General features: G+C 35.9%; 6 protein-coding genes and 2 long non-coding RNA genes across 12 annotated transcripts; 1 reads left to right on the top strand and 7 right to left on the bottom strand.

Moving 5' to 3' along the window:
* Positions 1–4,715: 4,715 nt before the first annotated feature.
* LOC107931727 (receptor-like protein Cf-9 homolog) lies at positions 4,716–72,028 on the bottom strand (the record flags this gene model as incomplete). Its single annotated transcript, XM_041092857.1, has 11 exons — positions 70,766–72,028; positions 69,157–70,348; positions 51,859–52,038; positions 51,647–51,735; positions 6,895–6,931; positions 6,202–6,263; positions 5,995–6,108; positions 5,815–5,919; positions 5,614–5,712; positions 4,908–5,064; positions 4,716–4,798 (listed from the first exon to the last, which is right to left on the bottom strand). Coding segments are annotated over exons 1-11 (3,381 nt in total), but the record flags the coding sequence as incomplete, so codon positions are not given.
* Positions 15,753–17,841, bottom strand: LOC107931729 (DNA-directed RNA polymerases I and III subunit RPAC1). The gene is made up of 6 exons (XM_041092562.1): positions 17,602–17,841; positions 17,292–17,491; positions 16,961–17,056; positions 16,748–16,841; positions 16,392–16,508; positions 15,753–16,230 (listed from the first exon to the last, which is right to left on the bottom strand). The coding sequence occupies exons 1-6, from the start codon at positions 17,738–17,740 to the stop codon at positions 16,127–16,129; spliced, it is 750 nt and encodes a 249-aa protein (XP_040948496.1). The 5' UTR covers positions 17,741–17,841; the 3' UTR covers positions 15,753–16,126.
* On the bottom strand, positions 33,674–36,231 carry LOC107941877 (receptor like protein 22). 3 transcript variants are annotated; one of them, XM_041092561.1, is made up of 3 exons: positions 35,815–36,231; positions 35,371–35,444; positions 33,674–35,268 (listed from the first exon to the last, which is right to left on the bottom strand). In XM_041092561.1, the coding sequence occupies exons 2-3, from the start codon at positions 35,377–35,379 to the stop codon at positions 33,874–33,876; spliced, it is 1,404 nt and encodes a 467-aa protein (XP_040948495.1). In that variant the 5' UTR covers positions 35,380–35,444; positions 35,815–36,231; the 3' UTR covers positions 33,674–33,873. The 3 variants fall into 3 exon arrangements, with proteins under 3 accessions (XP_040948495.1, XP_040948494.1, XP_040948493.1); XM_041092560.1 differs by having other exon boundaries at positions 35,371–35,467; XM_041092559.1 differs by lacking the exon at positions 35,815–36,231 and having other exon boundaries at positions 35,371–35,797.
* Positions 36,226–36,695, top strand: LOC121217022 (uncharacterized). Its single transcript, XR_005913229.1, has 3 exons — positions 36,226–36,237; positions 36,301–36,339; positions 36,373–36,695. It is a non-coding gene; the product is annotated as an uncharacterized lncRNA (long non-coding RNA).
* Positions 39,432–43,690, bottom strand: LOC107941872 (uncharacterized). Of its 3 annotated transcripts, none has more exons than XR_005913227.1 (5): positions 43,003–43,690; positions 42,375–42,734; positions 41,761–41,964; positions 41,552–41,674; positions 39,432–41,440 (listed from the first exon to the last, which is right to left on the bottom strand). XR_005913227.1 is itself a non-coding variant. In XM_041092563.1 (4 exons), the coding sequence occupies exons 2-4, from the start codon at positions 42,635–42,637 to the stop codon at positions 41,627–41,629; spliced, it is 411 nt and encodes a 136-aa protein (XP_040948497.1). In that variant the 5' UTR covers positions 42,638–42,734; positions 43,003–43,681; the 3' UTR covers positions 41,455–41,626. The 3 variants fall into 3 exon arrangements, 1 of the variants encoding a protein (XP_040948497.1); XR_005913226.1 differs by having other exon boundaries at positions 41,761–41,860; positions 43,003–43,672; XM_041092563.1 differs by lacking the exon at positions 39,432–41,440 and having other exon boundaries at positions 41,455–41,674; positions 41,761–41,860; positions 43,003–43,681.
* LOC107941876 (uncharacterized) lies at positions 43,840–44,701 on the bottom strand. The gene is made up of 3 exons (XR_005913230.1): positions 44,454–44,701; positions 44,242–44,344; positions 43,840–44,141 (listed from the first exon to the last, which is right to left on the bottom strand). It is a non-coding gene; the product is annotated as an uncharacterized lncRNA (long non-coding RNA).
* A 13,291-nt stretch (positions 72,029–85,319) lies between the features above and the next one.
* On the bottom strand, positions 85,320–88,562 carry LOC107941874 (receptor-like protein 33). The gene has a single exon (XM_016875497.2). The coding sequence runs from the start codon at positions 88,560–88,562 to the stop codon at positions 85,320–85,322; it is 3,243 nt and encodes a 1,080-aa protein (XP_016730986.2).
* Positions 88,563–94,154: 5,592 nt separating this feature from the next.
* Positions 94,155–97,482, bottom strand: LOC107941873 (receptor like protein 22-like). The gene has a single exon (XM_016875496.2). The coding sequence runs from the start codon at positions 97,230–97,232 to the stop codon at positions 94,323–94,325; it is 2,910 nt and encodes a 969-aa protein (XP_016730985.1). The 5' UTR covers positions 97,233–97,482; the 3' UTR covers positions 94,155–94,322.
* Positions 97,483–114,715: the final 17,233 nt, after the last annotated feature.

The following is a 114,715-nucleotide window of genomic DNA, read 5'->3' on the forward strand; positions in this document are numbered from 1 at the left end:
TTCGCTAAATGAATAGCACTCTGACTGTCACAATATAGACTAATGTGACTTTGAACAACTCCCAAGTCTTTCAATAATCCATTAAGCCAAATAGCCTCCTTAACAGCTTCTGTAACTGCCATATATTCTGCCTCTGTAGTAGACACAGCTACTGTAGACTGTAAGGTAGACTTCCAACTCACTGGGGCTTTCGCAAGAGTAAACAGATACCCCGTAGTTGAACGACGTTTATCTAAATCACCAGCAAAGTCGGAATCAACATATCCAACTACAAACTGACCAAGTGCTTCATCCTGTTCAAAAATTAAACCAACATCTACGGTTTTTCGAAGATACCGTAGAATCCATTTCACAGCTTGCCAATGTCCTTTTCCAGGATCATGCATATACCTGCTCACAACTCCAACAGCTTGTGAAATGTCAGGCCTCGTACACACCATCGCATACATCAAACTCCCAACTGCATTAGCATATGGGACTTTCGCCATATATTCTCTTTCATCTTCAGTCTTCGGAGATAATTGAGCACTAAGTTTCAAATGAGAAGCAAGTGGGGTACTTACATGTTTTGTGTTTTCATTTACACCAAAACATTGTAATACCTTTTTCAGATATTGCTTCTGATTCATACAAAGCTTGCCTCTCTGTCTATCTCTACTTATCTCCATGCCGAGAATCTTCTTGGCCTCACCTAGATCTTTCATCTCGAACTCTTGATTCAACTGAGCCTTCAGCTTATCTATCTCATTTTGGCTCTTCGAAGCGATTAACATATCATCAACATACAAGAGTAGATAAATGAAAGATCCGTCATGCAGCTTCTGCAAATACACACAATTGTCATATTTGCTTCTTGTGTACTTCTGCCTTCTCATAAAGCTATCAAATCGCTTGTACCACTGCCTCGGGGATTGCTTCAATCCATATAGCGATTTGTTAAGCTTACAAACCCAATTTCTACCACCAGCATCTGTGTATCCTTCTGGCTGAGTCATATAGATCTCCTCTTCTAACTCACCATGCAAGAAAGCCGTCTTAACATCAAGTTGAGCAAGCTCCAAATTCAACTGTGCTACCAAGGCCAACAAAATTCTAATGGAGGAATGCTTCACAACAGGGGAAAATACATCATTGTAGTCAATTCCCTCCTTCTGAGCGTAGCCTTTAGCTACCAATCTTGCCTTGTAGCGAATATCCTTCTTGCTAGGAGATCCATCTTTCTTTGCGAATACCCACTTGCATCCGATTGCCCTTTTACCTTTCGGTAATTGCGCCAATTCCCAAGTATTATTCTTCAGGAGAGACTGCATTTCTTCATCCATGGCGCTTTTCCATTTATCACTTTCTAAGCTTTGCATTGCTTCTTGATAAGTGATAGGAATATCATCAACAACGGGAAGGGCGTAGGCCACCATATCAGTAAATCGAGCAGGTTTACGAATTTCTCTCCGTGGCCTTGCAACTGCAACTGGTTCTGGTGTACTTAGTGGTTCTTGGGTCAGAACCTCTTCAACCTCTAATTCCTCCATTGTGGCTGGAGAATTAGACTTATTAACTGGGCAAATCCCCATCTGCTCAAACTCCACCTGTTTTGGAGTACACTCCACCTGCTGTGGAGTATTGCTCGTCTGAATATCTTTATCTGCTACCTTTTTCAATGTGGCAGATTCATCAAAGGTAACATCTCTGCTACAGATCATTTTCTTTGTGCTTAAGCACCAAAGACGAAATCCCTTCACTCCAGAAGTGATTCCCATAAAGAGAGCTTTCTTTGCCCTCGGATCTAACTTTGACTCCTTCACATGGTAATATGCAGTGGTTCCAAACACATGTAAGGAATCATAATCTGTAGCCGGTTTTCCAGACCATACCTCCATAGGAGTTTTTCTTTCTAATGCAGATGATGGCAAACGATTAACAAGATGGCCAGCGTATGTCACAGCCTCAGCCCAAAATTGCTTGCCCAACCCAGCATTGGACAACATACATCGAACTTTCTCCAGCAATGTTCGATTCATACGCTCTGCCACTCCATTCTGTTGTGGTGTATCCCTAACTGTGAAGTGTCGAACAATACCATACTCTTGGCACACATCGAAGAACGGATCACTTTTATATTCCCCTCCATTGTCCGTCCTAAGCCGCTTGATTTTCTTGCCAGTCTGGTTTTCGATCATAGTTTTCCATTTAAGAAAAACTCCAAGCACTTCATCTTTAGTTTTCATGGTATACACCCAAACTCTTCTGGAAAAGTCATCAACAAAAGTAACAAAGTAGTGTTTTCCTCCCAACGAAGGTGTTTTAGAAGGCCCCCACACATCTGAGTGAATGTATTCCAAAATACCTTTTGTATTATGGATAGCAGTGCCGAATTTCACTCTCTTTTGCTTTCCCAGAACACAGTGCTCACAAAATTTTAATTTGCAAGCCTTTGCACCTTTCAACAATCCTTGCTTTGCCAGAATTTGCAAGGATTTTTCGCTGGCATGTCCCAACTTCATATGCCACAACTGCATTGAGTCCAAGTCTTTGTTACCAGAAGCTGTAGCGACTGCTCCAATAACTGTACTACCTTGGTAGTAATACAAGTTATTTTTCCTGATGCCCTTCAATATTACAAGTGCGCCAGATGTCACTTTCAAAATCCCATCTCTCATAGTAACAACTGAACCATTGGATTCCAAGGCTCCCAATGAGATGAGATTTTTCTTCAAACTGGGCACGTACCGAACATCAGTCAGAACTCTGGTTGATCCATCTTTATTCTTTAATTGGATTGAACCTATCCCAACAGTTTTACAGGCATTGTCATTGCCCATATAAACAACTCCTCCATTTAGTTCTACTAAATCAGAGAACCACTCCCGGTTAGGGGACATATGATAGGTACAACCCGAATCCAATATCCACTCATCTGAATGGAACGACGATGATGATGCAACCAGTGATAGTTCAGAGTCACTAGTATCATGCTTAGCAACACAAGCATCTACAGCAGCTTTTCCCTTATTCTTCAGCTTTGGACAATTTTTCTTCCAGTGGCCTTTCTCATGACAAAAAGCACATTCATCTTTCCCGAGTCTGGACTTTGACTTTGATCTCCCCTTTTGAGTTTTCTTCCGAGTGTATGAACGACCTCGGACTACTAAAGCTTCTGTATCTCTGATTGAGTTTTTCTGTTTGTCCTTCTTTCTCTGTTCATAACTGTATAAGGCCGCACAGACTTCGCTCAGAGATATATCACTCCTGCCATGAAGTAGAGTAGTTTCTAGGAACTCAAACTCCTCAGGAAGTGACCCCAACAGCATCAAAGCCAAATCTTCATCTTTGAATGTCTCATCCATATTCAGCAAATCAGTGACTAACTGATTAAATTTGGTGATGTGATCATTCATTGTGGTACTTGGGACGTATGTGAAGCGAAACAGTCTTTTCTTCAAGTGGAGCTTATTTTGACTGTTTTTCTTCAAAAAATTTTCTTCAAGTGCCACCCACAACTTATTTGCAGAAGTCTCCTTTGAAAAAGCATACCTCTGCTCTCGAGAAAGGCATGATCGAATTGTGCCACATGCCAACCGATTGATCGCCTTCCAATCTTTCTCCTGTACATCATCTGGTTTCTCTTCATCAATGGCAATGTCTAGACCCTGCTGAAAAAGGGCATCTAGAACCTCACTTTGCCACATACCAAAATGGCCCGTGCCATCAAAGATCTCCACGGCCAATCTTGCATTTGCAATTGTCGGTCTTGTCCACATGGACGATGTTGAAGCTCCTACACCAACCGTTTTCTCCATAATCTTTCAATATACCTAAGGAAATCTTTTCTGATGTGGAAGATCAGTTCAAACTGCAACCACAGAGCATACTACGATTAACCTTCGGCTCTTGATACCACTTGTTGTTCCAATAGGGTCGGAAGCGTGTAAATTATTGTACTAAAAAATCACACAAAGTTCAATTCCCAGGGAAGAGAGGTGGATCACAATGATCTCTTAAATACCAAGTCTTTCCTTAGTCAGAATATCCCTTCTATAGTAATTTAATAGCACAATTAAATACTACTATTATACCCTCAAATATTGAAAGAAAAATAGGACAAAAAAGAACACAAGAGTTTTAACGAGGTTCGGTAAATTATACCTACGTCCTCGGGCACTAACACCAGATGATAACTTTACTATCTCCAAAATATTACAAACAAATAGAATTCCTTAAGAATTCTCAAATGGGAGAAGAGAGAAAACTAAGAGAGAAAGATTGGTTGGGATGGTTGAAATGAAAAATGAAAAGGCCTATTTATAGTTGAGGTTCAGGGACTAACTTGCAAATGGCCTAAAAAATTAGGGACCAAAATTGCAATTATCCCAACCAATCTTTCTCTCTTAGTTTTCTCTCTTCTCCCATTTGAGAATTCTTAAGGAATTCTATTTGTTTGTAATATTTTGGAGATAGTAAAGTTATCATCTGGTGTTAGTGCCCGAGGACGTAGGTATAATTTACCGAACCTCGTTAAAACTCTTGTGTTCTTTTTTGTCCTATTTTTCTTTCAATATTTGAGGGTATAATAGTAGTATTTAATTGTGCTATTAAATTACTATAGAAGGGATATTCTGACTAAGGAAAGACTTGGTATTTAAGAGATCATTGTGATCCACCTCTCTTCCCTGGGAATTGAACTTTGTGTGATTTTTTAGTACAATAATTTACACGCTTCCGACCCTATTGGAACAACAATCTTTTCTTTCATATGATTGCAATACTTGTCTGATATCAGCTGGACTATTGCGGGCTACATCTGTGAACAAATCAAAACAAATGGTACTATAATCAACAAATGAATATAGGAAACATAAACTTTGAACAAAGGGGATGTGCAGAGGAAAAAGCAACAACATAAGACTTACATTCAAGAAATGGAATAAGGTCTAAAAGTGCGGTATCATCAGTCTCGAGCTTATATGGCTTAATAGGGACACAATTTTCTGGTTGAAGGCTACAATCAAATGCATGAGCACTCACATATAAAATCTTGGTTGGATCCCTGTTTAGCTTTGAAAGATCCTGCCAACAGGAACTATTTGTTAACAATAAGGCTTCTTTTTAAGTAGCAGCTTGTAAAGGCACTGCCTCATAGATTAATACACGTAGTATTGTAGAAACTAAGGAGGCGAAAACCAAAAGCAAAATGTTTTGGAGGGAAGAGATTGACTATGACATGGTAAAAGAATCATCGAGGCACCTGTGTTAGGAGTTAGATTGTATTTTGCCCTATTTACTCAGAAACTGAATAAATTAGTCCTTGTATGTTAGATAAAAGAAAGAGTAAACTAGACTTTCTGTTAAAAATTTCATCCATTGCTACTATTAAAAACTGGTGCAGTTGATAAAATAACCAAATAGTTACACATAATGTGTCACGTGTACCTCATGCTAATGTACAGGGACCAATTTTTAACAGTAAAAATGGATGGAACTTGTAACAGAAGGGCTGGTTTGCTTTTTCATCTAATGTACAAGGATTAATTTGCCCATTTTTTTAGTAGAGGGGGTTAAATGCAATATGACTCCTAGTACAAGGGCCTCCATGGTACTTTTACCACTATAACATACTCCATAATGCTTGCCATTCGGATATTTAGTAGCACCCCTTGATAGCCTAGATCGTATACAATGGTCAGTGTCCAACATTTCACAAACAGAATCAACATACTGCATAGCCAAGAAAAAACTAATTATGAACTTGCAGGCAACATCAGTTATGATATACTTGTGTATCTAAAATGGTAGCCACAATGAAAAATATCAAATTACCATAATCATCTGGTCAGAATAGACGACAATTTCATAGAACTTTGCTAGATGTTCCAGAAAGGCATCAACACCAGGTCTTTTGAAGGTACGCCAGCCTCTCTCTCGCTTTGCCAACCAAAAACGGAACGTGTTAGATATCGTAAAGGTGAAATGGAAAATAATTTTAAGTCAAATTCTTACCTTCCAGTCTGTATAAAGTAATGTCTCGTTCAGATCTAGGACAAGAGTGAAAACATGCTGTTCTAGAGGATGCAAATCAGGAAGATGCTTATCCGAAGTCGGTTCAGTATATTCCTGAAAGTACGAGATAAAATTATGAGAACAAAACAAAAGATAGGCCGTCAATAATAGAAAACCGGAAACAAGAGAAAGAAGAACACTCCTCACCAGCAAATGTTCTTCCACTAACCTCCTGAGATCCAGATAAGATTCAAGTGCTTTAGCCGGAACTGAAATGTTACAAGCAAAGAAACCAGGAATAAATTGGGTTCGAACCAGAGCATGTAAACAAATCAATCATTGACCAACATGATAGACAGCAACCAGCACCAACGGAATTTTCTTTTCTGTCTCAACAAATCCATTTATAATAAAGCAGCCCAAATTTCTAGAAGAATGTTTTGGTAAAAGTACCATGGAGGCCTCTAAGAGATGAATTGCATTTTGACCCCTCTACTCAAAAAATTGACAAATTAGTCCCTATATGTTAGATCAAAAAGTAAATTGGCCCTTCTATTAAAAACTCTTTGGTTATTCTGTCAACCATGCTAGTTTTTAACAGTAGAAAAGATCAAAATTTTTAACAGAAAGGACCATTTTGCTCTTTGATCTAATGTACAATGATTAATTTGCCCATTTTCTTAGTAGAGGGGGCAAAATGCAATTGACACCTAATACAGGGGCCTCCATGGTATTTTTACAGGAATATCTCCGGGCACTAGACAATGCAAACTGAACGCCCTGTTATGCAAATATTGTGCTAGTAATTAGGTTGACATACAGAACAAAGACTTTAGAGATAATTGTAACCATGAACAAACAAAGAAGCAATAAGAGAGAGAAACACAATAAGGTCCTCACCTGTCATTGCAGCAGAGTAAAGCAAGCCTCCATATTTCTGAAAAAGGTATGGAAAAAAAAAAACTAATACTTTCATATCTAATTTCTTCATAGTATTAGGACAAACTAAACAATGGATATGTCACATTATTAAGACTTAGCTAAGGTGCCGCGGATATACATTCAAATGATCAATCATAAAGGGTGAACTAGGAGGCCCAATGATCAATCAAAATTACACCTAAACCAGTTATATGTCTAAAGCCAATTGCACATTATATCAATCAAACAACTAAAATAAATAGAGAAAATCCTTTAAAATATTCAATTTCTAAACAAAATCAAACTCACATCAATAACAGATCTTGACAAAGAAACCCAAAATCACAAATGATCCGATCTTTTTAAAAGGGGAAAAAGAAAACTTACTACAAGAGAGATAACCAGCATAGCCAGTAGTTCCAGTAACACCTGCAATGAGTCCGTACTTGACAAAGCTCCAAATTTTCCCTCCCGAAACCTGTGGGGAAACTTTCGGCGCCGGAGGAGGAGGTGTCGACTGATCGGAGAGAATGGATTGTGAAGAAATTATTGTTCCTTTAGAAGGAACCGAAGAAGAAGAAACCACTCCTGAACATAAACCCCTTTGAGAAATACTCTTTGAACTGAAATTATTTGAAATTGTTCGGGATCTAAGAACAATGGAAGACATTTTTATTAGAGATTTTGATTTGGCTTTTTTTTAACTGTCAATTGTCTATTGACTATACTTTTAACTCCACAAAAAAAGACTAAGACTATCAATTGTCTATTCACTACACTTTAACTCGACAAAAAAAGACTAAGACTAAGACTATCAATTGTCTATTGACTTCACACTGTTGCTTCCTCCCCTCTCTCACCCAAAATTTACAAGCAATGTGGAAATTTCGGACATTTGCGCCACAATGTACAATAATTCGACACCAGTTGCAGTATTGACTACGTTTACCTGAGGGAAAACAAGGACATGAATGCTGGAAATTTTAACTAGTTTGTACGGTCAATGAAGCTACCTCAATTCCTGTAATTGGATTAATCTCATGGTTGCTGCAATGTTTTGACAGTGTAATCGAATGTTAAATATGTTACTCTGCAATGCCATTGTAAATATGACTGTTAAATTTGTTGATAGATATATAGGTTTGGCACAAAATTAAGAATACACAGGCAGGTTGAACTATTCCATGTATGAACCTCTGCAACATAAATGCAGATGGCACAAAGGCTCAAACCATACCTTATGTTCTTGACTTCTCATCATCACATGCTTATAAATGCAACTCAAACTTACCTAATTGAATCATTTTGTAATTCAAAATGTATTTTCTTTATAGTGAGCAGTATAAGGACATTAGATCCACCAATTTATGTTTGAATTCATTACATCATTCAGATCTGCTATGTACTATTATTTCCAAAAATCTTGAAAGGAGACATCCTCCAATTTAAAGACAAGAAATGAGAAAGAACATGCACCAACAAAGAATCGATTATTGTTTCGAATTTAAAGCCTACTTATAGGAAAATAGGGACATGTGATCCACCAATTGTACCTTAGCTGCTGCGCTTATTTAACGTCAATGCAAGACTATTGTTGTCAGCTAAACTTAATTAATCAACAAACCGTGAGAAAATTTCCGACATTTACACCACATTATACAGTAATAAAAATTTAGCTCATAATGTTTACACAATTTGATCTTAATTCCAAATATTTTTATAAACTTAGTGCTTAAAATTTATATATTCTTTTAATTTGATCTAATTCTAAAAATTATAATAAAAATGAAGTTCGAGCTAAGAAAACCTCTTCTAATAAGGTTCAAGTGACAAGGCGGAGTGCCCACTATTTTGGACACTACCCATCACAGGAGGGTGAAAATAAGATTCAAGGTTACTAGAGAGATTGAATCCCTTGCAAGATCCAAGAAATATAAAGGCAGGGTTCTTGTTGCAGTAAAATCTAGCAAGAAAAGAAAGATTTTGTTGGACGATTCCTCGCTTCTGAGACAAGTTCGAATTCATCATCCAAGAACGTACCCCTTTGTGCCATGCTACAGCCTTAAACAAAGCATCCTAATGTTCTTGTTCTGCTGCAAAAAAGAAAAAAAGGATGAAACAAGTTGGGGTGCCAAAATTTTTTTCTGGTGCAACTACATCAACAAGAAAGCAGGAAGAAAGAATCCTGGATTAGAAAAAGAAACTTTTCCTGGATCCGGACTGCTCCAATTCCATATCTTGTCCTTTCATAACAATTCCAATGGAATAGGTATAGAAGGCACTACCTCTATGGCCATACACCCCCATGTACGACACTGTACTACCAATCTTCTCTAGATTTATGATAGCCTTGAAGCTGTTGATGTATCTCACTGGTAGGGATCCAGAAAAATAATTACTTGAAAGGTCAAAATTTTGGATTTTAGAGAAAAAAAGGGATAGACTTGGAGCTATGGTCATGCAAGGAACCATGCATTTGATTTAACTTTAGTACAAGAACTTGTAGCTGTGGAACTGATACATGCATGGATGAGATGAAATTTATTAAATTCCAATCACCAAAGCTGTCAATTTTTAAGCTTGGGAAATCAGCAGACTTGCGACGACTTTTTGGATGGTATCCTGGAATTTTTGGGTTGAAATGTCTCATTGCGTTGAAAGATCTATCTCTTAGCTTCGAAACGCATTTTGAATCACTAGATTTTGAGTTCGGGAGCTCAAGTTATGACTATTTTAGTGAAGACTGGACAAGCAGAATTTCTGAATGGGATTACGACGGGAACTACAAATTTCGGGCTTTTAATTCGGGTTTAAATCATATTGTGTTCGAGTTGTAAATTTAATTTTTATTATATATGAGCCCAGTATTGTATTTATCAGCTCTTAATATTTTATTATTATTATTTCCAAATTTTTTATAATTATTAAGTATTTTAAGTTATTTATGAGTTTTGTGTTAACAAAAAAGTTTAGTTTAAAACTATTTTTTGTTTAGATTAAATTAGAGTTCTAGTATACTTCAGAATTTTATTTAGATTTATTAAGCTAGACTATATATATGTCTTTACATTTACACAATTCACACAATTCATTATTATTCTATTTCTCTTTGAGTTAATAAATTCTCTCTAGATTTTTCTTCTCAATATTTTCTCTTAAGTTTCTTTTAAAAGATTTCTAACAATCTTTTTAGATTGTGGGGATATCTTCGAACTTTTTCGTACCAAGATTTCTATCTTGGAGGGAAAATTAGAGCAGTTTGAAATGGGCTGTGGTTTTTTCGCGTTTGCACTGCTTCTTAGGACTTCTACACGCCACGTTCTATCTTTCTATTTATTTTCTTTATTGGTTTCCTTATTATTCTAATCTTTGATTTATTGTTTTATTTTAGTTATTTATTTTAAATGTTTTATCTTACTTGGATTCGATTTCGTTTTAGGTTGTGTCAAAATCCAAATTTCTTTTCAAACATTTAGGGCCCTAAGTCAAGTCCATGACTTTGACAAATTTTACGATCCACTTCCGTGTTCATCCATCTCATTCTTTATCATTTGGTATCAGATGTGGGCATTTTAGGTGTTCTTTTTATTTTTATAAACTGATTTCTGGAAAACAGCCTCAAGTTAAATAATTTTTTTACCCAAACAGTTTTCGAAAAAAATATTTTTGTAGGTAAATGATTTTCAAATGATTTGAAATTTTACATACTTTTCTTGGCACTATTTTAGAGTATAAAAAAGTATTTCCTACCAAAAAAAAGTGATTGAAAAAGTGCAAAAATAAAATAAAATATGAAAAAAATAAAAAAATATTCTATGGGTTGAATTTTGTGCCAAAACGTTCCAGATCAAATCTACATTATTTTAGGAAACTCCAATTTAATTTTCGTGATTTTTGGAAATTGGGAACACCTTAAAAGGAGTTTGTCAAGTTGCTTCGTAATTTTTCGAGTTTTCGGGTTTCAACAATTTTCATTGACTCATAGTGCGATTAGGTTTGCTTTGATAGTTTGATTCTAATACATTTTGACTGATTGATATGGACACTTTTTAAAAGACTCACAAGATTAATTCTAACCTCATTGAGAATTTGGTTTTTTATTTCTGAGTGCATAACAGTGAGGTTTGCTTAATTTTTCCTTTCTTGAGTGTTGTGTTCTTTTTAGGCTTTCATAATGTTTCACAATCCTATGCTTGGGAAGTTGAGAAGGGATCAAGAGGTTTGAAATGCTAGAGATTAGTAACGTGACACTATTCTAGACACAATTAGCAAAAATTTAGAACGTCTACGTACTAAAATCGAGTGTCAGAATCATAATTGAGAAGATAAGGATGATTAGCCTCGGCTTTTTGTAAATAATGCTCAACGTGTCTCTCATGCAAATGATGAGACTTTGGTTAATAATGACCATAGGCAACATTTTTTAGCTAAACTGAAGTTCAACATTCCACCATTGTGTAAAGTATGATCCCGAAGCATATTGTGAGTGGGAATCAAAAATTGAACTTATGTTTCGCTACTATAAATGCCAGGAAGAGGAAAAAGTTCAATTGGCAACCCTTTGATTTTCAGATTATGCGTTGAGTTGGTGGACTCAACTTGGAATTTATTGTCAAAGAAACCACGAAAGGGTAATTGAAACATAGGATAAGTTGAAGCAAATGATGCAAAGGCATTACGTTCCTTCTCGTTAATATAGAGAGATCTCAACGAGACTTAAACGCCTTGTTCAAGGTAATCGATCTGTTGATGAATGTTTTAAGGAGATGGAGATGTTTATGCAATGAGCAAATATACAAGAGGATGAAGAAACTACCATAATGCGAACATTTTGGTAGCCAATGCCCTTAATCGTCAAACTTACATTGATCTTGAGGAGATGGTACACAAGGAAATTGAGATTGAGCAACAATCTCAACAACATCAATCTCGTCTATTTGGCGCATCACACTATTATCGAGGTACAAGTTCTAATTCTACTTTCAAGAAATAGAAACCTTCTTATACTACTAATAAGTTGCTGCCAAAACATGTTGAGACTAAACCTTTTGAATGGAAAAGTGAAGCTCCTACAAAACATTCTTCTACATCTTTCAAGCAACTCATTTCTATTAATTTTTCACCAAAACAACAAAAAGCTCAGAACATTGAATGTTTTACGTGTAAAGGAAGTGGACATTATAGTCGTGATTGTGCCAACACTATACTTTCGTTGATCAAAGAAGATGGTGAACTTTGTGAACCAGAAGAAAGTGATAACGAAATTTTTTTCCCTGGATCTATAGAGTTAGATGAAATAGAAACGTCATGTTCTCCTACTGATATATATTGTACTGAATTGAATATTCATAATACTTGTGAGGGGGATATGAGAAGTGAGGAAAAATCATGTGGAAAGACAGAGAGAAAAGAGACCTTTAGTGATAAAAGTCTACTTAATGGTCCAAATTTGGTAAGTGAAAATTCATATAAGGTAAAATTGGAGAGATCTCAAGTGAAAAAAGAAAATAAAAAGCAAGAAAATAATCAATAAAAAGTGAGAATGATTATGTTTTAACTAACTCTAACTTAAATTTGTTTAGTGGTGTTTATTTGTTACAGGATTTCAAGGATCCATTAATGGACTCTCAATCATCGATAGACGATTTTACTTGTGGGAAAGAGCTAAAGATTCAGGGACGAATCTTCTTGAGGAAAAGGGGAATGATGTGAGTCTCGAAAAGGCACAATTTCAGGCCCATGAATGTAATGGGTTCACAGTAGCTCAACGTCCAACAACAATGTCAAAGGTTAAGCAAATCAAATTAGAATTTGATCAAAGACAATATTCGAAGATGAATCTTTTTTAGGGAAAGGATAATGATACATGCACGGATGGGGTGAAATTTATTAAATTCCAATCACCAAAGCTGCCAATTTTCTGGCTTGGGAAATTAGTAGAATTGTGACGACTTTTTGGATAGGATCCTGAAATTTCTAGGTTGAGATGTCTCATTGCTTTTGAAGATATATCTCTTAGCTTCTAAATGCATTTTGAATCACTTGATTTTGAGTTAGGGAGCTCAAGTTATGACAATTTTAGTGAGAACTGTACGAGCAAATTTTCTGAACGGGATTACGACAGGAATTACAAATTTTGAGCTTTTAATTTGAGTTTAAACCATATTGGGTTCGGGTTTTAAACTTAATTTTTATTATATATGATCCCAATATTGTATTTATCAACTCTTATTATTTTATTATTATTTTATTTCAAAATTTTTATAATTATTAAGTATTTTATGTTAACAAGAAAATTTAGTTTAAAACTATTTTTTTGTTTAAATTAAATTAGAGTTCTAGTATACTTAAGAGTTTTATTTAGATTTTTTTTAGTTAGCCTATATATAGGCCTTTGCATTGTACACAATTCACACAATTCGTTATTATTCTACAAGTTAATAAATTCTCTCTGGGTTTTTTTTTTCAAGAATTTCTCTTGAGTTTCTTTTAGAAGAGTTTTAACAAACTTTTTAGATTGTAGGATTATCTTCAAATTTTGGAATCATTGAAATCATTGAAAGAAAGTTTGAGTTTTTGAAGGTGAGGAAGACGGAAGAGAGTGGGATTGGAAGGGAAGTTGCCATATAGCCAACTGCAGCTCAAGTCAAGGGCAATAACATGAGCATTTAGGTGGTCACAAGTGACCCCATCCCATGAGCAGCAATCTATACCCTCCTTCCATGAATTTGTCTTGGGATAAGATCTAAGGCCAGCAAAATCATCCCAATACAAAGCAGCATGGTCTGTCTGAGTGATCAAAAATGAATTCTTGAAGTGGATTAGAGAAGCAGCTTCGTGGTGAGAGCAGGAGTGAGATCCTGAAGAAGAAGCATAAAGATGGGGAAATAAGAGGAATAGGCAGAGAGAGAGAGAGAGGAGGCCATGTTATGTTTGTAGAGGAAGATGAAGGATAGGAATGGTATTTATAGGCAACAAATAAAATCCAATATTAAACAAAAGATTTGATGATTAATACCACAACACTACTGTTACAGTGTTGTTTCTTTTATGGTATAAAGATTGTTATTGGAAGAGCTTGAAATGCTGACATTGAAAACCTATATTTTTCAATACTCATCAACAACCACTTCCTTTTTACCATATATTTTTCATTCCCAAAATTGGATACATTTTTTTTACCAAAATTTTGTGTTCATTTGAACTCCCTAAACAATTGAGAAAATTAAGAATAATGAGATTACAAAGTAGATTGACTTAGTCTTCTTCCTTATAATACGTAAAGAATGCGAGTGTCTATTCACTTAGTATGAATGGCTGCAAGAAAACTATCCGGTAAACTGCATCTTCTTCTTTAATCATCCCAAAATGGACGAAAAAGTTAACATTTGTTAACTTTATTGACGAGACATATATTTATCGATATCATATAAACAATTAATTGATTTTTAAATTTTAAAAATTTTAAAAATAAAACATATATTAAAATTTTCTAAGCATTGCAGAAGAATGTCCAATAATTCCACACAAATTAACGCAACATTTTAGTTATTCTCTACTGTCCAATAATGCCATGTGTATTGGTACAAACATTCCCATTTCACTTTTTTTTCATTTTCCCAAAAACTCATTTCACTCTAAGCTTTATAAAAAACAAAATTATTTTAGCCCTTAATTTAATGCTGTACTTTTGCCTAGAATTGTTTTGCAAATTTATTTATTTTTATTTATTTCTAAACCCATATTTCTTTTCTACAACCCCAATTATTAGATTGTTTAGGGTTTTGAGTAATTTTCGATTTTGGAATTTTAGATTTTTTAAATTTAAATATGAAGTGCTCTTCTTCTCCAAACCCACAAATTTTTTTTTGTCAAATTTCAACTCAATGTTTTACTTTCAGCTATAAATAAAACATATATTATATTTATAATGATCCAAGAATAGTAGAGTCGACACAGATCTACATGAAAAAGGAGGGAAAAAAAGGCAAAGAAAGATAATATGAAGAGAGCATAAATCAATAAAGCAAATGAAAAACGAGCAGAATTAAAGTAAATGGGTATTTAATATTTTTTTTGTGAAAGTTCAAAGACGGATTATTTATGAGATTGGATGTGGAAAAATTAGTTGGAAATTTTTTTTTCTTCCACCAACTGATTTTTTATATAAAATTTTTATTTAATTTTAAGATTTTTAAATTTTGTTACAATTATTTTTATGAAAATTTGAAAATATAAAAATAATTTTTCAACTATAATTTAAGGATCAAATTAGCTATTAATCATTTGAATAAATAAAACATACACACACTACACCAAAACAGGCTTTTAGCGGCGCTCTTATAGAAGCGCCGTAAAGAATGCCGCTAATGACAACGTCGCTAACTTTAGCAGCGTTTTTGGAAAAGCGCCGCTAAAGACCACGATCTTTAGCGGCACTTTTTCCACAAACGCCTCTAAAGACCACGATCTTTAGCGGCGCTTTTTCCACAAACGCCGCTAAAGACCACAACCTTCAGCGGCACTTTCCCCACAAGCGCCGCTAAAGACCACTACCTTCAGCGACGCTTTCCCCACAGGCGCCGCTAAAGATCACTACCTTTAGCGGCGCTTTTTTCACAAACGCCGCTAAAGAACAAACCTTTAGCGGCCATTCTAGCAAAAACGCCACTAAAAACATAACCTTTAAAAAAAATTATTTTAATCAAATAATATTTATTTTTATAATAAATATTATATTATGTTTTATTTTTTAAATTTAAACTTTAAATATACTTTTTAAGGATAAATAAAAAATACTATAAATATATTCTTTCTGCCCTAAAAAAAATCCACTGTACTAATAACCAATCAATCATTCATTAGAGAACTGATGCAATTTTACTGTTTTTATGCCACTAAAAGCAAAGCTGATGAATTGGCTACTTCATAAGGTTAAACCATGGATACTTGTATTACAACTATATATTAATTCAATACCAAAAATGTAAAAAGCCCATCACCAATAATCTATCCCTCTCATTACACATTAACTCACAAAAATCCACTCTTTTTATATATATATATGTGAATCATACCATCTGCCCCTCCAAATCCCATCCATGAACCAAAAGATGAGAAATGAAAAAGATTTGCTAATAGGCAAGAAAATCTCCTTGGATTAATAGAGAATCCATTGCTTCTCTCATCCTTACTAACCATATTAAAAGCATCATGAGAGCTCCATTATCACGCGTTCACACTCGTCTTCTAAAATCTTCACTGCTTCAGTAAATAGAACTTCAGAAGGTAATGCTCCAGTAGATTCAATGGTGACTAGAAAAGGGGAGAAAAACATATTAATCTCAAGCTGTGCCTAACCTTAAGTTGGTTTGAAATCAATGAAAATATATTAATCAAGCAATGACATTAAAGAAATCTAGAACTAATTTTGACAACACATGCAGAAGACATAGAGTAGCCCCCACATTACTCACATATGAATTGATCTTTAACACGGCGCAGTGCCACACGTTTCTCCCAATCGTCACCTCTTATGCATTCTCTGCAAAGTGTGCACGCACGTGGCCTTGCTACAGTTGCCCTTCTCCTACCTGCTTGGCAGCCAAATTCTTCATTAGGAAATGTACCTAAAACAATATCTCCTAACTTCACATGCTAAAGCATATCAAGCAGAACCAGTCAGCACTATCACATAGCTACTGACCCCACTATTACAGGAATATAATCCAGATTTAGTAACGGAATACTGGAAAACCCTTTTATAGAGGAAAAAAACATAATTACCAAAATTTACACCATATAGACAACAAATCATAATGAACAGAAGTACCTTTTCCAAGATCTTCTATATCAAACACATTAACAGGGCATTTGCTTTTGAGTTCTTCAGCAAGGTCATCTTCGATGTCTTCCAATAATACAACCTAAATATATAAATATATCATAATATTGTAATAATATAGAGTCAAAATGAGATAGAATAAACGAAAGAAATGAAGAAGGTTTAGAAAAGAAGAAATCTACAGTTACAGTCTATCCTTACCTCAGGAAGCATCCGATACCAAGCAGTGGCCACTGGGGACCACTTTGCATGTGTTTTCCCAATGCCTTTAGCAGCATGTGCTTCCAGTTCAAATTCCTAGCAAAAAAGTTGGAACTTTTAGTACACTCGAAAAACTTCATAAGGATTAGATTAACTTCTAACAACTTCAAAACGGATCCTGAACTAATGAGAGCAGTACACAAAACCTTCTTAATCTACTAGCACCACATTTAGCTCGCGAAGAGATTTTTTCTAAACCTAAGGCATGATCTGCCATCTTGACATGCTTTATGAGCAATTTTTGAAACAAACAAAAGCATGTAAAATATACCTGTCCAGGGCCAAGTTTAGCAATAATAATATCTGGATACTTAGGGATAATGGGGTTCTTGACAAATTCTGGAATGGTCTCTTGACTGCAACCGAAGTAAGTGTATGTTTCAGGCTTTGATGATGAATCTGAAGCTGCATTTCTTGTTTCCTTAACCAGTTCACTCCCATTAGGCAACCACTTTAATGCATCCGATTTAACTGCATTATTATACATCATTAGAAACAAGGCAAAGCTATAAAGGGAAGACCTATTAATTTCATTTAAATAAAAAGGTTTCATGTTTCACTGATAAAGCCCAAAACCGTACCTGTAATACGTGGACTACCTCTTTTACACTGAACATGGAGTTTGAAAACAATGGTGTTCTTTTCATTTGGCTGATCATTTTCTACAATTGAAAGAGACAAAAGTAAAGAATTACCAAGTGCCCTAAGGGTAAACTCCATAAATTTAGATAAACCATCAACCTAGTAAAGCAGCGAGCATTACTTATCGCACTGTTTATATAATTACTTTAACAATTACTTCTTTTAAAGTTAAACAAGACTTTTTCAATTAAAATACGAATTCCCTCACAAATTAAACTGTAATCATCTTGAGCGGTATAAATATAAATATAATTGATTGTAAAACATCACAAACAATATACACTATATAAACGTATCACACACAAAGAAAAACTCAGCACCCTAATAATAATAATAATAATAATAATAATAATAATAATAATAAATTTCTTTATAAGTTATCGACAGTTAATGGATGATACTTGTAAGTATGGCACAAGTAGATGGCATGATTGGGTTTAGGGGACTGATGAAGTGAAATGAAGGAGCAGCATATTATATTATAACATAGTGGATGGGGTGTTGATTATTTGAGACCCAAACAAGTAGCCTGCCTCACTCTCCCTCTTTGTCTCTCTCCAACCACCGGAGGAAATCTATCTAAAATCAATTGGAAATTAGAAAGCAAGCAAGCAAAGGAAGACTGGCAGTGGCACCGCCTCATGCGGGCGGTGACTTTAGTTACAAGTGTAGAAATTCAGACTGCAATATAGAAAAGGATACCACCTAAAACAGGAAATCCTAAGCAAAAAAATAACCCAAAAAGGAGCAGCAGCAGCAATTATAGGTTTGGAGGAGTCTGAGATTCATTTTTGGGGTTCTGGTAGAAAGTTAAAATTGTCAGTGGGAGTTGGTTTAATAATCCTCCAGATGGAGTAATCTATTAATTCCAAACTGCGGCAGAATATTGAATACTCTCAGTCTACAAGCAACAAAAGCCCCCAAAACATAAGACGTTTCATTATAATACAAAAAAAGAGACCCACAAATTTCAGAACCTTAAGAACAGAACAAGACAGATGATACAAAGAAACTAACCCAAACCCCAAATAAGGAAAAAGGCTCCATTTTTTTTTAATTACCCAATTAAACAACCCCAAGAAACCACTGTTTCTTAACACTCCATATATGAATAAAAGGGTGTTCATGAAAAAATTTCAACTGAAGATGTGTGCTTTAGGTGATAAAAAAAAGGGGGGTAAGAGAGAAATACATGGATAGGGGCGCCCTTATTGCATGAAACACGACTTCATTGGAGTTCAAGATGCGGCGGAAGTTGACCCATTGGCACATCTGGCAAATCCCAGATTGAAAATTTCTTCTTTTCTTCTCCTGCCCCCTCTGCCATTGCTTTGTTGCTTAGATTTTGCTATTAGGAATTTAGGGTTTAAATGGGAACTGAAAAGAAAGGGGTTTTAGCTATCTATACGGTTGAGGAGAAACACTTATGTTTAGGGATTTTGTTCTTTTTTGACAGAGAGAAAGCACAAAAGGAATTTCAAAAACCTGCTTTAGTAGCTGACCTCCTTTAATTTGGAGATTTTAGGTGGAGAAATTTGGAAATAAAACGCGCCTTTTTTAAAATGAATAAAAACGCCATAATTGCTTATTTATTGCGGCGTTTTTTAGGAAAACGTCACAAAAAATTATGTTATTTTAAACAAAATGATACCGTTTTACTCTGTAAAAATTTTTTTATTTTGTATATTAAATAATAACTATTTTAATATTTTAAGTAAGCAAATTTGGAATTTTTTTGAGGGAAAGTAATATTCAAATTAAACTACTTTTTATATAAATTATATAAAAATGAGATAAATTGAAATATAAATATGTAAATATTTGGATAAAAATTTAAATTTAAATTTACATTTAAAAAACAAAATAATAATAATAGTAAAAGAAAAAAACAAAATCAAGGAGACCAATAATATTGTATGTTGTTAAACAAGTACACCCATCAAACTTTCTTTTTATAGTATAAGCTAAAGCTTAGATAATTAAATTATCAAATATGCACATGAAGCATTCTTTTCTCTTGTTTACATTCCCTTAATTAATTTTCTTGTTTACATTCCCTTAATTAATTTCAACATGTAAGCTTTAATTTGTTGACTTAAAAGCATCTTAAATCTTAATTAATACTTTGGATTGTCCCAAATTGAGTCGAGATCAATTTTTATGTCTAAACTCGACTCTTGAAAAGGATTACTAAAAATTTTCATATTTGAATTGAAATGGAAAATTGTTATTAAATAAAAGATAATTATAATTTCATAGTTCAAATTTAAAACTCCGGCAAATCACCAAAAAAAGCCGATTTTTTTAAAAATTTACCGAAATGGGCCGACTTTTTAATTATTTACCGGAATGGGCCATTTTTCGCGAAATCGCGTCCACGTCAGCGCGATGTCAGGGTACGTGTCAGGACATCGCGTCCACGTCAGCGTGATTTGCTTACGTGGACACAAGTCGCGCCTACGAGGACGCGATTTGCTGACGTGGCATGAACAGTTTGTGTTTTTAGCTTGGAAAACTTTGAAAGGCCATAACTTTTGGCTCGGTTGTCCGATTGAGACGAATTTTGTTTTAATTTCGAATAACTTTTCGAGATCTACGCACTGGAAAATAGCCGAAGGTGGTTTGCCGAAGTTTTCGTCAAAAAAGATCCTTTTTTGCCCCTCAATTTTGATTTTTTCGGTTTAAAATTGAATTTTGAAACATTCAAATCGTTATTTTCCTCATTTATTTGAAGTAAACACCGGATTTTTTTTTTACAGAATTGTCTTATATCATCCTGTTATAGGTATAAGTCAGCTCATTCCACTTTTGAGAAGTTCCCTAAAATTTTCCATTTTATTCAATTTAGTCCCTAAAACCTAAATAGTCATATTTTCAAATATAAGCTTCGTTTTTCAATTAAAATTCAATTTCATCCTTCCATAACATTCAAATATGCTTAAATACAATAATTTCATGCTAATTTTGAAATAATTACACTTTAGTCCCTATACTCGTAACTAACAAATTATACTTTACAAATTAGTCCCTATTCATCTCTAAGCAGTTTGCCAGCGCGTAGATCTTGAAAAGTTATTCGAAATCAAAAAAAAATCGTCTCAATCGGACAACCGAGCCAAAAGTTATGGCCTTTCAAAGTTAGCTAAAAACACACTGTTCATGCCACGTCAGCAAATCGCGTCCTAGAGGGCGCGATTTCCTTCCACGTCAGCAAATCGCGCTGACATGGACGCGATGTCCTGACACGTACCCTGACATCGCGCTGACGTGGACACGATTTCGCGGAAAATGGCCTATTTCGGTAAATAATCAAAAAGTCAGCCCATTTCGGTAAATTTTGAAAAAAAAAATTAAGGCTTTTATTGGTGATTTACCCTGAAACTCAATATATTTATTTATCAAATTTTTTAAATCTAATATTTAAATATATCAAATGGTTTAAACCATTTAATCTAAATTTAGATTAAATATTTTTAAATATAAAAACATTAATTAATTGTATAAATTTTCATCATTTAATAAATCTAAAGTAAACCTTAAATCCTAAACCATTTAATATATATAAAATTGATCTATTATCTCTTAAATAATTTAAACTATCTCCTAAACCCCTATCTCCTAAATCCTAAATCATAAAACATAAACCCTAAACCCCTAACCCCTAACCTCTATTTTTACAATTATATAAGAACTTAATTAATATATAAATTAAAAATACTAATTAATCTAAACCTTAAACCCTAACCCGACCTCGAATCTCTAAACCTTAAATTACTAACTCTTAACCCCTAACCCCAAACCCCTAACTACTAGCCCCTAAACCTTATTTAATATATAAATTAAAAAACACTAATTAATTTAAACCCTGAATCCTAACCCTAACCCGAATCCCTAACCCCTAACCCTTAACCCCTAAATCACAACCCTTTAACCAAAATCCCTAATTCCATAATCTATAAACCTTAAAACTGTAAATCCTAAACCGGCCTTAAATCCTAAATTAACCATATACCCTAAACCATATATATTAAACCCTAAACTATAATGATAATTAATTAAATATTTTAAAATTAATACTATCGTATCCTTTACAATTATATATGAAATTATTTAATATATAAATTAAAAATCAATCAGTCATGTACCCAAAAAACTTTAAAATTATTTTAAAATAATAGTATTTTAATTTTTCCATTTTTAACAAATATTTTTCTATTTTTTTTATTTCTAAGTGTCATTATTTCAAATTTATCCATTTTTAACAAATATTCAATTAAAAATAAATAGAATTTTAATTAATATAAATAAACAAATTAAATAGTAATTAGACAAATAAAATGTTTTTGCGGCGCTTTTCCAAAAACGCCGCTAAAGACTAGAGCATTAGCGGCGCTTTTCCAAAAACGCCACTAAAGACCTGAACATTAGCGGCGCTTCCCAGAAACACCGCTAAAGACTAGAGCATTCGCGGCGCTTCTCCAGAAAACACCGCTAAAGACTAGAGCATTAGCGGCGCTTCTCCAAAAACGCCGCTAAAGACCTGAGCATTAGCGGCGCTTCTCCAAAAACACCGCTAAAGACTTGAGCATTAGCGGCGCTTCTCAGAAACGCCGCTAAAGACCAGAGCATTAGCGGCGCTTCTCCAAAAACGCCGCTAAAGACCCGAGCATTAGCGGCGCTTCTCCAAAAACGCCGCTAAAGACCCGAGCATTAGCAGCGCTTTTATAAAAACGCCCCTAAAGCCCCGAAAGGTCGATCTTTAGCGGCGTTTTATGTAAAGCGCAGCTAATGCTCGATTTTTAGTGGCGTTTTTTACCCAAACGCCACTAAAAATGCCGCTAAAAGCCTGTTTTGGTGTAGTGACATGGATTAAGTAATTAGTCCACAAGCAATGTTGGACATTTTCATAATGCCAAATTTCACTTCAGATTTAGTTACCCATAATCATATTTAAACAAACAAAAATACAACAATCACACAAAATAGGCATAACTAGAAAACATGAGAAAAATGAGAAAAGCTTGAAAACAATTACAATGGTAGCAAAGGAAATGTAAAAAAAAAAAAACTTAAAAATCAGATTTTTAATGATGAAGGAAATTGATTTATATTAAAACCAAGGATTAAGCTGAAAATACAAAGAGTTAAAGGTACTAAACAAGCAAATAAATCCTAGCTACAGTGATAATTAACTTAACTAACTACTATTATTGGAACCAAAAAAAACTAAAAGAAAACATGAATTAAACCCTAGAGTTATGGAGAAGAAAACTAAAACTCTAAAAATAAAGAGAAAAATTGAAAACCATGAAATGTTAAGTGTGCCTTTTGTTCAGCCAATTTTTTGCCCTTTCTAGCAAATTATAGATCCAAAAATAGTGACCAAACTGTCCTTGATCGTCTAATTTTAGTTAGAGGACATGTTGGAAAAGGATTAACCTTACAGTTATATTTTGTCTTCTCTCATCAATGATATTGCGGTATCTAAAGTTTGGTATCACGATATTCACAACAGTCTTGGGGATCCTTGGGAGTTTTGGATATCGCTATACCTTATGACCAGTATCACGATAACAACTGTTGATGGCTCAATCTTCCTTGTTTTTAACATTGTTATGGGTATTATGACTTTCATGCTTTGATATGCGATACCCACTTTCTAGGTGACATTTTCGCTCATTCCAGGCCACCATGGGCTCTCTACATCACTCACCAACCTCATTAGATTTCCCGGGTGCCATTTGGTCATCCCAGGTCACCAAATAGAATCAAAATGCACACTAATCATTTATTAATATAAATAACTAAAACTAAATAAAAATACAACAAAGATATCTAAATTGCTCGAAAATAAGCTTTCAAGTGTGATGGAGAGCCTAATTTGACATATCAATTTACAACAGATCATAAACATAATTTGCGGAACCTTGTTAAAATTTCGGATTTCTTTATTAGTTTTCTTTCAATATTTTGTACGGTACATTTGTAGTAATATATCAATTCCACACAAATTAAGACTGCAAATTCTAACTTGTTTATACCCTCAATGAAGCTACCTAAAAGATATGAATTCCACCGCAAATTTTGTATTGCTTGGAATGAATTGACTATCATTTTCTATTACTTGCCACAAAATTAGAATTCTGATAAGTTTATTTCGGAATATGATTAATTTTGGTTAAATTGGAGTGAATATTACTATTTCTGTTTTAGCAATTAAAGCAACCTATATGTACCCTTTTACACTCTGCATTTTTCCATGTTTCGATTCATTCCTTCAACTCTGCTATATATTATTACTTTCTCCTTATAACCAAACCTTTTACTGCTAACTTGTAAAAAAATCATGAAAATACAACAGAGATCATTGAGACATTTTGTTCTCCTTGCTCCTTTACTGAGCAGTAGCAAAGATTATCGAGACTAAATTGAAAGTCATGAAAGAAGACATAAACAACACCATCATACAAAATGTTACACTCAAACAAACCATTACAGATAGTACGAAATGCAATGAAAGACAGAGGAATTGGTACAATAATAAAGACAGACACATACCAATGCAACCCTTCACCATAGGCAAAACGGTCTACAGAACAATAAATTATGAAAATACAACACTAATTCTTGAACATCATTTGCAGTAATTAGATCCTTCTTTGTATATTGCTTCGATTGCCTTTCTTTGACTTTCTTCTTCGCCTCTTCTCTTGTTGGTTTTCAACCAAATTCACCAACCATTTCGGCTTACCAGTTTGGAAAACAACATATCCCACGGACATTCCAAACACCACTCCGCATCCATAACCTATCAACACCACCTTCCAACCAAATGCAATGTTTGATTTTGAGCCATCTTTTTCAAGCACATTTGGAGGTGCTGCCTCAATGATGTTGCAACCTTTCGAGACCGGAAACCCACATAGTCCCTTATTCCCTTCATATGAATCATTTCCAAATGTGTTGAATTGTTTTCCTTGAGGAATCTGACCATGGAGTTGATTTTCAGAAACATTTAAGGACGAAAGAAATGGCAGATCTGCCAACCTATTTGGAATCGTCCCAGAAAACCTGTTTGAAGATAGGTCCAACCATTCAAGACTTGTCAAATTCCCTATTGAGGTGGGGATACCACCATTAAGGTTATTATGAGAAAGGTTGAGCCCTTTCAGTAAGTTAAGCTTCCCAATAACCTTTGGAATACCCCCTTCAAACTGATTGTTTGATAGATCAATGATCATCCACATGGTGAAAATTTTCACCAATTCCCTATCTTGTCCTTTCATAACAATTCCAATGGAATAGGTATAGAAATTACCACTACCACTCAGAGCATACACCCCCATGTACGACACTGTACTACCAATCTTCTCTAGATTTATGATAGCCTTGAAGCTGTTGATGTATCTCACTGGTAGGGGTCCAGAAAAATAATTACTTGAGAGGTCAAAAATTTGGATTTTAGAGAAAAAAGTGCTAGAATTGGAGCTATTGACAGATAAGGAACCATGCATATGATTTGACTTCAATACAAGAACTTGTAGCTGTGGAAGACTTCCCAACCAATGAGGAAATGTATCATTGATCTTGTTGTTACCAAGATCTAGCACTTCCAGACCATTACAATTAAGGATGGATGGTGTCAAAGGCCCTTCTAACAGATTTCCGTTTATGTTGAAGTAAGTCAATCGGCATCCCTTTGCAAATATTGGAGGAATCGTCCCATAAAACTTGTTCTTCTTCAGATTCAAGAATTGAAGGGTGTTGCTGAAATTTCCGAAACATTGCAGAATTGTTCCACTCAAGTTATTGTGGGACAAATCAAGAATTTGAAGAGAAGTGACATTGCAGATTAAAGAAGAGACCTCTCCATTGAAACTATTGTTTGAGATCAGAAAAACTTTGATCGTCGAAGCTGGAACCGGAAGATTTCCACGGATCAAATTGGAGGTTAAGTCAAGAATTGCAATATTCTTCCATGGAAAGTGCTCAACTTCTGTCAAAGAGTTGTGAGATACATTTAAGTAAGTCAAAGAGTCATTCCCCACCTCTTGCATCCACTGTGGAATCTTGCCTTCAATTCCGTTGTAAGAGAGGTCTAAACTTTCCAAACTTCTAAGCCCTTTTAAAAATTGGGGGAATTCACTAAGATTGCAAGATGACAAAAATAAGCTTGTAAGATTAGCAGTAGAAGTAGTACTAGATGTTAAGGATAGGCTGTTATATGAAAGGCCGAGATGTTTGAGATTTGGAAGGTTTGAGAACATGCTAAACTCTATGACACCACTAAGATTATTTGAGGATAAGCTGAGGAAGGTAAGATTGAGAAGTTGGAATATTGAAGATGGAAGAGGACCTTGGAGTTTATTATTTTTTAGATTTAAATATTCTAAGGAGGGAGAAGTATACAACCATGACGGAAGTGTTCCATTGAGTAAATTGTTAGATAAGTATAAATATTTTAGATTAGGAAAAGCGGTTACCTCATCTGGAATGGAACCTTCTAATGAATTTTCTGTTATATCCAAGAATTCAAGCTGCGTTAGATTTAGAATTGACAATGAAATTTGTCCACTCAATTGGTTCTGCGACAAGTCTAAATGAGTGAGTTGCAAGAGGTTCCCCAACGATCTTGGAATCGGTCCACTCAATTGGTTCTGCGACAAGTCTAAATGAGTGAGCTGGCAGTCTAAATGAGTGAGTTGCGAGAGTTTCCCCAATGATCTTGGAATTTGTCCTCTCAATTGGTTCTGCGACAAGTCTAAATGAGTGAGTTGCAAGAGTTTCCCCAATGATCTTGGAATTTGTCCACTCAATTGGTTCTGCGACAAGTCTAAATGAGTGAGTTGCAAGAGGTTCCCCAATGATCCTGGAATTTGTCCACTCAATTGGTTCTGCGACAAGTCTAAGCGAGTGAGTTGCAAAAGGTTTCCCAGTGATCTTGGAACCGGTCCTAATAAGTTGGAATAGTAGAGAACTAAAAACTTCAAGGACACAAGATTCCCCATCGAGTCAGGTAATCCTCCAAAAATATTTGCGCCACTAATAACCAAGTACTCCAAAGATGATAAATTTGTGATTGAGACAGACATTCCTTGAAAGAAAGAATTTCCTGATAGATCTAAGTACTTTAAGGCCCGTAGATTATTAACTGAATCAATGAATTCTGTAGAGAAGGACATGGACGACAGATCCAAATGTTCAAGATTGTTGCTCCGATTGAACTTCAAACGATCAAGATTGAGGTTTTGGTTGCCTCCCAAGTTGAGGAGATTGAGGTTTGGCAAATCAAAAATGTTTTTTGGGAATTTTCCTTGCAAATCACAATCAGCAAGACTGAGAGACCTTAGAGAAGAGGATAGATTCATGAAAAGATGAGCATTAACAGAAGACATGTTGATTCCATCCAAAAACAGATGTCTGACCTCGGTTAGGTTGTGAACAAGTCCCTCCACAGCATGTTTGTCAATTGTAAATTGCTCATAGTCATAAATCCAACAGGAGAGATCAAGTGAAACCAATTTTGACAGGTGGGAGACTTGGGATGGGACCTCTCCTACAAATCTGGTATGAGAAAGGTTGAGATATACTAGACTTTCAAACCGACCAAACTCAGATGGAATTTTGGAAAGATTAAAATCATTGTAGGCAAGGTTGAGTTTTGAAGGTGAGGAAGAAGGAAAAGAGTGGTATTGGAAGGGAAGTTGCCATATAGCCAACTGCAGCTCAAGTCAAGGGAAATAACATGAGCATTTAGGTGGTCACAAGTGACCCCATCCCATGAGCAGCAATCTGTACCCTCTTTCCATGAATTTGTCTTGGGATAAGATTTAAGGCCTGTAATATGATCGCAAGACAAAGAAGCATCCTCTGTTATGGAAAAAGAGTTCTTGAACTGGATTAGTGAAGAGCAGGAGTACTGAGATCCTGAAGAAGCATAAAGATGGGTAAAGAAAAGGAGTAGGCAGAGAAAGAGATAGGAGGCCATGTTATGTTTGTAGAGGAAGATAAAGGATAGGAGTGGTATTTATAGGCGACAAATAAAGCTATGGATATTAGATTTTCAAAATTTTTGTATTTGTCACAATCATCAACAACCACTTCCTTTTCACCATATATTTTTCATTCTTAAAATTGGATGCTTTTTTTTAGTAAAATCTTATATTTCATTTGAACTCCCTAAACAACTAAAAAATTAAGATTGACTTAGTCTTTTTTCTTATAACACATAAAGAATGTGAGTCTATTGATCACTTGCTTGTCAACCAAAGCTAATTAATATGGAAATTATTTTGCACACAAAAGAGTAAAATTGTGCTCTATTCACTACGTTTGAGGAGGAAGACTGCTGGAAATTTAATCATCGATTCCATAAAAACTGTTTACTTATATCCATATATATCTATATATATATAACCTCATAATTCAAATTTAAAATCTCATTTGTTATAAATTCTAATAAATTTATTTGGGACTAGTTATTTTTTAATCAAGTAAAAAATTAAAATCTAAAACCTCATTATTTGTTGACGTGTTTACTTTTATATATATATATATATATATTTCTCTTTTAAAAAATTAAAACTAAAAAAAATAATGATTTATTTGGCATTTTTTAACTTTACAAACAAAAAGTCATTTTAGCTTTTCTTTTTTTTTTTTTGGTCTCTTTTAGCCTTGAAACTTGTATAGTTTGTTAAATCACCTAAAAAAATGATGAAAAAGTAACATCTGTTAAATAACAAAACTAGCACCTACGTGGCTGATGTTGACCGTTAGTAGTTAATGGCAACACCTAAGTGGCTATTAACAGATACCACACCAACAATGTTTGTTGACGTGACGATGCCACATTATTAATAATCGCTGACATGGTAGTGCCACGCCATCGCCCATGGGTGACATATTAACCTTTGAGTTCAATTCAAATTTCTCTTTTCTTTGTTATAAATTAAGAATATAACTAATTTTGATGGGAATGGTAACTTTTCATTAACTCAATTTAAAAGACTATAACACGTAAAGTTTAGTCTTATTGCTGTCCGTGTCAACCAAAGATAATCCACATCAATGTGAGACATTTACATTACGCAGAATTCAACACATATATGAAAATTTTGCAGTATTGACTATTGCATATACTCTAATCCACAAAAAAAACTAAGACTATCAGTTGTCTATTGACTTCACTTGCTGTTACTTCCTATCACTCTCACCCAAACTTAATTTACAAGGAAGGTGGAAATTTCAGACATTTGCAGCACAATATACAATAATTCAACACAATTTGCAGTATTGACTACGTTTACTTGAGGGAAGCTACCTAAAAGCCATTAAACATTCATTATTGATTGCAATTATAATTATAACATCATTAAAAGAAACATATTATTTTAATTTATTGCTTAAAAATTCAAAGCGAATGTGGAAATATTTCATGGGTTGGCACTAAATGTGTGTCATTTTCGATTAATTGCAAGAAAACTATCCGGGAAACTGCATTTTTGTGGAAAAATTTTTGCTATAATGACTTATTTTGCCCTCTAACTTTATTTAAAAGATTATTTTAGTCCTCTATTTAATTTCAAATAGTTGCAGAACAATGTCCAATAACTCCATACAAAATAACAACAATTTGCAATATCGACTACGTTTACTCGAGAGGTAGATAGATGTGCAGAGGGAAAAAAAAGTTATGGTTGCTGGAAATTCTACCTTGTTTGTACAGTCGACTAAAAGCCATTAAGGATATCAATTCCTCTAATTAGATAATACCAAATGGGAGACCAATTAGGTTTACTCTTTAAACTTTTAGTCTCGTAACACCATCATTGATTAGTGTCAAAAGTAACATATTTTAGCCTCATTCCTAATACATTGTTGAGTGATTATGTGACATTAATTGTGAATTATATGCTTCTAATCCTTTATATTCATAATTTAATTCTTAATAGGGCGTTTGGGAGCAATAAGAGTGAAAAACGGTGGAAATTAAAACTTTGGAGCATTCTGGAAGCTATGCACATGCAACAAATTTTCAAACAGACAATCCACACATGGTCGTGTGGAGTCACACGTTTGTGTGCCCAAGGTGTGTCGACCTCAGGATCTGTGTGTGCTGACGGCTGCAAGTTATGTTTTTTAGGGGATTTAGCACTTTAAGATCATATATATTGGGAAATAAGAATGGAAGCAAGAAGCTACAAGAGGAGAGCACAAAATTACTTTGAGAACACCATTGAAGCCTATTTCCAAGCAATTTTCCATCAAGATTCAAGAGTCTAAGTTGATTTTAGAGAGAGTTATCATGGATTTTTTTTATTGTAGTGGTTATATTGTATTTTTTGTGTTTACTCTTACCATTATGAACTGATTCTCTTAATACTTAGGGAAGATGAACCTTAGAATGAATTCTATTCTTTGATTTCTATTTTTATGCAATAAAATCTTAGTCTCTTTGTTTTCAATTATGAATGTTCTATTATTCTTGGGTTAATAATTCTAGAGTGTTAATTCATGTTTGATGAGCATAAGTCTGGGGTTGAATAAACCTTCTTGTGATTACATCTTGCATAATTGAATGGAATTGCATGCAACTATATAAATAAAAAGAGATAAATCTATCAGATTAAAGTCAAATCTAATAGGAAGATCCATTAAGCGAACTAATGCAATAATAAGAGTTTTAATTAGAAAGAAATTCTAAATGTTGTATATCATAAACGAGAAATTCTAATTAGTGTAATTTGTATTATCAAATGATGACTTCAAATGTTGATCGTCCTCGACCACAAACTATCTAAGTTTGCAGTGTGAAAGCAGCTACTTCCATTACAGAAACCTTTCACTGTATATTGACTTGGTCTTATTTCCTATAACACCTCATGTTTGGTCCTAGATGGTGGAAGACAGTAGAGACTCGATACAACACACCATTTGCACCTGCAATAAGCTTCTTTAAAAGGAAATGGGATCCACCACTTTTACCAAACTCACATCAACATTGTTATTGGGCTTTTCATTTCCTGAAGCACCTAATATTTGTCTCAACGTGTTGACTGGTTCCTCAATTTCACATATTCAATTTCAAAATAGATTAAGTTGTTTGGTTCAAATACCAAGACTGCCAACATCTATTGACTTCACTTGGTCCGGCTTCCTCTCAGTGTCAACCAAACTTAATCGACAAGTAATAAGGAAATTTCAGTCATTTGCAGCATAATGTACAGGAACTCCACGCCCACAAAATAATTTATAATATTTTGGATGGATGTTGCGTTTACTTACGATTAGTGTAAAAATAACGGTAGTGGTGAGATTAGATATTGTAACATGAGACCGAAAGTAAATTAAACTCACCACACCACAATCAATCGCCTATCCGAATTCACCCTAAGTTTGATGTGCTAGGAAAAAAAGCATGAATGATGAAGAATTAAAGCCAATACTTGGTAAGTACCCTAATTAGTTTACAAGTAAATATTTTTGGCACTAATTATTCAGGCAAACCTTAGCCAATAAAAAAAATATAATGATCTATTTGGTCCTCCAATTTTATAAAAAAGAATCATTTTAACTCAGGGGCATAATTAGGGGTTGACAAGGGCTTGCCTGAAATTACAATTTGGTCCTCCCTAAAATTGATAAAAAATTATTTAAAAAATATAAAGATATAGAGTATTAAAATGGTAAAATTGCATTTTTACTATCATAAATATTATAATTTAATTTCGGCCCCCTAAAAAATTTTCTGGCTTCTCCAATGTTTTATCCCGTCATTTAATTTTTCATTTTTTAGCCCTTTAATTTGTATTATTTGTCAAATCACCTCAAAATAGATAGAAAAGTTAATATTTATTAACTTTGTTGACGTGGCATCCACATGACAGTACATGTGTATGTAACGACAACAATCAATTAATTTTTTAAAACTTAAAAATATTTTTAATAATTTTTTGAATTTTAAAACTTAATTAATTATTGATGTGGCATTCATATGACAATCCACAAAAATTAATTAATAATTGAAAGTTGTGTTACATTAAAATTAGTTTGTTAGAATGGAATTCTAATAAATTTATTTGTGAATGATTACTTTTCCTTAAAGTGGAGTCAATATTACTTGGTTAACTATCTCTTTTAGCCAACTACAAAATTCAAGTCCATTACAAAATTGTAGAGGGACTAAATCCCTAAAAATAAAATGTATAGAGATTAAACTTTAAATTTACAAAGAGTACAAAAAGTTTGAATATATTACAACTATTAAATTTTCCCTCTATAATTTAGTTAAAAATAAATAAATAATTACCTCAACGTGAAACGTGGATAATAAACATACTAGTTTAATGTATATTTTTGGTACACTTTTTTTTTAGTAAGAGCATATCACCACCATGTCAGCAATTTTATGATGATGTGGTAGTGCCACATGTTACTATTTCTCTTTTAGCTAACTAGAAAATTAAAAAAGTTGAGCAGTTTCAGGTTCCAGCAAATGGAAAGGGGCTCAGTGATCTTACTCACATTGGACCTAGCACCCAGGTGGTTTGGCCAATAGTGGGCTAAGAAATCTTGAATGGCGATATGGATGGGGGTTTCCGAGGAATACAAAGAACCTCTGAGTTTTTTTTTTTCCAAATTTGATGAGCATCTAGAATAACTAGTGAATTACAATTCTATTGTACCACAATCGGTGCATGGGTCTTTGCGGACTTAATGTTTTTTGCCTGTTGGTTCTATTATCACAAAGCGAATCCAAAATTGGCTTGGTTCCAAGATATAGAATCTATGTTGAATCACCATTTAGCAAGGCTACTGGGACTTGGTTCCGTTTCTAGGGCGGGGCATCAAGTACATGTCTCTTTACCAATAAACCAATCTCTAAATGCTTTAGTAGACTCTAAAGAGATCCCACTTTGTAGCGTTTCACCTTTGGTAAAATCTCATCCTTGGTCCCTTTAAACTCCTTTTTGCTTTAATTTGATTGCTTTCTAGCATTGCAAATTACATAACACTCTTCAAATGTCTTATTAAATTCTCACTTTTACAAGTGCTATGACAATCAAATAAAATTCAATTCAATTTTAAGTTCCATATAACACTTATATAGCTACAAAATGTGTGTGTTTAAGTGTCCTCAACCACAAACAATCCAAATTTGCAGAGAAACCACCCATTATATATAGGTTTGCCAATGAGATGGCAAGCAGACTGCTAGCTAGGAATTCATGCATCTTTGAATCGCCAATTCAATTAATAAGCTTAACTAGAGGAAATAAGGACTTTACATCCACCAATTAAAGCAACCTATATGTACCCTTCTACAGTCTGCATTGTTCCATGTTTCAATTCATTACATCATTCCTTCAACTCTGCTATATATTATTACCTTCTCTAGATAACCAAGCCTTTTACTGCTAACTTGTAAAAAAATTATGAAAATACAACAGAGATCATTGACACATTGTTGAAGTTGGCTTGCATGCAGACCAAGAAGCACACCAAGCTGTCCGAGCCATGCAAGTTGCAGCTGAAGCTTATGCTGCTCTTTTGTTACTTTCAAATAGATATTTTATTACTTAGTTAGATATGAACTAAGTTGTTGATATGCTTGATGTAATTAGGTGCTGATAGATTGATAAATCAGCTTTACCAAGTGTACAAGCAATGTTTATCAAGTTACTAAGCCACTTAGTGGAGTTAGGTATATGTTTACGAAACATTTTCTTATTTTTGACCAGCTGATTGCTTGGTATATGTTTAGGTAACATTTTCTTATTTTTGACCAGCTGATTGCTTGGTATATGTAATGGCATTGTGCCTTCATTCAAATGTAATGAAATCTTGCTGTTTTTGTTTTGTTTGTTGAGCAAGATATCAATGCTTTATGCTTAAGTTTCTGTCAAAATTTCTCTTTCTGTTTTCTTAGTTCCTACAGACATTTTGTTCTCCTTTCTCCTTTACTGAGCAGTAGCAAAGATTATTGAGACTAAATTGAAATCCATGAAAGAAGACATAAACAACACCACCATACAAAATGTTACACTCAAACAAACCATTACAGATAGTACGAAATGCAATGAAAGACAGAGGAATTGGAACAATAATAAAGACAGATACCAATGCAACCCTTCACCATAGGCAAAACGGTCTACAAAACAAGAAATTATGAAAATACAACACTAATTCTTGAACATTATTTGCAGCAATTAGATCCTTCTTCGTCTACTGCTGCGATTGCCTTTCTTTGACTTTCTTCTTTGCCTCTTCTCATGTTGGTTTTCAACCAAATTCACTAACCATTTTGGTTTTCCAGTTTGGAAAACAACATATCCCACGAACATTCCGAACACTACTCCGCATCCATAACCTATCAACACCACTTTCCAACCAAAAGCAATGTTTGGTTTTGAGCCATCTTTTTCAAGCACATTTGGAGGTGCTGGCTCAATGATGTTGCAACCTTTCGAGACCGGAAATCCACATAGTCCCTTATTTCCTTCATATGAATCATTTCCAAATGTGTTGAATTGTTTGCCTTGAGGAATCTGACCATGGAGTTGATTTTCAGAAACATTTAAGGACGAAAGAAATGGCAGATCTGCCAATCTATTTGGAATCGTCCCAGACAACCTGTTTGAAGATAGGTCCAACCATTCAAGACTTGTCAAATTCCCTATTGAGGTGGGGATATCACCATTAAGGTTATTATGAGAAAGGTTGAACCCTTTCAGTAAGTTAAGCTTCCCAATAACATTTGGAATACCCCCTTCAAACTGATTGTTTGATAGATCAATGATCATCCACATGGTGAAAATTTTCACCAATTCCCTATCTCGTCCTTTCATAACAATTCCAATGGAATAGGCATAGAAGGCACTAGTAAAATCTTGCACACCCATGTATGGCCTTGCACTATCTTGTTTCTTGAGATTTATGATAGCATTGAAGCTGTTGATGTATCTCACTGGTAGGGGTCCAGAAAAATAGTTACTTGAGAGGTCAAAAATTTGGATTTTAGAGAAAAAAGGGCTAGACTTGGAGCTATTGACACGCAAGGAACCATGCATATGATTTGACTTCAATACAAGAACTTGCAAATATGGAAGACTTCCCAACCAATGAGGAAATGTATCATTGATCTTGTTGTTACCAAGATCTAGCACTTCCAGACCTCTACAATTAAGGATGGATGGTGTCAAAGGCCCTTCTAACAAATTTCCATTTAAGTTTAAATTACTCAATTGGCATCCCTCTGCAAATGTTGGAGGAATCGTCCCATAAAACTTGTTCTTCTTCAAATTCAAGAATTCAAGGCTGTAGCTCAAATTTCCAAAACATTGCGGAATTGTTCCACTCAAGTAATTGTGGGACAAATCAAGAATTTGAAGATAAGTGGCATTGCATATTAAAGAAGAGACCTCTCCATTGAAACTATTATTTGAGATCAAAAAGACATTGATGGTCGAAGCTGGAATTGGAAGATTTCCACTGATGAAATTGGAGCTTAAGTCAAGAACTTCAATATTCTTCCATGGAAAGTGCTCAACTTCTGTCAAGGAGTTGTGAGATACATTTAAGTAAGTCAAAGAGCCATTCCCCACCTCTCGCATCCACTGTCGAATCTTGCCTTCAATCAAAGAGCCATTCCCCACCTCTTGCATCCACTGTGGAATCTTGCCTTCAATCAAAGAGCCATTCCCCACCTCTTGCATCCACTGTGGAATCTTGCCTTCAATTTTGTTGCAAGAGAGGTCTAACCTTTCCAAACTTTTAAGCCCTTTTAAAAATTGGGGGAATTCACTAAGATTGCAAGAAGACAAAAGTAAGTCTGTAAGATTAGGCAATCTATGATTAACAGTAGAAGTAGTATTAGATGTTAAGGATAGGCTGTTATATGAAAGGTCAAGAAGTTCGAGATTTGGAAGGTCTGTGAACATGCGAAACTCTATGACACCACTAAGTTTATTATTCTCTAAGCGTATCAATTCTAGTGATTTGGATTGGAATTCTTTGATATGCCCACTGAATTGATTTTGAGAGAGATATATTTCCTTTAAGGAGGGAGGAGTATACAACCACGACGGAAGTGTTCCATTGAGTAAATTGTCAGATAAGTCTAAATATTTTAGATTAGGAAAAGCAGTTACCTCATCTGGAATGGAACCTTCTAAAGAATTGTTAGATATTGTCAAGTCTTCCAGCTGCGTTAGGTTTAGAATTGACAATGGAATTTGTCCACTCAATTTGTTCCATCCCAAGTCTAAATCAGTGAGTTGCCAGAGGTTCCCTAATGATCTAGGAATTTGTCCACTCAATTGGTTCTGCCACAAGTCTAAATGAGTGAGTTGCAAGAGGTTCCCCAACAATCTTGGAATTTGTCCACTCAATTGGTTCTTCGACAAGTCTAAATGAGTGAGTTGCAAGAGGTTCTCCAATGATTTTGGAATTTGTCCACTCAATTGGTTCTCCGACAAGTCTAAATGAGTGAGTTGCAAGAGGTTCCCCAGTGATCTTGGAACCGGTCCTGATAAGTTGGAATGGGAGAGAACTAAAAACTTCAAGGACACAAGGTTCCCCATCGAGTCAGGCAATCCTCCACAAATATTTGCTTCTGAAATTATCAATTGTTCAAGATTGCTGCTCCGATTGAACTTCAAAGGATCAAGATTGAGGTTTTGGTTGCCTCCCAAGTTGAGGAGATTGAGGTTTTGGTTGCCTCCCAAGTTGAGGAGATTGAGGTTTGGCAAATCAAAAATGTTTTTTGGGAATTTTCCTTGCAAATCACAACCAGCAAGACTGAGAGACCTTAGAGAAGAGGATAGATTCATGAAGACATGAGCATTAACAGAAGACATGTCCATTCTATCCAAAAACAGATGTCTGACCTCGGTTAGGTTGTGAACAAGTCCCTCCAGAGCATATTTGTCAATTGTTAATTGTTCCTCAAACCCAGAAAGATCAAGTGAAACCAATTTTGACAGGTGGGAGACTTGGGATGGGACTTCTCCTACAAACCCTGTATTGGAAAGGTTGAGGTGGAATAGGCTTCTAAACCGACCGAACTCGGATGGAATTTTCGAACGATTAAAATCATTGTAGGCAAGGTTGAGTTTTTGAAGGTGAGGAAGAAGGAAGAGAGTGGTATTGGAAGGGAAGTTGCCGTATAGCCAACTGCAGCTCAAGTCAAGGGCAATAACATGCGCATTTAGGTGGTCACAAGTGACCCCATCCCATGAGCAGCAATCTGTACCCTCCTTCCATGAATTTGTCTTGGGATAAGATTTAAGGCCAGCAAAATCATTGCAATAAGAAGAAGCATCCTCTGTTATGGAAAAAGAGTCCTTAAACTGGATTAGTGAAGAGCAGGAGCGAGATCCTAAAGAAGAAAAAGAAGCATAAAGATGGGGAAAGAAGAGGAATAGGCAGAGACAGAGATAGGGGGCCATGTTATGTTCGTCGAGGAAGAAGAAGGATAGGAATCGTATTTATAGGCAACAAATAATACCACAACATTGGTGTTACAGTCAAAAATTTTGTTTTTTTCACAATCGTCAACAACCACTTAGTCTTCTTTTTACCATATATTTTTCTTTTTTAAAATTGGATGCTTTTTTTTATTTGGTAAAATTTTGTATATCATTTCCACATAAGAAAAACAAAATTGTACTTCATTCACTACGTTTGAGGAAGAAGACGGCTAGAAATTTAATCCACCAATTTCATAAAACATGTATACTTATTTATATATATATAATATATATATATAACCTCATAATTCAAATCTAAAATCTCATTTATTATAAATTCAGATAAATTTATTTGGGAATTGCTATTTTTAATTCATTAATTATTTCTCTTTTAATCGAGTAAAAAATTAAAACTAAAAATACATAATGATTTATTTGGCATTTTTTAACTTTACAAACAAAAAATCATTTTAGTTTTCCATTTTTTTTTATCTTTTTTAACCTTGAAACTTATATGGTTCGTTGAATCATCCAAAAAAAATCATGAAAAAGACTTAACAAAACTAGCACCTACGTGGTTGATGTTGACCCTTAGTAGTTAATGGCAACACCTACGTAGTTGTTAACAGATACCACACCAACACTGTTTGTTGACGTAACAATGCCACATGATCAATAATCGCTAACATGGTAGCGCCACGCCATCGCCCATTGATGACATATTAACCTTTGAGTTAAACTCAAATTACTCTTTTCTTTGTTATAAATTAAGAGTATAACTAATTTTGATAAGATTTGGTTACTTTTCATTAACTCAGTTTAAAGAACTATAACATGTAAAGTTTGGTCGATTGCAGAATTCAAATGCAATGTGTGACATTTACGTTATGCAGAATTCAACACATATATGAGAATTTTTGTATTTCCACAACCATGATGTTGTTAGTGATCAACAACTACTTCCTTTTTACCATATATTTTTCATTCATAAAATTGATTAGTTTTTTTACCAAAGAAGTAAAATAATTAACATTCATGAGATTACAAAGTCTTCTTCCTTATAACAGGTCAAGTTTGGTCCCAAATAATTTTCCACACAAAAGAATAAATAGGACAAAGACTGCTACAAATTTAACTATCAATTGTCTATTGACTACACTTTAACTCGACAAAAAAAGACTAAGACTATCAATTGTCTATTGACTATACTTCTAACTCCACAAGAAAAGACTAAGACTAAGACTATCAATTGTCTATTCACTATCAATTGTCTAAGACTATGAATTGTCTATTGACTATCAATTGTCTATTTGACTATCAATTGTCTAACACTATCATTTGTCTATTGACTATCAATTGTCTATTGACTATACATTAACTCGACAAAAAAAGACTAAGACTATCAGTTGTCTATTGACTATCAATTGTCTAAGACTATCAATTGTCTTTTGACTATACATTAACTCGACAAAAAAAGACTAAGACTATCAGTTGTCTATTGACTATCAATTGTCTAAGACTATCAATTGTCTATTGACTATCGATTGTCTATTGACTATACATTAACTCGACATTAAAAGACTAAGCCTATCAGTTGTCTATTGACTATCAGTTGTCTAAGACTATCAATTGTCTATTGACTATCAATTGTCTATTGACTATACATTAACTCGACAAAAAAAGACTAAGACTATCAGTTGTCTATTGACTACACTTTAACTCGACAAAAAAGACTAAGACTAAGACTATCAATTGTCTATTGACTTCACACTTGCTGTTGCTTCCTCCTATCTCTCTCACCCAAACTTAATTTACAAGCAATGTGGAAATTTTGGACATTTGAGCCACAATGTACAATACTTCCACACCATTTGCAGTATTGACTACGTTTACTTGAGGGAAAACAAAGACATGAATGCTGGAAATTTTAACTCCTTTGTACCGTCAATGAAGCTACGTACCTAAAAGCCATTTAGGATATCAATTCCTGTAATTGGATTAATCTCATCGTTGTTGCAATCTTTTGATAGTTTAATCAAATCTTAAATATGTTACTCTGCAATGCTATAGTAAATATTACTCTTAAATTTGTCAATACATATATAGGTTTGGCACAAAATTAAGAATACACAAAGGCAGGTTGAATTATTCCATGTTTGAACATCTGCAACATAAATGCATATGGCAAAAGGGCTCAAACCATACCTTATGTTCATGAATTCTCATCATCACGTGTTTATAAATGCAACTCAAACTTGAATAATTGAATCTTTTGTAATTCTACATTTATTTTTTTATTATGGTGAGCAGTATAATGTTTACTAAAAATTGAAATTCAAGAAAGAAGACATATATAGTTGCACCATACAAGATGTTACACTCGAACTAAACCCTTACAAATAGTACGAAATGCAATGAAATACAGAGGAATTGGTACAATCATAAAAGCAGACACATACCAATGCAACTTTTCACCATAGGAAAAACTTTCTGACAGACTACTAAACAAGAAATTATGAAGACACAGCACAAATGCTTTAACTTCATTTGCACCAACTAGATCCTTCTTCATCCACTGGTGCGATTGCTATATTTTGGCTTTCTTCTTGGCCTCTTCTCATGTTGGTCTTCAACCAAATTCACGAACCTTTTTGCCCTACTGGTTTGGAAAACAACACATCCCATGGCCATTCCAAACACTACCCCGGATCCATAACCTATCAACACCACTTTCCAACCAAAAGCAATGTTTGCTTTTGAGCCATCCTTTTCCAGCACATTTGGAGGTGGTGTCTCATTGATGCTGCAACCTTTGGAGACTGGAAATCCACATAGTCTCTGTTTCCTTCGTCTGAATTGTTTCCAAAGGTATTGAACTGTTTGCCTTGAGGAATCTGACCATGGAGTTGATTTTCAGAAACGTTTCACAAGGAAAGAAATGCCGGATCTGCCAATATCTCTGGAATTAACTGAGTTCAAAAGACTATATAACTCGTAAAGTTTGGTCGAAGACTGGCAGCGTCTATTGACTTCAACTCTTGGTATTACCTCAAGAAGAAAGACTGCTACAATTCTATCTTCTTTAAACCAGCTATTTAAAAGCAATAAGGACATTAGATCCACCAATTTATGTTTGAATTCATTCATCATGCAGCTCTGCTATGTACTATTATTGGCAAAAATCTTGGAAGGAGACAACCTCAAATTTGAGGACAAGAAATGAGCTAGAACATGCACCAACAAAGAATCGATTATTGTTTTGTATTTGGTATATACAATTTGAGTTAAATACAATTTGAGTTAAGTGATAGGGTGTGAGTAAAGAGGCCATGCTATGTTTTCAAATATGAATTATGAGAACCCTATTTATAGGAAGAACAAAACCGATATGAAACTAAGAATATAGTCCATTGATAATGAAGAATATAAGAAATTTAATGGAAATCGTGGATAAGCATCGTGTTTTTATCTATGATGGAGAAAAGCTAAGAGTGTGAGGAAGACCAAAACTGTCAATGCCACCCAAACCGAATTTACAAGTCACCACAATGTATAGTAATTCAAAGCAGGAAAAGAAGTTCATAGTTTCAGAGTAAATAACACTTCAATGATTGTATAATAGAAAACATGTGTATCCTATATATGTTGAACAATACTATCTAACAAACATATTTTCCACAAGACTAGAAAATTTGTATGTCTTTTTCTATTACTTGCAAGAAAACTACCGGGGAAATTGCATTTCTAATTCATCCATAGGCTTTAAATTCAAACAAGAAAGAGGAAAAAGAATATATATCAACAGGAAACTTCTAGGAGAGAAATTTTGTTACATCAATTTTCCAGTTATTTTTTCTTTACCCAAAATTGGTTCTAGATTAAATTTGGAAAAAATTAAAAAGGAGGACATGTATTTTTTTTATTTTTTAAAAGTAAAGGATTATAACTCAGCCAAATAAAAAACTCACAATGCAAAGCCAAGAGCCAAAGCCAAGCCAAGCACACACTCAACAAGCAGAAAAACCAACAACATTGAAAACAAAAGCGAACCGAATTGCATCATTATAGTGTTATTTATACAATCAAGTGATGATATCCATATTATTTTCCCACTAATTAATTCAGTTCAATAAACATAATTTGAATTAATGGCCTAAATTTTAAACTTTGAAGAAACATAAGACAACTGAATGAAAATTAATAACCTCCATCACCAGATCTGTCCGCGCTTGTCTTCGTACATGTCCTCCAAGTAAGTAAGATAGTGATTCTCTCCTTTAGAGATCATGAAGATAAAAGATTGAACCTAAACATCAGGAAAATCTGTCAGTGGACATTACAGTCAGAAAAAACAGAATATGAAGTACAGCATCCAAAATCCATGCCATCATTCTTTTTCTTAGATGTCAATGCTTACTGCTACTGTGGTCCCATTGAGGCAAAATTCTGGGAAATGTTTGAGCCTTTTACCACATGTCCATGCAGTGCCTGCTCACAGAATATCTGAACTTTGTTCAGTCAAGTTCCTCAAAAGATAGCCCTGTAATATGCAACATATGAATCAGTGTCAGGAAAGGCCAAAGAAAGAGTAAGGAACTGAACTAGTAGAAAATCAAGATAATGTACCATATTATCCAGTGCTTGGGCTTTCAGAGAACTAATCTCGATCATTGCACAATCAGGAAACGCAAAGCTAGCAGCATGCCATGTTTCAGTGACTCTGTCACTGAGTTTTATTTAAAAAATGTAAATTTCACAGATATTTGACATGGTGTTTACTTTCCAAAGAAACATGAATTCCAAAGATCAACGACTCCACTGAATTTGTCGCTTCAATAAAAAAATGGTAAGAAGAACAAGACCAGTTAACAATAATCAATAATAACATTTTCTACAACACTAAAAATGACTCGTAGGGATTATAAATTTGAGGGGGAAATGTATGAACAATGGGATCAATTACAACTTACAAGCATGTGATAACTAGCAGACATAACTCATACAAGACCTAGATGTATTATTGAACTCTTATATAAAAGACAACTGAAGATGCAAAGCTTAATTGTTAAGCTTTTCTGATGCCTGATAAGCATAGTTTTAGTTCAGTTCCGAAATCTAAACAGCTTTGCTATGGGATTATTTTTATAAGTACATTGAGATCAAAGCATGCTATTGCGATTTATTATCTTTGATGCCAAGGAAATGACATAATTCAAAGACCAAAAGGTTCGATTACATACTAGATCATGGATGTAAGCCAATCTACAACCTCTCTCCTCGACCTCCATTTGAAACCAGCATGATTTGAATTCTCAGCCGCATATACCCTCACAAACTCCTCAGCAACAACATAAAACATCTGCCTAACACTCCTTTGAGAACCGATAACTGCACAGACAGATTCACTGGTGGAATCCTTCAAGAAATATTGAACCACACAATTACCACACTCCTGTGAAATAAACTCCTCCTGCCACTCGAAACAATGACCATTTCCAGACATTTTGATAGACAATACACAATTTGCTTCACTACTTACTCACATAGCTAAAAGATGTCCAATGAAACTGGCAAAGGGTTCTTCCAAAATGGTACATTAGCTGCCAAAAAGACAACCACCATACATTCATTCATTCAGTAAACAGCTTCAATATGGCAATAAGCTATTATCTTAAAAATACTTTTTCTACCACAGAAGAATAAGAACTAGGCATCTCAGAAAATTTGCTAAATTAATGACTTTGCTCCCTTCAAAATAAACAAATGATTAACTGCATTAACCCCAAAGAGGTCACCATCAACCTCCAGTTGAACTTTCAAGGAATAATAATAAACAATAGAAGGAAATAAGGGGGGAAAAAAACTAACCAGAACTCAGTAAAAGCTGAGCCTTGAAGATCTGCAGGTAGTAAGAGAAAAACCCCATGACGACTAAAGTCCAAGCTTGAAAGAACCAAAAGGGAGCAACATATGGCTATGACTCACTGGACCAAGAGAATCACCAATGAATAAAGGAAAATGGGTACTTTCCTTTATACCTAAACATACAATATTTAGCCTCAAAACAAGATCCTCTTTCGGAAAACTTCAGGTTTTCACAAAGGTTTAAGAAAGAGGGTGAAAGTTAAAGAACTTGTCTTTGTTTTAATGTGTGGTACACGACATAGTGAAGGAAAATAGAGGTGAGGAAATAAGATGGAGTAAGTGGTGAAAAAGGAGAGCCTAAAAGAGACATTTTTGAAGGGTAGTTTAGAAGCTGCAGAGGCTTTGGCATACAGCAGCTGATAATGAGAGAAAACAAACCAGAAACGTAAGTACGACGACGATAAAAATAAAGTTAAAAAAGTTTTAAGAATTGATGAAATAACATTTTGTAGCCTAGCGAATTGGGACGAAGTCCACCAGTGTGATGCCCATAGATCCATACCTGGGATTTTTCTATTTGGGCTAACTTTCTAACTTCTCCCACCAGTCTTGAAACTTTGCAGATTTTTTCAATTTGATCTGAATCGTATGATAACATAACACTTTGACATTGGAAAAAAAATTAATTTTTTTAAAATTAAAGAAAAAATAAAGAAACTAAATTTCAAGCATGCAAAGTACAAAAGAAAAAACTGTATTTATAAATGATGAGTTACTTCACTCAGATTGGAGTACCCTTAAACAAGTTTATTCTTGTAGAAAAAGAAACTGAATTTTGATTTCATTTGCTGTGCCAAAATTTTTAATTTCAACAACAGTATAACATATTGAAAGCCTGCCTACATCTCGGCAGAAAAATTTACAAATTCTTTCATCAGACAATTTCAATGATGCAATGCAAAGATTCATCAATGTATAATATTTTTATCATAAAATGGCTGTTTTACTGGAAAACTTGATATGTATTGTCTTTCACATTCTTCTCTGCTGAATGGTCTCCGAAAACTGCAATCATCAACTATAGATAACCCTTTCCTCAGCGCCGCCAGAGCCGACCTTGTTGTTTCTGTTCTTGAACTCGCCTGTGTCATCAAAGGCAGTGAGCATTTATCAATGTTATAAAAATGGCATATCGAAGTCAGATTTTACCTGACAATACACAAATGTGAGAAGAAAATTCACCTTTGATACTCTTTAGAACGCTCGAGAAACTCTTTCGCCATATCTTTTCTTTCATATGATTTCAATACTTGTCTGATATCAGCCGGACTATTGCGGGCTACATCTGTGAACAAATCAAAACAAATGGTACTATTATCAACAAATGAATATAGGAAACATAAAATTTGAACAAAGGGAATGTGCAGAGGAAAAAGCAACAACATGAGACTTACATTCAAGAAATGGAATAAGGTCTAAAAGTGCGGTATCATCAGTCTCGAGCTTAAATGGCTTAATAGGGACACAATTTTCTGGTTGAAGGCTAGAATCAAATGCATAAGCACTCACATATAAAATCTTGGTTGGATCCCTGTTTAGCTTTGAAAGATCCTGCCAACAGGAACTATTTGTTAACAATAAGGCTTCTTTTTAAGTAGCAGCTTGTAAAGGCACTGTCTCATAGATTGATACACATAGTATTGTAGAAACTAAGGAGGCGAAAACCAAAAGCAAAACGTTTTGAAGGGAAGAGATTGACTATGACATGGTAAAAGTATCATGGAGGCCCCTGTGTTAGGAGTTAGATTGCATTTTGCCCCCTTTACTCAAAAACTAGATAAATTAGTCCCTGTATGTTAGATCAAAGAGTAAACTAGACTTTCTGTTAAAAATTTCATCCATTGCTACTGTTAAAAACTGGTGCAGTTGATAAAATAACCAAAAAATTACACATAATGTGTCACGTGTACCTCATGCTAATGTACAGGGACCAATTTTTAACAGTAGAAATGGATGGAACTTGTAACAGAAGGGCTGGTTTGCTTTTTAATCTAATTTACAAGGATTAATTTGCCCATTTTTTTAGTAAAGGGGTGAAATGCAATATGACTCCTAGTATAAGGGCCTCCATGGTACTTTTACCACTATGACATACTCTATAATGCTTGCCATCCTGATATTTAGTAGCACCCTTTGATAGCCTATATCGTATACAATGGTTAGTGTCCAACCTTTCACAAACAGGATCAACATACTGCATAGCCAAAAACAAACTAATTATGAACTTGCAGGCAACATCAATTATGATATACTTGTGTATCTAAAATGGTAGCCACAATGAAAAATATCAAATTACCATATTCATCTAGTCAGAATAGACGGCAATTTCATAGAACTTTGCTAGATGTTCCAGAAAGGCATCAACACCAGGTCTTTTGAAGGTACGCCAGCCTCTCTCTCGCTTTGCCAACCAAAAAGGGAACGTGTTAGATATCGTAAAGGTGAAATGGAAAATAATTTTAAGTCAAATTCTTACCTTTCAGTCTGTATAAAGTAATGTCTCGTTCAGATCTAGGACAAGAGTGAAAACATGTTGTTCTAGAGGATGCAAATATGGAAGAAGCTTATCCGAAGTCGGTTCAGTATATTCCTGAAAGTACGAGATAAAATTATGAGAACAAAACAAAAGAGGCGGTCAATAATAGAAAACCGGAAACAAGAGAAAGAAGAACACTCCTCACCAGCAAATATTCTTCCACTAAACTCCGGAGATCTGTTGAGCATTGGCCTGCAATGCAACAAACTTCCAGCAGCAGCATGTCTGTTTGAAGATTGAACCAGAAGCTACTTTCTTTTGTTTAAATTTTGTATTTTTGTGATGTTAACAAGTTGGCAAGTTGCTTGATATCTAAAGCTAGTACTTTTAGATTTGAAATTGATGGATGTAACAGCTGAATTTTTTCAGCTTTTCTTTTGTAATATTTTAGTTGGCAACTTGCCAAATTTGGTAGGAGCAGTTACGTTTAGGTAACTGACTTGTTATTTTATTATTATTTTTTTGTATCTCCTTTATATTTTGAAATGGAAATGGAATGAAAGCTGAAGGGGACTTTCTTATTCGGTCATTTTTCTTTTAGCTTATCAAATTATTTTGTTGGCTGTTTTTCATAAGCTTATGCTCTTTGTTGTTCATTGTTGCTGCTGTTTTTTCCAACAAATGGTAATCAGAGCCTCTTGTCTTTGAGGACCTCTGTTTTTTAAGTTTTTTTTGTTTCAAAATAAACTCAAAAATCGTGTTTGTCAAACTAGTTTCAGCAACATGAGCTTTGCACCTCCTCCACCACCAGTTTTTGCTGGAGAAAACTACCACATTTGGGTAGTTAAAATGAAAACTTACCTCCAAGCACTTGATCTGTGGAGTGCAGTTGAAAATGATGTCGAGCCACCACCAATGAGAGCAAATCCAACCATTGTTCAGATCAGGCAACATGGTGAGGAGCGAGCCAAGAAGCATAAAGCCATGGCCTGCCTACAGAATGGAGTGTCTGATGTGATTTTTACTCGCATCATGGCCTGTGACTCACCCAAACAAGCTTGGGACAAGCTAAAAGAGGAGTTCATGAGATCAGACAAGACTAGGCAGCAACAAGTCATCAACCTTAGAAGGGAGTTTGAAAATTTGAAGATGAAGGAGTCAGAAACTATCAAGCAATATTCTGATAGGATTATGGCTACTGTCAATAATATGAGACTCCTTGGAGAAGATTTCAGTGCCAGCAGGGTTGTTGAGAAGGTTATTACCACCTTACCTGAAAGGTTTGAGTCAAAAATCTCCTCATTGGAGGACTCGAGAGATCTCACAACCATTTCTTTGTCTGAGTTGGTTAACTCACTCTATGCACTTGAGCAGAGAAGAGCAAGTAGGCAGGAGGAGAGTCCTGAAGGTGCTTTTCAAGCAAAGGTCAGAGAAGGCTCCAGCTCAAGTCAGAAAGCTAAGAAGCCTTGGTTTGAAAAGAGAGAAAGATCAAAGAAAGATGCCGGTTGAAGGAGGTTTCCACCATGCGTTCACTGCAAGAAGACTAATCATTTGGAGAAGTATTGCTGGACCAGACCAGACATACAGTGCAAAAGCTGTAAGAAGTATGGCCATCATGAGAAAATCTGTAGAAGTCATGAGAAGGCACAAGCACAGCCAGTACAAGCTAAGTCTACCGAGGATGTCCAAGCTCAGGAGGAGCATGTATTTACAGCTTCATGTTTTGCAGCTAACAGCAAGAGCAGTCGGCTTGTGGATAGTGGCTGCTCACACTACATGGTTGCAGATGAGAGCCTTTTCAAGAACATTGACAAGAGCTATGTCTCGAAGGTCAGGATAGGCAATGGCAACTTGATTGAAGCAAAAGGCAGAGGTGATGTGGTGATTCACACTGGTTCAGGTAACAAAATCATTTCCGATGTGCTCTATGTGCCAGAAATAGACCGAAATTTACTCAGTGTAGGCCAGCTAGTCAAGAAAGGCTTTTCACTAGTTTTCAAGAATGATTCTTATGTTATAAGTGATGCTCATGGTAGGGGGATTGTCTTAGCACCTATGGGAGACAAATGTTTTATGCTGGATGTGAGTCAGCTTGAGAAAAGTGCCTATACAAGTTCAGTTGACAATACTGATCTTTGGCACAAGAGGTTTGGCCATGTTAACCTCAAATCACTTGATTTGCTGCACAAAATGAACATGACAGAGGACATGGTGAAGGTTCGTGCAAGTGAAGATGTTTGTGAAGTGTGCCAACTTGGTAAGCAGGCCAGTTTGCCTTTTCCAGTAAACCAAGCATGGAGGGCTCGAGAAAGACTTGAGTTGGTGCACTCAGATGTCTGTGGACCAATGAAGACGCCTTCACTGAATGGCAGTAAGTATTTTATACTGTTTATTAATGATCTGACCAGATCATGGAACAGAAGTCAGAAGTGTTTGAAGTTTTTGGAAAGTTCAAGGCATTGGCAGAAAATCAAACAGGCTGCAGGATTAAGGCCTTGAGGACAGACAATGGTTCTGAATACTTGTCTGAAAGATTTCAGAAGCTATGTGAGCAGGCTGGGATTCATCATCAATTGACCACAGTGTATACTCCTCAGCAAAATGGAGTATCTGAGAGGAAGAACAGGACAGTGATGAACATGACCAGATGTTTGTTGTTTCAAAGCAAGCTTCCAAACATTTTTTGGGCTGAAGGTGTCAACACCTCAGTGTACCTACTCAATAGGCTGCCAACACATGCTGTGAATGATAAAACTCCTTTTGAAGCATGGTATGATCTTAAACCAACTGTTTCCCATTTAAAAGTATTTGGTTGCATGTGTTTTGTACTTGTCCCTGCAGAAAGAAGAACCAAGCTCGAGAAGAGGTCAGTTCCTGGTATATTTGTTGGCTACAGTAGCTGCAAGAAGGGCTACAGAGTATTTGATCCCTCAACCAAGAAGATTTTGGTAAGCAGGGATGTCAAATTCGATGAAGGAAGGTTTTGGAGTCTAGATGGCTCTAACACAAGTCAGTTTGAAGAAGAGCAGATTGACAGCAATCTGGAATTGGCAGAAAATAAAGTCAGTAATGCCAATGTAGATGATGCTCCTGTAAGAGGGACCAGGTCTATTGTTGATATCTACAAAAGATGCAATGTGGCCATTGTTGAGCCTTCAAGCTATGAAGAAGCTGCAAGAAGCAAGAGCTGGAAGAAGGCTATGGAGGCTGAAATCGACATGATCCACAAGAATGATACTTGGGATCTGGTAGACAGACCTGATCAAAAGAAGGTCATAGGTGTCAAGTGGGTTTTCAGGGCCAAGTTCAATGTAGATGGCTCTCTGAACAAGCACAAGGCAAGGCTTGTGGTGAAAGGGTACAATCAACAGTTTGGCATTGATTTTGAGGAGACATTTGCTCCAATGGCAAGGTTGGATACCATAAAGCTTCTATTTGCCTTCGCTGCACAGAAACAGTGGAAGGTCCATCAGCTTGATGTCAAGTCAGCTTTCCTGAATGGTTTTCTTAAAGAAGAAATTTATGTTGAACAGCCTGAAGGATTTAAAGTCCAAGGAAAGGAGGACAAGGTTTACAAGCTGAAGAAGACACTCTATGGACTAAAACAGGCTCCTCAAGCCTGGTATGACAGGATAGATGCTTACCTGTCTAGGCTCAATTTCGAGAAAAGTTTGAGTGAGCCAATTTTGTTTATAAAGAAGTCTAAATATGAGACTTTGCTGATTGTCTCAATATATGTGGATGATCTATTAGTGACTGGAAGCAGGGTCATTTGATTCAGGAGTTCAAGAAGAATATGCAAGACATGTTTGACATGATAGACTTGGGAATCATGACTTACTTCCTTGGTATGGAAGTAGACCAGTCTGATCAAGGCATTTTTATCGGCCAGCATGCGTTTGCCTTGAAAATTCTCACTAAGTTTCATATGGAAAACAGCAAACCAGTGAACACACCATTAGCTGTGGGAGAGAAACTAAGTAGCTTTGGAAATGAAGAAAAGGTAGATGAAAAGGAGTATAGAAGCCTGATTGGTTGTTTACTTTACTTGACAGCAACCAGACCTGACCTTATGCATTCAGTTAGTCTACTATCCAGATTCATGCACAGATGCAATACAACTCATTTGAAAGTAGCAAAGAGAATACTCAGGTATGTCAAAGGTACTTTGAAGTTTGGTGTAATGTTCAAGAAAGGAAGTGAGCTGAAATTAACTGGCTACTCAGATAGTGACTGGGATGGATCAGTTGATGATATGAGAAGTACTTCAGGCTACTTCTTTACACTTGGTTCGGGAGTTTTCAGTTGGAGTTCAAAGAAACAACAAACTGTTGCTCAGTCTACTGCTGAAGCCGAATACATAGCAGCAGCTGCAGCAGTGAATCAAGCCATTTGGCTTAGGAAGTTGCTATGTGATTTGAATGAAGAACAGCTTGAGCCTACTGAAATTATGGTGGATAACCAGTCAGCAGTTACCATCTCCAAAAATCCTATTTTTCATGGCAAAACCAAACATTTTAAGCTCAAGTTTTACTTTGTTCGAGAAGTTGTTCAATCCAAAGAAGTGTGTCTAACACATTGCAGCTCACAAGATTAATTGGCTGACATTTTGACAAAGCCTCTTGGCACAATCAGGTTTGAATTTCTAAGGGATTCAATCGGTGTTTGTTGCCTACAGTCCAAGGAAGAGTGTTGAGCATTGGCCTGCAATGCAACAAACTTCCAGTAGCAGCATGTCTATTTGAAGATTGAACCAGAAGCTACTTTCTTTTGTTTAAAATTTGTATTTTTGTGATGTTAACAAGTTGGCAAGTTGCTTGATATCTAAAGCTAGTACTTTTAGATTTGAAATTGATGGATGTAACAGCTGAATTTTTTCAGCTTTTCTTTTGTAATATTTTAGTAGGCAACTTGCCAAATTTGGTAGGAGCAGTTACGTTTAGGTAACTGACTTGTTATTTTATTATTATTTTTTTGTATCTCCTTTATATTTTGAAATGGAAATGGAATGAAAGCTGAAGGGGACTTTCTTATTCGGTCATTTTTCTTTTAGCTTATCAAATTGTTTTGTTGGCTGTTTTTCATGAGCTTATGCTCTTTGTTGTTCATTGTTGCTACTGTTTTTTTTTCCAACAATATCCAGATAAGATTCAAGTGCTTTAGCCGGAACTGAAATGTTACAAGCAAAGAAACCAGGAATAAATTGGGTTCGAACCAGAGCATATAAACAAATCAATCATTGACCAACATGATAGACAACAACCAGCACCAACAAAATTTTCTTTTCTGTCTCAACAAATCCATTTATAATAAAGCAGCCCGAATTTCTAAAGGAATATTTTGGTAAAAGTACCATGGAGGCCTCTAAGAGATGAATTGCATTTTGACCCCTCTACTCAAGAAATTGACAAATTAGCCCCTATATGTTAGATCAAAAAGTAAATTGGCCCTTCTATTAAAAACTCTTCAGTTACTCTGTCAACCATGCTAGTTTTTAACAGTAGAAAAGAATGAAATTTTTAATAGAAAGGACCATTTAGCTCTTTGATCCAATGTACTATGACTAATTTGCCCATTTTCTTAGTAGAGGGGGCAAAATGCAAACTGACACCTAATACAGGGGACTCCATGATATTTTTACCGAAATATCTCCGGGCACTAGACAATGCAAACTTAATGCCCTGTTATGCAAATATTGTGCTAGTAATTAGGCTGACATACAGAACAAAGACTTTAGAGATAATTGTAACCATGAACAAACAAAGAAGCAATAAGAGATAGAAACACAATAAGGTCCTCACCTGTCAAGCCTCCATATTTCTGAAAATGATATGGGAAAAAAAACTGTTACTTTAATATCTAATTTCTTCATAGTATTAGGACAAACTAAACAATGGATATATCACATTATTAAGACTTAGCTAAGGTACCGCAGATATACATTCAAATGATCAATCATAAAGGATGAACTAGGAGGCCCAATGATCAATCAAAATTACACCTAAACCAGTTATATGTCTAAAGCCAATTGCACATTATATCAATCAAACAACTAAAATAAATAGAGAAAATCCTTTAAAATATTCAATTTCTAAACAAAATCAAACTCACATCAATAGCAGAAGCATCTTCACTAGGAGTATAACTCGCTGCAGCCCGCAATGCCTTTAGTTTATGATCTACTTCCTCACATGAACACTCTGCAAATCATATTAAATTCTTTCTTTTAAAACCACTTTTAATCATATAAATAAAACCCAAAATCACAAATGATCCGATCTTTTTAAAAGGGGAAAAAGAAAACTTTCCATAAGAGAGATAACCAGCATAGCCAGTAGTTCCAGTAACACCTGCAATGAGTCCGTACTTGACAAAGCTCCAAATTTTCCCTCTCGAAACCTGTGAGGCAACTTTCGGCGCCAGAGGAGGAGGTGTCGACTGATCGGAGAGAATGGATTGTGAAGAAATTATTGTTCCTTTAGAAGGATCAGAAGAAACCACTCCTGAACATAAACCCCTTTGAGAAATACTCTTTGAACTGAAATTATTTGAAATTGTTCAAGATCTAAGAACAATGGAAGACATTTTTATTAGAGTTCTTGATTTGGCTTTTTTTTAACTGTCAATTGTCTATTGACTGTACTTTTAACTCCACAAAAAAAGGCTAAGACTATCAATTGTCTGTTCACTACACTTTAACTCGACAAAAAAAGACTTAAGACTAAGACTATCAATTGTCTATTGACTTCACACTTGCTGTTGCTTCCTCCTCTCTCTCTCACCCAAAATTTACAAGCAATGTGGAAATTTACTTCCACACCATTTGCAGTATTGACTACGTTTACTTGAGGGAAAACAAAGACATGAATGCTAGAAATTTTAACTAGTTTGTACCGTCAATGAAGCTACCTCAAATCCTGTAATTGGATTAATCTCCTGGTTGCTGCAATGTTTTGACAGTGTAATCGAATGTTAAATATGTTACTCTGCAGTGCCCTTGTAAATATGACTGTTAAATTTGTTGATAGAAATATGACTGTTAAATTTGTTGATAGATGTATGGGTTTGGCACAAAATTAAGAATACACAGGCAGGTTGAACTATTCCATGTATGAACCTCTGCAACATAGATGCATATGGCACAAAGGCTCAAACCATACCTTATGTTCTTGAATTCTCATCATCACATGCTTATAAATGCAACTCAAACTTAACTAATTGAATCTTTTTGTAATTCAAAATGTATTTTTTTATAGGGAGCAGTATAAGGACATTAGATCCACCAATTTATGTTTGAATTCATTACATCATTCAGCTCTGCTATGTATGATTATTTCCAAAAATCTTGAAAGGAGCCATCCTCCAATTTAAGGACAAGAAATGAGAAAGAAAATGCACCAACAAAGAATCGAATATTGTTTTGAATTTGGTAAATACAATTTGAGTTAAATAATCAAGAATGGCAGTGAATAAATAAGGAAAAACAATGGATATTCAGAACCACAATAAAACAAATATTTTATATGTACTTTCTCAATCGTATTAGTGAAATGTTATAAATTTTGTAACAATTTTTTACTAAGTATAAAATATTAAAGTTTATACATATGGTGATATTGGATATACAGAGAATACCCAAGCATGAAGTTTGAGCGGGTCCTTGATACTCTGCAATCTTGTGGTAAATCCTTGAACTACATTTATGAATACTAAAATATTAATTGTTGAAAAGACAAATTAAAAGGGGTTGAAAAGTCAAAAATGGGAGGTGCAAGTGGCACCGAAAGAAAAAAGTGATAGGCAAGTTGTTTAAAGTTGAATGGGATAATTGCAATTTTGGTCCCTAATTTTTTTAGGCCATTTGCAAGTTAGTCCCTGAACCTCAACTATAAATAGGCCTAACCATTTCTCATTTCAACCATCCCAACCAATCTTTCTCTCTTAGTTTTCTCTCTTCTCCCATTTGAGAATTCTTAAGGAATTCTATTTGTTTGTAATACTTTGGAGATAGTAAAGTTATCATCTGGTGTTAGTGCCCGAGGACGTAGGTATAATTTACTGAACCTCGTTAAATCTCTTGTGTTCTTTCTTGTCCTATTTTTCTTTCAATATTTGAGGGTATAATAGTAGTATTTAATTGTGCTATTAAATTACTATAGAAGGGATATTCTGTCTAAGGAAAGACTTGGTATTTAAGAGATCCATGTGATCCACCTCTCTTCCCTGGGAATTGAACTTTGTGTGATTTTTTAGTACAATAATTTACACGCTTCCGACCCTATTGGAACAACAAGTGGTATCAAGAGCCGAAGGTTAATCGTAGTATGCTCTGTGGTTGCAGTTTAAACTGATCTTCCACATCAGAAAAGATTTCCTTAGGTATATTGAAAGATTATGGAGAAAATGATCAGTGTAGGAGCTTCAACATCGTCCATATGGACAAGACCGACAATTGCAAATGCAAGACTGGCCGTAGAGATCTTTGATGGCACGGGCCATTTTGGTATGTGGCAAAGTGAGGTTCTAGATGCCCTTTTTCAGCAGGGTCTAGACATTGCCATTGATGAAGAGAAACCAGATGATGTACAGGAGAAAGATTGGAAGGCGATCAATCGGTTGGCATGTGGCGCAATTCGATCATGCCTTTCTCGAAAGCAGAGGTATGCTTTTTCAAAGGAGACTTCTGCAAATAAATTGTGGGTGGCACTTGAAGAAAATTTTTTGAAGAAAAACAGTCAAAATAAGCTCCACTTGAAGAAAAGACTGTTTCGCTTCACATACGTCCCAAGTACCACAATGAATGATCACATCACCAAATTTAATCAGTTAGTCACTGATTTGCTGAATATGGATGAGACATTCAAAGATGAAGATTTGGCTTTGATGCTGTTGGGGTCACTTCCTAAGGAGTTTGAGTTCCTAGAAACTACTCTACTTCATGGCAGGAGTGATATATCTCTGAGCGAAGTTTGTGCGGCCTTATACAGTTTTGAACAGAGAAAGAAGGACAAACAGAAAAACTCAATCAGAGATACAGAAGCTTTAGTAGTCCGAGGTCGTTCATACACTCGGAAGAAAACTCAAAAGGGGAGATCAAAGTCAAAGTCCAGACTCGGGAAAGATGAATGTGCTTTTTGTCATGAGAAAGGCCACTGGAAGAAAAATTGTCCAAAGCTGAAGAATAAGGGAAAAGCTACTTCAGATGCTTGTGTTGCTAAGCATGATACTAGTGACTCTGAACTATCACTGGTTGCATCATCATCGTCGTTCCATTCAGATGAGTGGATATTGGATTCGGGTTGTACCTATCATATGTCCCCTAACCGGGAGTGGTTCTCTGATTTAGTAGAACTAAATGGAGGAGTTGTTTATATGGGCAATGACAATGCCTGTAAAACTGTTGGGATAGGTTCAATCCAATTAAAGAATCAAGATGGATCAACCAGAGTTCTGACTGATGTTCGGTACGTGCCCAGTTTGAAGAAAAATCTCATCTCATTGGGAGCCTTGGAATCCAATGGTTCAGTTGTTACTATGAGAGATGGGATTTTGAAAGTGACATCTGGCGCACTTGTGATATTGAAGGGCATCAGGAAAAATAACTTGTATTACTACCAAGGTAGTACAGTTATTGGAGCAGTCGCTGCAGCTTCCGGCAACAAAGAATTGGACTCAATACAGTTGTGGCATATGAAGTTGGGACATGCCAGCGAAAAATCCTTGCAAATTCTGGCAAAGCAAGGATTGTTGAAAGGTGCAAAGGCTTACAAATTAAAATTTTGCGAGCATTGTGTTCTGGGAAAGCAAAAGAGAGTGAAATTCGGTACTGCTATCCATAATACAAAAGGTATTTTGGAATATGTTCACTCAGATGTGTGGGGGCCTTCCAAGACACCTTCGTTGGGAGGAAAACACTACTTTGTTACTTTTGTTGATGACTTTTCCAGAAGAGTTTGGGTGTATACCATGAAAACTAAAGATGAAGTGCTTGGAGTTTTTCTTAAATGGAAAACTATGATCGAAAACCAGACTGGTAAGAAAATCAAGCGGCTTAGGACGGACAATGGAGGGGAATATAAAAGTGATCCGTTCTTCGATGTGTGCCAAGAGTATGGTATTGTTCGACATTTCACAGTTAGGGATACACCACAACAGAATGGAGTGGCAGAGCGTATGAATCGAACATTGCTGGAGAAAGTTCGATGTATGTTGTCCAATGCTGGGTTGGGCAAGTAATTTTGGGCTGAGGCTGTGACATACGCTGGCCATCTTGTTAATCGTTTGCCATCATCTGCATTAGAAAGAAAAACTCCTATGGAGGTATGGTCTGGAAAACCGGCTACAGATTATGATTCCTTACATGTGTTTGGAACCACTGCATATTACCATGTGAAGGAGCCAAAGTTAGATCCGATGGCAAAGAAAGCTCTCTTTATGGGAATCACTTCTGGAGTGAAGGGATTTCGTCTTTGGTGCTTAAGCACAAAGAAAATGATCTGTAGCAGAGATGTTACCTTTGATGAATCTGCCACATTGAAAAAGGTAGCAGATAAAGATATTCAGACGAGCAATACTCCACAGCAGGTGGAGTGTACTCCAAAACAGGTGGAGTTTGAGCAGATGGGGATTTGCCCAGTTAATAAGTCTAATTCTCCAACCACAATGGAGGAATTAGAGGTTGAAGAGGTTCTGACCCAAGAACCACTAAGTACACCAGAACCAGTTGCAGTTGCAAGGCCACGGAGAGAAATTCGTAAACCTGCTCGATTTACTGATATGGTGGCCTACGCCCTTCCCGTTGTTGATGATATTCCTATCACTTATCAAGAAGCAATGCAAAGCTTAGAAAGTGATAAATGGAAAAGCGCCATGGATGAAGAAATGCAGTCTCTCCGGAAGAACAATACTTGGGAGTTGGCGCAATTACCGAAAGGTAAAAGGGCAATCGGATGCAAGTGGGTATTCGCAAAGAAAGATGGATCTCCTAGCAAGAAAGATATTCGCTACAAGGCAAGATTGGTAGCTAAAGGCTACGCTCAGAAGGAGGGAATTGACTACAATGATGTATTTTCCCCTGTTGTGAAGCATTCCTCCATTAGAATTTTGTTGGCCTTGGTAGCACAGTTGAATTTGGAGCTAGCTCAACTTGATGTTAAGACGGCTTTCTTGCATGGTGAGTTAGAAGAGGTGATCTATATGACTCAGCCCGAAGGATACACAGATGCTGGTGGTAGAAATTGGGTTTGTAAGCTTAACAAATCGCTATATGGATTGAAGCAATCCCCGAGGCAGTGGTACAAGCGATTTGATAGCTTTATGAAAAGGCAGAAGTACACAAGAAGCAAATATGACAATTGTGTATATTTGCAGAAGCTGCATGACGGATCTTTCATTTATCTACTCTTGTATGTTGATGATATGTTAATCGCTTCAAAGAGCCAAAATAAGATAGATAAGCTGAAGGCTCAGTTGAATCAAGAGTTCGAGATGAAAGATCTAGGTGAGGCCAAGAAGATTCTCGGCATGGAGATAAGTAGAGATAGACTGAGAGGCAAGCTCTGTTTAAATCAGAAACAATATCTGAAAAAGGTATTACAATGTTTTGGTGTAAATGAAAACACAAAACATGTAAGTACCCCACTTGCTTCTCATTTGAAACTTAGTGCTCAATTATCTCCGAAGACTGAAGATGAAAGAGAATATATGGCGAAAGTCCCATATGCTAATGAAGTTGGGAGTTTGATGTATGTGATGGTGTGTACGAGGCCTGACATTTCACAAGCTGTTGGAGTTGTGAGCAGGTATATGCATGATCCTGGAAAAGGACATTGGCAAGCTGTGAAATGGATTCTACGGTATCTTCGAAAAACCGTAGATGTTGGTTTAATTTTTGAACAGGATGAAGCACTTGGTCAGTTTGTAGTTGGATATGTTGATTCCGACTTTGCTGGTGATTTAGATAAACGTCGTTCAACTACGGGGTATCTGTTTACTCTTGCGAAAGCCCCAGTGAGTTGGAAGTCTACCTTACAGTCTACAGTAGCTGTGTCTACTACAGAGGCAGAATATATGGCAGTTACAGAAGCTGTTAAGGAGGCTATTTGGCTTAATGGATTGTTGAAAGACTTAGGAGTTGTTCAAAGTCACATAAGTTTATATTGTGACAGTCAGAGCGCTATTCATTTAGCGAAAAATCAAGTCTATCATTCAAGAACCAAGCATATCGACGTAAGATATCACTTTGTGCGGGAAGTCTTTGAAAAAGGAAAAATTCTACTTCAGAAGATTCCGACAGCAGATAATCCCGCAGATATGATGACCAAGGTGGTAACAACAATCAAGTTTAATCATTGTTTGAACTTGATTAACATCCTGAGAATTTGAGCACCTTTAGGTGTATGGCGCTCGAGAGCGCATTTGGAGGCACTACAAAAGATAGCTTTATCGAATTTGGGGAGTTGAAGGAAGTATGTGAAGATGTGATTATCCTAATCAAATCTTCAAGGTGGAGATTGTTGAAAAGACAAATTAAAAGGGGTTGAAAAGTCAAAAATGGGAGGTGCTAGTGGCACCGAAAGAAAAAAGTGATAGGCAAGTTGTTTAAAGTTGAATGGGATAATTGCAATTTTGGTCCCTAATTTTTTAGGCCATTTGCAAGTTAGTCCCTGAACCTCAACTATAAATAGGCCTAACCATTTCTCATTTCAACCATCCCAACCAATCTTTCTCTCTTAGTTTTCTCTCTTCTCCCATTTGAGAATTCTTAAGGAATTCTATTTGTTTGTAATACTTTGGAGATAGTAAAGTTATCATCTGGTGTTAGTGCCCGAGGACGTAGGTATAATTTACCGAACCTCGTTAAATCTCTTGTGTTCTTTCTTGTCCTATTTTTCTTTCAATATTTGAGGGTATAATAGTAGTATTTAATTGTGCTATTAAATTACTATAGAAGGGATATTCTGTCTAAGGAAAGACTTGGTATTTAAGAGATCCATGTGATCCACCTCTCTTCCCTGGGAATTGAACTTTGTGTGATTTTTTAGTACAATAATTTACACGCTTCCGACCCTATTGGAACAACATTAATTACCTTACTAATTGATGGATCCTGAAAGTGCTCTTACTTTTTCTTATAAAATAAAAAAGATTACCTTGAATATTTGAATTCATTACATCATCGAGCTCTGCCATGTTTTATTACTATCACCATATAACTTACCATCCTTTAAGCTTTTACAGCTAATTGTCGGTTCACTTCACATGCTCTTTCATCCTTTCATGGTCGGTCCAACTTAATCTACAAGCAGTGAGGAAATTCCGGGACAATTACAGCACAATTCCACACAAAATAACAACAATTTGTAGTATTGATTACGTTGACTTGAGAAATAGAGAGGAAAAAAAAACATGCTTGTCTGTACCGTCAATGAAGCTACCATATGAATGCATTCCATGAAGCAGTCATATTTATGTTTAAAGCATAAGCAAACATATGTACGAGTACCCAATTTAAGTTCAACTTTAAAATAGATTAATTAGTTTATATGTAGCAATTTTACAGCTGAAAATTTTCTGAACATTAGAATTGTCCAACATATCTACAATGCTATTTGTACATTTTTTACCAGTAACTACTGCTAAAATAATTTCCTGTAAGGCGAGATTACGGTTAATTTAAATTTGCTTAAGTTCGATTTCTCAACATGAAAAAAACATAACAAAATCCCTCTTATAACTTGCCCTTCGCACATTGAAGTATTGACTATGCTTAGTGGAATAATGTAGAGATACAACCCCCAATTGCATCTTCATTAAAGCCTACTTATAGGAAAATAGGGACATGGAATCCACCAATGGTACCTTAGCTGCTGCCCTTATTTCACGTCAATGCAAGACTATTGTTGTCAGCCAAACTTAATCAACGAACCGTAAGAAAATTTCCAACATTTAAACCACAACATACAATAATAAAAATTTAGCTCATAATGTTTATACAATTTGATCTTAATTCCAAAAATTTTTATAACTTGGTGCTTAAAATTTATGTACTCTTTTAATTTGATCTAATTCTAAAACTTATAATAAAAATGAAGTTCGAGCTAAGAAAACCTCTTCTAATAAGGTTCAAGTGACAAGGGGGAGTGCCCACTACTTTGGACACTACCCATCACAGGAGGGTGAAAATAAGATTCATGGTGACTAGAGAGATTGAATCCCTTGCAAGATCCAAGAAATATAAAGGCAACGTTCTTGTTGTAGTAAAATCTAGCAAGAAAAGAAAGATTTTGTTGGACGATTCCTCGCTTCTGAGACAAGTTCGAATTCATCATCCAAGAATGTACCTCTTTGTGCCATGCTACAGCCTTAAACAAAGCATCCTAATGTTCTTGTTCTGCTGCAAAAAAGAGCAAAAGGATGAAACAAGTTGGGGTGCCAAAATTTTTTTCTGATGCAACTACATCAACAAGAAAGTAGGAAGAAAGAGTCCTGGATTAGAAAAAGAAACTTCTCCTGGATTCGGACTGCTCCAATTCCATAACTTGTCCTTTCATAACAATTCCAATGGAATAGGTATAGAAGGCACTACCTCTATGGCCATACACCCCCATGTACGACACTGTACTACCAATCTTCTCTAGATTTATGATAGCCTTGAAGTGTTGATGTATCTCACTGGTAGGGATCCAGAAAAATAATTACTTGAGAGGTCAAAAATTTGGATTTTAGAGAAAAAAAAGGGATAGACTTGGAGCTATGGTCATGCAAGGAACCATGCATTTGATTTAACTTTAGTACAAGAACTTGTAGCTGTGGAACTGATACATGTGCGGATGGGATGAAATTTATTAAATTCTAACCACCAAAACTGTCAATTTTTAAGCTTGGAAAATCAGCAGACTTGCGACGACTTTTTGGATGGTATCCTGGGTTGAGATGTCTGGCATTGAAAGATCTATCTCTTAGCTTCAAAACGTATTTTGAATCACTCGATTTTGAGTTCGGGAGTTTAAGTTATGACCGTTTTAGTGAAGACTGCATAAGTAGAATTTCTGAACGGGATTACGACGGGAATTACAAATTTCGGGCTTGTAATTCGAGTTTAAATCATATTGGGTTCGGGTTGTAGGTTGAATTTTTATTATATATGAGCCCAATATTGTATTTATCAACTCTAATTATTTTATTATTATTTTATTCCAAATTTTTTTATAATTATTAAGTATTTTAATTTATTTAGGAGTTTTATTTTAACAAGAAAGTTTAGTTTAAACTATTTTTTGTTTAGATTAAATTAGAGTTCTAGTATACTTAAAAATTTTATTTAGATTTATTTAGCTAGACTATATATAGGCCTTTGCATTGTTTAGAGATGTTTCTTTGTTACAGGATTTCAAGTATCCATTAATGGACTCTCAATTATATTATTCTATCATTGATAGACGATTTTACATGTGGAAAAGAGCTAAAGATTCAAGGACGAATCTTCTTGAGGAAATGGGAAATGATGTAAGTCTCAGGCACAATTTCAGACCTATGAATGTGATGGGTTCACACTACCTCAAGGTCCAACAACAATATCAAAGGCTAAGCAAATCAAATCAGGATTCGATCAAAGACAATATTCGAGGATGAATCTTTTTTAGGAAAAGGAGAATGATACATGCACGGACGTGAAATTTATTAAATTCCAATCACCAAAGCTGCCAATTTTCAGGCTTGGAAAATTGGTAGAATTGTGACGACTTTTTGAATCGGATCCTGACATTTCTGGGTTGGGTTGTCTCATCATATTTGAAGATCTATCTCTTAGCTTCTGAATGCATTTTGAATCACTTGATTTTGAGTTTTAGAACTCAAGTTATGACAATTTTAGTAAAAACTGCACGAGCAAAATTTCTGCACGATCGACCAGCCTACTGTCCATTAATTTTTTTCATTCAACAAAATAATTTTAATTTGAGGGTTTAACAATATTATTGTTTGGAAGACATGGTAGTTGGTTTCTTAAGAAAGATTCAAAAGAGAGGCAAACAAAATGGATCATATATAGACCTGGCTTTGATTAGATGTAACAAAAATAAAAAAACTCACACTCTAATGCTAAAATGGGCGCCACGTCGAGACAAAAGCCTTAAGGCTTGACAGCTATGGCATGGACAAGTTTCTCGACAACTTATAATTGAGTCCAAATGGCTTCAACCTTGTCTATGGTGGAAACTTCAGTATGAGTGGGGTTTCTGTGTTGTTTTTTTGGTATGGTGTTTGTTAAGGATTCCCATTTTGAGAGAGTAAGGTAAGTGGTTTTTGCTTGGAGTCTTTTGCCGTCTTAATCCTTTTGCTGTGAGCCTTGAAAAATGGAAAATGTAGGGGACTTTTGCCTAAGGAACCAGACACAGTTTCCTACATGTACACAGCATGTCTTTTTTAAGATTTATTCAAAATTAAAGAAAGCATGCACGGGGAAGCCTTGGACCATCAATGTAACTCTTTCTTTAAGGATTAGTTTGATATTAGTGTTAGAAAAAGATAAAAAGAAGACTTGAATAAGGACAAATTAAGTTTAACAAAACGTGGTTTTATTAATGAAAGAAACAAATTTTTTTACATTAAAACAATCCTAAAAGATCGCATGGCTGGTCACTTTCATTCTATATGACTTAAGTTATCATTTATACCTTTAATTTAAATTTTCTTTTATTTTAGTACTTAAATTTTTTTGTTCTTTTTCAATATTTAAACTATTGTTTTCTGAACAAAAATTGTGCACTACTTAAAAAATTCAAAGCATGTGTGGTCACTCAATCTTCTTTGTTTTTAACATTGTTATGGGTATTACGACTTTCATGCTTTGATATGCGATACCCTCTTTCTAGGTGACATTTTCGCTCCTTCCAGGCCACCATGGGCACTTTGCTTCGCTCACCAACCTCATTAGATTCCCTGGGTGCCATTTGGCCATATCATGTCTCAAAATAGCATCAAAATGCACACTAATCATTTATTAATATAAAGAACTAAAACTAAATAAAAACACAACGAAGATATCTAAATTGCTTGAAAATAAGCTTTTAAGTGTGATGGAAAGTCTAATTTGTCACATCAATTTACTGCAGATCATAAACATAATTTGCAGAACCTTGTTAAAATTTCAGATTTCTTTATTAGTTTTCTTCCAATATTTTGTACGGTACATTTGTAGTAATATATTGTTCAGATCATAGACTAAATTGCTTTATTAGTTTTCTATTGTTAATCTCACTTTTCATTAATTAAGGAATATGAATTAGAATTAATATAAACTTACTACTTCAACATTTCATAAGCAAAAGCTAAAATAATATTGGTTTATATATAGCTTATAAGACAAAAGTTAAAACAGCCTTCAGTTCATCTACATTAATCCACGTCAAATCTGCAAGCATCAAGTATTAACCTTTGAACTCCATAATAACAACACCAATTTCTAACAATTGCAGAAGAATGTCCAATCATTCCACACAAATCAACAACAATTTGCAGCATCCACTACATTTATATGAATTCCACATAAATTAAGACTGGGAACTCTAACTTGTTTATACCCTCAATGAAGCTACCTAAAAGATATGAATTCCACTGCAATTTTTGTATTGCTTGGAGTGAATATTACTATTTCTGTTTTAGCAATTAAAGCAACCTATATGTACCCTTTTACAGTCTGCATTTTTCCATGTTTCAATTCATTCCTTCAACTCTGCTATATATTATTACTTTCTCCATATAACCAAACCTTTTACTGCTAACTTGTTAAAAAATTATGAAAATACAACAGAGATCATTGACACATTTTGTCCTTTCTCCTTTACTGAGCAGTAGCAAAGATTATCGAGACTAGATTGAAAGTCATGAAAGAAGACATAAACAACACCACCATACGAAATTTTACACTCAGACAAACCATTACAGATAGTACGAAATGCAATGAAAGACAGAGGAATTGGTACAATAATAAAGACAGACACATACCAATGCAACCCTTCACCATAGGCAAAATGGTCTACAGAACAAGAAATTATGAAAATACAACACTAATTCTTGAACATCATTTGCAGTAATTAGATCCTTCTTCGTCTACTGCTGCGATAGCCTTTCTTTGACTTTCTTCTTTGCCTCTTCTCATGTTGGTTTTCAACCAAATTCACCAACCATTTCGGCTTACCAGTTTGGAAAACAACATATCCCACGGACATTTCGAACACCACTCCGCATCCATAACCTATCAACACCACTTTCCAACCAAAAGCAATGTTTGATTTTGAGCCATCTTTTTCAAGCACATTTGGAGGTGCTGGCTTAATGATGTTGCAACCTTTCGAGACTGGAAATCCACATAGTCCCTTATTCTCTTCTGTTGCGCAGAAGCGTGTAAAAGAGTAAAATTATTGTACTAAAAAATCACACTAAGTTCAATTCCCAGGAAAGAGAGGTGGATCACGAGGATCGCTTAAGTACCAGGTCTTTCCTAGCCAGAATATCCCTCTATCGTAATTTAATAGCACAATAAATCACTACAATCACACTTGCAAAATATGCAGAATAAACAATAAAGAACACTAGAATTTTAACGAGGTTCAGCAAATTTTTCCTACGTCCTCGGGCACTACCAAATATATTTCACTCTAAAATACAAGTGAAATTTTACAAATAAGGAGAGAGAATAATGCCTTAAGTAGAGAATGGCATTTGTGGGATGGAGAAAATGAGAAATAACTAGGCCTATTTATAGTTGAAGCTCAAGGATCAACTTGCAAAGTCACTATACAATTAGGGACCAAAATTGCAATTATTCCAAGCTAAATTTCAACCCAAAAATCTATGCCTTAAATGCTTAGATTTTCGGTGCCCAATTTTCTGACACAAATATCTTTGAAAAGTCAAAGATTGTAGGTTGCCAATAATCTCCACCTTGAAGATTTGATTAGGATAATCTTATCTTCACATAATTCTTTCTGCCTTCGACAACAATACTTGATAGTGCCTTCTTCAACTGTTAAACTTGCAGGATTTTGATCAAGTTCAAACAATGTTCGAACTTGATTGTTGTTACCACCTTGGTCATCATATCTGCGGGATTATCTGCAGTCTTGATCTTCTGAAGACGAATTTTCCCTTCATCAATAATTTCCCGTACAAAATGGAATCGTACGTCGATATGCTTTGTACGTACATGATAAACTTGATTCTTTGCTAAATGAATAGCACTTTGACTATCACAATACACGTCAATATGCTCCTGAACCAATCCCAAGGTTTTAACCATACCTTGTAACCAAATAGCTTCCTTTACAGCCTCTGTTACAGCCATGTATTCGGCTTCTGTGGTTGACAACGCAACTGTAGACTGCAGTGTAGACTTCCAACTTATTGGTCCTCCAGCAAGTGTAAACACATAACCGGTGGTTGATCTTCGTTTGTCCAAATCACCGGCATAGTCAGAATCAACGTATCCAATAACACCTTTACCAAGTGTAGTATCCTGCTTGAACAGTAATCCAACATCCACAGTCTTCAGAATATACCGTAGAATCCATTTCACAGCTTGCCAATGTCCTTTTCCAGGATTATGCATATACCTGCTCACTATACTAACTGCCTGTGAAATGTCGGGTCTTGTACACACCATTGCATACATCAAGCTACCCACTGCATTAGAATACGGAACTTGTAACATGTATTCTTGTTCCGTATTCGTCGAAGGAGATAGTTGTGCAGAAAGCTTGAAATGAGAAGCCAACGGGGTACTTACAGGTTTGGTCTGCTCGTTCATGCCAAACTGCTGTAGTACTTTCTTCAAATACTGCTTCTGAGACAAGCTAACTCTGCCTTGAGCTCTATCTCTACATATTTCCATGCCAAAAATCTTCTTAGCTTCACCTAGATCTTTCATCTCAAATTCAAGATTGAGTTGAGTCTTCAATCTCTCAATCTCAACTTTGCTCTTAGATGCTATCAGCATATCATCAACATATAAGAGCAAGTATATGAAAGTTCCTACTTGTAGCTTCTGAAAATACACGCAATGATCAAATTTACTTCTTGTGTACTTTTGCCCTTTCATGAACTGATCAAATTGCTTGTACCACTGCCTCGGAGATTGCTTCAATCCATAAAGCGACTTCGTCAATTTGCAAACCCAATTTTCTTTATCAGCAACCTTAAATCCATCAGGCTGAGTCATATAAATTTCCTCTTCCAAATCACCGTGTAAAAAAGCCGTCTTCACATCAAGCTGAACTAGTTCAAGGTCATATTGCGCAACCAAGGCTAGCAAAACCCGAATAGACGAATGCTTCACAACTGGAGAAAACACTTCATTGTAGTCTATTCCTTCTTTCTGAGCGTAACCCTTTGCTACCAATCTAGCCTTGTATCGAATTTCATTTTTACTAGGAAATCCTTCCTTCTTTGCATATACCCATTTGCATCCAATTGCCTTCTTTCCCTTGGGCAGTGTCACCATCTCCCAAGTCCTATTTTTATGAAGAGACTGCATTTCTTCATTCATAGCTTGCTTCTATTTTACACCATCAGGGTTACTTATTGCTTCTGTGTAAGTAGAAGGAACATCATTATCTGCAATTGGAAGTGCATAGACCACTATATCATCAAAGCGAGCAGGCTTACGAATCTCTCTTCTTGGCCTCCTATATGCAATTGAATCTTGTTGTTGTTGAAGTTCTTGGGTCGAAACTTCATCATCATTTGTTTCTTCAATATCAGCTGGATCATCATTAACCTTTTCAAGCTCCACCTGCTGCAAATTGCCACTGGTTTTGTCATCCTTTTGTGAATCCTTGTTCTTCATCATGGTTGATTCATCAAAAGTCACATCTCTACTGAAAACAATCTTCCTTGTATCAGGACACCAGAGACGATATCCTTTTACTCCACTAGTTATACCCATGAATAATGCTTTCTTTGCTCTTGGGTCTAACTTAGATTCTTTTACATGATAATATGCAATTGAACCAAAAACATGTAAAGAATCATAATCAGTAGCAGGTTTACCAGTCCACATCTCCATAGGAGTTTTTTCATTTATTGCAGCTGATGGCAACCGGTTAATTAGATGGCACGCATATGTAACTGCCTCAGCCCAAAATTCCTTGCCCAATCCAGCATTGGACAACATACATCGAACTTTCTCCAGTATAGTCCGATTCATGCGTTCCGCCACCCCATTCTGCTGTGGTGTATCCCGAACAGTGAAGTGTCGCACAATGCCCTCATCTTGACATACTTGTAGAAATGGATCATTTTTGTACTCAGTATCATTATCTGATCGAAGTCGTTTGACCTTTCGACCAGTCTGAGTCTCCACCATCTTCTTCCACTTCAGAAATGCATCCAAAACTTTACTTTTTCTTTTCATTAGATACACCCATACTTTTTTTGAATAATCATAAAAAAAGTAACAAAATAGTGCATACCTCCCAAAAAAGCCACTTTGGTAGGTCCCCACACGTCACTGTGAACGTAGTCCAGAATTCCTTCCGTACTGTGAATTGCTGAACCAAATTTTACCCTCGTCTGCTTGCCCAGAACACAATGTTCACAGAATTCCAATTTGCAAGAATTTTCACCTTTCAACAAGCCTTGCTTCGCCAAAGTCTGCAAAGCTTTTTCACCAGCATGTCCCAATCGCCTATGCCATAACCTGGTAGCCTCTGCATCTTTCGCAGAAGCTGTTGATGTTGATCCAATAACTGTACTTCCATTTAAATAGTACAAGTTATTTCTTCTAGTGCCTTTCATCACCGTCAATACCCAAGCTACTACATTTAGTAATCCATCTCTCAAAGTGACTGTGAGCCCTTTAGATTCTAGGGCCCCTAATGAGATGAGATTTTTCTTCAAGCTAGGTACATAGCGAACATCTGTCAAGACTTGGATTGAGCCGTCGTGATTCTTCAATTTGATTGTACCTACTCCCATTGTCTTACAGGCACTGTCATTGCCCATAAAAACAACTCCACCTTCTAGTTCTTCAAGACTAGAAAACCAGTCCTTATTAGGACACATATGGTAAGTACATCCCGAATCCAATATCCACTCATCTGTATGACATGTCATTGCCATGCCAACCAAGCTAAAGTCTGACTCCTCATCATGCTCCGCTACACATGCATTAGAAATAGCCTTGCCCTTTTGTAACTTAGGGCAATTCTTTTTCCAATGCCCTTTCTCACGACAAAAAGCACATTCATCTTTGGCGGGTCTCCCTTTGGACTTGCCCCTTCTACCAGGTTTGTTGTTGTGTGACCGACCTCTTACTGTTAAGACTTCTGCAGTTGTATCTCTGTGATCTCTTTTATCTTTCTTTCGAGTCTCAGATCTGTACAACGCACTACAGACTGCATCAAATGTGATCATATCCTTCCCATAAAGCAATGTGGTGGTAAGATGATCATATTCATCGGGAAGAGAATTCAACAACAATAATGCCTTGTCTTCATCTTCAAACTTCTCATCCAAATTTAGCAAGTCTGCTAAAATTTTATTGAATGAGTTCACATGGTCATTCATCGACATACCGGGTGCATACGTGAATCGAAAAAGTTTCTTTTTCATATAAAGCCTATTTTCAAGACTTTTCGTTAGAAACTTTTCTTCTAGTGTATCCCACAATTTCTTTACTGATGTCTCCCTCATGACAGAGTACTTCTGTTCTTTGGCCAAACATAGGCGGATTGTACCACACGCCTGTCTATTAATCTTGGCCCACTCATTGTCATCCATCTTGTCAGGCTTTTCTTTAAGAGCTATATCCAGCTCTTGCTGACAAAAGATATCCAGGATCTCACATTGCCACATACCAAAATTATTGGTTCCATCAAATTTCTCTACTTCAAATTTTGCATTGGTCACGGTAGTCTTTGTTGATGACGATGCCTCTGCCATTCTTCTCCTCGATCCCAACTACTGTTTATGTGAACAGTACCGTCTATATGAATAGTGCTGTGGATGAACAATACCGTATACGCAAATAGTATCGTAAACGGTCGTATTCCCCAAGTATGAATCTAGCTCTGATACCAATTGTTGCGCGGAAGCGTGTAAAAGAGTAAAATTATTGTACTAAAAAATCACACTAAGTTCAATTCCCAGGAAAGAGAGGTGGATCACGAGGATCGCTTAAGTACCAGGTCTTTCCTAGCCAGAATATCCCTCTATCGTATTTTAATAGCACAATAAATCACTACAATCACACTCGCAAAATATGCAGAATAAACAATAAAGAACACTAGAATTTTAACGAGGTTCAGCAAATTTTGCCTACGTCCTCGGGCACTACCAAATATATTTCACTCCAAAATACAAGTGAAATTTTACAAATAAGGAGAGAGAATAATGCCTTAAGTAGAGAATGGCATTTGTGGGATGGAGAAAATGAGAAATAACTAGGCCTATTTATAGTTGAAGCTCAAGGATCAATTCACTATACAATTAGGGACCAAAATTGCAATTATCCCAAGCTAAATTTCAACCCAAAAATCTATGCCTTAAATGCTTAGATTTTTGATGCCCAATTTTCTGACACAAATATCTTTGAAAAGTCAAAGATTGTAGGTTGCCAATACCTTCATATGAATCATTTCCAAATGTGTTGAATTGCTTGCCTTGAGGAATCTGACCATGGAGTTGATTTTTAGAAAGATTGAAGGACGAAAGAAAGGGCAGATCTGCCAATCTATTTGGAATCGTCCCAGACAACCTGTTTGAAGATAGGTCCAACCATTCAAGACTTGTCAAATTCCCTATTGAGGTGGGGATACCACCATTAAGGTTATTATGGGAAAGGTTGAGCCCCATTAGTAAGTTAAGCTTCCCAATAACTTTTGGAATCTCTCCTTCAAACTGATTGTTTGATAGATCTATGATCATCCACATGGTAAAAATTTTCACCAATTTCCTATCTTGTCCTTTCATAACAATTTCAATGGAATAGGTATAAAAGTCCCTATCTGTCAAATCATACACCCCCATGTACAAAAATTCACTCCCAATCTTCTCTAGATTTATGATAGCCTTGAAGCTGTTGATGTATCTCACTGGTAGGGGTCCAGAAAAATAATTACTTGAGATGTCAAAAATTTGGATTCTAGAGAAAAAAGGGCTAGACTTGGAGCTATTGACACGCAAGGAACCATGCATATGATTTGACTTCAATACAAGAACTTGCAAATATGGAAGACTTCCCAACCAATGAGGAAATGTATCATTGATCTTGTTGTCACCAAGATCTAGCACTTCTAGACCTCTACAATTAAGGATGGATGGTGTCAAAGGCCCTTCTAACAGATTTCCATTTAAGTTGAAATTACTCAATCGGCATCCCTTTACAAATGTTGGAGGAATCGTCCCATAGAACTTGTTCTTCTTCAGATTCAGGAATTGAAGGTTGTTGCTCAAATTTCCAAAACATTGCGGAATTGTTCCACTCAAGTAATTGTAAGACAAATCAAGAATTTGAAGGGAACTGGCATTGCATATTAAAGAAGGGACCTCTCCATTGAAACTATTATTTGAGATCAGAAAGACATTGATGGTCGATGCTGGAATCGGAAGATTTCCACTGATCAAATTGGAGCTTAAGTCAAGAACTTCAATATTCTTCCATGGAAAGTGCTCAACTTCTGTCAAAGAGTTGTGAGATACGTTTAAGTAAGTCAAAGAGTCATTCCCCACCTCTTGCATCCACTGTGGAATCTTGCCTTCAATTTTGTTGCAAGAGAGGTCTAACGTTTCCAAACTTTTAAGCCCTTTTAAAAACTAGGGGAATTCACTAATATTGCAAGATGACAAAAATAAGCTTGTAAGATTAACAATAGAAGTAGTATTAGATGTTAAGGATAGGCTGTCATATGAAAGGTCAAGATATTCGAGATTTGAAAGGTTTGAGAACATGCGAAACTCTATGACACCACTAAGATTATTTGAGGATAAATCGAGGAGTGTAAGATTGAGAAGTTGGAATATTGAAGATGGAAGAGGACCTTGGAGTTTATTATTATCTAGATATAAATATTCTAGTGATTTGGATTGGAATTCTTTGATATGCCCACTGAATTGATTTTGAGAGAGATCTATTTCCTTTAAGGAGGGAGCAGTAGACAACCATGACGGAAGTGTTCCATTGAGTAAATTGTCAGATAAGTATAAATATATTAGTTTAGGAAAAGTGGTTACCTCATCTGGAATGGAACCTTCTAATGAATTTTCAGCTATTCCCAAGTATTCAAGCTGCATTAGGTTTAGTATTGACGATGGAATTTGTCCACTCAATTGGCTCTGCGAGCAGTCTAAATGAGTGAGTTGCAAGAGGTTCCCTAATGAACTTGGAATTTCTCCACTCAATTGGTTCTGCGAGAAATCTAAATGAGTGAGTTGCAAGAGGTTCCCAAGTGATCTTGGAACTGGTCCTGCTAAGTCGGACTGGGAGAGAACTAAAAACTTCAAGGACACAAGATTCCCCATCGAGTCAGGCAATCCTCCAAAAATATTTGCGCCTGAAATTATCAATTGCTCCAAAGATGATAAATTTGTGATTGAGACAGACAATCCTTGAAAGATAGAATTTCCTGATAGATCTAAGTACTTTAGGGCCTGTAGATTATCAACTGAATCAATGAATTCTGGAGAGAAGGACATCCACGACAGATTCAAATGTTCAAGATTACTGCTCCGATTGAACTTCAAAGGATCAAGACTGAGGTTTTGGTTGCCTCCCAAGTTAAGGAGATTGAGGTTTGGCAAATCAAAAATGTTTTTTGGGAATTTTCCTTGTAAATCAAAATCAGCAAGACTGAGAGACCTTAGAGAAGAGGATAGATTCATGAAGACATGAGCATTAACAGAAGACATGTCCATTCCATCCAAAAACAGATGTCTGACCTCGATTAGGTTGTGAACAAGTCCCTCCAGAGCATGTTTTTCAATTGTAAATTGCTCATACTCATAAATCCAAGAGGAGAGATCGAGTGAAACCAATTTTGATAGGTGGGAGACTTGGGATGGGACTTCTCCTACAAACCCTGTATTGGAAAGGTTGAGGTAGAATAGGCTTCTAAACCGACCGAGCTCGGATGGAATTTTGGAACGATTAAAATCATTGTAGGCAAGGTTGAGCTTTTGAAGGTGAGGAAGAAGGAAGAGAGTGGTATTGGAAGGGAAGTTGCCATATAGCCAACTGCAGCTCAAGTCAAGGGCAATAACATGAGCATTTAGGTGGTCACAAGTGACCCCGTCCCATGAGCAGCAATCTGTACCCTCCTTCCATGAATTTGTCTTGGGATAAGATTTAAGGCCGCAAAACAAAGAAGCTTGCTCTGTTATGGAAAAAGAGTTCTTGAACTGGATTAGTGAAGAGCAGGAGTGAGATCCTGAAGAAGAAAAAGAAGCATAAAGACGGGGAAGGAAGAGGAATAAGCAGAGAAAGAGATAGGGGGCCATGTTATGTTTGTAGAGGAAGATGAAGGATAGGAATGGTATTTATAGGCAACAAATAATACCACAACATTGGTGTTACAGTCTTTTTTTTCTTTTACATTGATTTTCAAAATTTTTGTAGTTTTCACAATCATCAGCAACCACTTAGTCTTCTTCTTACCAATATTATTCATTCTTAAAATTGGATGCATTTTTTTAGCAAAATTTTGTATTTCATTTGAGCTCCCTAAATAATTAAAAAAATTTAAGTAGATTAACTTAGTCCTCTTCCCTATAACACGTAAAGAATGTGTGTCACTTGCCTGTAAACCAAAGCTAATTAATGTGGAAATTCTTTTCCACACGAAAGAAGAAAATTGTGCTCTATTCACTATGTTTGATGAACAAGACTGCTGGAATTTTAATCCACCAGTTCCATAAAAATGTCTATATATTTATAACCTCATAATTCAAATCTAAAATCTCATTTGTCATAAATTCTGATAAATTTATTTGGGAATAGCTATTTTTCATAATTCGTTAATTATTTTTCTTTTAATTAAGTAAAAAATTAAAATTAAAAAGACATAATGATTTATTTAGCATTTTTTAACTTTACAAACAAAAAGTCATTTTTTAACTTGTCTTGTATTGCTTGCCTGCAGATTTTGGTATGTTTGAAATGTATGGATAAGTGCCAAGTGGAACTATTTTGGGGCTTATCACTACCTCTATGTCCCACAACAGAACACAAAATAAAATAATCAAATCAGATCTTTGAATATTGAAGTACATGCACTAAAACCAAAAATTTCGATATATGAGAGTAGTGGGACATGTATGCTCGTGACCAATTGGCTAGAATTACAGGTCTGAAATGTGGCCAATGTGTGGATTTAATTTTGCCCATTTATTGAAAGATGTATAGAATAGTTCTTGTATGCTAGATAAAAGAGTAAATTGGTTTTGTCTATTAAAATTTTCTTTCATTTTTACCATTAAAAATTAGTGTAGATGTCAAAATAATCAGACAGTTGCATGTATGTGCCACATGTACTTCATGTTGACGCACAAAACCCAATTTTTAACGATAAAAATGGAAGAAATTTGACTAATTTTCTCATTTTTTACCGTTGACTAAGCTACCGAAAAGCCATTAAATAGTTTTGCATGATGCAACTTCTGGACAAATTAGCCTTACTCAGTCTGATATTGTTGAAGTGGGTCTGCATGCAGACAAGAAGCAGAGAAGCTGCTCGAGACATGCAGTTGCAGCTGAAGTTCATGCTGCTGTTCATTTTTTGTTACTTTAAGTTAATGTTTTGTTGCTTCGTTTGATTTGAACTAAGTTGGTAATATGTTTAAGTTAATATGTTTGACAAGTCCAAATGAGTGAGTTGCAAGAGGTTCCCCAATGATCTTGGAATTTGTCCACTCAATTGGTTCTGTGACAAGTCTAAATGAATAAGTTGCAAGAGGTTACCCAATGATCTTGCAACCGGTCCTGATAAGTTGGAATAGGAGAGAACTAAAAACCTCAAGGACACAAGATTCCCCATCGAGTCAGGCAATCCTCCAAAAAAATTTGCGCCTCTAATAATCAAGTATAAATTTGTGATTGAGACAGACAATCCTTGAAAGAAAGAATTTCGTGACAGATCTAACTGAATCAATGAATTCTGTAGAGAAGGACATGGACGACAGATCCAAATGCTCAAGATTGCTGCTCCGATTGAACTTCAAAGGATCAAGATTGAGGATTGGTAGCCTCCCAAGTTGAGGAGATTGACGTTTGGCAAATCAAAAAATGGTTTTTGGGAATCTTCCTTGCCAATCACAACCAGCAAGACTGAGAGACCTTAGAGAAGAGGATTGACTTAGTCTTCTTCCCTATAACACTAAAGAATGTGTCTCTATTCACTTGCCAGTCAACCAAAGCTAATTAATGTGGAATTTTTTTTCCATACGAAATAAAAAAATTGTGCTCTATTCACTACGTTTGAGGAACAAGACTGCTGGAATTTTAATCCATCAGTTCCATAAAAACGTGTATATATTTATAACCTCATAATTCAAATCTAAAATCTCATTTGTTATAAATTCTGATAAATTTATTTGGGAACAGCTATTTTTCATTCGTTAATTATTTCTATTTTAATTAAATAAAAAATTAAAACTAAAAAGACATAATGATTTATTTGGCATTTTTTAACATTACAAACAAAAAGTCATTTTAGCTTTTCTTTTCTTTTTTTTCTGTCTTTTTTAGCCTTTAAACTTGTATGGTTCGTTAAATCACCCAAAAAACATGATGAAAAAGTTCAAGTACCCAATTGAGTGGGAAAGAAAATAAGAGTTTAATTGCTTTTTTTGAAGAAGTTTGAGAGTATTTTTGATGCATTTTAAAAGTTTAAGTACTTAATTGAGTGAAAAAAAAAGAAGAAGAGGGATTTAATTGTTTTTTTTTTGAAAAAAATTGAGGGTTTTTTACGCCCTTAAGCCAATAAAAAATGTAAATTTTCATACTTTAAATAATTTATTTATCATTTAAATAGTAATCTGTGATTTTACAATAGAATATGCGTTAAAGGATTCTGGAAAGTTAAAGATCTGCATGCACACAGACATGTTGTGAAGATTGGGTGAAATGCTAACTATCCGGTTGTCTTTTTATGTGTTTTTGACCTCCAATTAAATATAAAAAATGTTTTTTTTCTTTTGGTACTGAACAGGAGCCAAATGTTGAAGTGGCTGGAACTTGTCTTGTATTGCTTGCCTGCAGATTTTGGTATATTTGAAATGTATGGAGATGTGCCAAGTGGAACTATTTTGGGGCTTATCACTACCTCTGTCTCACACAACAGAACACAAAATAAAATAATCAAATCAGATCTTTGAATACTGAAATACCAAAAGTTAAAAGAGTACATGCACTAAAACCAAAAATTTCGATATATGGGGGTAGTGGGACATGTATGCTTGTGACCAATTGGCTAGAATTACAGGCCTGAAATGTGGAGAATGTGTGGATGTAATTTTGCCCTGTATAGAATAATTCTTGTATGCTAGATAAAAAAGTTAATGGTCTTGTCTATTAAAATTTTCTTTCATTTTTATTATTAAAAACTAGTGTAGATGTCAAAATAATCAGATAGTTACATGTGAATGCCACATGTATTTCATGTTGAAGCACAAAACCCAATTTTTAACGATAAAAATAGAAGAAATTAGACTACTTTTCTCATTTTTTACCGTTGACTAAGCTACCGAAAAGCCATTAAATAGTTTTGCATGATGCAACTTCTGGACAAATTAGCCTTACTCAGTCTGATCTTGTTGAAGTTGGTCTGCATGCAGACAAGAAGCAGAGAAGCTGCTCGAGCCATGCAGTTGCAGCTGAAGTTCATGCTGCTGTTCATTTTTTTGTTACTTTAAGTTAATGTTTTGTCGCTTAGTTTGATTTGAACTAAGTTGGTAATATGTTTGATGTAATTAGGTGCTGATAGATTGATAAATCAGCTTACCTATGTGTGCAAGTTATGTATTCATAAGTTTCAAGGCTACTTAGTGGAGTTAGGTTGATGATTAGGTGATGTTTGTCTCATTTTGACCAGCTGAATGCATGGTATATGTAATGGCATTATGCCTCAATTCATTTGTAATGAAAATCCATCAAAATTGTTATTCATTTTCTGGTTTTACTCGAGCAATTGTCCAAAGAGTCTTGGCTGATTTTCTTGTTTGCTCAGCAAGACATCGAGCCTTCTAGCTCAAGCAACTGTCATCTTCACTCATTTTGTTTACTTAGTTCCAACAGATCTGTTAAAACTAGCTGAAAGTTGGTATACACGATCATGTCAACAAAGTTAACTTGATATAGACATGGATTAATTAATTAATCCACAAGCAATTTTGGACATTTGCATAATGCAGAACTCCACACAAATATGAAAATTCTGCAGTATTGAGTATATACGTTTACTCGAGAAAAAGGCGATTAGGTGAGGAAGTTGTCTATTCACATCACTTAAACTCATGCTTCCACTTATCACTGTCACCTAAACCTAATCTACAAGGAGGAAAGTTCGAAGTATTGCAGAAGAATGTCCAGTGATTCCACACAAATTAACAACAATATGCAGTATATCAGTTCCTCTAATTAGGTAACATAAAATCTGAGACCAATTAGGTTTAGTCTTTAAATTTTGAGTCCATAGACACCACCATGCTAACAAATAAATGGTGTATGGTAAAGTTTGCAGTGTCGAAAGGAACTACTTGAATGTATAATTCCACACGCAAAAAAGAACAATTTGGTGTATTAAGATATAATTGAAGAAGTGGGATAATTATAGACATCCATTCTAATTTTAAAATAATTTTCACATTTTAAGTTGTTACTCAGAAATTTGTGTAAACTACTTGATCTATCCTGTGAAACTGAGGTACTTGTAAACATATTTGATTATGTTTTGTAATCAAGTGATTGAAAGAAAATGAAGAATGTAATAACAAAATATAGAGGAGATGATGTGTATCCAATGACTGGCATAATGACTTATTTGGTCCTTTTACCTTTACTAAAAAAATCATTTTAGCCCTCAATTTTATTTTTCATTCTTTTTAGCCCTTAAAGTTGTGTTTTTTGTCAAATCACCCAAAATGGATGAAAAAGTTGACATATTAGGTCACCAACTTCTTTTAAATCTAAAAATCTAAAAATAATTAAATATGTATAAATCTAAAAAAAATTAAAATTAAAACAATTTTTTTACAATTTTTTATTATTTAAAAAATCTTAAAATTTTCAAATTATATTGAAGTATCAAACTATCCCTTTGATATGATTACCCAATTTGGGTCTAAAGTTGAATAAGAAATTTTAAGTGTTGACTCGATTGGCTTTATTAGCACTTTCAAGGCAAGCTCATGCTACCTACCTAGCTCAATAGGCTTAACCAATACGGGGCCAGATTGTGGACAATATTTTTCACAAATTTCAGACAACTCGTCTTGAATTTTATTTAAATATGAAGTTTTTAGTGTAAACATATTTATATTTTCTAAATAGTTAGTTGAGCCAATAGGTCGGCTCGGGATAAAAATGTTGCTAGTCGAAATCTTTTTTACTATTTTGTTGAAGTTGAGAAAGATACCATTACTCAACCCCTCACTATTTGGTTTATTGGAGGTTACGTTCTTTAAATTCATTTTATTGTAGTTTCTAATGTTATGCGGATTTCTTAGTAGGTATCCTCTATGAATAAGTTAGATAAAATTCACTATGAGCAAGTTAAAGCCAGGGGGAAGCTAGGGCTTCGGCCTCATTAGTTAAATGTTACAATTTCATTTTTAGCCTCTCCCAAAAATTTATAATTAAATTTAATCCCCTTTCACCCCTTCAAATGGAAACATTATCACTTTTTGCCCTAGTTAATTAGAAAGTAATGATTCAATTTAGGCCATTTCCATGCAAAGGTTTTAGGTTTATGTCCACCCTAACTCTAAATTTATAGTCTTGATCACATATAGGCTAAAATTCTTAAAATACACTTGAAACTCTTAGACCCTATTTTGGGTGTTACACACATGGTCATGATTCGTGTTGAATTAACCCATCATTCACCGTAATAAGACTTGTGGTTGTAATAATTTATTTTGATATGTATTATTTTATGGTGCATAAACATCATAAATTTTTATATTATGCAATAATATAATTAGTTAAATCATCTAATATCTAAAAAATAATTATTATTTTAATAAAATCATTCATCAAATTTTTGTTTTCAAATTTCATACATGAAATTAACAAATAAAGATAGCTCTAAATAGCAAAACCCAATATGTGTAACAAGTATTTTTATTAATCCATTTGGAATGTTAAGGTTTGCTGGAGCAAATAAATTGATTAATGCTTGAACCTTCCCAAACACTTTTTATAGTTTTGTTATATGCATTTTGTATAATTAGTATAATTGAATATATTAGATACATAGTCTAAAGCAATGTCAATAGTACTTTTTTTATATTTTGTTGATCATAAGCGTATTATATAAATAAAAAAAAAAAAGATGGAGTGATACATTTACGTAGTGCTGATGAATATAATGTTGGATTAAAATCCTTAATTATGAGTACATATGTGTACTGTTTGATATTACAATTATCTTTATAATTTTGTTTCTGTTTTTGTTGATTGATGATTATAGAAATCATTATTCTTCTGAAGGCATACTTTGTTGCCAATGACAGTACCTGCACCCTAAAAAAATCACCAGCTTTAACGACTACCAGAGTGATCCTGCCTGACATTTATTAAAAAATCACCAGGAAGCACATTGTCAGGAGATCCTTGCTGGAAAAAACTTGGTAGGATGGTTTTTTTGTGCTAACTTAGGATTTCAATTCTCATCAAGGAACTTGCAAGCCTATTATACTAGAAATGTTTTATCCAAATGATAAAGATGTTGATGCAACATTTTAGATTGCAAATTCCTTCATCACATTTGGAATCCTAATCACAGGGACTTGCAAGCCTATTAGCTCCAGGAACTTTAGATTGTACCTGTTCAAAACATTTTTTCAAAGAAGGAACCATAGGTGAAAGACGTCTATTCTGGTTCATCTCATTGAATTCATACATCAAATGGAGGATCAATACGCTGAAAAAGGGACAATGGAAAGAACTTCAGCCACCAACTTGAATTTTATAACTACTCCTATGCCAACCAGCAAACCATAACAGCGTACATAAAAAAGAGGATGCTGACTTACAATTCCTTTCATTTCACCACAACCAATCAAATCCCTTGCAATGCTGTTTGGATCACAGCAGCTCAACTTTCAATCCTAGATGGCTCCGCTAATTTTTTGAAAGCATACATAAACTGTTAAAGAAATAAATGGATAAAACAACTACAGGATAGAAGGCTGAAAAATTACAAAGTGCAATGACCTTATTGTTAAAATTCCAACGTCCATTCCTTGGAAAGATATCTTCACCATTGCCCACTCAAGAGAACTCAAATAGCAGCAAGATCTAGTATAAAATGTAACTCTCAACAACACACACAAATGTTTGTTCTATCAAGGAGCAATACTGTTGGAGCTAAGTGCAACAAATAGCAAGGTTCAACAAAAAGCTTGCCGAGCAAGAATCGAGACTTGCGGCAGAAACAAAGAAGAAAAATGAAATAAATTTTAAGCAAAGCTAAAATAGAGAGTATATGGATGAAATCTTGATTGAATTCATTCATATTTTTTTAAAATGGCATAAAGCCTATTTATACAAGCTTACAACTTGACAACTTAGTTGGAATACAACTAAGTTTCATTATTACATCCACTTAAAATAAATCACCACCTACTACCACTAACAAACTTTTCCAACACAACTAAGTTTCATCATTACATCCACTTAAAATAAATCACCACCTACTACCACTAACAAACTTAGTTGGAATACAACTAAGTTACATCATTACATCCAAATAATAATAATAATAATAATAATAATAATAATAAAACATGTGATTGCTACATGCTAACCATTGCTTCAATACTCCTCCTTGGTTTGCATGGAGCAAACACCTAGCTTCCTTCTTAGACATTCGAACCTTGTGACATTAAGGGCTTTAGTCAAAATGTCTGCAAGTTGATCCTCAGAATTACAATGGATCAGCTTCACTTCCTGAGCTTGCTCCATTTCTCGAACAACATGCAACTTGATGCTGAAATGCTTTGTTCTTCCATGGAACACTGGATTTTTAGCAATTGCAACTGAAGATTGGTTGTCACAGAAGATCTCAGTAGCTTCCTTTTGATGCACTTTCAAATCAGCTAAGATTTTCCTTAGCCAAATGGCTTGGTTGACAGCACTTGCAGCTGCCACATATTCACAGAAGATCTCAGTAGCTTCCTTTTGATGCACTTTCAAATCAGCTAAGATTTTCCTTAGCCAAATGGCTTGGTTGACAGCACTTGCAGCTGCCACATATTCTGCTTCAGCAGTAGATTGAGCCACCAGACTTTGCTTCTTCGAGCTCCAGCAAAACATGGCTGAACCAAGGTTGAAAGCATACCCTGAGGTGCTTTTCATGTCACCTATCGAGCCAGCCCAGTCACTATCAGTGTAGCCAACCAGCTTCAGATTTCCTTCCTTGCTGTACCTTAAACCATAGCTCAAAGTGCCTTTGACATATCTAAGCACTCTCTTAGTAGCTTGTAAATGCTTTTTATTGCAACAATGCAAGAACCTTGAGAGCAATCCTACAGCATACATTATGTCTGGTCTAGTGGCAGTTAAATATAACAGACAACCAACTAGACTTCTGTAGGTTGTTTCACAAACCTTCTCAAAATCACCTTGGCTCGATAGTTTTTCTCCAACAGCAACAGGTGTTTTAGTTGCTTTACTGTTTTGCATGGAGAACTTGGTCAGAATCTTTGTGGCAAAGTTTCTCTGACTTAGAAATGTCCCATTTTGTGATTGAGTCACCTCCATTCCAAGGAAATAAGACATTTCCCCTAGATCAGACATTTCAAATACTTCTAGCATCTTAGTCTTGAAATCGACCAGCACTGCTCGATCTTCTCATGTCACCAGCAGGTCATCAACATATAGGGATACAATGAGCTGTGTTTGTGTCCCTTGCTTCTTGACATACAGTGTTGGCTCACTCTTGCTTCGATCGAATCCCAAATTAGTCAAGTAGCCATCGATTTTGCTGTACCAGGCCCTTGGAGCCTGTTTTAAGCCATATAGGGCCTTCTTCAGTTTGTAGACCATATGCTCTCTGCCAGCTATCTCAAACCCTTGTGGTTGTTCAACATAGATCTATTCATCTAAGAAACCATTCAGAAAGGCTGATTTCACATCGAGTTGATGGATCTTCCACTCGAGCTGTGCTGCTAAGGCAATCAGTAATCTGATGGTGTCTAGCCTGGCCACTGGTGCAAAGGTCTCCAGGTAGTCCAGGCCATACCTCTGACTGAACCCCTTGACAACTAGCCTTGCTTTCAGTTTGTTCAAGGTACCATCAGCATTTTGCTTGGCTTTGTACACCCATTTCACCCCAATTATCTTCCTTTTGACTGGCCTTTCAACTAATTCCCAGGTCTAGTTCTTCTCAATCATGCTAATCTCCTCAGCCATTGCCTACTTCCACTCTTGCTGAGCTTCAGCCTCTTCAAAATTGCTTGGTTCAGCTATGGCTACATGAGCTCTTTCATAAATCTCAGTCAATGGTCTTGTTCCTCTAACTGGTTTATCATCAATGTCCATTTCAGGAACATTTTGATCTGGCTCAGCTTGATCTGCTGCAAGTCCTTCTGAAACTTCCTCAGGTTCATGTTTTTCCCAGTTCCAACATGACTTTTCATCAAATACCACATCCCTACTGACTGACACTTTCTTTGTTGAAGGATCCAAGATCCTATAGCCCTTCTTAACAGTGTTGTAGCCCACCAAAATACCAGGTCGAGCTCTTTCAGACAATTTGTCCTTTTTGACAGCAGGTACATGAGCATAACAGATGCATCCAAAGACCTTCAGATGAGCCAGTGATGGCTTGAATCCAAACCAGGCTTCAAATGGAGTCTTCTGATCCAAGGCCTTGGTTGGAAGCCTATTTTGAATGTAGTTTGCAATGTTAACTGCCATTGCCCATAGTGCTTTAGGCAGATTCTTCTGAATCATCAAGCACTTGGCCATATCCATCAAACTCCTATTCTTCCTTTCACTTACACCATTTTGCTAAGGTGTATATGTGTTGGTAAGTTGATGTTTGATGCCTGCCTTATCACAGAAGGCTTGGAACTGAGCTGAGGTGTACTCAGTCCCATTATCAGACCTTATGGACTTCAGCTTGTAACCTGTTTCAGTCTCAGCAGCAGTCTTGAACTTCCAAAACACTGAGGCCGCCTCTGATTTCTGTTTTAGGAAGTAAAGCCAGCAATATCTTGAAAAATCATCAATGAACAGTATGAAGTACCTGTTTCCACTTAATGACTCGGTCCTCATAGGGCCACGCACATCAGTGTGCACCAGTTGGAGTTTTTCAGAGGCTCTCCAGGCTTGATTCGAGGGAAATGGGAGTCTGGCCTGCTTTTCTAGCTGACACACTTCACACACATCATCATGATCCACTGAGTTGATGAAGTTTTCAGCCAAGTCCTCTCTGACCATTCGAGCCATCGATCTGAAGTTGGCATGTCCCAGTCTTTGATGCCAAAGCTTGGATTCATCTGATGTGACTGTGTAGGCAATGTCTGACTCCCTGGTCCAGTCAACTACAAAGCTCTTATTAGCCATAGGAACTGCCATCAGCTTGGATCCACTTGGATCATTGATTTGGCATTGGTTGTCTTTGAACACAACAGAATAACCTTTCTCCAGCAACTGAGCTATGCTGAGCAGGTTTCTGTCAATTTCAGGCACCAAAAGCACATTTGAAATCACTTTGGCACCTGTGGGGGTGCATATCAGCACATCACCCTTGCCTTCAGCTTGAATAAAATGTCTATTTCCTATCTTGACTTTAGTTCTGCAGCTTCTGTCTAAAGACTTGAAGATTGCAGCATCAGGTGTCATGTGGTTGGTGCATCCACTGTCTAGAAGCCAACCAGATGAGAACCTTTCTTGAGCAGCTGAGCATAACACAGCAAAGACTTGCTCCTCTTGGTCACTGTCCTCCTTAGCTACTCGAGCCTCAGCTTTCTTCTGTTGAAACTGACTCTGCCTTGATTTGGCCTTGCTCTTGCAGACTCTCTCAACATGACCCTTCTTTTTACAATGCTGACATACAGCATCTGGATTGAACCAGCATTTTTCTTTTGGATGACCAGCCCTTCTGCAGTGCTTGCAAGTCTGACCCTCTTTTCTTGCAACATCAGTCCTTGGCTTGTCTCTCCAGGCCTTCTTGCCTTTGTAGGCAGTGTTTGTTCTTGCCTGAAAGGCACCTTCTTGATGCTCCTCCAGTCTGCTTGCTCTTCTTTGCTCTTGAGCATATAAAGCATTGATCAACTCTGTCAGGGAGATGGTGTACAGGTCCCTTGAGTCCTCGAGAGATGAGATTTTTGCCTCATACCTCTCGGGCAGAGTTGCAATAACCTTCTCCACTATCCTAGCTTCCTTGAGCTGCTCTCCAAGAAGCCTTATGCTGTTAACCACAGCCATAATCCTGTCAGAGTACTGCTTGATAGTTTCTTCTTCCTTCATCTTCAAATTCTCGAAATCTCTCCTTAAGTTCAGCAACTGTTGCTGCCTTGTCCTCTCTGTCCCTTGAAACTCCTCTTGCAACTTGTCCCAGGCTTGTCACTGAGTTCTGGATGCAAGACATGGCTTTGTGCCTCTTGGTCCTCTCATCAGCATGCTGCCTGATTTGAGCCACTGTTGGATTGCCTCTAAGTGGCTCTGGTTCAACATCTGAGTTGACTACCTCCCACAGATTGAAAGCTTGTAGGTAGGTCTTTATTTTAACCACCCATATGTGGTAGCCTTCTCCATTGAAGACTTGAGGTGCAGCTGGTGAAAAGCTTGATGAAGCCATGAATTTGTATAACAGATCCCTTAAGAAATAGGCTCTGATACCAATTGTTGGAGCTAAGTGCAACAAATAGCAAGGTTCAACAAAAAGCTTGCCGAGCAAGAATCAAGACTTGCGGCAGAAACAAAGAAGAAAAATGAAATAAATTTTAAGCAAAGCTAAAATAGAGAGTATATGGATGAAATCTTGATTGAATTCATTCATATTTTTTTAAAATGGCATAAAGCCTATTTATACAAGCTTACAACTTGACAACTTAGTTGGAATACAACTAAGATTCATCATTACATCCACTTAAAATAAATCACCACCTACTACCACTAACAAACTTAGTTGGAATACAACTAAGTTTCATCATTACATCCACTTAAAATAAATCACCACCTACTACCACTAACAAACTTAGTTGGAATACAACTAAGTTACATCATTACATCCAAATAATAATAATAATAATAATAATAATAAAACATGTGATTGCTACATGCTAACCATTGCTTCAATAAATACACAGACATATTCACCTACCCTTGGTTCTAGCTTTGCATATTACATAACACTCTTCAAATGTCTTATTAAATTCTCACTTTTACGAGTGCTATGAAAATCAAATAAAATTCAATTCAATTTTGAGTTCCATATAACACTTACATGGCTACAAAATGTGTGTGTGTTTAAGTGTCGACAACCACAAACAATCCAAATTTGCAGAGAAACCACCCATTATATATAGGTTTGCCAATGAGATGGCAAGCAGATTGCTAGCTAGAAATTCATGCATCTTTGAATCACCAGTTCAATTAATAAGCTCAAGTAGAGGAAATAGGGACTTTACATCCACCAATTAAAGCAACCTATATGTACCCTTTTACAGTCTGCATTGTTCCATGTTTCAATTCATTACATCATTCCTTCAACTCTGCTATATATTATTACCGTCTCTAGATAACCAAACCTTTTACTGCTAACTTGTAAAAAAATTATGAAAATACAACAGAGATCATTGAGACATTGTTGAAGTTGGCCTGCATGCAGACCAAGAAGTAGACCAAGCTGTCCGAGCCATGCAAGTTGCAGCTGAAGCTTATGCTGCTGTTTTGTTACTTTCAAATAGATATTTTATTACTTAGTTAGATATGAACTAAGTTGTTGATATGCTTGATGTAATTAGGGGCTGGTAGATTGAAAATCAGCTTTACCAATACAAGCAATGTTTATCAAGTTACTAAGCCACTTGGAGGAGTTAGGTATGTGTTTAGGTAACATTTTCTTATTTTTGACCAGCTGATTGCTTGGTATATGTAATGCCATTGTGCCTTCATTCAAATGTAATGAAATCTTTCAGAAAATTCTTCTTCATTTGGTCTTTAATTGAGCATTTCTATTCACAAAGCTCTTGCTGTTTCTGTTTTGTTTGTTGAGCAAGATATCAATGCTTTATGCTTAAGTTTCTGTCAATATTTCTCATTCTGTTTTCTTAATTCCTACAGACATTTTGTTCTCCTTTCTCCTTTACCGAGCAGTAGCAAAGATTATTGAGACAAAATTGAAATCCATGAAAGAAGACATAAACAACACCACCATAAAAAATGTTACACTCAAACAAACCATTACAGATAGTACGAAATGCAATGAAAGACGAAAGGAATTGGTACAATAATAAAGATAGACAGATACCAAAGCAACCCTTCACCATAGGCAAAACGGTCTACAAAATAAGAAATTATGAAAATACAACACTGATTCTTGAACATCATTTGCAGTAATTAGATCCTTCTTTGTCTACTGCCTTTCTTTGACTTTCTTCTTCGCCTCTTCTCATGTTGGTTTTCAACCAAATTCACCAACCATTTTGGCTTTCCAGTTTGGAAAACAACATATCCCATGAACATTCCGAACACTACTTCGCATCCATAACCTATCAACACCACTTTCCAACCAAAAGCAATGTTCGATTTTGAGCCATCTTTTTCAAGCACATTTGGAGGTGCTGGCTCAATGATGTTGCAACCTTTTGAGACCGGAAATCCACATAGTCGCTTATTTCCTTCATATGAATCATTTCCAAATGTGTTGAATTGTTTTCCTTGAGGAATCTGACCATGGAGTTGATTTTCAGAAACATTGAAGGACGAAAGAAATGGCAGATCTTCCAATCTATTTGGAATCGTCCCAGACAACCTGTTTGAAGATAGGTCCAACCATTCAAGACTTGTTAATTTTCCTATTGAGGTGGGGATACCATCATTAAGGTTATTATGAGAAAGGTTGAGCCATTTCAGTAAGTTAAGCTTCCCAATAACCTCTGGAATACCCCATTCAAACTGACTGTTTGATAGATCAATGATCATCCACATGGTGAAAATTTTCACCAATTCCATATCTTGTCCTTTCATAACGATTCCAATGGAATAGGTATAGAAGCCACCACCTTCAGGATCATTCACCCCCATGTACGACACTGTACTACCAATCTTCTCTAGATTTATGATAGCCTTGAAGCTGTTGATGTATCTCACTGGTAGGGGTCCAGAAAAATAATTATTTGAGAGATCAAAAATTTGGATTTTAGAGAAAAAAGGGCTAGGCTTGGAGCTATTGACACATAAGGAACCATGCATATGGTTTGACTTCAATACAAGAACTTGTAGTTGTGGAAGACTTCCCAACCAATGAGGAAATGTATCGTTGATCTTGTTGTTACCAAGATCTAGCACTTCCAGACCATTACAATTAAGGATGGATGGTGTCAAAGGCCCTTCTAACAGATTTCCATTTAAGTTGAAATCACTCAATTGGCATCCCTTTGCAAATGTTGGAGGAATCGTCCCATAGAACTTGTTCTTCTTCAGATTCAAGGATACAAGGCTGTTGCTCAAATTTCCAAAACATTGCGGAATTGTTCCACTCAAGTTATTGTGGGACAAATCAAGAATTCGAAGAGAAGTGAGATTGCAGATTAAAGAAGAGACCTCTCCATTGAAACTATTATTTGAGACCAGGAAAACACTGATCTTCGAAGCTGGAATCGGAAGATTTCCACGGATCAAATTGGAGCTTAAGTCGAGAGCTGCAATATTCTTCCATGGAAAGTGCTCAACTTCTGCGAAAGAGTTATGAGATACATTTAAGTAAGCCAAAAAGCCATTCCCCACCTCTTGCATCCACTGTGGAATCTTTCCTTCAATTCTGTTGCAAGAGAGGTCTAAGCTTTTCAAACTTTTAAGCCCTTTCAAAAATTGGGGGAATTCACTAAGATTGCAAGATGACAAAAATAAGCTTGCAAGATTTACAGTAGAAGTAGTATTAGATGTTAAGGATAGGCTGTTATATGAAAGGTCGAGAAGTTCTAGATTTGGAAGGTTTGAAAACATGCGAAACTCTATGACACCACTAAGATTATTTGAGGATAAAACGAGTTCGGTAAGATTGAGAAGTTGGAATATTGAAGATGGAAGAGGACCTTGGAGTTTATTATTGTTTAGATATAAATATTCTAGTGATTTGGATTGGAATTCTTTGATATGCCCACTGAATTGATTTTGAGAGAGATCCGTATCCATTAAGGAGGGAGCAGTATACAACCATGACGGAAGTGTTCTATTGAGAAAATTGTCATATAATTCTAAATATATTAGATTAGGAAAAGCGGTTACCTCATCTGGAATGGAACCTTCTAAAGAATTGTTATATATTGCCAAGTATTCTAGCTGCGTTAGGTTTAGAATTGACAATGGAATTTGTCCACTCAATTTGTTCCATCCCAATTCTAAATGAGTGAGTTGCAAGAGGTTCCCCAATGATCTTGGAATTTGTCCACTCAATTGGTTCCATCCCAAGTCTAAATAAGTGAGTTGCAAGAGGTTCCCCAATGAACTTGGAATTTCTCCACTCAATTGGTTCTGCGATAAGTCTAAATGAGTGAGTTGCAAGAGGTTCCTTAATGATCTTGGAACCTGTCCTGATAAGTTGGACTGGGAGAGAACTAAAAACTTCAAGGACACAAGATTCCCCATCGAGTCAGGCAATTCTCCAAAAATATTTGCGCCTGAAATTATCAATTGCTCCAAAGATGATAAATTTGTGATTGAGACAGGCAATCCTTGAACGAAAGAATTTCCTGATATATCTAAGTACTTTAGGGCCTGTAGATTATCAACTGAATCAATGAATTCTGTAGAGGAGGACATGGATGACAGATCCAAATGTTCAAGATTGCTGCTCCGATTCAACTTCAAAGGATCAAGATTGAGGTTTTGGTTGCCTCCCAAGTTGAGGAGATTGAGGTTTGGCAAATCAAAAATGTTTTTTGGGAATTTTCCTTGCAAATTACAACCAGCAAGACTGAGAGACCTTAGAGAAGAGGATAGATTCATGAAGACATGAGCATTAACAGAAGACATGTCCATTCCATCCAAAAACAGATGTCTGACCTCGGTTAGGTTGTGAACAAGTCCCTCTAGAGCATGTTTGTCAATTGTTAGTACATTAGCCCAAAAGGAGAGATCAAGTGAAACCAATTTCGACAGGTGGGAGACTTGGGATGGGACTTCTCCTGCAAACAATGTATTGGAAAGGTTGAGGTAGAATAAGCTTGTAAACCGACCGAACTCGGATGGAATTTTGGAATGATTAAAATCATTGTAGGCAAGGTTGAGTTTTTGAAGGTGAGGAAGAAGGAAGAGAGTTGTATTGGAAGGGAAGTTGCCATATAGCCAACTGCAGCTCAAGTCAAGGGCAATAATATGAGCATTTAGGTGGTCACAAGTGACTCCATCCCATGAGCAGCAATCTGTACCCTCCTTCCATGAATTTGTCTTGGGATAAGATTTATGGCCAGCAATCTCATTGCAATACAAAGCAGCATGGTCTGTCTGAGTGATCGAAAATGAATTCTTGAACTGGATTAGAGAAGCAGCTTCGTGGTGAGAGCAGGAGTGAGATCCTGAAGAAGAAGCATAAAGATGGGGAAAGAAGAGGAATAGGCAGAGAAAGAGATAGGAGGCCATGTTATGTTGGTAGAGGAAGATGAAGGATAGGAATGGTATTTATAGGCAACAAATAATACCACAACATTGGTGTTACAGTCTTTTATTTCTTTTACATTGAAAAGCTATGGATATTAGATTTTCAAAAATTTTGTATTTTTCACAATCATCAACGACCACTTAGTCTTCTTTTTATTATATATTTTTCATTCTTAAAATTTAGCAAAATCTTGTATTTCTTTTGAACTTCCTAAACAACTAAAAATATTAAGATTGACTTAGTCTTCTTCCCTATAACACTAAAGAATGTGTGTCTCTATTCACTTGCATGTCAACCAAAGCTAATTAATGTGGAAATTCTTTTCCACACGAAATAACAAAATTGTGCTCTATCCACTACATTTGAGGAAGAAGACTGCTGGAATTTTAATCCACCGATTCCATAAAAACGTGTATATATATTTATAATCTCATAATTCAAATCTAAAATCTCATTTGTTATAAATTCTGATAAATTTATTTGGAAATAACTATTTTTTATTAGTTAATTATTTCTCTTTTAATCAAGTAAAAAATTAAAACTAAAAATACATAATGATTTATTTGGCTTTTTTTAACTTTACAAACAAAAAGTCATTTTAGCTTTTCTTTTTTTCGTCTCTTTTAGCCTTTAAACTTGTATGGTTCTTAAATCACCCAAAAAACATGATGAAAAAGTTCAAGTACTCAATTGAGTGGGAAAGAAAATAAGGGTTTAATTGCTTTTTCTGAAGAAGTTGGAGAGCATTTTTTATGCAATTTAAAAGTTTCAATTGAGTGTAAAAAAAAAGGAAGGATTTAATTGTTTTTTTTTTTGAAAAAATTTGAGGGTATTTTACACCCTTAAGCCAATAAAAAGAACATGTATATTTTCATATTTTAAATAATTTATTTATCATTTAAATAGTAATCTGTGATTTTATAATAGAATATACGTTAAAGGATTCTGAAAAATTAAGGACTGCACGCACACAAATGTTGTGAAGATTGGGTGAAATACTAGCTGTCTGGTTGTCTTTTTATGTGTTTTTGACCTCCAATTAAATATAAAAAATGTTTTTTGTTTTTCTGTTGGTAATGAACAGGAGCCAAATGTTGAAGTGGCTGGAACTTGTCTTGTATTGCTTGCCTGCAGATTTTGGTATGTTTGAAATATATGGAGATGTGCCAAGTGGAACTATTTTGGGGCTTATCTCACTACCTCTATGTCACACAACAGAACACAAAAATAAAATAATCAAAGCAGACCTTTGAATATTGAAATACCAAAAGTTAAAAGAGTACATGCACTAAAACCAAAAATTTCGATATATGAGGGTAGTGGGACATGCATGCTTGTGACCAATTGGGTAGAATTACAGGTCTGAAATGTGGAGAATGTGTGGATGTAATTTTCCCCATTTATTGAAAGATGTATAGAATGATTTTTGTATGATAGATAAAAAAGTTAAATGATCTTGTCTATTAAAATTTTCTTTTATTTTTACCGTTAAAAACTAGTGTAGATGTCAAAATAATCAGACAGTTGCATGTACATGTTACATGTACTTCATGTTGACAGACAAAACCCAATTTTTAACGATAAAAATGGAAGAAATTTGACTAATTTTCTCATTTTTTACCGTTGACTAAGCTACCTAAAAGCCATTAAATAGTTTTGCATGATGCAACTTCTGGACAAATTAGCCTTACTCAGTCTGATCTTGTTGAAGTTGGCCGGCATGCAGACAAGAAGCAGAGAAGCTGCTCGAGCCATGCAGTTGCAGCTGAAGTTCATGCTGCTGTTCATTTTTTGTTACTTTAAGTTAAAGTTTTGTTGCTTAGTTTGATTTGAACTAAGTTGGTAATATGTTTGATGTAATTAGGTGCTGATAGATTGATAAATCAGCTTACCTATGTGTGCAAGTTATGTTTTCATAAGTTTCAAGGCTACTTAGTGGAGTTAGGTTGATGATTAGGTGATGTTTGTCTCATTTTGACCAGCTGAATGAATGGTATATGTAATGGCATTATGCCTCAATTCATTTGTAATGAAAATCCATCAAAATTGTTATTCATTTTCTGGTTTTACTCGAGCAATTTGTCCAAAGAGTCTTGGCTGATTTTCTTGTTTACTCAGCAAGACATCGAGCCTTCTAGCTCAAGCAACTGTCATCTTCACTCATTTTGTTGACTTAGTTACAGCAGATCTATTAAAACTTGCTGAAAGTTGGTATACACGATCATGTCAACAAAGTTAACTTGATATACACATGGATTAATTACTTAATCCACAAGCAATGTTGGACATTTGCATAATGCAGAACTCCACACAAATATGAAAATTGTGCAGTGTTGAGTATATATGTTTACTGGAGAAAAAGGCGATTAGGTGAGGAAGTTGTCTATTCACATCACTTAAACTCATGCTTCCACTTATCACTGTCACCTAAACCTAATCTACAAGCAATGAGGAAAGTTCGAACAATTGTAGAAGAATGTCCAGTAATTCCACACAAATTAACAACAATATGCAGTATCCACTAACTTGTTTGTACCGTCGACTAAAAGCCGCTAAGGATATCAGTTCCTCTAATTAGGTAACATAAAATCTGAGACCAATTAGGTTTAGTCTTTAAATTTTGAGTCCCATGACACCACCATGCTACCAATCAAATGGTTTATGTTGAAGTTTGCAGCGTGGAAAGGAGCTACTTGAATGTATAATTCCAGACGCAAAAAAGAACAATTTGGTGTATTAAGATATAATTGAAGAAGTGGGATAATTATAGACATCCATTCTAATTTTAAAAGAATTTTCACATTTTAAGTTGTTACTGAGAAATTTGTGTAAACTACTTGATCTATCCTGTGAAACTGAGGTACTTATAAGCATATTTGATTATGTTTTGTATTCAAATGATTGAAAGAAAAGGAAGAATGTAATAACAAAATATATAGGTGATGATGGGTATCCAATGATTGGCATAGTGACTTATTTGGTCCTTTTACCTTTACTAAAAAAAATCATTTTAGCCCTCAATTTATTTTTCATCTTTTTTAGCCCTTAAACTTGTGTTTTTTTGTCAAATCATCCAAAATGGATGAAAAAGTTGACATATTAGGTCAACAACTTCATTTCAATCTAAAAATATAAAAATAATTAAATATGTATAAATCTAAGAAATTCTTAAAATTAAAACTCAAATTTTTTTTGCAATTTTTTATTATTTAAAAAATCTTAAAATTTTCAAATTATATTGAAGTATCAAACTATCCCTTTGATATGATTACCCAATTTGGGTCTAAAGTTGAATAAGAAGTTTCAAGTGTTGACTCGATTGGTGTTATTAGCACTTTCAAGGCAAGCTCATGCTACCTACCTAGCTCAATAGGCTTAACTAATACGGGCAGACTGTGGACAATATTTTTCACAAATTTTAGACAACTCGTCTTGAATTTTTATTTAAATATGAAGTTTTTAATGTAAACATATTTTATATTTTCTAAATAGTTAGTTGAGCCAATAGGTCGGCTCGGGATGAAAATGTTGCTAGTCGAAATCTTTTTTACTATTTTGTTGAAGCTGAGAAAGATACCATTACTCAACCCCCTCACTATTTGGTTTATTGGAGGTTACGTTCTTTAAATTCATTTTATTGTAGTTTCTAATGCGGATTTCTTAATAGGTATCCAATATGAATAAGTTAGATAAAATTCACTATGAGCAAGTTAAAGCCAAGGGGGAAGCTAGGGCTTCGGCCTCATTAGTTAAATGTTACAATTTCATTTTTAGCCTCTCCCAAAAATTTATAATTAAATTTAATCCCTTTTAACCCCTTCAAATGGAAACATTATCACTTTTTGCCCTCGTTAGAAAGTAATTATTCAATTTAGGTCATTTCCATTCAAAGTTTTAGGTTTATGTCCATTCAATTTTATTTATCATTTAAATGTTCGAGGGATTTAATTTTATTTTATTTTTTGAAAAAATTTGAGGGGTTTTTACGCCCTTTAAGCCAATAGAATATGCGTTAAGGGATTCTGGAAAGTTAAGGATCTGCACGCACACAGACATGTTGTGAAGATTGGGTGAAATACTAGCTGTCCGGTTGTCTTTTTTTATGTGTTTTTGACCTCCAATTAAATATAAAAAATGTTTTTTGTTTTTCTGTTGGTACTGAACAGGAGCCAAATGTTGAAGTGGCTGGAGCTTGTCTTGTATTGCTTGCCTGCAGATTTTGGTATGTTTGAAAGGTATGGAGATGTGCCAAGTGGAGCTATTTTGGGGCTTATCTCACTACCTCTATGTCACACAACAGAACACAAAAATAAAATAATCAAAGCAGACCTTTGAATATTGAAATACCAAAAGTTAAAAGAGTACATGCACTAAAACCAAAAATTTCGATATATGAGGGTAGTGGGACATGCATGCTTGTGACCAATTGGGTAGAATTACAGGTCTGAAATGTGGAGAATGTGTGGATGTAATTTTCCCCATTTATTGAAAGATGTATAGAATAATTAACAATGCAACATTTTAGATTGCGAATTCCTTCATCACATTTGGAATCCTAACCACAGGGACTTGCAAGCCTATTACGAGTGCTATGATAATCAAATAAAATTCAATTCAATTTTAAGTTCCATATATATAACACTTACATGGCTACAAAATGTGTCCTCAACCACAAACAATCCAAATTTGCACAGAAACCACCCATTACATATAGGTTTGCCAATGAGATGGCAAGCAGACTGGTAGCTAGAAATTCATGCATCTTTGAATCACCAATTCAATTAATAAGCTTAACTACAGGAAATAAGGACTTTACATCCACCAATTAAAGCAACCTATATGTACCCTTTTACATTCTGCATTGTTCCATGTTTCAATTCATTACATCATTCCTTCAACTCTGCTATAAATTATTACCGTCTCCAGATAACCAAACCTTTTACTGCTAACATGTAAAAAAAATATGAAAATACAAGAGAGATCATTGAGACATTGGCTTGCATGCAGACCAAGAAGCAGACCAAGCTGTCCGAGTCATGCAAGTTGCAGCTGAAGCTTATGCTGCTGTTTTGTTACTTTCAAATAGATATTTTGTTACTTAGTTAGATATGAACTATGTTGTTGATATGCTTGATGTAATTAGGTGCTGATAGATTGATAAATCAGCTTTACCAAGTGTACAAGCACTGTTTATCAATTTACTAAGCCACTTAGTGGAGTTTGGTATGTGTTTAGGTAACATTTTCTTATTTTTGACCGGCAGATTGCTTGATATATGTAATGGCATTGTGCCTTCATTCAAATATAACGAAATCTTTCAGAAAATTCTTCTTCGTTTGGTCTTTACTTAAGCATTTTTATTCACAAAGCTCTTGCTGTTTTTGTTTTGTTTGTTGAGCAAGATATCAATGCTTTATGCTTAAGCTTCTGTCAAAATTTCTCATTCTGTTTTCTTAGTTCCTACAGACATTTTGTTCTCCTTTCTCCTTTACTGAGCAGTAGCAAAGATTATTGAGACTAAATTGAAATCCATGAAAGAAGACATAAACAACACAACCATACAAAATGTCACACTCAAACAAACCATTACAGATAGTACGAAATGCAATGAAAGACAGAGGAATTGGTACAATAATAAAGACAGACACATACCAATGCAACCCTTCACCATAGGCAAAACGGTCTACAGAACAAGAAATTATAAAAATACAACACTAATTCTTGAAAATCATTTGCAGTAATTAGATCCTTCTTCGTCTACTGCTGCGATTGCCTTTCTTTGACTTTCTTCTTCGCCTCTTCTCATGATGGTTTTCAACCAAATTCACCAACCATTTTGGCTTTCCAGTTTGGAAAACAACATATCCCACGAACATTCCGAACACTACTCCGCATCCATAACCTATCAACACCACTTTCCAACCAAAAGCAATGTTCGATTTTGAGCCATCTTTTTCAAGCACATTTGGAGGTGCTGGCTCAATGATGTTGCAACCTTTCGAGACCGGAAATCCACATAGTCGCTTATTTCCTTCATATGAATCATTTCCAAATGTGTTGAATTGTTTTCCTTGAGGAATCTGACCATGGAGTTGATTTTCAGAAACATTGAAGGACGAAAGAAATGGCAGATCTGCCAATCTATTTGGAATTGTCCCAGACAACCTGTTTGAAGATAGGTCCAACCATTCAAGATTTGTCAAATTCCCTATTGAAGTGGGGATACCACCATTAAGGTTATTGTGAGAAAGGTTGAGCCCTTTCAGTAAGTTAAGCTTCCCAATAACCTTTGGAATCTCTCCTTCAAACTGATTGTTTGATAGATCAATGATCATCCACATGGTGAAAATTTTCACCAATTCGATATATTGTCCTTTCATAAGAATTCCAATAGAATAGGCATAGAAGCCGCTAGTATAATCTCCCACACCCATGTATGGCCTTGCACTACTTTTTTTCTTGAGATTTATGATAGCCTTGAAGCTGTTGATGTATCTCACTGGTAGGGGTCCAGAAAAATAGTTACTTGAGAGGTCAAAAATTTGGATTTTAGAGAAGAAAGGGCTAGACTTGGGGCTATTGACACGCAAAGAACCATGCATATGATTAGACTTCAATACAAGAACTTGCAAATATGGAAGACTTCCCAACCAATGAGGAAATGTATCATTGATCTTGTTGTTACCAAGATCTAGCACTTCCAGACCTCTACAATTAAGGATGGATGGTGTCAATGGCCCTTCTAACAAATTTCCATTTAAGTTGAAATTACTCAATTGGCATCCCTCTGCAAATGTTGGAGGAATCGTCCCATAAAACTTGTTCTTCTTCAGATTCAAGAATTCAAGGCTGTTGCTCAAATTTCCAAAACATTGCGGAATTGTTCCACTCAAGTTATTGTGGGACAAATCAAGAATAAGAAGAGAAGTGACATTGCAGATTAAAGAAGAGACCTCTCCATTGAAACTATTATTTGAGATCAGAAAGACATTGATCGTCGAAGCTGGAATCGGAAGATTTCCACGGATCAAATTGGAGCTTAAGTCAAGAACTTCAATATTCTTCCGTGGAAAGTGCTCAACTTCTGTCAAAGAGTTGTGAGATACGTTTAAGTAAGCCAAAGAGCCTTTCCCCACCTCTTGCATCCACTGTGGAATCTTGCCTTCAATTTTGTTGCAAGAGAGGTCTAAGCGTTTCAAACTTTTAAGCCCTTTCAAAAATTGGGGGAATTCACTAAGATTGCAAGATGACAAACGTAAGTCCATAAGATTAGGCAATATATGGTTAACACAAGAAGTAGTATTAGATGTTAAGGATAGGCTATTATATGAAAGGTCGAGAAGTTTTAGAGTTGGAAGGTTTGAGAACATGCGAAACTCTATGACACCACTAAGATTATTTGAGGATAAAACGAGCCAGGTAAGATTGAGAAGTTGGAATATTGAAGATGGAAGAGGACCTTGGAGCTTATTATTCTCTAACGCTATCACTTCTAGTGATTTGGATTGGAATTCTTTGATATGCCCACTGAATTGATTTTGAGAGAGAGATATTGTCTTTAAGGAGGGTGCAGTATACAACCATGACGGAAGTGTTCCGTTGAGTAAATTGTCAAATAAGTATAAATATATTAGATTAGGAAAAGCGGTTACCTCATCTGGAATGGAACCTTCTAAAGAATTATTATATATTCCCAAGTATTCCAGCTGCGTTAGGTTTAGAATTGAGAATGGAATTTGTCCACTCAATTTGTTCCCGGACAAGTCTAAATAAGTGAGTTGCAAGAGGTTCCCCAATGATCTTAAAATTTGTCCACTCAATTGGTTCCACGACAAGTCTAAATGAGTGAGTTGCAAGAGGTTCCCCAATGATCTTGGAACCGTTCCTGATAAGTTGGAATTGGAGAGATCTAAAAACTTCGAGGACACAAGATTCCCCATCGAGTCAGGCAATCCTCCAAAAACATTTGCTACTGAAATTATCAATTGCTCCAAAGATGATAAATTTGTGATTGAGACAGACAATCCTTGAAAGAAAGAATTTTGTGATAGATCTAAGTACTTTAAGGCCGGTAGATTATCAACTGAATCAATGAATTCTGTAGAGAAGGACATGAAAGACAGATCCAAACGTTCAAGATTGCTGCTCCGATTCAATTTCAAAGCATCAAGATTGAGGTTTTGGTTGCCTCCCAAGTTGAGGAGATTGAGGTTTGGCAAGTCAAAAATGTTTTTTGGGAACTTTCCTTGCAAATCACAATAAGCAAGACTGAGAGACCTTAGAGAAGAGGATAGATTCATGAAGACATGAGCATTAACAGAAGACATGTCCATTCTATCCAAAAACAGATGTCTGACCTCGGTTAGGTTGTGAACAAGTCCCTCCAGAGCATGTTTGTCAATTGTTTGCTCATCATCCCAACAAGAGAGATCAAGTGAAACCAATTTTGACAGGCGGGAGACTACTAAACCCTTACAAATAGTACAACATGCAATGAAATACAGAGGAATTGGTACAATCATAAAGGCAGACACATACCAATGCAACTTTTCACCATAGGAAAAACTTTCTGACAGACTACTAAACAAGAAATTATGAAGACACAGCACAAATGCTTTAACTTCATTTGCACCAACTAGATCCTTCTTCATCCATTGATGCGATTGCTATATTTTGGTTTTCTTCTTAGCCTCTTCTCATGTTGGTCTTCAACCAAATTCACAAACCTTTTCGCCTTACCGGTTTGGAAAACAACACATCCCATGGCCATTCCAAACACTACCCCGCATCCATAACCTATCAACACCACTTTCCAACCAAAAGCGATGTATCGAGTATTGATACCCGGGCGGAAGTATCAATACCAAATCTTTTTTACCATATATTTTTCATTCACAAAATTGGATACATTTTTTTACCAAAATTTTGTATTTCATTTGAACTCCCTAAACAACTGAGAAAATTAAGATTGATGAGATTACAACGTAGATTGACTTAGTCTTCTTCCTTATAATACGTAAAGAATGTGAGTGTCTATTTACTTAGTATGTATGGTTGTCAAGCAATGTAGAAATTTGCACACAAAAGAACAAATTTGTGGACTACTTAAAAACTCAAAGCATGTGTGGCCTATATTCATTTATTTTATTGCATAAAATTCAAGGCATGTATGTTGAATAATTTTATCCAAGAAGCATATTTTCCACAAAACTTTAATCGGTTGCCATTAAATATGTCATTTTCTATTAACTGCAAGAAAACTATCCGGTAAACTGCATCTTCTTCTTTAAATGAAATTTTGTAAAAAGAACTTGACATAATCACTTATATGGTCCTTCAATTTTATTTAAAAAAAAAAGTCATTTTAACTCTACATTTAATTTTTTGTCTCTTTGAGTTTTTAAATTTGTATTATTTATCAAATTATCACAAAATGAATGAAAAATTAACATTTGTTAACTTTATTGACGAGACATACATATCGATATCATATAAACAATTAATTGATTTTTAAATTTTAAAAATTTTAAAAATAAAGCATATATTAAAATTTTCTAAGAAATGAGGAATTTTGGAAGCATTGCAGAAGAATGTCCAATAATTCCAAACAAATTTACGCAACATTTATCACTTATATGGTCCTTCAATTTTATTTTTAAAAAAAATCATTTTAACTCTCCATTTAATTTTTCGCCTCTTTGAGCTTTTAATTTACGTTATTTATCAAATCATCCAAACAAATTGACACTGTAATAACCCATTTTGCCCGGCCCATAATTAACCAAATTAAAAAAACCAAATATAAAATTTTAATAACAGTCCAGTTTTATTACTACAAACCCAATAATTAACTTAGTGATCAACAACTACTTCCTTTTTACCATATATTTTTCATTCATAAAAGTGATTACCTTTTTTTACCAAAGAAGTAACATAATTAACATTCCTGAGATTACAAAGTCTTCTTCCTTATAACACATCAAGTTTGGCCCCAAATAATTTTCCACACAAAAGAATAAGACTAAGACTAAGACCATCAATTGTCTATTAACTTCACACTTGCTGTTGCTTCCTCCTATCTCTCTCACCCAAACATAATTTGCAAGCAATGTGGAAATTTTGGACATTTGGGCCACAATGTACAATACTTCCACATCATTTGCAGTATTGACTACGTTTACTTGAGGGAAAACAAAGACATGAATGCTGGAAATTTTAACTAGTTTGTACCGTCAATGAAGCTACGTACCTAAAAGCCATTTAGGATATCAATTCCTGTAATTGGATTAATCTCATCGTTGCTGCAATCTTTTGACACTGTAATCCAATCTTAAATATGTTACTCTGCAGTGCTATTGTAAATATTACTCTTAAAATTGTCGATAGATATATAGGTTTGGCACAAAATTAAGAATACACAAAGGCAGGAAGAATTATTCCATGTTTGAACATCTGCAACATAAATGCATATGGCAAAAGGGCTCAAACCATACCATATGCAACTCAAACTTGAATAATTGAATCTTTTGTAATTCTACATGTATTTTTTTTAATGGTGAGCAGTATAATGTTTACTAAAAATTGAAATTCAAGATAGAAGACATACATAGTTGCACCATACAAGATGTTACACTCGAACTAAACCCTTACAAATAGTACAAAATGCAGTGAAATACAGAGGAATTGGTACAATCATAAAGGCAGACACATACCAATGATGTGATTGGTAGCACCAGAATCCGGATACCAGGCCTGATCTTGAGTAGAAGATGTTCGTGGACAAGAACCAGACGCATTACAAGAAGAAGAAACATGGGAGAAAGAATTAATATGAGAACAACCGCCTTGATCTTGGAACTGATGATAGTTAACTGCCACAATCTGAGTAGGAGCAACCCCAGAAAATGTCTCATCAAAACGATGATAACATGTTTGTACTAGGTGACCAATCTTTCCACACAATTGGCACTGGTGCCGAGATCGTGACCAGTTCCGACCACCACGATTCTTTCCTCGAGACCAACCCCGACCTTGCCCTCTTTGACTATACTTGCACTCTTGATGACCACAACTAGAAGTATGAGAATTATCAGAATCAATATTACTGTCTGCCTTTGGTTGAGTTGCTAAATTAGCTTGCAATGGTTCCTCAGTCAAAGAAGCCAACTGACGCTCTTCATAATCAAGAAGCATCTCTGTTAAAAGTGTTGATAAGTTAAATTAAAAAGGGGTTGAAAAGTCAAAAATGGTGGGAGGTGCAATTGGCACCGAAAGAAAAAAAATAGTTGGCAAGTTGTTTAAAGTTGAAAGGGATAATTACAATTTTGGTCCCTAATTTTTAGGCCATTTGCAAGTTAGTCCCTGAACCTCAACTATAAATAGGCCTAACCATTTCTCATTTCAACCATCCCAACCAATCTTTCTCTCTTAGTTTTCTCTCTTCTCCCATTTGAGAATTCTTAAGGAATTCTATTTGTTTGTAATATTTTGGATATAGTAAAGTTATCATCTGGTGTTAGTGCCCGAGGACGTAGGTATAATTTACCGAACCTCGTTAAAACTCTTGTGTTCTTTTTATCCTATTTTTCTTTCAATATTTGAGGGTATAATAGTAGTATTTAATTGTGCTATTAAATTACGTTAGAAGGAATATTCTGACTAAGGAAAGACTTGGTATTTAAGAGATCCTTGTGATCCACCTCTCTTCCCTGGGAATTGAACTTTGTGTGATTTTTTAGTACAATAATTTACACGCTTCCGACCCTATTGGAACAACAAGTGGTATCAAGAGCCGAAGGTTAATCGTAGTATGCTCTGTGGTTGCAGTTTAAACTGATCTTCCACATCAGAAAAGATTTCCTTAGGTATATTGAAAGATTATGGAGAAAACGATCAGTGTAGGAGCTTCAACATCGTCCATGTGGACAAGACCGACAATTGCAAATACAAGATTGGCCGTGGAGATCTTTGATGGCACCGGCCATTTTGGTATGTGGCAAAGTGAGGTTCTAGATGCCCTTTTTCAGCAGGGTCTAGACATTGCCATTGATGAAGAGAAACCAGATGATGTACAGGAGAAAGATTGGAAGGCGATCAATCGGTTGGTATGTGGCACAATTCGATCATGCCTTTCTCGAGAGCAGAGGTACGCTTTTTCAAAGGAGACTTCTGCAAATAAGTTGTGGGTGGCACTTGAAGAAAATTTTTTGAAGAAGAACAGTCAAAATAAGCTCCACTTGAAGAAAAGACTGTTTCGCTTCACATACGTCCCAAGTACCACCATGAATGATCACATCACCAAATTTAATCAGTTAGTCACTGATTTGCTGAATATGGATGAGACATTCAAAGATGAAGATTTGGCTTTGATGCTGTTGGGGTCACTTCCTGAGGAGTTTGAGTTCCTAGAAACTACTCTACTTCATGGCAGGAGTGATATATCTCTGAGCGAAGTCTGTGCGGCCTTATACAGTTATGAACAGAGAAAGAAGGACAAACAGAAAAACTCAATCAGAGATACAGAAGCTTTAGTAGTCCGAGGTCGTTCATACACTCGGAAGAAAACTCAAAAGGGGAGATCAAAGTCAAAGTCCAGACTCGAGAAAGATGAATGTGCCTTTTGTCATGAGAAAGGCCACTGGAAGAAAAATTGTCCAAAGCTGAAGAGTAAGGGAAAAGCTGCTGTAGATGCTTGTGTTGCAAAGCATGATACCAGTGACTCTGAACTATCACTAGTTGCATCATCATCGTCGTTCCACTCAGATGAGTGGATATTGGATTCGGGTTGTACCTATCATATGTCCCCTAACCGGGAGTGGTTCTCTGATTTAGTAGAACTAAATGGAGGAGTTGTTTATATGGGCAATGACAATGCCTGTAAAACTGTTGGGATAGGTTCAATCCAATTAAAGAATCAAGATGGATCAACCAGAGTTCTGACTGATGTTCGGTACGTGCCCAGTTTGAAGAAAAATCTCATCTCATTGGGAGCCTTGGAATCCAATGGTTCATTTGTTACTATGAGAGATGGGGTTTTGAAAGTGACATCTGGCGCACTTGTGATATTGAAGGGCATCAGGAAAAATAACTTGTATTACTACCAAGGTAGTACAGTTATTGGAGCAGTCGCTGCAGCTTCCGGTAACAAAGACTTGGACTCAATGCAGTTGTGGCATATGAAGTTGGGACATGCCAGCGAAAAATCCTTGCAAATTCTGGCAAAGCAAGGATTGTTGAAAGGTGCAAAGGCTTGCAAATTAAAATTTTGTGAGCACTGTGTTCTGGGAAAGCAAAAGAGAGTGAAATTCGGCACTGCTATCCATAATACAAAAGGTATTTTGGAATATATTCACTCAGATGTGTGGGGGCCTTCCAAAACACCTTCGTTGGGAGGAAAACATTACTTTGTTACTTTTGTTGATGACTTTTCCAGAAGAGTTTGGGTGTATACCATGAAAACTAAAGATGAAGTGCTTGGAGTTTTTCTTAAATGGAAAACTATGATCGAAAACCAGACTGGCAAGAAAATCAAGCGGCTTAGGACGGACAATGGAGGGGAATATAAAAGTGATCCGTTCTTCGATGTGTGCCAAGAGTATGGTATTGTTCGACACTTCACAGTTAGGGATACACCACAACAGAATGGAGTGGCAGAGCGTATGAATCGAACATTGCTGGAGAAAGTTCGATGTATGTTGTCCAATGCTGGGTTGGGCAAGCAATTTTGGGCTGAGGCTGTGACATACGCTGGCCATCTTGTTAATCGTTTGCCATCATCTGCATTAGAAAGAAAAACTCCTATGGAGGTATGGTCTGGAAAACCGGCTACAGATTATGATTCCTTACATGTGTTTGGATCCACTGCATATTACCATGTGAAGGAGTCAAAGTTAGATCCGAGGGCAAAGAAAGCTCTCTTTATGGGAATCACTTCTGGAGTGAAGGGATTTCGTCTTTGGTGCTTAAGCACAAAGAAAATGATCTGTAGCAGAGATGTTACCTTTGATGAATCTGCCACATTGAAAAAGGTAGCAGATAAAGATATTCAGATGAGCAATACTCCACAGCAGGTGGAGTGTACTCCAAAACATGTGGAGTTTGAGCAGATGGGGATTTGCCCAGTTAATAAGTCTAATTCTCGAGCCACAATGGAGGAATTAGAGGTTGAAGAGGTTCTGACCCAAGAACCACTAAGTACACCAGAACCAGTTGCAGTTGCAAGGCCACGGAGAGAAATTCGTAAACCTGCTCGATTTACTGATATGGTGGCCTACGCCCTTCCCGTTGTTGATGATATTCCTATCACTTATCAAGAAGCAATGCAAAGCTTAGAAAGTGATAAATGAAAAAGCGCCATGGATGAAGAAATACAGTCTCTCCGGAAGAACAATACTTGGGAGTTGGCGCAATTACCGAAAGGTAAAAGGGCAATCGGATGCAAGTGGGTATTCGCAAAGAAAGATGGATCTCCTAGCAAGAAGGATATTCGCTACAAGGCAAGATTGGTAGCTAAAGGCTACGCTCAGAAGGAGGGAATTGACTACAATGATGTATTTTCCCCTGTTGTGAAGCATTCCTCCATTAGAATTTTGTTGGCCTTGGTAGCACAGTTGAATTTGGAGCTAGCTCAACTTGATGTTAAGACGGCTTTCTTGCATGGTGAGTTAGAAGAGGAGATCTATATGACTCAGCCAGAAGGATACACAGATGCTGGTGGTAGAAATTGGGTTTGTAAGCTTAACAAATCGCTATATGGATTGAAGCAATCCCCGAGGCAGTGGTACAATCGATTTGATAGCTTTATGAGAAGGCAGAAGTACACAAGAAGCAAATATGACAATTGTGTGTATTTGCAGAAGCTGCATGACGGATCTTTCATTTATCTACTCTTGTATGTTGATGATATGTTAATCGCTTCGAAGAGCCAAAATGAGATAGATAAGCTGAAGGCTCAGTTGAATCAAGAGTTCGAGATGAAAGATCTAGGTGAGGCCAAGAAGATTCTCGGCATGGAGATAAGTAGAGATAGACAGAGAGGCAAGCTTTGTTTGAATCAGAAGCAATATCTGAAAAAGGTATTACAATGTTTGGTGTAAATGAAAACACAAAACATGTAAGTACCCCACTTGCTTCTCATTTGAAACTTAGTGCTCAATTATCTCCGAAAACTGAAGAAGAAAGAGAATATATGGCAAAAGTCCCATATGCTAATGCAGTTGGGAGTTTGATGTATGCGATGGTGTGTACGAGGCCTGACATTTCACAAGCTGTTGGAGTTGTGAGCAGGTATATGCATGATCCTGGAAAAGGACATTGGCAAGCTGTGAAATGGATTCTACGGTATCTTCGAAAAACCGTAGATGTTGGTTTAATTTTTGAACAGGATGAAGCACTTGGTCAGTTTGTAGTTGGATATGTTGATTCTGACTTTGCTGGTGATTTAGATAAACGTCGTTCAACTACGGGGTATTTGTTTACTCTTGCGAAAGCCCCAGTGAGTTGGAAGTCTACCTTACAGTCTACAGTAGCTGTGTCTACTACAGAGGCAGAATATATGGCAGTTACAGAAGCTGTTAAGGAGGCTATTTGGCTTAATGGATTATTGAAAGACTTGGGAGTTGTTCAAAGTCACATTAGTCTATATTGTGATAGTCAGAGCGCTATTCATTTAGCGAAAAATCAAGTCTATCATTCAAGAACCAAGCATATCGACGTAAGATATCACTTTGTGCGGGAAGTCTTTGAAAAAGGAAAAATTCTACTTGAGAAGATTCCGACAACAGATAATCCCGCAGATATGATGACCAAGGTGGTAACAACAATCAAGTTTAATCATTGTTTGAACTTGATTAACATCCTGAGAATTTGAGCACCTTTAGGTGTATGGCGCTCGAGAGCGCATTTGGAGGCACTACAAAAGATAGCTTTATCGAATTTGGGGAGTTGAAGGAAGTGTGTGAAGATGTGATTATCCTAATCAAATCTTCAAGGTGGAGATTGTTGATAAGTTAAATTAAAAAGGGGTTGAAAAGTCAAAAATGGTGGGAGGTGCAATTGGCACCGAAAGAAAAAAATAGTTGGCAAGTTGTTTAAAGTTGAAAGGGATAATTACAATTTTGGTCCCTAATTTTTAGGCCATTTGCAAGTTAGTCCCTGAACCTCAACTATAAATAGGCCTAACCATTTCTCATTTCAACCATCCCAACCAATCTTTCTCTCTTAGTTTTCTCTCTTCTCCCATTTGAGAATTCTTAAGGAATTCTATTTGTTTGTAATATTTTGGAGATAGTAAAGTTATCATCTGGTGTTAGTGCCCGAGGACGTAGGTATAATTTACCGAACCTCGTTAAAACTCTTGTGTTCTTTTTGTCCTATTTTCTTTCAATATTTGAGGGTATAATAGTAGTATTTAATTGTGCTATTAAATTACGTTAGAAGGAATATTCTGACTAAGGAAAGACTTGGTATTTAAGAGATCCTTGTGATCCACCTCTCTTCCCTGGGAATTGAACTTTGTGTGATTTTTTAGTACAATAATTTACACGCTTCCGACCCTATTGGAACAACAAAAAGTTCAAGAGAAACTATCGTGGTAGAAGCAAGCACAGGAACAGACTCATATTCAAGCGGAAGACCAGCCAATATGACACTCACCTGTTCACGTTCAGAAATCACACTACCAGCAGCAGTGAGACTGTCACTAAGATTTTTCACCCTAGTCAAATACTCTGTAACAGTAAGACTTCCTTTCTTGAGAGAATACAATGAATGGCGCATGCTCGAGAGCTTAACATCAGACTTTGCCCCAAACCTTCTTTCAATACTATTCCAAATATCATAACTCATCTTGGCCTTTGTAAGATGAACTAAAATAGCATCAGTTACTGTGGAAAGTAACCAAGAAGCCAGGAACTTATCCTGCTTTTTATGTAACAAGAACAACGGATTGTCAACAAACCTTCCATCAGATCCACGAACATGAGTAGGTGGAGCCTGAGTTGTACCAAGAACCAACCCTTCAAGATCATAGCCTTCAAGAATCAACAGCACCTGACGTTTCCACAACAAGAAATTATGCTGCCCGAGTTTGGTCGTATCATGTTTAGAAAAATGATGGATGGGCTGTGAAACACCACTGCTAAGCCCTTGTGAGTGAGCTGCTCCTTCAACATTAGAAGAATGAGGAGGCGTATCACCAGTATGGATTGCATCGTCTGCCATGAAAAAAAAAATCGAATTACCCCAAGAAATAACTCTGATACCATATCAAGATTAACAAAGTAAACAATGCTATATCAAAAGCATTTCTATCATATCATTAATGAAGAGTTGTACATGATATTTATACTTGTGCTAGTTAGCAGACTTTATAACTAACAAACTGATCAGCTAACAGCTAACTAACTAACTAACTTCAGCTTACTGACTTACTATTCCTAACACACATTGTCAGGAGATCCTTACTAGGAAAAACTTGGTAGGATGGTTTTTTTGTGCAAACTTAAGATTTCAATTCTCATCAAGGAACTTGCAAGCCTATTATAGTAGAAATGTTTTATCCAAATGATAAAGACGTTGATACAACATTTTAGATTGCAAATTCCTTCATCACATTTGAAATCCTAACCACAGGGACTTGCAAGCCTATTAGCTCCAGGAACTTTAAATTGTACCTGTTCAATACATTTTTTCAAAGAAAGGAACCTTAGATGAAAGGCGTCTATTCTGGTTCATCTCATTGAATACACCAAATGGAGGACCAATACGCTGAAAAGGGACAATGGAAAGAACTTTAGTCAACAACTTGAATTTTATAACTACTCCTATGCCAACCAGCAAACCATAACAGCATACATAAAAAAGGGGATGCTGACTTACAATTCCTTTCATTTCACCACAACCAATCAAATCCCTTGCAATGTTGTTTGGATCACAACAGCTCATCTTTCAGTTCTAGATGGCTCCGCCAATTTTTTGAAAGCATACATAAACTGTTAAAGAAATAAATGGATAAAACAACTACAGGATAGAAGGCTGAAAAATTACAAAGGGCAATAACCTTATTGTTAAAATTCCAACGTCCATTCCTTGGAAAGATATCTTCACCATTGCCCACTCAAGAGAACTCAAATAGCAGCAAGATCTAGTATAAAATGTAACTCTCAACAAAGCATACAAATGTTTGTTCAATCAAGGAACAATACACAGGCATATTCACATACCCTTGGTGCTGGCAGAATATGCCCATTCACTTGGGTGAAATTAGAGTTGATATTAACCCCACAAGATTTCTGCACCATAATTCCTGCTAAGTAAAACCTGCACATAAATTTTCAACGCTATGTCTACATTGTGTCACTCGCGTCCAAATCAAATATTTCGGGTTACGGAGTTTCATAGACCTGACAAAGGTATTATCGGGAGATTGTACCGCGTATACCGGACACGAAGGACCTACGACTACGGGAGATTTCAAGCACTTCGATTTCCATGCGCACATGCAATTGCTGCATGTGCCTCAACATGTCTGGACTGCATGAGCTAACTTGTAAAAAAAATTATGAAAATACAACAGAGATCATTGCGACATTGTTGAAGTTGGCTTGCGTGCAGACCAAGAAGCAGACCAAGCTGTCCGAGCCATGCAAGTTGCAGCTGAAGCTTATGCTGCTGTTTTGTTACTTTCAAATAGATATTTTATTACTTTGTTAGATATGAACTAAGTTGTTGATATGCTTTATGTAACTAGGTGCTGATAGATTGACAAATCAGCTTTACCAAGTGTACAAGCAATGTTTATCAAGTTACTAAGCCACTTATTGGAGTTAGGAATGTGTTTAGGTAACATTTTCTTATTTTTGACCAGCTGATTGCTTGGTATATGTAATGGCATTGTGCCTTCATTCAAATGTAATGAAATCTTTCAGAAAATTCTTCTTCATTTGGTCTTTAGTTAAGCATTTTTATTCACAAAGATCTTGCTGCTTTTGTTTTGTTTGTTGAGCAAGATATTAATGCTTTATGCTTACGTTTCTGCCAAAATATCTCATTCATTTTTCTTAGTTCCTACAGACATCTTGTTCTCCTTTCCCCTTTACTGAGCAGTAGCAAAGATTATTGAGACTAAATTGAAATCCATGAAAGAAGAATGCAACCCTTCACCATCGGCAAAACGGTCTGCAAAACAAGAAATTATGAAAATACAACACTAATTCTTGAACATCATTTCCACTAACTAGATCCTTCTTCGTCCATTGCTGCGACTGCCATCCTTTGACTTTCTTCTTTGCCTCTGCTCATGTTGGTTTTCAACCAAATTCACCAACCATTTCGGCTTTCCAGTTTGGAAAACAACATATCCCACAAACATTCCGAACACTACTCCGCATCCATAACCTAGCAACACCACTTTCCAACCAAAAGCAATGTTTGATTTTGAGCCATCTTTTTCAAGCACATTTGGAGGTGCTGGCTCAATGATGTTGCAACCTTTCGAGACCGGAAATCCACATAGTCCCTTATTCCCTTCATATGAATCATTTCCTAATGTGTTGAATTGTTTTCCTTGAGGAATCTGACCATGGAGTTGATTTTCAGAAACATTGAAGGACGAAAGAAATGGCAGATCTGCCAATCTATTTGGAATCGTCCCAGACAACCTGTTTGAAGATAGGTCCAACCATTCAAGATTCGTCAAATTCCCTATTGAGGTGGGGATATCTCCATTAAGGTTATTATGAGAAAGGTTGAGCCCTTTCAGTAAGTTAAGCTTCCCAATAACCTTTGGAATACCCCCTTCAAACTGATTGTTTGATAGATCAATGATCATCCACATGGTGAAAATTTTCACCAATTCCACCTCCTCCTTTCATAACAATTCCAATGGAATAGGTATAGAAGCCACCACCTCCAGGATCATTCACCCCCATGTACGACACTGTACTACCAATCTTCTCTAGATTTATGATAGCCTTGAAGCTGTTGATGTATCTCACTGGTAGGGGTCCAGAAAAATAATTACTTGAGAGATCAAAAATTTGGATTTTAGAGAAAAAAGGGCTAGACTTGGAGCTATTGACACATAAGGGACCATGCATATGATTTGACTTCAATACAAGAACTTGTAGCTGTGGAAGACTTCCCAACCAATGAGGAAATGTATCATTGATCTTGTTGTTACCAAGATCTAGCACTTCCAGACCATTACAATTAAGGATGGATGGTGTCAAAGGCCCTTCTAACAGATTTCCATTTAAGTTGAAATTAGTCAAACGGCATCCCTCTGCAAATGTTGGAGGAATCGTCCCATGGAAATTGTTCTTCCTCAGATTCAAGAATTGAAGGCTGTTGCTCAAATTTCCAAAACATTGCGGAATTGTTCCACTCAAGTTGTTGTGGGACAAATCAAGAATTTCAAGATAAGTGGCATTGCATATTAAAGAAGAGACCTCTCCATTGAAACTGTTATTTGAGATCAGAAAGACATTGATCATCGAAGCTGGAATCGGAAGATTTACACGGATCAAATTGGAGCTTAAGTCAAGAAATTCAATATTCTTCCATGGAAAGTGCTCAACTTGTGTCAAAGAGTTGTGAGATACGTTTAAGTAAGTCAAAGAGTCATTCCCCACCTCTTGCATCCACTGTGGAATCTTGCCTTCAATTTCGTTGCAAGAGAGGTCTAACCTTTCCAAACTTTTAAGCCCTTTTAAAAATTGGGGGAATTCACTAAGATTGCAAGATGACAAAAGTAAGTCTGTAAGATTAGGCAATCTATGATTAACAGTAGAAGAAGTATTATATGTTAAGGATAGGCTGTTATATGAAAGGTCGAGATGTTCGAGATTTGGAAGGTTTGAGAACATGTGAAACTCTATGTCACCACTAAGATTATTATTCTCTAACTTTATCAATTCTAGTGATTTGGATTGGAATTCTTTGATATGCCCACTGAATTGATTTTAAGAGAGATATATTTGCTTTAAGGAGGGAGTAGAATACAACCATGACGGAAGTGTTCCACTGAGTAAATTGTCAAATAAGCCTAAATATATTAGATTAGGAAAAGCGGTTACCTCATCTGGAATGGAACCTTCTAATGAATTTTCAGATATTTCCAAGTATTCAAGCTGCGTTTGGTTTAGAATTGACAATGGAATTTGTCCACTCAGTTGGTTCTGCGACAAGTCTAAAAGAGTGAGTTGCAAGAGGTACCCCAATGATCTTGGAACTGGTCCTGATAAGTTGGAATTGTAGAGATTTAAAAACTTCAACGACACAAGATTCCCAATCGAGTCAGGCAATCCTCCACAAATATTTGCGTCCGAAAGTATCAATTGTTTAAGATTGCCGCTCCGATTGAACTTCAAAGGATCAAGATTGAGGTTTTGGTTGCCTCCCAAGTGGAGGAGATTGAGGTTTGGCAAATCAAAAATGTTTTTTGGGAATTTTCCTTGCAAATCACAACGAGCAAGACTGAGAGACCTTAGAGAAGAGGATAGATTCATGAAGACATGAGCATCAACAGAAGACATGTTGATTCCATCCAAAAACAGATGTCTGACCTCGGTTAGTTGTGAACAAGTCCCTCCAGAGCATGTTTGTCAATTGTAAATTGCTCATACTCATCAATCCAAGAGGAGAGATCGAGTGAAACCAATTTTGACAGGTGGGAGACTTGGGATGGGACTTCTCCTGCAAACCCTGTATAAGAAAGGTTGAGGTAGAATAGGCTAGTAAACCGACCGAACTCGGATAGAATTTTGGAAAGATTAAAATCATTGTAGGCAAGGTTGAGTTTTTGAAGGTGAGGAAGAAGGAAGAGAGTGGGATTGGAAGGGAAGTTGCCATATAGCCAACTGCAGCTCAAGTCAAGGGCAATAACATGAGCATTTAGGTGGTCACAAGTGACCCCATCCCATGAGCAGCAATCTGTACCCTCCTTCCATGAATTTGTCTTGGGATAAGATTTAAGGCCAGCAATCTCATTGCAATCATAAGAAGCATCCTCTGTTATGGAAAAAGAGTTCTTGAACTGGATTAGTGAAGAGCAGGAGTGAGATCCTGAAGAAGAAAAAGAAGCATAAAGATGGGGAAAGAAGAGGAATAGGCAGAGAAAGAGATAGGGGGCCATGTTTTGTTGGTAGAGGAAGATGAAGGATAGGAATGGTATTTATAGGCAACAAATAATACCACAACATTGGTGGTGTTACAGTCTTTTTTTTTTCTTTTACATTGGTGGACTACTTAAAAATTCAAAACATGTGTGGCCAATATTCATTTATTTTATTGCATAAAATTCAAGGTATGTGTGTTGAATAATTTAATCCAAGAAGCATATTTTCCACAAAAACTTTAATCGGTTGGTATTAAATATGTCATTTTCTATTAACTGCAAGAAAACTATTAACTGTAAGAAAACTATCTGGTAAACTACGTCTTCTTCTTTTAGATAAAATTTTGTAAAAAAAATTGACATTATCACTTATATGGTCCTTCAATTTTATTTTTTTTAAAAAGTCATTTTAACTCTCCATTTAATATTTTGACTCTTTGAGCTTTTAAATTTTCGTTATTTATCAAATCATTCCAGAATGAATAAAAAAGTTAACATTTGTTAATTTTATTGACAGAACATACATATCGATATCATATAAACAATTAATCAATTTTTAAATTTTAAAAATTTTAAAAATAAAACATATATTAAAATTTCTAAGAAATGAGAAAATTTGGAAGCATTGCAGAAGAATGTACAATAATTCCAAACAGATTAACTCAACATTTTAGTTACCACTTATATAGTCCTTCAATTTTATTTTTTTTAAAAATCATTTTAACTCTCCATTTAATTTTTCGCCTCTTTAAACTTTTAATTTGTATTATTTATCAAATCATCCAAACAAATTAACGCCGTAATAACCCATTTTGCCCGGCCCATAATTAACCAAATTAAAAAAACGAAATATAAAATTTTAAAAACAGTCCAGTTTTATTACTACAAACCCAATAAGTAGTGGCCCCAAAACCCGAATGCACTACCTAATTACAAACCCAACTAAACCCTAACCTAATACAAACCCCAAAAGCCCAGCTTGCAGCCCACAACACTAAAAACAATAGAAACCCTAGCAACAGTTTCAGCCGCTGCAACAGTGGCCCAAGGGGTGCAGACTGCCCTACGCGCGTGTCGAGCCTCCACGCGCGTGCGCCTCCAAGCTGGCATGTACCTGCAACGAACAATAAACAGCAAGCAGCAAGAGAAGCAAAATAACAGATTGACAGCTAAAAAATAATGAGTTTTTTGTATTTTTTCTTTTTTTTTCATTTTTCGGTTATATAAAGCCATTTGTGATACTGTAAAAGGGATTACACATTCAAAAGAAAAAAAAGAATCAAATAGCAGCATATTTTTAAGGTGGTTTCCGATTTCTACTTCTTCTTTTTTTCTTTTTCCTTTGATTTGTTTTTATTTGTTGATTAAAAGATAAAAAAAAGGGAAGTTCTCACCTACATATTGCACCGCCAGGAGCCTTCATCCCCGGTTCCTGGGCCAGCTGGTTCGACATCCTGGTATCCTGATTCGGGTGCCAGTAATCATGTGTGTCAAGATGATTCGGCACTCCGTGATGCTGTTCCATATTCAAGTACGTCGTCTCTTTTAATAGGTGATGGTACACCTGCTATGATAGCGTCTGTTGGTCAAGGTAGTTTGTCTACACAATCTAGAGTACTTCGGTTATCTAATGTTTTGTGTGTTCCGGCTATTCGGAAGAATTTATTATCCGTTTCACAATTTGCAACTGATAATGATGTTTTCTTCGAGTTTTACCCACTTATTGTGTGATAAAGGACAGAGTAACACAGAAGGTTTTGCTGACGGGCCATATACATAATGGGCTATATCAGTTTTCCGTGTCAGATACGGTTGTTCCTGTTACGTTTCATTCGTCTACTGCTCAGGTTGAAATTACAACTCAGACTTCTGACAGTGAGTTGTGTTCGTTATGGCATAAACGTCTTGGTCATCCATCATTGAATGTGGTTAAGAATGTTCTTGATCAATGTCAATTCAAATTTAATAAAGTTGCTATGAATAAAGTTGATATGAGTGATGTTTGTACTGCTTGTAAAAAGGGAAAGTTTCATAAATTGCCATTTTCGGATTCTACTGCTGAATAGGTTGATCCATTTTCGTTGGTTGTTTCGGATGTATGGGGACCTGCCTCGGTTGCTTCTAGTTCAAATTGGTATTACGTCTCGTTTGTTGATATGTGTTCTAGGTTCACGTGGGTATATTTAATACGACAGAAGTCTCAAGCGGTGACTTGCTTTATTCAGTTTCAGAAACTAATTCAGAATCAATTTGGGAAGACCATCAAACAATTTCAGAGCGACTGGGGTGGGGAATATCGAGCATTTGCTTCGGTTTTGGCGTCACATGGGATCATTCATCGAGTCACCTGTCCTCATACGTCTGAACAAAATGGAGTTGTGGAGCGTAAGCATCGACACATTGTGGAAATGGGGCTTACTCTGTTAGCTCAGGCGGGACTTTCAATGGAATTCTGGTCATATCCGTTTGCTTGTGCAGTTCATTTGATAAATCGTCTTCCAACACTGGTATTGGATGGTAAGACCCCGTATAGAGCCTTGTATGGGCGTGACCCTACCTATAACCATTTACGTGTTTTTGGATGTTGTTGCTACCCGTATTTCCGCCCGTTTCAGTGTCACAAGTTGGATTTTCGATCTCAACCATGCACGTTTTTGGGGTATAGTTCTTGCCACAAGGGTTACCAATGCCTTTTACCTGATGGTCGAATAATTGTCTCTCGTCATGTTGAGTTTGATGAATCACGATTTCTTTCTCCCACGACTTTGTCACAGTCTACTAGGCAGGTGAGTACTATTTCTACCTGTTTTCCTGTACTAAAAAATAATGTGACGTGTCGTCGAAACTCCGGTACTGGTTCTGCTTGCCCATGCCCAAGTACTTTGAATGAGACGTTGATTCCTCAGAGTGGTGTAGACGTGGTTCCAACAAATGCTAATTCTCCTAATGATATGACTTTGAATGGGGTTTTGGTTCCTCAGAATGGCATAGAAATGGTTCCAACAAATGCTATTTCAGCTAGTAATTCTGCTCGTAGTAGGTCGTCACATTCTGGTGATCATTCTCCCACACCGGTTGTTCCAATTCCATCTGTTCTTACAGGTCCAGAGGTTTCTATACCTGAGGTAAATGTTCATCCCATGACTACTAGTTCAAAAGCTGGTATTTTTAAACCTAGAGTGCTTGCGGTTGAAGTTGTAGAGCCGTCAACGATTGAGGAGGCTTTTGCGAGTCCTGAATGGCAGTCTGCTGCTCAAGCTGAGTATGATGCCCTGATTCGCAATGGTACCTGGGAACTGGTCTCTTTACCATTGGGTCATAAAGTTATTGGTTGCAAATGGTTGTTTAAAGTTAAGAAAAAGCCAGATGGTACGGTAGAACGGTATAAAGCACGTCTGGTTGCGAAAGGCTGTTCTCAAGTCCCAGGTTGTGATTTTCAAGAAACTTTTAGCCCAGTAGTAAAACCCGCCACTATAAGGGTTATATTGTCAGTTGCAGTTACTAAATGGTGGTTACTTCGACAAGTTGATGTCAACAATGCCTTCTTGAATGGGGATGTTGATAGTAAAGTGTTCATGCAACAACCTCTTGGTTATGTTAAGTTTGGGGTTGATGGGAGACCCTTGGTTTGTCGGTTAAAGAAGGCTTTGTATGGTCTGCGTCAAGCTCCAAGAGCTTGGTTTGAGAAGTTGAAAGCATTTCTCTTAACGGTTGGTTTTGCTGGTTCTAAATTAGATGCGTCTTTGTTTGTGCAAGTTCAATCTGACTGCACTATCTATGTTCTTGTGTATGTTGATGACATAATCATAACTGAGAATGTGCCGTCATCTATTGACAGGTTTGTGAAGCTGTTGAATGCTGAGTTCTCGTTGAAAGATATGGGTTATTTGCATTATTTTTTGGGAATTGAAGTTGCTCGGTCCTCTTCCAAGTGTCTTCATTTGTGTCAGAGGAAGTACATCTGGGATTTACTACATCGTAGTGGTATGTCTAATGCTAAAAGTGTTCATACGCCCATGA

This window comes from Gossypium hirsutum, chromosome D05 (assembly GCF_007990345.1).
Source record: "Gossypium hirsutum isolate 1008001.06 chromosome D05, Gossypium_hirsutum_v2.1, whole genome shotgun sequence".
In the NCBI taxonomy this organism is placed as follows: Eukaryota; Viridiplantae; Streptophyta; class Magnoliopsida; order Malvales; family Malvaceae; genus Gossypium; species Gossypium hirsutum.

What these genes read in the sequence shown, in the direction of transcription:
- LOC107931729 (XM_041092562.1), bottom strand. Translation starts at nt 17,740, where the DNA reads ATGGAGTTTACCCTTAGGGCACTTGGTAATTCTTTACTTTTGTCTCTT. An exon ending in CTAAACTTGGCCCTGGACAG is followed by an intron (nt 17,057 to 17,291) that starts GTATATTTTACA and finishes CTTTTTTGCTAG; the next exon opens with GAATTTGAACTGGAAGCACA. An exon ending in GGTATCGGATGCTTCCTGAG is followed by an intron (nt 16,842 to 16,960) that starts GTAAGGATAGAC and finishes TTATATATTTAG; the next exon opens with GTTGTATTATTGGAAGACAT.
- LOC107941877 (XM_041092559.1), bottom strand. Translation starts at nt 35,604, where the DNA reads ATGTTCACAGACCTTCCAAATCTCGAACTTCTTGACCTTTCATATAAC. An exon ending in TTCCACAGTGGATGCAAGAG is followed by an intron (nt 35,269 to 35,370) that starts GTGGGGAATGGC and finishes TGGATGCGAGAG; the next exon opens with GTGGGGAATGGCTCTTTGAC.
- LOC107941872 (XM_041092563.1), bottom strand. Translation starts at nt 42,637, where the DNA reads ATGTCTGGAAATGGTCATTGTTTCGAGTGGCAGGAGGAGTTTATTTCA. An exon ending in TGGCTTACATCCATGATCTA is followed by an intron (nt 41,861 to 42,374) that starts GTATGTAATCGA and finishes AATAAAACTCAG; the next exon opens with TGACAGAGTCACTGAAACAT. An exon ending in CCCAAGCACTGGATAATATG is followed by an intron (nt 41,675 to 41,760) that starts GTACATTATCTT and finishes TGCATATTACAG; the next exon opens with GGCTATCTTTTGAGGAACTT.
- LOC107941874 (XM_016875497.2), bottom strand. Translation starts at nt 88,562, where the DNA reads ATGGCCTCCTATCTCTTTCTCTGCCTATTCCTCTTCTTTCCCCATCTT.
- LOC107941873 (XM_016875496.2), bottom strand. Translation starts at nt 97,232, where the DNA reads ATGAAGAAGGATCTAGTTGGTGCAAATGAAGTTAAAGCATTTGTGCTG.